At 37.4% G+C, this 144,179-nt stretch overlaps 4 protein-coding genes across 4 annotated transcripts; all 4 read right to left on the bottom strand.

The window, feature by feature from the left end:
* Positions 1–51,704: 51,704 nt before the first annotated feature.
* On the bottom strand, positions 51,705–53,565 carry LOC149243249 (CBL-interacting protein kinase 5-like). Its single transcript, XM_089367778.1, has one exon. The coding sequence runs from the start codon at positions 53,387–53,389 to the stop codon at positions 52,118–52,120; it is 1,272 nt and encodes a 423-aa protein (XP_089223904.1). The 5' UTR covers positions 53,390–53,565; the 3' UTR covers positions 51,705–52,117.
* Positions 53,566–70,392: 16,827 nt separating this feature from the next.
* LOC149243250 (CBL-interacting protein kinase 5-like) lies at positions 70,393–72,157 on the bottom strand. Its single transcript, XM_089367779.1, has one exon. The coding sequence runs from the start codon at positions 71,978–71,980 to the stop codon at positions 70,709–70,711; it is 1,272 nt and encodes a 423-aa protein (XP_089223905.1). The 5' UTR covers positions 71,981–72,157; the 3' UTR covers positions 70,393–70,708.
* A 16,530-nt stretch (positions 72,158–88,687) lies between these two features.
* LOC149243251 (uncharacterized) lies at positions 88,688–89,155 on the bottom strand. Its single transcript, XM_089371159.1, has one exon. It carries the CDS (start codon positions 89,153–89,155, stop codon positions 88,688–88,690), a length of 468 nt encoding a protein of 155 aa, XP_089227285.1.
* A 15,918-nt stretch (positions 89,156–105,073) lies between these two features.
* On the bottom strand, positions 105,074–106,416 carry LOC149243252 (CBL-interacting protein kinase 5-like). The gene has a single exon (XM_089367780.1). The coding sequence runs from the start codon at positions 106,366–106,368 to the stop codon at positions 105,097–105,099; it is 1,272 nt and encodes a 423-aa protein (XP_089223906.1). The 5' UTR covers positions 106,369–106,416; the 3' UTR covers positions 105,074–105,096.
* Between the last annotated feature and the right edge of the window lie 37,763 nt (positions 106,417–144,179).

Raw genomic sequence — 144,179 nt, forward strand, 5'->3', positions numbered from 1 at the left:
TGATTTCTCCCCCTGAATAATCTTGTCCATTCATTTCTTCTAGCAGATAGGAATTCTTGCCTCTCAAAGCTGAGATTCTGTATGGCCCTTTCCACATATTTTCAAACTTACCGTGCTTTCCCTTCTCTTCATTCTGTGCATCCCAACGAAGAACTATATCCCCCATGTTGAAATCATCTTCTTTAGTCTTGCGGTCATAAATCTTCTTTATTCTTTCCTGAAGTTTAGAAGTATTCTAAAATACTTCCTCCCTGGTTTGCTGCAAATGAATCATCTGATTTATTCTTCGTTGCACATCATTTGGTTCGTTGCCAACTTCCTACAAAATCTTCATGACCAAGATAGCAAGAGAAGTAGGAAAGACAGTATCAATCCCATACACCAACTGAAAAGGCGACATACCTATGGATTTCTTGTTACTTACTTTGTCCACCCATAAAGCATTGATAAGATTTTTATGCTAGTTCTTCTTGTTGACCTCCAACATCTTCTTGATTATATTGACCAATTATTTATTGGAATATTAAGCCATTCCATCACCTTGTGGGTAATAAGAAGTTGAATTCCCCAATGTGATATGATACTTTTCACAAAATTCCATCATATTTTTTGACTTGAAGGCAGTAGCATTATCGATGATTATCTTCTGTGGGCAACCAAATCTTGACAAGATATTAGATTCAATGAATTGAATGACTACCGAATTAGTATATTTCATGGTTGGGGTCGCCTCAATCCATTTGGTGAAGTAATATGTGGATATTAAGATCCATTTGTGCTAGGCTAAAGATGAAGGATGGATCTCCCCAACAAAATCAAGACCCCACTACTAAAATGGTGCCGAGACTGAAATGGGTTGTAATGGAAATGGTATAAATTTCCTTTTCCCATAAAAAAACTATCATTTATGATAGCTCATCAAAATTTTATATACATCAACAAAAAGAGTTGGCCAATAAAAACCAGCCCTCAAAATTTTGTTGGTTGTAGTTTTCCAAAAGAGGTGACCACCACAATCTCCCTTGTGAAAGTCACTCATCACTTCTTTTGACTCACTTTCGAAAAGACAATTCAACAGCACACCACCCATATCCTTCCAAAATAAGACACCATCAAGGATGTAGTATTTTGAAGATTTTAATTTCAATGATCTACTCTTACTTCTTGGCACTTTCGACAGAGGATTCAAATGCTGAAGTACATAGGCAATGTCAGAATACCAAGAAGACAAAGTAAAACTCTCTGATACCTGTACTGGAAAGTCTTCCACTTCTTCTTTAGAGAGGGCAACAATTAGATTGATATCCAATGCATGCAAGTTAGATTCGGCCATGAGCTTTGCCAAACCTTGTCCCTTGATCAACTTTGTCGGTTTTATCTCTAGATCATATTATAGCATCGCTGCGATCCATTTTCCCCGCCTACCTTTTGGATCTATCTGCATGAGAACATCCTTCACTATTATAGTTCAAACATAAGCCAGAATGTGCAAGTGTATAATGTATACCCAAAAGTCATTTAGAGCTTTCACCAAGGCTAAAGCTTGTTTGTCAATAATGTTATACTTTAGCACTACATCACTTATAGCTCAACTAAAAAAGGCTATGGGTTGTTCAGTTTTTTGGTCCTTTCTCAGCATTAGGACAACAACCAAAGTGTGCTCAAAATAAAATGAAAATATGATGAAATCTAAAGTATAATCAGGGCTGATCAAGGTGGGAGCACAAGATAATGAAAATTTAACTACATTGAATGGTTTCTTTGCATATTCTGACTATCTTACCTCATTGTCCTTTTTCATCATATTAGTCATCTCTCTCAAGTGTTCAACAAGGTTGGGGATGAATCTCCTCAAAGAGTTGATTTTGGCATTAAAAGATTGAATCTCTCTTTTGTTTCTTGGGGAATCTAATTATTGGATTGCTTCAACTCTTGCAGGGTACATGAGAATACCATCTTTTGAAATAATGTGCCCCAGAAGTTTTCCCTTCTCCATGGAAAATAAGCTCTTCTTTGGATTCAACGAAATGTCGTACTTCTTGCTGCATAAATACAACCATGAAGTTGGCTTTAGCCAAATCATCCTTCAAACCTCTAATCTCAGCCTCCTTCTCCATGACAAGTTGCTTCAATGATTTGCCCTGTTTTTCATGAATATGCTCATGGAATGATGTCTCATGGTGATGCGGAGATGCTTCCCTCTCAACTGAAGTAGGCTTGGCCCTTTCCTCTTCTCAAGGAGAAAACAAAAGCCTCTTCCCTCTAATGTAGGTCTTTGTGATTTCTTCCCTAGGTGTCCTCTTCACTGAAACTCTGGTAGATGAGCCAACCTCCCTTGGTTTGGATGATGATGGTGGTGTATTGTGGCTAGTAGGCTGACTAGTAGAAGGAAGAAATATTGTGGACTGCATGAAGGTTTCCCAAGAGATTTTCATATGTTCAAGATGGTATAGGACAATGATTTTAATTAAATCATGGTGGTAGAGACTAGCTTGGTGATCACCCTTTCTGTTTTGCACTTTCTTTTCCATCTTAAATAAATTTATGTAGAGGTAGTGAGGTAGGTTGAGAGATTTTACACTCATGAAGTGCATCAATAATCTGATATGATACTTATACACTGTTGAAAACCTTCCCTCACATGTAAAATATTTCATAATTAACTTCATTAATGGAGAAAACTTTTCAATCAACAGTTGAAAATGAAAAACACTCTTGGGAACCTCTTTATACTAAATTTTTGTGAAAGCTCTATAGTTTAGAATGTCCAAATTTGATTATTTGAACCATTTTCCTCCACTATTTGGTATCCATGTAGTTGTAGCTATGGCCTCAGTTGAAATGATGAAGTTGAGCCCTACAATGTGTACCTTATCACTCCTAAGGTTTGTGGCAAAAAGACTGGCCAACATAGCACGATATCCTACTTGTTGAATTTTCTCACAAAACCCTAAACAACCCACCTTTTGGAAACATTGTTTGGAAAATACTGAAGACCTCAATTATTTGGTGTCAAGTGGCTCAAACCTTGACACTTGACCTCCTTTGTTGTATGGCTTCTTTCCTCCCTCCATTGTTCACAATTGCAAAGAAAAAACCCCAACCACAGAGATGGGAAAATAGAATTTTTTTAGAGGGAGCAGGGGATTGGGATTAGTATATTTAGGTGAGGGAATGAAGGGGTTAGGGAAGAGATATGTGGGTAAGAAAAATTGGGGAGGTAGGGAGATGTGTTAGGAAGTTTAGGGAGGTGGAAAATTATGAAAATAGTGAAGGGATTACTGTAGGGAATTTAAACACAGTCCTAACCATGAACTACCAAAAATGCAGCGTGGAGACTAGGGTTAGGCCTAGGGGTTAGGGAAATGAGTGAGGAAGGGTAATGAAGGTTGTGGGGAGTGTATTTGGGTATGAGGAAGGGTAGGATAGGTAAGGAACTAAGTAATTGTTTGCAATTTCGAAATATGGAGCTTCACCCACCAAAATGCAGCGTGGAGACTGTGGGAGGTTTGGACCATTGAAATGATGAAAAAAACTAATGAAATAAGGTGGAAATAGCTTCAACTAACTTTTCAATTAGCTGATGAAACCTTCACTAGCCCTAGAAAACACCTGCAAATGAAATCCTTGCTTCTGGGAGTGAAAACATAGCAGATTGTAGAAAGCACCTTTTGAAGCTGCAATTCGGTGCTGAATGTGATTAGATGACCTTTGCTGATGTGTTAGTGCTCAATGCCAATGGAATGAGCAATAGAAATGCTTGTATGGTCTTTATAAGAGTAAATTTCACCTTTTTTATATGTCATGGCATGACATCATCCTCCATTTTGAAACCAAAGTGATGTGTTTTGTAGTAATAATTTTATAAGCTAAAGTAGTACCTTTACCTTTATTTCATATGCCTCCTAACATGCTAACTCCCTTATGTGTGGACTCAATATCATAAACATGGTCTTTTAAAGCTTAAAGCTGACATAATGATCACAATTACAAGTGACGACCTAAACTACGACCTATATGATTATTTGACTTATCCATGACCTGTAACACTTGAAAAATGACATGACCATGATGAATAATGATAACCATGAATGCTCAAGGGAGTAGCACTAACCTAGACACACCAACCAATGATCAATTTTTTTTATTTGAAGACCTACTAGAACCATAAAAAACTTGACCTAGGACCCTAACAAAAACATTGAAAGAGAACATTTGATCTCTGGTGACTAGCAAGACTGACAGAAACTAACATTGGCTCCAATGGGGATGACAGATCCTTGTGAGGTGCCAAGAACACCGTGGACCAAGTAGACTTATCCATTGTACATGGAGTCACTGTAGCTACAATCTTCAAACTAATTCATTCTGAAATCAAAGCAAAACTGAAACCCAAGTTAAAAACTAAATTTGTACATGCTAAAACTGAAACTGAAAATGTTGAATAAATGCTTCGAGTTATGAGCTTATTGGGATACACCTGCCTGCCCTATACTGCTAAGAAATTGGTGAATCAAATAATACAAAACTGCCAATGAAGTCAGTCAAGTAACTGCTGAAACAAGTGGATTGCTTCACTGCTTATTAGCAAAATCAAAAGGACATCTTGACTATGGGTCCACAAAGTAAAAGTTGTAATGTGAAATGGAAATTGCTAATGAATATGTTTTTCATAATGAAAAGATGGCCGAAAACTCAAGTTGAAAAGACCCTCCATGTAGTCTACTACGGGATCAATAAATACATGATCTATTGGTTGATCCTCCAAGTATTCAATTACCAGTTTAACATGACTGATTTTTCCAGTTGTATCTTCAATGTTAAATCATGATTTCAACTACACGGTGTCAGTCTTCTTCTCAAAAATAGAACATTGATCAATCTGAAAATCAAAGAGTAGTACAATCTCTTCTCATTTTGGCGAAGGAAATTTTCAAAGGACTATTTCAGACCTTGGAAACTGTAAGACTGAATTCGAACATTTAACACCTGAATGTATTTCTCAATTTTGTTGGCAAAATCCTCAGAAAAGTGAATTTTATCTTCAGATCTATATTGCATGACTTTAAATAAATAGACAAAAAAATTGAGAAAGCCCCATTAATTTCATCATCATCAAAATTATCCCAGTATTCTTTGAAACTTTCAATTGAAATAGGTTTTGCCACATACCTTCTCATCATGTTTAACAAGCAACCAACTCAGTGGTTTAGTGGAGTCACTATGAGTGTTCTGCAAACAAGATTCTTTGACCATGGAGTCACCATGAAAACTTTGAAGCTCTGGGTACTTGAAACATGGAGTCTCCACGTGAATGATTCAGCCTTCCTATGTGTCTCATCATTATCCACCATCAGAAAATAAAATCTAAACTTTGATGATCTTTCCTGAGGAATATGAAACTGTTCGTTCCTTGGAAATGACGCAAAAATGTTATCCTCCACAATATCCCAAGGCTGAGAAAGGAGATCGAAGGAAGTAACCTCAGACCACTTAGGGTTTAGTAGCTAGCACAGCTAAACTAGAGAGGGCTTCTCTATAAAGATTCATAGCCAAATATGACTGGAGTGGAAAACGATATTAGGCTATATCTGTTCGGCTCTAGGGTTTTGAAATTTAGGCTTTTGCTAGATCAGGAGTCAAAATCAAGGAACTAGGTCAAGTATCAAGGGTTCGGTTGCAAGTGATATAAAGAAGCAGGGTAGGTATTCCTTTGTGATACTTTGGGGCTTTGTCGATGTAGTGTAGGGTGGAAAAGAAAAGGTTCAAAATGAGCATGGCAAGCATGAATTCATTTAGCAGAAGATAAATAATATAAACATGAAATTCCTAACAAAATAGAGCTTAATCTTAAGAAGTATGTTTAAAACTCTTAGGAAAATCACTAAAAGGATAGATGTGGAAAGGAGATGAAGTTATCATTCATATAAGCTATTAATAAAAGAGAAACATGATAACAAACTCATACCACAAGAATTACTAGATAATAGTTGCAATGGCCTTTGATTTCTTGTAAAATATTATGAGTACAAGCTCGAAGCCTTTCACTCTCTAATGTCCAACCCCTAATAATTCGAAATCTGAAGTATTTATACAATGGTTTATAGAAAAATATCTTGAAACAAATTTCAAGATTTATTACAACAATTCATAAAAATAGTTCGATACTGCTAAAAATATCCTTGGGCTGAGTTGTGGTGATGTTATGGGCATTCTAGTGTAACTGAGGCCTTCAATAAACACTTTTGTTAGTCCTATTGGTTGATGAACTGCATTGTTGTTCCATTTTTTTTGCATTCGTTTCTTAAAACTATTGTAATGAATGCACAATGTTGACTCCCTTTTACTGTTGTTTTTCTATTAAAAGCGAGCCAAGAGGATCGATTCTTCCTCTGTCATTGATCCCTATCACAATCACATCTGAGACGGGCCTAAGTCGTATCACAATCACGATACAAAGGGACAAAATTCCTTATTACCTAGTGATTTTCCATTAAACAATCTAAATAAACCTTTAAATCCATTGTAATATATATCGCATCCAGTCGGGGTTTTTACCACAGACCGAACCCGAAAATTTTCAAAATCTAATTACATAACATAGCAGGTCCGGAAAGGGGGCTTTCACCATATCGCAATCATAACCGGGAGTAGGGTCGTGTGGGGGAGATACTTTGGATTGGTATGATCACCGGGGGTCAGGACTATCACAATCGGGGGAATGACCATGCGGGGGAAAAGACTTGAGATGGGTGCAATTGTCGGGGGCCAAGACCTATCGCAATCAGGATCCAGGACATGCCGCTGGGGTTTATCAGTGCAAGGTTTATCGGTGCAGGGTTTATTGCAGGATGGGAATGTTTGCGGGATGCAGGACATAATGCAGGACTTAATGCAGGTTGCAGGACATAATGCAAGACTTAATTCAGGATGCAAGACTTAATTCTGTGGGATAGGCCAATTGCGGCATCCCACAATCACAATCGGGGAGGGGTGTGGAGCATTGTTTTGCTTTTCATGTAACATACGTCAATTGTGTATTGTGAGCTTTAAAAGGGATGTCCATATATTTTAATGGGTGCGGCTAGAGTTAAAACAAATGGACTTTCATGTTGGGTTGTGTTATATTCTTTCCACGACTAACCTACGTAGTGAACCGGGGGGTTAGAGGGGGTGCGGAGCCCCCCCTTCATTGTGTCGATTGCACAACAGGGGGGTTACCGCCCCCCCCTATCCTGGGGGTTTGAGGGGGGCGGGTAGCCCCCCTCTATGGGGTCCGGGGTAGCGCCCTAGGAAAAAAAAAATTGGACCCTATATTAGGTTGGGCAAACCTACCTATGGTTTTCGGTCCATGGTTTTGGACACAATGTTTTTCGGTCCATGGTATTGGATGCTTCAACATGTATAAATATGTGTTGTAACATTGAAAGGAATATAATGAAAAATCAAGCTAGTAGTCCCAGTTTTGGGATCCAGGGGAAAATCTCTCTGTATATGTGTTTTATGTGTTATGCTCTTGCATTGTTTATTTTCTGTGTTTTAGAATTCGTATACAGGTAATTTCTGTACGAGGTTAAAACCTACATTTGGTATCAGAGTTGTTTTTTGCTTCAAGGGGATGCCTTTGTTGCATAGGGGTTTCACTCGAGCCTGTGGTAGACCCTATTCAGTTGGAGATCTACGAGATCAATTCTGGTGGTAAAAGAAGATGGCAAGTAGTGGAAAGATAGAGATCGAGAAATTTAATGGTCAGAGTTTTGAGTTGCGAAAACTCAAGATGGAGGATCTATTGGTGGATAAAGATCAGTGGATCACGGTAGATCCAGGTACTAAACCAACAGGAGTTTCCGATGAAGAATGGAAGAAGTTGGATCAGAAGGCAAAGAGCACAATACGATTGTGTGTCTCAAATTCAGTATTGCTAAATGTATCAGGGGAAGCTATGGTGAAGGCTTTGTGGGACAAGTTAGGGAATTTGTACCAATCAAAGTCTCTGGTAAATAAATTGTTCCTGCAGAAAAAGCTATATAACCTGAGGATGAAAGATGGAGACTCGGTGACAGAGCATCTGAACACATTTAATACTGTGGTAAGTCAGTTAGCATCTGTTGAGATTAAAATTTCAGATGAAGATAAGTGCATCAATTTGTTGTGTTCTCTACTAGATTTGTGGGATAGTCTGGTTATTGCAATAGGTAGCAATGTAGTGACCTTGCAGTTTGATGAAATAGTCTCATCCTTGCTGACAGAGGAGATGAAACGGAAACATATGGAGAGCCAGAATGGTGATGCCTTGTCTGTACGAGGACGGTCCCAGAACAGAAACAAAAGTAAGTCATCGAGTGGGAGATCTAAATCTAGAGGGAGATCTAATTCTAGAGGGAGATCTAAATCTCCAGGAAAACCTGTAAAGGTGGTGTTCTGGAAATGCGAAAAGGAAGGGCACTACAAAAGGGACTATAAATCAAAAGCTCTTGATAAAGGAAAGGGATCTGATGATGCCCCTTCTGTAGAGGAAAAACCCACCTCAGATGAAGGTGGGGATGTGTACTTGGCTTCTTCAAGTACACATGTAGATCATGAGGCATGGTTGATTGACTCAGGTGCATCCTTTCACTTCACTCCCCATAGAGAGTGGTTCTGCGAGTATGATAAATACGATGGTGGTGATGTCTTCTTAGGGGACGATAGGAAGGCTAGAATCGTTGGTCGCAGAAAAGTAAAGTTGAAGTTGCAAGGTGGAAGGGTTAGAACACTTTCAGGTGTTCTGCATATTCCTGCATTAGCCAGAAATCTAATTTCTATAAGCAAGTTGGATGATGCAGGTGTAAAAACAGTGTTCGAGAAGGATACCTGCAAGATGGTTCGGGGAGCACTGGTATTGATGTAGGGATTTCGAACTGGAACTCTATACAAGCTACAAGGTAGCACTATTGTTGATGGGTGCAATAGTTCTGTGGTTCCTGAAAGTGGAGCAAAAAATCTAGTGGTCTCTACAGAGAAGACCATGCTGTGGCATCAAAGGCTTGGAAATATTGGAGAGAAGGGCATTCGAATACTTCATGGGAAAGGTATGGTAGAAGGTATGAGTAATGGCTCTCTGGATTTTGATTTCTGTGAAAATTGTATATATGGGAAGCAGAATCGGGTGAGTTTCCCCTCTGGTGGTAAGAGGGAAAAACATATATTAGAGCTTGTTCATAGTGATGTGTTTGGACCTATGAAGGTTCCATCACTGGGTAAGTCTGTGTACTATGTATCATTTATAGATGACTTCTCAAGGAATACATGGATATATTTCCTTAAGAAGAAATCTGAAGTCTGTGACAAGTTTAAATAATTTAAGGCTCTGGTGGAAAACTAGACAAAGATGAAGATAAAGGTGCTGAGAACAGATAACAGTGGAGAGTTTTGCAGTAAGGAATTTGAAGAATTCTGTAAGAAGTGTGGTATAGCACAACAGAATACTACTCCATATACACCTCAGCAAAACGAAGTTGTAGAAAGAATGAACAAGACGTTGATGGAAATGGAAAGAAGCATGCTCAGTGGTGTCGGGTTAGGATAGGAATTTTGGGCAGAGGCGGTGGAGATAGCATGTTACCTGGTCAACAGGTCACCTTCATCAGCATTGAAGGATAAGACTCCACAAGAGGTATGGACTGGTAAGAAACCATGTCTTTCACGTCTGAGGGTATTTTGATGTGATGCATATGTACATGTTCCAAAGGAGAAACGAACCAAGTTGGATAGTAAATCTAAAAAGTGCATCTTTATTGGGTATAAGGATGGTTTAAAGGGTTATAAGCTTTGGAACCCAGTCACATGAAAGTTTGTGTACAGCCGAGATGTGGTGTTCAGAGAGGTAAACATGAATTCCATCCAAAGGAACCTGAGAAGATAGAGTTTGAGCTTAAGGAGGAAGAATCAAAATCTATAGCAAAGGAGGAATCAGAAGATGAAGAGCCACAAACACTGGGTGTGAGAAGATCAATTCGAGAAAGAAGGTAGCCAAAAAGGTATAGTCCATCTGCTTTCTGCTTAAATTTTGCTTTATCTATTACTGATGATGATCCCGAAACTATGAAGGAAGCAGTAGATTCAGAGGATGGAAAACTCTGGAAAGAGGCCATGGTTGATGAAATGGCATCTTTGCACAAAAATGAGGCTTGGAATCTGGTGGAGTTGTCGACTGGAAGGAAACCCATTGGCAGCAAATGGGTGTTCAAGAAGAAGACAAATGCAGAAAGAAAGGTGGAGAAATATAAAGCTCAGTTGATAGCAAAAGGTTATTCCCAAGTGCCGGGAATTGATTTTAGTGATAATTTTTTCTCCTGTTACCAAGGTAACTTCTATTAGGCTACTTTTATCTGTTGCTGCTTCTTTTGATTTTGAGGTAGAACATATGGATGTGAAGACAACATTTCTTCACGAGGATCTGGAAGAGGAGATATAAATGAAGCAACCTAAAGGCTTTGCGGTGAAGGGTAAGAAAGAACTAGTATGCAAGTTAAAGAAGTCTTTGTATGGGTTAAAACAATCACCAAGGATGTGATATCAGAAATTTGATACATTTATATGAGGACTTGGCTTCACCAGAAGTAAAGAAAATCATTGTGTGTATTTTAAATTAATTGGTGACCGTGTTATTTATCTGGTCTTGTATGTGGATGATATGTTTCTGGTTGGAAATGGCAAAGAAATTATCCAGGATTTGAAGACCCAATTGTCCTCCAAATTCGACATGAAAGATCTTGGTGCTGCAAACTATATTTTGGGCATGGAAATTAAAAGAGATCGGGCAAAGAGGAAGCCCTGGTTAAACTAGAGGAAGTATGTCGAGACAATACTATAGAGGTTTAATATGCAAGATAGTAAACCAGTGAAGGTTCCTATTCATGTAGGTGTAAAGTTATCTATTGAACAATGTCCCAAGACACAAGAAGAGGAAGAGTATATGTCTCATCTTCCATATGAAAGTGCACTCGGTAGCCTGGTGTACACAATGGTCTGTACTAGACCAGAAATTGCACATGCAGTGGGAGTATTGAGCAGGTTTATGTCAAATCCAGGGAAGGAGCACTGGACAGCAGTGAAGCGGGTTTTCAGGTGTTTGCGTGGCACTAGTGATTATGGTTTGTGCTACCAAGGAAGACCAGGATTAGACGGAGTGTTGGATATTCGTGGCTTTGTTGATGTAGACTGGGTTGGAGATATGGATCAAAGAATATCTACAAGTGGGTGTGTGTTTAACCTATTTGGAGGTGCAGTCAGTTGGATGAGTAAGAAACAATCTGTAGTGGCACTATCAACTATAGAGGCAGAATACATGGCAGCCACTCATGCAAGCAAGGAAGCAGTTTGGTTGTAGAGATTGTGTTCAAGTATGGGGTTAGTATAGGGAGCTATAAGGATAGACTGTGACAGCCAAAGTGTAATTTTCTTGGCAAAGAACCCTGCTTAACATTCAAAGTCAAAGCACATTGATGTTTAGTATCACTTTGTGAGGGATATGATAGAAGACAAAAAGGTGTTGTTGGTAAAGGTGGACACTTTGAAGAATACTGCAGATCCATTGACAAAATCTATGAGCTCTGAGAAGTTCTCCTGATGTAGAGAAACAATGGGTGTTTTAGGGCTGGAAAAATAATTAAGCTCTCCTGTGGCCCCCTGTGGAAAGAAAACAAGTGGGAGAATGTTGGGTTGTGTTATATTCTTTCCACGACTAACCTACGTAGTGAACTAGGGGATTGGGGGGGATGGAGCCCCCCCTTCGTTGTGCCAATTGCGTAGCGGGGTGTCACAGGGGGGGAAAACCTACCTATGGTTTTCAATCAATGGTTTTGTACGCGATGTTTTTCGGTCCATGGTATTGGATGCTTCAGCATGTATAAATATGTATTGTGACATTGAAAGGAATATAATGAAAAATCAAGCTGGTAGTCCCGGTTTTGGGATCCAGGGGAAAATCTCTGTGTATATGTGTTTTATGTATTATCCTCTCGCATTGTTTATTTTCTGTGTTTTAGAATTCATATGCAAGTAATTTCTTTACGGGGTTAAAACCTACATTTTGGCTAGAGTTTAAGGAATTTAAAAGGGATTTCAACTAAGTTTCAATGTATAATAATGGAAATGCGGCTAAAGGAATATACAAAGGTTTTTTAGAGAAGGCTAGAGTTTGGGAATTAATATATGGAATATGAGTGTTTCCAATGGAAAAAAAAAAATTAATTAAATAAATAAATTAAATTAAATAAAAAATTGGCTAGGATTTAAGGATTTTCCTAAGGAAAAAAAGGATTTTAAGGGCAATGAAGGTATTTATGAGGGAAGTTGAGGGATATAAATGAAATATGAATGGGGATACTGAAACAAGCTGAGATCTCCTTGAACATCAGTTTTCCCTATTACCACTCCCATAATGATTAACCATAAGTGATGTTATGACTCTTTTTACCATTTTGATGACTTGACATATTGATGACATCTAATGGAGTCTGAAACCAACCATGAGATGAGACTAAGATGGTGATCAATACATTAACTTACGACTCATCATAATGAGTGATGACACGACCAAAATGGCATTGGACCATGAAATGGAGGGAGTAGTAATGCCCTAGCTAACCTAACCAGTGACCAAATTCTTTATTTGGAGGCCTACTAAAACATAAAAAATTGACAAAAGACCCTAACAAAAACTTTGAAAGAGCACATTTGATCACTGGTGACTGGCAGGACTGACAGAAACTAACAAAATCCCTTTGAACCAAGTTTGATGTCAAAGTGTACCTTGGGTTTCCAGCACTATGCTATCTAGTGCAAGATATATTTTTCAGTGGACTAGATCCCAACGAATTTATAGATTAGGCCCTGATGGATGAATTATATATTGTAATTTAATATTTCCGTAGGAACATGGATTCATATAATCAGTGACGATTTTGCAATGCAATTGTTGGTGTTTCTTTGTGCAGGGGTCACAAGATTTTCTCGATCCGTGCATTATGTTGCATCATTAGTTGTTTTGGCATTACATGTATCAGTCGTGGTAGAGAGTAGCAGGTTCGAGGATTGTCTAAAGTCTGAAACATCAGACGAGTCAGAGTTGCAGGGGAAGATGGAGGGGCTAGGGGTCCCTCCTCCTAGGGGTGACATTTCGTTAAGGTTTTCTGTCAAGAGATGGATTCAAGGTAGCACTAAGAGGGAGAACATGGATCAAGGTTCAAAGGTAGAAGGCCTCGGCTTAGTCGTAGAGCTCATTCAAAGAGCTGAGACCAGATATGTCTACATTAATTTTCACAACCATAATACAATTAAATTATAATGTTATTTTAACTTCTTCTTAGTATTAATTATAAAAAATATATATATAAATTATAAATAATTAGTATAAAATAAAATAAACACTTATTTATACACTTTACATTGTTAATTTTAAAAAAAATTATAAAAAATAATTAAATTATAATCTTATTTTAACTTGTTGAATTGAGGCTTTTGTGATCCATATCAAGTTTATGAGAAATTTTTCAGCGTAAATCACAAGATATATCATTTGTCGACGCGTTTCAAACCAACCAGTGTGGTTCATCGTCAGGTTCAACTTGTCCTGATGAACCACACTGGTTGGTTCGAAACACGTCGACAAATGATATATCTTGTGATTTACGCTGAAAAATTTATCCTAAACTTATTTTAACTTCTTATTACTATTAATTATAAATAAATAAAATATATCAATTAAACACACACACAGGCACACACATATATATTTAAATAATAAGTAACAATATTTTTAATCATGGAGACTTAGTCTCACTTTACCATGAAGATTCTTAACATGTAAATAGAATTTGCTACAATAAGATGGGCCAATACCATGGATTACTAATACCATATGCCCAAAAAACAATAACTATTAGGGTCAATAAAGTGAGAGAAGCTGTTGTGACTATCGTAGTGGCCCAAACAAACAAATTTACCTAGAGTCTTTTTGTATTTTTTCCTTTAAAAAGGCTATATTCCAAATGAAAACCATGGGTTTCCATAAGCCTAGAGCTCAAAAATTGTCAGTAAGTCAAGTTTACATGTACTACCCGAACAATCCCCCCTTAAACTTGACTCTGGGATATTATCTTGGTCTCAATCACTCTGTGAAAGTCCATATAAAAATGTTACCGTCTATCGAGTACTTTGGTAACTAGTTGTTGCATCCACTAGCTATATAAGACACATCAACCATCTCACATTCTTACATTTCCCTCTCAAGATGGGATACCAATACACTAGCCACCCTGGTAATTATCCAAGTGGACTATTTCATAAATCGATAACTCAATGTGCCACTACACCACATGTATTCCACTTACCATCTTTGATGGACTTTTCTTTGACTTTGCTTTGTCAAGATTAGGTGAACTGCTTGTTTAACTTGTTGTTTTTCTTATTTCAAACCCCCTTATCACAAACTTGATTGTGTTGCTACACAATGCTACCTATTACCTACTACCTCTTGGATTTGTTTCATTGTTGGGTTCTCATTTTCTTGTTTGTAAACACAACCATGCCTCCTAATAACAATCCTCTAAGGGATTTATTGTGACCACATCCATGACCTCCAAGCCATCGTTGGAATTCCCAGTATATGCTCCTTCATGTGGCCACAATGATGCGTGACTTGCATCTATCATAATGTTCTCCTTTAGATCATGAACCTTGTCTCCTCCTCTAGTCAAGCTTTCGCGTTGTGTTTCTAGGTTGTCCCTACGTATCTTGGTTTCCCTAGTGACATGGGAAATTTTATTCTTCATTTCTATTCCATATTTCTTGAATAAATGTGGCCATTCATAACCATGCTTTGATCAACACACAACTTTGATTGCTAGTTGTTAGGATCAAGAAATGAAGAGAAGTGGTGGTGTCTAAAGCCACCTTTGCTTGGGATCCCAATTGCCCAGAATAAGAACTTTACTTGGAGTCTTCCACCTTTAAATAGGTTATATTTCACATGATAATATGGGTCAATACCATTGGATATCATAACCCTAGAGCTACAAAACCACTAGTGGAGTCAAGTTTAATTGAACTACCCTAACAATGTTCCTATGACATATGTTTATAAGACCTTTTGTTTTAAATTAATTAGTTTAATTAAAAAAAGATTAAAGTGCATAACTACTTTTAAGATAAACTTTAACTTTTAATTCGTCACTATTATTAAAAATATTCTAAAATATCCTATGAAAAATAAATTCTTAATAATTAAATTAAGACACCAAAAACATTGCTCAAAATAAATACATCTCTCAATATAAAAATAAATATAAAATATTTTTAAATATAAAATGAAATTTCAATATCAAAATTGAATAATACACTTAAATGATCAAATTTTTTGAGGTTTAGGTTTACAATTTTTTTAGACTTTGATAAAATTAAATTTAAAATGAATTTAGATTAATTTAAAATATATTATTTATTTATTTATTTTTAATTTTATTTTCATTTTTAAAATCAAAATATTTAACCTAATATAATCTTACATACTAGAATAAAAAAGCCCTTCTTCTCCACACAATAATCTTTTCTAACTATGTTAATAATTATGTCTTAATAACACTATATTTATTAGAATTAACATTCTAATTATAAGCCTTAATAACACTATATTTATTAGATTTAGCACTCTATATTTATTAGAATGCTATATATATCCTATTTATTTTTGAAAAAAATCACACTTATAAGCACATTTCCATTTCCAAATGATGTATCATTGTACATCTTTATATTAGAATGTCATATTAGTACATATGTCTCTAGTTAAAAAAATTAGTAATTATATTGTGTTTTTTTTTCCAAATTAAGTTTGTTCAAACATTCTGAGTGGTTCATATTGTAATCTTTTTAAAGATGACTTTAGATTCTATTATGATTTTGCACAATAATAAATCACATTCATATTATCTAAAACTATGTTCACTCAAATTCCGAGTAGTGATTATTGTGATTATTTTGTCGAATAGGGAATTAGACACACATCATAGCTCAAGGTATATTTAATTAATTTCTGAAGCACAAAAAACGATGGGGCAAAAATATTCACACCTATAGGTGTTGGATAAACCATTATTCCAACACTTAACTCATTAAATGCTCAGTTGTCTCGGAGCTTTTAGAGGCTTCAATAAGCTTCTTGAAGAAGCCATCACCACCAACCGTCTAGGTGATGAGAAGATTCTTCACGGTGTATAAAAATCCCTTTTTAGTAATCAAATGGTCAAGTTGTGTTCAGTATGTGCGTTCTTTGATTTGGTATCAGAGCAAGGTGAAAGTGTGTCTTTGTTGTCTGTGAGCGATCAGTTTGAGAGATCGTTGTGTGAGCTCTTGAGACACTTATGTGTTGAGAGCTTTTTGTTGCAAGTGGTGCCGCTGTGAGAATTTTGTTGCGGCTGGAGCTGTTGAGAACGTGCAAGTGTGTGTTGGTAAAGCGTTGTTCTGTAGAGACTACACAGAGATTGGGAGAGACGGTTGTGTGTGAGTTTGAGAAATCACATTATTGCAGAAAGAGTGCGTTGGTGCGGAGGACAATCAGGGATTGATGAGGCTTGTTGGACGGAGCCATTTGTTGTCAAGAAAAAGAGCTAAGGATTTCCGAGAAGGAGTTGTGAGGTGTTAGTAAGAGGGGGTGTATTGTCCAGAGAGTGAATTTCGTGTTCGACTAAGAAAAGGAGGCATGTGTTTCTGCTAGTATAAGAATTTTGTGGCATATATTTCCTTTGAAAATCATTTTATATGGTTGTGAAGATTGCAAAAGATTGCAGTATATTTTTTTTGTTAAAAGAGAAGATGATAGCCTACGGCATATTTCTGGTTATTGATAGAAAATGAAAACATTTTCTGAGAACCATCGTTCTGGTTATAAACATGTTCTTTTTGGACTAATTCTCTAAGGAAGTTTTGGAAGGAACGATTCATTGTTTTTAGAGTAATTTTTTTCAAATATTGAAGTAATGTATGGTTATATCATGCTTTGTGCTTTGTGATTATGGAATAAAATAATATATATATAAATAAAATAAAAAAGGGTGTTTTTAAGGAGTAAGTAAAATTAGTTTAAAAAAGGGTGTTATTATTTGTGATTAAGGAGTAAGGAAATTAATTATTGAAGATGTGAAAAATTTGTATGGTTGGTACTTGAAGATTCATAAGCTTATTGACAATGGCTAATGTATTGGCAGAATCTTATTTATCTAACTCTAAAAAGTTAGATGGTGAAAACTATGCAAATTGGAAGTTTAAGCTGTAGACTTTGATGGAAGGCTACAATATATGGACGATTGTGTCTGGAGCTGAAGTCAAGCCAGTGCGCCTTCAAGCCACAGATGTTGCAATTCAAGATTGGAAGCGACGAGAAAACAAAGCGAAGGTTCTTTTGCAGGTGTCGATTAAGGACAATATTATTCAACACATTAGACAAGGCAATACATCCAAGGAGACATGGGACACTCTCAAAAATTTGTATGAGATGAAGACTACAAATTGAATATTATATTTAAAGAGTAATCTTCTTTTAATTAAGATGGAAGAAAATGAAAGTGTCACTAATTTTATTTCTATAATTAAGGATCTAAAGGATAAATTAGGTGACATTGGTGAAACAATATCTAGTATAGACTTGGTTACTGTGACATTAAGTGGAATGCTTGATGAATAACAAATATTTATGATTGGTCTTTCAGCTAGAGAGAAGGCTCCTACTTTTGATGAGTTTGCAGGTATACTTATGTTGGAAGAAGAGTGGAGAAGAAATCTTAAACAAAAATATCCCAATTTAGATTTAGCATTGATGGCTAAAGGGAAGAAGTCCTTCAAACCCAAACAGTGGGAGAAAAATAAATGAAAAAGGCCACAAGTAAAATCCTTTCAAGGTGCATCTTTACCAAGGACAAATGTCAAATAAAGTAGAGATGATGGGTGTTATTACTATGGAAAACCTGGTCATTTTGCTAAGAATTACATAAAACAAAGGTCTGATCAGTTTAAACAAAGAAGACATTTAGGAAACTATGTTGATAGAGATGAAGCAATTAGTCATGACTTTAGCAATCTTAAATTGTTTGTGTCCAATGCTTCTTTATCAGCAAAAACTCATGATGATAATGCTTGGTTTATAGATTCTGGTGCATCAATCCACATGCCATGCAAAAGAGATTGGTTTGATACTTATCATGAAGTTGATAATGGTGAACACATATATTTAGGAGATAATAGATCACATGAAAATAAAGGATATGGTGATATAAGTGTTATGATGCCTAATGGAAAAGAAAAGAAAAAAACAAAATGTGGTGTATGTTCCAGGATTAAAGAAGAACTTAATTTTAGTCTATATTATAGATAAACATTTAAAGTTGAATTTGTGAAATCACATTGTTTGGTAAAGGATGTGCAGGTCAACTACAAGTTTGTTGTGAAGGAACGAGAGTTGGAGGATTATACTTGAAGTTGGATGTAATGAAGAAACAAAATCAAGCTTTGGCATCAACAGTCATGTCAAATATAGAGTTTTGGCATCAAAGATATGGACACTTAAATCATAATGACTTAATTTTACTACAAAAGAAATTGATGGTAGAAGGCCTTCCAAATATTAAGGGTGAACACTTTGAATGTGAAGGTTGGGCACTAGAAAAACAACATAGGGAAGAATTTATTGTGCATGAAAATAGAAGAAAACGTGAAATACTTGAACTAGTGCATATTGATGTATGTGATCCAATGCAAACTAAGTCACTTTGTGGAGCATATAACTTTCTTATATTTATTGATGATAACACTAGATACACCTGGGTATACTTTCTAAGGAACAAAAGTGATGTGTTTGAATACTTTAAAGAATTCAAGAGTGTGGTTGAAAAACAAACAGGAAAGAACATTAAAATTCTTTGATGAGATAAAGGTGGTGAGAACACTTCCAGAGCTTTTGTCAAATACTGCAAGCAAAATGGAATTATGCAACAATTTACAGTACCACATACACCTCAGCAAAACGGAGTAGCCGAGAGAAATAATAAAACATTATTTGAGTGTGCTTGTAGTATGTTAAAAAGTAAAGGACTTTCTAATATTTTTTGGGTTGAAGCCATTAATATAGTTGTATACCTAAAATAGAGAAGACCTACAAAGTATCTAGAGAAAAAAAAAACCATTTGAATCATTTTATGGTTTTAAACCTCAAGTTATTCATTGAAGGATAACTGGATGCAAGGCCTTTTCTCATATTTCTAAACAAGATATGAGAAAATTAGATGCTAAAGCTATCAAATGCATTTTTATTGGATAATGTACTCATCAAAACGCATATAAAATGTATGATCCAAGAACTCAAAAGGTATTTGCAAGTAGAGATGTTATATTTCATGAGCATGCAAATAAACAAATAAAAGAAGATGAACATAATGTATGGCATCCTCATTATCACAACTTTAAAGAAGAAGAAGTTGAGTCATATCAAGCTCAAGAAAGCATGGAAATTGCATAAGACATTTCAAGAAGTCAAAGTCCACAAAGAAGTGATGAAGGCACTCCACAGAGAAGAAGAAGAGGAGAAGGTACTCCACAGTGTAATGAACCTCTAAGAAGTTCTACACCTCAAACTCAAACCCCTATCAGGTATAAAATTATGCTTTAATGTCTCAATTAATGAATGTTTTTTAGCCTTTAAATTATGAACGAGCTAAAAATCATAAAGAATGGATGAAAACTATGAAAGAAGAATATGACTCTATAATGAAAAATGAAACTTGGGATTAACAAAATTACCTGAAAATAAAGTTCCTATAGGATCAAAATCGTTGTACAAGACAAAATTTAATGCAGATGGTAGCATAAACAAGTATAAGGCAAGATTGGTTGCAAAAGGTTATTCACAAAATGAAGGTATTGATTATGAAGATACCTTTGCTCCGATTACAAAAATGAATACAATCAGAATAATGATAACATTGGCCACTAAATATGATTGGAAGCTACATCAATTAGATGTGAAGTCAACTTTTCTAAATGGTGACTTAAAAGAGGAGATGTATCTTGTTTAACTAGAAGTATTTGTAAAAAATGGACAAGAACATATTGTATGCAAGTTAAAAAAGACCTTATATGGACTAAAACAGGGACATAGATCTTGGTATGATAAAATAGATAAATTCTTATTTTAGTAAGGATTTAACAAAAGAAAAAAAGATCCTAATTTTTATGTCAAGACAGATAGAAATGGAGATACAATATTAATATCTATATATGTTGACAATCTAATAATAGCATGGAGTGTTTATAAATTGATTAAGAATATAAAAAGAAGTTATCACAGGAATTTGAGATGAAGGATCTTTGACATATGCACCATTATCTAGGTCTTGAAATATGGAGAGATGATGGAAGGACTTTAATCACACAAAGGAAATATACAAATGAGGTACTAAAGAGATTTCATATGAAAGGATGTAAAGCAGTAAGTACTCCATAGGAACAAAATATCAAATTCAGAAGTGATGATGGAACAAAAGAGGTGAATGGAACATTGTATCGACAATTAGTGGGAACTCTGAATTATCTCACTAACGATAGACCAGACATTGCTTATGCAGTAAGCATACTTAGTCAATTCATGGCTAAGCCTCATGAAAGCCATTGGATAACTGCAAAAAGGGTCCTTCGATATTTAAAGGGAACTATCAATTTTGGTATTGAATATACTAATGATTGTAATGTTCAATTAACATGTCATTCTGATTCTGACGGGACCCAAAATCCAGATGACGGGAAATCCACCACTGAATATGTGTTCAGTATAGGATCAGGAGCTATACCATGGAGCGGTAAGAAACAACCAAAAGTTTCCTTGTCATCAACTGAAACAGAGTATAAAGCATTATGTAGTGCCACCTGTGAACCTATATGGCTTAGAAGGATACTTGAAGATGTTGGTGAAAGTCAACAAGAACCTACAATGATCAGATGTGATAATCAAAGCACCATCGAATTGGCGAACAATCATGTATGTCATGCAAGGTCAAAGCATATAGACACACAATATCATTTTGTAAGAGAAAAGGTTCAATCAAAGGAAATTGACTTAATATATTCTAATACAAATGAGAATGTAGCTGACATATTCACTAAGCCTCTTGGGAAGGCCAAATTTGAGTTTTGTAGGAGTAAATTATGTGTTGTAGAAAATTCAGAGTATGTTGTAAGTCTAACTGAGACTTAGACTAGTAGGCATGTGAATTAGGAGTATGTTCGTGTCTATGTATTGTGCTATAGTGTATTTTGTGTGTTTGTCATATGGGAGAGTGTTGGATAAACATTGATTCCAACACCTAACTCATTAAATGCTCAGCTATCTCGGAGTTTCTTGAGACTTCAATTAGCTTCTTGAAAAATCCACCACCACCACCACCACCACCACCACCGACAATCTAGACAATGGAAAAGCTTCTTCACTGTGTATAAAAATCCCTCTCTGATAATCAAATGGTCGAGTTCTGTTCAATATGTGCGTTCTGCTCGAGTTGTGTTCAATATGTGCGTTCTGCTCTGCGCTAACCCTACCACACCAATCGAATCGAATTTAACCGAAAATTCAGCCGAGTGGAACGAATTTGTTAAGCAATACGGACGAATTTGGTCACTATGTTTTTCAAATGTCCTACTCACATAAAAAACAATCAAATATGTCTATACACGAGACCTTGCAAAAAAAAAATTAGGATTTCTAGTTTTTCTCCAACAAACTTGGTCAAAACAAACGAGCGGTGAATTCTCTTCCATCCTGCCCTTCATCTGTCAATACATACATGGCAAAAAAATTAAAAACTATTACGTTTTTTCTCCTTCAGCTTTGTCAAAACAAATGATCAAACAAATTCTAATTCCCTCTTGTCGTCCATGTGGCTGAGGGCATAGACATTCAGACAGACACAATAATTAATATGAAAAATAAAGCTGTGTGTACGATGTTACAATATGAGATATTTTTAATATTTTTAAACCTACTTGTCAATCTTTGTTTATACAGATCAGATAGATATGGCTGCCGTGGTTCATGTCATCACATTCGCATGCGTAGTCGTTTAAAAAAATTTAAACAACTTATAATAATAACCACAGGATTCCTATTATCCATCCAATAAAAACAATTGTTTACATGAGAAGAAGAAAAATTCATCTGTACGATGGCAAGTTCGGCCAAAATTTGGGTGTATAACCTTTCTGATGTTTAGAGAATTCACCTGAAGCATAGGCACATAGAACTTCTTCAACATTTTCTCCTTCTTGCCTTCTCTCAAAAAGAGTAGCCGCCCAAAAATTGTCGGAAGCATCAGTCTGTAAGATGAGAAAACCAGTACCAGGCGGTTTTAAAGTAGGTAATGTTTGGCATTCTTGTTTCAATAATTGAACCGCTTGAGTAGCTTCATCAGACCAACCACCATTAATAAATTCTCGAATAGGAGAAGTCTTTTCAGAAAGATTGGGAATATATTTATGAACATAATTGAGAATTCCCAAAAATCGCTGAATCATTGGCTTATCTTGTAATTGATCAGGAAATTCAGATAATTTCTGTAAAACATGAGGCTGCATCTGAATTTTACCTTGGCGAACGGTGATGCCGAGAAAATCAATACTGTCTTGAAATAAAACCATTTTCTTCTCAGATAAGACTAAACCATGATTACGGGCTTCGTCAAGAAATATTTGGAGATGCTTCAAATGAGAGGCGAGATCTGGACTAAATACAAGGATATCATCAATATATACAACAATAAAATCGTATGAACCAAAAATATGATCCATTCGACGCTGAAAGAATGCAGGAGCATTTTTGAGACCAAATGGCACAACTCGCCATTGAAAGAACCCGGCAGGACATGTAAATGCAGTTTTTGGACGATCTTCTTCTGCAATTTGAATCTGATAATATCCTGATTTCATATCAAATTTGCTGAATATCTTACTGCCATGAATTTTCTGCATGATTGTTTCTTGTCGAGGCATGGGATAATTAAAGCTCTTAGTTATAGCATTTAAAGGCTTATAATTAATCACCATCCTATCTTTACCACGAACAATCTCAGAATGATTGCGAACTAGAAATGCAGAACAGGAATAATGAGATTCACTTACTTCAATCAAATTAAGATCTAGCAATTCTTGAATCTGTTTGCGCATTTCTTTTTCTTCATCAGGAGTACAGGGTATCAATTTGCCAGTCACTCCATTGTCATGCAGAGTGATAATTTCTTGTTTCGGGCTCTGAGTTGTCCAAAAAGCTTGAGGATTAGTAGAACAACATTTTAGCAATTCCTCAAATATCTGACTTTGTTCAGGAGACCAATTAGGATCCCTATTGGCCTTTTGGGTAGGTTGAGCTTTGGCTTCATAAATCTTTAACACTTCTTCCCAATCATGAGATTCTTTTCTCTGTTTGGGTTGCCTTTTTAAACCTACCTTTTTCTGACTCTGATCTTTTCGGGCTTCAGAATTAGCCATAGTTAACCTGGGGACTGAGACTGCTTTCTTCTTGATGTTACAAATGATTTTATCATTACTGATCGTAACAGGTAACACTGAATTAATGAACGGCATTCCCAGAAATAAACTTGCTGAGTTATCATAATGCTGAATAGCTGAAATCTTAATTATATTCCCCCCAAGTTTCATTGAAATGTTATCAACATAATGAGTCAGATTAACAGAACCACCAATGGTTTCAGATCTAAGGATATTCTGTAAGGGCTTCCACAATCCTTTAAACAGTGACGGTCTAGCAAGATTATTGGAGCCACCGGTATCAATAAAAGCATCAACAGAAATCCATTCACCACGTACTTGAACTTCAACAGGAATATACAACAGATCACTAGTTCTGACAATCTTTTTCATAAAGGCTTGTTCATCAACAGAACTAGGTTTAGGGAGGAGAGAGGAAGATGATGCAACTGTCTTCGGATAAGGACATAAAGAATTCTGAACGGACTGAGGTTTAACGGATAAGAAGTTTGGCAAAGAATTCTTGGTGTCAACAGTTGTAGTAGTTGTGACAGAGGTATCAGAATACTCTTCTGTATCATCTTCTTCAAAAACAACAGAATCACTATCATCACTTAAGTGATCCTCATAAACATCGGAATCAAAATCAGAATCTTGATAAGCAAGATTCATTTTATTACTAATATCAGGCAGAGACTCAGTATCAGAAAGAGAAGCATCAGTCAAAATATATACATCTGAAACTTCATCATCAGAATCAACAACTGACCAGTCATCTGCAAATTCTTCAATATCAAAACAGGCTTTTAGTTTGTTAGAGGAACTCTTGGGACATTTGCGTGCAAAGTGTCCTTCTTGCTTACAGATAAAGCAAGCATTATCCTTCTTTTGTTGTTTCCTCTTTTTCACATACCTAAATTTACGGAATGGTCGTTTAGGATTGATAACTCTCTTAGGTCTGTATTTACCATATCTTTTTGATTTCCTTTTCCGGAAAGGAGTCCAGGGTAAAACAGAACGACACACATTCAAATTAGGAGAAATATCATGAACCTGTTTCTGCCAGCACAAATATTTTACTTTCTCTTGGCTTCTGAATAGGAGATCGATCCAATAGATTTGTTCTATCTTTTTGCCTTGGACTTCAATATCTTTCATTATCATATCCCCTATATTTCCCGGTAATTTAGAAAGAAAAGCAATCTTCTGAGTATGATCATTAACAAGATTTGCTTTATAGATTTTACCCATAAATTCAGATCCAAACTGATCTAAATCTTTTAAATCTGTTAATTGCATGCGGGTTAAATCTGTAATGATTGTTTTCTTTTCATCTTGAGGCTCGGGAACAAATTGAGTTAACAAGAGAACTTCTAAAGTGGCTAAGCCTAAAGCTGCCACATTGTTTCTTTCTTCTTGAGAAGCGCCCATCCACCAATCCCAAACAATTCCGGCCATTCGTTTCTCCGCCAGCAAGAAAATGGAAAAATTATCCAATTTTGACACAACTTGCATTTGATATAGTGCACCTATCCAAATCCGGATAGATTCTGCTGGATTAGATGACTTATCTAAATCTAAAACATATCCAGAGGAATTAGTATGAAAGAGATCTTCTTCAACTCTAGGATATTTAGGGTCTTTATGCAGATTTGCTTTCTGCAGGGATGGCATAATAAACGATGGAAATAGAGTTGCAGCATTTTCTATTGTAGCCAATTCACCTTTGTTTTTATACAAACTGGAAAATTTTGGAATTGCAGTTTTAGTACTTAATTGGCTATTACTAGATTCAGCAAAATCTGCTGCTTCTTCATGGGAATCACTGGTTTCCCATTTAGGTGGAATTTCCATTGTTTTTACAAACTTTGGAGGCTGTTCTTCTCTTTTCTTCTTCTGTCTTCTTCTTTTCTCTTTCTCTTCTCTACGCTGCTGTTCAGCGGACTGTTCATCATGAAGAAGTTTAAGATTGGCTAAAATCAAATCACTTTGAGAACCCAAATCATCTAAGACTTCTTCAGCATGTGCGCACCAAGTAGTTAGATAATTCCCAATCTGATAAGTTTGATCTAGATCATTTGTATTCTGAGAATTGTGTTCTATCAAAGGAGCACAATCTGCTCGGGTTGGTGGCTGTCTAGAAGAGGAGGAAGTAGTACAGAACTTTGTTCGAGGAGGCCATTTGCCACCTTTAACAAATCTATGATTGGCATATTTCCATTCTTCAACAGGAGCAAAAGAAGTACGCATACGATGCATTTTATTTACAGTGGGTAGAAATGGTTTATACTCAGGTATATACAACTCATTAGGTGACAGAGAAGGTTCACCTAAACTTTCTTCTTCGGGAATAGTAGCAGGAACTTGACTACTTGAAGGAACTTCATTTGGAATCATAGGAAACACATATCTCTTTGGCTTAGAGACAGGTCGAGGAATTACTGGTCTTGGAGGAATCAACTTGACTTGTCCATTATCAATAGTTACTCTTTTCAATTTGGATTGAGGTTGTTTAGTATCAACTATTGACTTGTATTGGAAATACCAGTTTCCAGGTAACTCAGTAGGATCATATAGAACACCTTCAACTTGAGCATTAGACAAACCAACTGTAACACAATCCTTTAAGACAGGCTGTTTAAGTTTAGGATGTGCTGTATTAGTCAATTGAAAAGAAGCTTGTCCAATTATAGACAGGTATTTACTTTCTTCAGCCATGGTTAACCCTTGGACACCAGACAATAATTTCCAACAATCTTTCAGATGGACATCATTCAGACTAATAGCATAGTCAGGATAAATGGTTCCATATTGACAACCAGTAGCAAGGTTTCCTTGAATAGTACCAATCCTAGCATGTTCATAATTTTGATGACGGGTATCAAACAGTTCAGCAATACAGGGAGTATTAATTCCATGACGAAACAGTGGAGCTAATCCAATCCTTATCCCCCCAAAATGAAGATAGAAATACTTTCCATCTTTTACATACTGCCGAAATTTCTTAATTTCATCATCAGAGAATAAATTCAAAGCAAGGATTTGCACAGAAGGTCCAGATATCTTAATAGTGATTTCTACCTCTTTCAGAAAGTTTTTCTTCTTGAACAGGAAAGTCATAGGTAGCTTATAGATATCAGTAGAATTTAGAGCAGGAGGAGTCCAATGTTCAGGGTCTTCAACTAATTCATGATTTTCGTTTTCAACAGACTCGGACTCAGTCGACCGTGACGAGACTTCAGTAATGACTTTTCTGTCTATGGATGAGAATGATCGCAACAGATTGGCCATATTTAATCTATAACAGAAATAGACTAATGAAAGCTTTTATCTACTCGGTCCAATGATCAACAGAGTGACCTTTCAAAGGCTAGCTAGCTTTCAATAGAATTCTGTCTACAGATTAGTGAGTTAGGATCTACAACAGGGCTCTGATACCATAAAACGATGGATGGTCTAGGAACTTACTTGGAACAACTGAAGCGAACGCCTTCTGCAAATTGCAAATTTCTTCAACACATCAACCAGAGATTTGCACGGACTTTTGCGAACTCCTGTCGCTTCTCAAACGCGCCTTACTATCTCTCACACGATGCTCTTAAAAGAAACAGTCCTCAGACTGGCGGCCCAGCAGGCTTCAGTATTAATTCAAAGTAAAATTACACACCATAGAAACTCAAAGATATGAGCTCTGATTATACACACACACTCACAAACTCACTAAGCACTCACAACTCACGATGCCTAAACTATGAGAGAGTTCTCTCTTAAATAACCTAACAAACGAATCTAGCTGACCTAATGCATGACATAAAAGTAGAAATAATTGAGGGTCCTGTCAGTATCTTATTCCACTGATGGTGTCTACTCAACTTTTTCTTTTGTACAAAGATTCGTCACAACATGTGACCAACAGTGTCACATTGCTGACAAAGAGATTCGTTACCAAGAACCTTTCGGGCTTCTATCGCTATCATATCCCATCTCGGAATCTGACGGAGTCTTGACTCTATCCCAATGGTACGATAAATGAGATAAAGTATCTTGAGGATCTTTCCAGGAAGATGTAAGCCATGATAGATATTCTTTTTCCCAGGTAGGGTCATTTTGTTCTTGAGCATCTTGATAAATATCCACATATACGGTTTCTTTTTCGCTATTCACTTTAGCTTTTCCTTTTGGATCGTGGATTGTAATGGAGGAATCTTCTTTTTGTGGAGCATGTGAACTCTGACCTGTGTCATAAGTAAATCTGATCGAATCTGCAGACTTCTTTAAACTTTTAGATGGAAAGAGATAATCATCTTTATTCCATCGGTTCACATATGCAAAGGGATCGATTTCAATTCCAAGGAAATTATCTTTCTTGCTATTTCTGAAATCTGGCAAAGACTGTACAGCCAGTTCAACCCCATCTAATAACTCCCATTTAAAAATCTGAAACATACTTACAGATTGTTCAATACTCGATTGAACCCACAATTTACATTGATGACTAAGATTTCCTTGTTCTTGCCATCCTATTTCAAACACCATTGAAGAACAGACACGATTAGAGAGAAGTAGATTGATCAAGCAAACCGCATCTTCGGACCATGAACAAGAATATACATTAATAGTAATAACAGCCTTCTGATTAACTATTAATCGAAATACTCGTTGTTTTCCTTGCAGAAGTTCGAGGGTTTTTATCAGTGATAGTTTCTCCGGTAGTTTTAACGAATGAAAATCTTGAAGCCATAATGAAATCTTTTTAATCTGATCTGGATCTTCAGCTAATGTAGATTTCATAATACTATCTTTTCCGTAAAGCTGTGAAAAAGGATTTGGTTCAATAGCATTACGGAATTCCATATTCTGATAATCCCAAGGTTCTGTAAATGTTCTTAAATACTGCAAGGTCCTTAATACACATTGAGAAGCTCTGACTTGGAGTTTCTTCTGACACTTACCATCTCTTATCTCCCAATCAGCAAAAGACTGAAACATCTCAAATTGAGGGAAAGAATCAGTATTAACAAAAGCTTCAGTATTTTGTTGGAGATATGCTGCTTCAATCTCTTCAAATAAATCTGGAATTTTGAGAGATTTCAAAAAGCGTTCAACAAGACCATTCATATTTACCTCCTCCAGTTCTAACATTTTAGAAGAAATATACATAGAAATAGAAAACTCAATTGCACCAATAATCTGATAATAATTCAGAGTTTTCAGAGTTTGAATCATATCTGGAGTATAATGACTGAGCCAAGTGTCATCGAGCTGTTGAAAATAGAGCTTAACCTGTAAATTTGGTAGAGGATAAACCTTTACCAATTCTTCATTGAGATTTAGAAAAACGCCAACATTTTTATGTTGCCAAGCTTGACATCTTTGTATCCACTGATTTCTTCTTAGTCGGAGACCAACTATCTTCTTGATTTGATCAGTGACATCGGATAACAAATATTCTAAAATCTTAAAACGCTGTACAAAAGTTTCAAAAGAATCATCAGCAGGACTGGTTCCTGCAATGGTGAAAAGACTTTCACTATGTACATGTACCTTGTTCATTTCTCTGGTTAAGGCATCAGGTAAATAATTAGAATTTCCAGGAATCCATTCAACATCAAATTCATACATCTGAAACCACATTTGCCATGCTAATAATCGCCCACGAGCTAATTGTTGAGATATCTTGGCATTCAAGAAATACTTGAAATTCATTGAGTCAGTTCGAATCAAGAATTTTGAAGGTGCCAAATAAATTTCGAACTTTTGAATTCCATTGAATATTGCAAGGGTTTCTTTTTCAGCAGGAAAATAACCTTTCTGATGTTTAGAGAATTCACCTGAAGCATAGGCACATAGAACTTCTTCAACATTTTCTCCTTCTTGCCTTCTCTCAAAAAGAGTAGCCGCCCAAAAATTGTCGGAAGCATCAGTCTGTAAGATGAGAAAACCAGTACCAGGCGGTTTTAAAGTAGGTAATGTTTGGCATTCTTGTTTCAATAATTGAACCGCTTGATTAGCTTCATCAGACCAACCACCATTAATAAATTCTCGAATAGGAGAAGTCTTTTCAGAAAGATTGGGAATATATTTATGAACATAATTGAGAATTCCCAAAAATCGCTGAATCATTGGCTTATCTTGTAATTGATCAGGAAATTCAGATAATTTCTGTAAAACATGAGGCTGCATCTGAATTTTACCTTGGCGAACGGTGATGCCGAGAAAATCAATACTGTCTTGAAATAAAACCATTTTCTTCTCAGATAAGACTAAACCATGATTACGGGCTTCGTCAAGAAATATTTGGAGATGCTTCAAATGAGAGGCGAGATCTGGACTAAATACAAGGATATCATCAATATATACAACAATAAAATCGTATGAACCAAAAATATGATCCATTCGACGCTGAAAGAATGCAGGAGCATTTTTGAGACCAAATGGCACAACTCGCCATTGAAAGAACCCGGCAGGACATGTAAATGCAGTTTTTGGACGATCTTCTTCTGCAATTTGAATCTGATAATATCCTGATTTCATATCAAATTTGCTGAATATCTTACTGCCATGAATTTTCTGCATGATTGTTTCTTGTCGAGGCATGGGATAATTAAAGCTCTTAGTTATAGCATTTAAAGGCTTATAATTAATCACCATCCTATCTTTACCACGAACAATCTCAGAATGATTGCGAACTAGAAATGCAGAACAGGAATAATGAGATTCACTTACTTCAATCAAATTAAGATCTAGCAATTCTTGAATCTGTTTGCGCATTTCTTTTTCTTCATCAGGAGTACAGGGTATCAATTTGCCAGTCACTCCATTGTCATGCAGAGTGATAATTTCTTGTTTCGGGCTCTGAGTTGTCCAAAAAGCTTGAGGATTAGTAGAACAACATTTTAGCAATTCCTCAAATATCTGACTTTGTTCAGGAGACCAATTAGGATCCCTATTGGCCTTTTGGGTAGGTTGAGCTTTGGCTTCATAAATCTTTAACACTTCTTCCCAATCATGAGATTCTTTTCTCTGTTTGGGTTGCCTTTTTAAACCTACCTTTTTCTGACTCTGATCTTTTCGGGCTTCAGAATTAGCCATAGTTAACCTGGGGACTGAGACTGCTTTCTTCTTGATGTTACAAATGATTTTATCATTACTGATCGTAACAGGTAACACTGAATTAATGAACGGCATTCCCAGAAATAAACTTGCTGAGTTATCATAATGCTGAATAGCTGAAATCTTAATTATATTCCCCCCAAGTTTCATTGAAATGTTATCAACATAATGAGTCAGATTAACAGAACCACCAATGGTTTCAGATCTAAGGATATTCTGTAAGGGCTTCCACAATCCTTTAAACAGTGACGGTCTAGCAAGATTATTGGAGCCACCGGTATCAATAAAAGCATCAACAGAAATCCATTCACCACGTACTTGAACTTCAACAGGAATATACAACAGATCACTAGTTCTGACAATCTTTTTCATAAAGGCTTGTTCATCAACAGAACTAGGTTTAGGGAGGAGAGAGGAAGATGATGCAACTGTCTTCGGATAAGGACATAAAGAATTCTGAACGGACTGAGGTTTAACGGATAAGAAGTTTGGCAAAGAATTCTTGGTGTCAACAGTTGTAGTAGTTGTGACAGAGGTATCAGAATACTCTTCTGTATCATCTTCTTCAAAAACAACAGAATCACTATCATCACTTAAGTGATCCTCATAAACATCGGAATCAAAATCAGAATCTTGATAAGCAAGATTCATTTTATTACTAATATCAGGCAGAGACTCAGTATCAGAAAGAGAAGCATCAGTCAAAATATATACATCTGAAACTTCATCATCAGAATCAACAACTGACCAGTCATCTGCAAATTCTTCAATATCAAAACAGGCTTTTAGTTTGTTAGAGGAACTCTTGGGACATTTTCGTGCAAAGTGTCCTTCTTGCTTACAGATAAAGCAAGCATTATCCTTCTTTTGTTGTTTCCTTTTTTTCACATACCTAAATTTACGGAATGGTCGTTTAGGATTGATAACTCTCTTAGGTCTGTATTTACCATATCTTTTTGATTTCCTTTTCCGGAAAGGAGTCCAGGGTAAAACAGAACGACACACATTCAAATTAGGAGAAATATCATGAACCTGTTTCTGCCAGCACAAATATTTTACTTTCTCTTGGCTTCTGAATAGGAGATCGATCCAATAGATTTGTTCTATCTTTTTGCCTTGGACTTCAATATCTTTCATTATCATATCCCCTATATTTCCCGGTAATTTAGAAAGAAAAGCAATCTTCTGAGTATGATCATTAACAAGATTTGCTTTATAGATTTTACCCATAAATTCAGATCCAAACTGATCTAAATCTTTTAAATCTGTTAATTGCATGCGGGTTAAATCTGTAATGATTGTTTTCTTTTCATCTTGAGGCTCGGGAACAAATTGAGTTAACAAGAGAACTTCTAAAGTGGCTAAGCCTAAAGCTGCCACATTGTTTCTTTCTTCTTGAGAAGCGCCCATCCACCAATCCCAAACAATTCCGGCCATTCGTTTCTCCGCCAGCAAGAAAATGGAAAAATTATCCAATTTTGACACAACTTGCATTTGATATAGTGCACCTATCCAAATCCGGATAGATTCTGCTGGATTAGATGACTTATCTAAATCTAAAACATATCCAGAGGAATTAGTATGAAAGAGATCTTCTTCAACTCTAGGATATTTAGGGTCTTTATGCAGATTTGCTTTCTGCAGGGATGGCATAATAAACGATGGAAATAGAGTTGCAGCATTTTCTATTGTAGCCAATTCACCTTTGTTTTTATACAAACTGGAAAATTTTGGAATTGCAGTTTTAGTACTTAATTGGCTATTACTAGATTCAGCAAAATCTGTTGCTTCTTCATGGGAATCACTGGTTTCCCATTTAGGTGGAATTTCCATTGTTTTTACAAACTTTGGAGGCTGTTCTTCTCTTTTCTTCTTCTGTCTTCTTCTTTTCTCTTTCTCTTCTCTACGCTGCTGTTCAGCGGACTGTTCATCATGAAGAAGTTTAAGATTGGCTAAAATCAAATCACTTTGAGAACCCAAATCATCTAAGACTTCTTCAGCATGTGCGCACCAAGTAGTTAGATAATTCCCAATCTGATAAGTTTGATCTAGATCATTTGTATTCTGAGAATTGTGTTCTATCAAAGGAGCACAATCTGCTCGGGTTGGTGGCTGTCTAGAAGAGGAGGAAGTAGTACAGAACTTTGTTCGAGGAGGCCATTTGCCACCTTTAACAAATCTATGATTGGCATATTGCCATTCTTCAACAGGAGCAAAAGAAGTACGCATACGATGCATTTTATTTACAGTGGGTAGAAATGGTTTATACTCAGGTATATACAACTCATTAGGTGACAGAGAAGGTTCACCTAAACTTTCTTCTTCGGGAATAGTAGCAGGAACTTGACTACTTGAAGGAACTTCATTTGGAATCATAGGAAACACATATCTCTTTGGCTTAGAGACAGGTCGAGGAATTACTGGTCTTGGAGGAATCAACTTGACTTGTCCATTATCAATAGTTACTCTTTTCAATTTGGATTGAGGTTGTTTAGTATCAACTATTGACTTGTATTGGAAATACCAGTTTCCAGGTAACTCAGTAGGATCATATAGAACACCTTCAACTTGAGCATTAGACAAACCAACTGTAACACAATCCTTTAAGACAGGCTGTTTAAGTTTAGGATGTGCTGTATTAGTCAATTGAAAAGAAGCTTGTCCAATTATAGACAGGTATTCACTTTCTTCAGCCATGGTTAACCCTTGGACACCAGACAATAATTTCCAACAATCTTTCAGATGGACATTATTCAGACTAATAGCATAGTCAGGATAAATGGTTCCATATTGACAACCAGTAGCAAGGTTTCCTTGAATAGTACCAATCCTAGCATGTTCATAATTTTGATGACGGGTATCAAACAGTTCAGCAATACAGGGAGTATTAATTCCATGACGAAAGAGTGGAGCTAATCCAATCCTTATCCCCCCTGGTGTGGCTGCTGGGATCCTAACTCACTAATCTGTAGACAGAATTCTATTGAAAGCCAGCTAGCCTTTGAAAGGTCACTCTGTTGATCATTGGACCGAGTAGATAAAAGCTTTCATTAGTCTATTTCTGTTATAGATTAAATATGGCCACTCTGTTGCGATCATTCTCATCCATAGACAGAAAAGTCATTACTGAAGTCTCGTCACGGTCGACTGAGTCCGAGTCTGTTGAAAACGAAAATCATGAATTAGTTGAAGACCCTGAACATTGGACTCCTCCTGCTCTAAATTCTACTGATATCTATAAGCTACCTATGACTTTCCTGTTCAAGAAGAAAAACTTTCTGAAAGAGGTAGAAATCACTATTAAGATATCTGGACCTTCTGTGCAAATCCTTGCTTTGAATTTATTCTCTGATGATGAAATTAAGAAATTTCGGCAGTATGTAAAAGATGGAAAGTATTTCTATCTTCATTTTGGGGGGATAAGGATTGGATTAGCTCCACTGTTTCGTCATGGAATTAATACTCCCTGTATTGCTGAACTGTTTGATACCCGTCATCAAAATTATGAACATGCTAGGATTGGTACTATTCAAGGAAACCTTGCTACTGGTTGTCAATATGGAACCATTTATCCTGACTATGCTATTAGTCTGAATGATGTCCATCTGAAAGATTGTTGGAAATTATTGTCTGGTGTCCAAGGGTTAACCATGGCTGAAGAAAGTGAATACCTGTCTATAATTGGACAAGCTTCTTTTCAATTGACTAATACAGCACATCCTAAACTTAAACAGCCTGTCTTAAAGGATTGTGTTACAGTTGGTTTGTCTAATGCTCAAGTTGAAGGTGTTCTATATGATCCTACTGAGTTACCTGGAAACTGGTATTTCCAATACAAGTCAATAGTTGATACTAAACAACCTCAATCCAAATTGAAAAGAGTAACTATTGATAATGGACAAGTCAAGTTGATTCCTCCAAGACCAGTAATTCCTCGACCTGTCTCTAAGCCAAAGAGATATGTGTTTCCTATGATTCCAAATGAAGTTCCTTCAAGTAGTCAAGTTCCTGCTACTATTCCCGAAGAAGAAAGTTTAGGTGAACCTTCTCTGTCACCTAATGAGTTGTATATACCTGAGTATAAACCATTTCTACCCACTGTAAATAAAATGCATCGTATGCGTACTTCTTTTGCTCCTGTTGAAGAATGGCAATATGCCAATCATAGATTTGTTAAAGGTGGCAAATGGCCTCCTCGAACAAAGTTCTGTACTACTTCCTCCTCTTCTAGACAGCCACCAACCCGAGCAGATTGTGCTCCTTTGATAGAACACAATTCTCAGAATACAAATGATCTAGATCAAACTTATCAGATTGGGAATTATCTAACTACTTGGTGCGCACATGCTGAAGAAGTCTTAGATGATTTGGGTTCTCAAAGTGATTTGATTTTAGCCAATCTTAAACTTCTTCATGATGAACAGTCCGCTGAACAGCAGCGTAGAGAAGAGAAAGAGAAAAGAAGAAGACAGAAGAAGAAAAGAGAAGAACAGCCTCCAAAGTTTGTAAAAACAATGGAAATTCCACCTAAATGGGAAACCAGTGATTCCCATGAAGAAGCAGCAGATTTTGCTGAATCTAGTAATAGCCAATTAAGTACTAAAACTGCAATTCCAAAATTTTCCAGTTTGTATAAAAACAAAGGTGAATTGGCTACAATAGAAAATGCTGCAACTCTATTTCCATCGTTTATTATGCCATCCCTGCAGAAAGCAAATCTGCATAAAGACCCTAAATATCCTAGAGTTGAAGAAGATCTCTTTCATACTAATTCCTCTGGATATGTTTTAGATTTAGATAAGTCATCTAATCCAGCAGAATCTATCGGATTTGGATAGGTGCACTATATCAAATGCAAGTTGTGTCAAAATTGGATAATTTTTCCATTTTCTTGTTGGCGGAGAAAAGAATGGCCGGAATTGTTTGGGATTGGTGGATGGGCGCTTCTCAAGAAGAAAGAAACAATGTGGCAGCTTTAGGCTTAGCCACTTTAGAAGTTCTCTTGTTAACTCAATTTGTTCCCGAGCCTCAAGATGAAAAGAAAACAATCATTACAGATTTAACCCGCATGCAATTAACAGATTTAAAAGATTTAGATCAGTTTGGATCTGAATTTATGGGTAAAATCTATAAAGCAAATCTTGTTAATGATCATACTCAGAAGATTGCTTTTCTTTCTAAATTACCGGGAAATATAGGGGATATGATAATGAAAGATATTGAAGTCCAAGGCAAAAAGATAGAACAAATCTATTGGATCGATCTCCTATTCAGAAGCCAAGAGAAAGTAAAATATTTGTGCTGGCAGAAACAGGTTCATGATATTTCTCCTAATTTGAATGTGTGTCGTTCTGTTTTTACCCTGGACTCCTTTCCGGAAAAGGAAATCAAAAAGATATGGTAAATACAGACCTAAGAGAGTTATCAATCCTAAACGACCATTCCGTAAATTTAGGTATGTGAAAAAGAGGAAACAACAAAAGAAGGATAATGCTTGCTTTATCTGTAAGCAAGAAGGACACTTTGCACGCAAATGTCCCAAGAGTTCCTCTAACAAACTAAAAGCCTGTTTTGATATTGAAGAATTTGCAGATGACTGGTCAGTTGTTGATTCTGATGATGAAGTTTCAGATGTATATATTTTGACTGATGCTTCTCTTTCTGATACTGAGTCTCTGCCTGATATTAGTAATAAAATGAATCTTGCTTATCAAGATTCTGATTTTGATTCCGATGTTTATGAGGATCACTTAAGTGATGATAGTGATTCTGTTGTTTTTGAAGAAGATGATACAGAAGAGTATTCTGATACCTCTGTCACAACTACTACAACTGTTGACACCAAGAATTCTTTGCCAAACTTCTTATCCGTTAAACCTCAGTCCGTTCAGAATTCTTTATGTCCTTATCCGAAGACAGTTGCATCATCTTCCTCTCTCCTCCCTAAACCTAGTTCTGTTGATGAACAAGCCTTTATGAAAAAGATTGTCAGAACTAGTGATCTGTTGTATATTCCTGTTGAAGTTCAAGTACGTGGTGAATGGATTTCTGTTGATGCTTTTATTGATACCGGTGGCTCCAATAATCTTGCTAGACCGTCACTGTTTAAAGGATTGTGGAAGCCCTTACAGAATATCCTTAGATCTGAAACCATTGGTGGTTCTGTTAATCTGACTCATTATGTTGATAACATTTCAATGAAACTTGGGGGGAATATAATTAAGATTTCAGCTATTCAGCATTATGATAACTCAGCAAGTTTATTTCTGGGAATGCCGTTCATTAATTCAGTGTTACCTGTTACGATCAGTAATGATAAAATCATTTGTAACATCAAGAAGAAAGCAGTCTCAGTCCCCAGGTTAACTATGGCTAATTCTGAAGCCCGAAAAGATCAGAGTCAGAAAAAGGTAGGTTTAAAAAGGCAACCCAAACAGAGAAAAGAATCTCATGATTGGGAAGAAGTGTTAAAGATTTATGAAGCCAAAGCTCAACCTACCCAAAAGGCCAATAGGGATCCTAATTGATCTCCTGAACAAAGTCAGATATTTGAGGAATTGCTAAAATGTTGTTCTACTAATCCTCAAGCTTTTTGGACAACTCAGAGCCCGAAACAAGAAATTATCACTCTGCATGACAATGGAGTGACTGGCAAATTGATACCCTGTACTCCTGATGAAGAAAAAGAAATGCGCAAACAGATTCAAGAATTGCTAGATCTTAATTTGATTGAAGTAAGTGAATCTCATTATTCCTGTTCTGCATTTCTAGTTCGCAATCATTCTGATATTGTTCGTGGTAAAGATAGGATGGTGATTAATTATAAGCCTTTAAATGCTATAACTAAGAGCTTTAATTATCCCATGCCTCGACAAGAAACAATCATGCAGAAAATTCATGGCAGTAAGATATTCAGCAAATTTGATATGAAATCAGGATATTATCAGATTCAAATTGCAGAAGAAGATCGTCCAAAAACTGCATTTACATGTCCTGCCGGGTTCTTTCAATGGCGAGTTGTGCCATTTGGTCTCAAAAATGCTCCTGCATTCTTTCAGCGTCGAATGGATCATATTTTTGGTTCATACGATTTTATTGTTGTATATATTGATGATATCCTTGTATTTAGTCCAGATCTCGCCTCTCATTTGAAGCATCTCCAAATATTTCTTGACGAAGCCCGTAATCATGGTTTAGTCTTATCTGAGAAGAAAATGGTTTTATTTCAAGACAGTATTGATTTTCTCGGCATCACCGTTCGCCAAGGTAAAATTCAGATGCAGCCTCATGTTTTACAGAAATTATCTGAATTTCCTGATCAATTACAAGATAAGCCAATGATTCAGCGATTTTTGGGAATTCTCAATTATGTTCATAAATATATTCCCAATCTTTCTGAAAAGACTTCTCCTATTCGAGAATTTATTAATGGTGGTTGGTCTGATGAAGCTACTCAAGCGGTTCAATTATTGAAACAAGAATGCCAAACATTACCTACTTTAAAACCGCCTGGTACTGGTTTTCTCATCTTACAGACTGATGCTTCCGACAATTTTTGGGCGGCTACTCTTTTTGAGAGAAGGCAAGAAGGAGAAAATGTTGAAGAAGTTCTATGTGCCTATGCTTCAGGTGAATTCTCTAAACATCAGAAAGGTTATTTTCCTGCTGAAAAAGAAACCCTTGCAATATTCAATGGAATTCAAAAGTTCGAAATTTATTTGGCACCTTCAAAATTCTTGATTCGAACTGACTCAATGAATTTCAAGTATTTCTTGAATGCCAAGATATCTCAACAATTAGCTCGTGGGCGATTATTAGCATGGCAAATGTGGTTTCAGATGTATGAATTTGATGTTGAATGGATTCCTGGAAATTCTAATTATTTACCTGATGCCTTAACCAGAGAAATGAACAAGGTACATGTACATAGTGAAAGTCTTTTCACCATTGCAGGAACCAGTCCTGCTGATGATTCTTTTGAAACTTTTGTACAGCGTTTTAAGATTTTAGAATATTTGTTATCCGATGTCACTGATCAAATCAAGAAGATAGTTGGTCTCCGACTAAGAAGAAATCAGTGGATACAAAGATGTCAAGCTTGGCAACATAAAAATGTTGGCGTTTTTCTAAATCTCAATGAAGAATTGGTAAAGGTTTATCCTCTACCAAATTTACAGGTTAAGCTCTATTTTCAACAGCTCGATGACACTTGGCTCAGTCATTATACTCCAGATATGATTCAAACTCTGAAAACTCTGAATTATTATCAGATTATTGGTGCAATTGAGTTTTCTATTTCTATGTATATTTCTTCTAAAATGTTAGAACTGGAGGAGGTAAATATGAATGGTCTTGTTGAACGCTTTTTGAAATCTCTCAAAATTCCAGATTTATTTGAAGAGATTGAAGCAGCATATCTCCAACAAAATACTGAAGCTTTTGTTAATACTGATTCTTTCCCTCAATTTGAGATGTTTCAGTCTTTTGCTGATTGGGAGATAAGAGATGGTAAGTGTCAGAAGAAACTCCAAGTCAGAGCTTCTCAATGTGTATTAAGGACCTTGCAGTATTTAAGAACATTTACAGAACCTTGGGATTATCAGAATATGGAATTCCGTAATGCTATTGAACCAAATCCTTTTTCACAGCTTTACGGAAAAGATAGTATTATGAAATCTACATTAGCTGAAGATCCAGATCAGATTAAAAAGATTTCATTATGGCTTCAAGATTTTCATTCGTTAAAACTACCGGAGAAACTATCACTAATAAAAACCCTCGAAATTCTGCAAGGAAAACAACGAGTATTTCGATTAATAGTTAATCAGAAGGCTGTTATTACTATTAATGTATATTCTTGTTCATGGTCCGAAGATGCGGTTTGCTTGATCAATCTACTTCTCTCTAATCGTGTCTGTTCTTCAATGGTGTTTGAAATAGGATGGCAAGAACAAGGAAATCTTAGTCATCAATGTAAATTGTGGGTTCAATCGAGTATTGAACAATCTGTAAGTATGTTTCAGATTTTTAAATGGAGTTATTAGATGGGGTTGAACTGGCTGTACAGTCTTTGCCAGATTTCAGAAATAGCAAGAAAGATAATTTCCTTGGAATTGAAATCGATCCCTTTGCATATGTGAACCGATGGAATAAAGATGATTATCTCTTTCCATCTAAAAGTTTAAAGAAGTCTGCAGATTCGATCAGATTTACTTATGACACAGGTCAGAGTTCACATGCTCCACAAAAAGAAGATTCCTCCATTACAATCCACGATCCAAAAGGAAAAGCTAAAGTGAATAGCGAAAAAGAAACCGTATATGTGGATATTTATCAAGATGCTCAAGAACAAAATGACCCTACCTGGGAAAAAGAATATCTATCATGGCTTACATCTTCCTGGAAAGATCCTCAAGATACTTTATCTCATTTATCGTACCATTGGGATAGAGTCAAGACTCCGTCAGATTCCGAGATGGGATATGATAGCGATAGAAGCCCGAAAGGTTCTTGGTAACGAATCTCTTTGTCAGCAATGTGACACTGTTGGTCACATGTTGTGACGAATCTTTGTACAAAAGAAAAAGTTGAGTAGACACCGTCAGTGGAATAAGATACTGACAGGACCCTCAATTATTTCTACTTTTATGTCATGCATTAGGTCAGCTAGATTCGTTTGTTAGGTTATTTAAGAGAGAACTCTCTCATAGTTTAGGCATCGTGAGTTGTGAGTGCTTAGTGAGTTTGTGAGTGTGTGTGTATAATCAGAGCTCATATCTTTGAGTTTCTATGGTGTGTAATTTTACTTTGAATTAATACTGAAGCCTGCTGGGCCGCCAGTCTGAGGACTGTTTCTTTTAAGAGCATCGTGTGAGAGATAGTAAGGCGCGTTTGAGAAGCGACAGGAGTTCGCAAAAGTCCGTGCAAATCTCTGGTTGATGTGTTGAAGAAATTTGCAATTTGCAGAAGGCGTTCGCTTCAGTTGTTCCAAGTAAGTTCCTAGACCATCCATCGTTTTATGGTTGAACTGGCTGTACAGTCTTTGCCAGATTTCAGAAATAGCAAGAAAGATAATTTCCTTGGAATTGAAATCGATCCCTTTGCATATGTGAACCGATGGAATAAAGATGATTTTCGAATTATTTTAATAGCGTCAACTGGAAGCATATCAATCAGGTGGAGTTGATGGGCACCACATCATTCCGAATTTCCGATGATAAGTTCGTTTGTGGAGAAGAGTTGACCTCGTCGTTTCCTTTACACAAATAATTCGATTTTTCTGACAAGTGACAACTCATCTCCGAGGAGTTCCCAGGTTTATCAATTAAATTGTATTTTTAAATATAATAATATTAATCAGTAAGGAATGAATAAGTTAATAAAATTAAATAATTGATTAAACAAATTAAATTATTATTTATTAATTATTTAAACAAGTTAAACTAATTTCTTCCTTGTCCTAGATAGTCGTTAGTTTATTATTTATTTAAAGTATTATACTATATAAATTTCTTTCTAGTTAAATTTAGTCGTTTCTAGTTATGTTGATTTTTAGCTTTATTTAACTGTCTTCTCAGATTTGTTTTTTCATTTTGTCCTGAAGATGAACTACTCTCATTTGGAATGCGTGGCCTAAATATTCTCAATGTGATTTTTTCCAAAAAAAATTATTAACAAATTATAGATCCTAAAAGGTTAAATTCGAATAAAAATATTATATTAAATATAAAAAATTAATCCAAAGTATAGGTATTTTTTTACCCCGTATATACCTTTTGATCGTCAAAAATTTTATTAAAAACCTGTATATATGTAAGTGAATTGTAATTTTGAAGTATTTGTTAATTTCAACTTTAATTCGTTTGACTTACGCACAAAATATACCCCCACCTTAATTTGTTTCTTTTACATAAAAATCTCAAAGCGCAAGCGGGCCTAAAGCACCGGACCTACCTATTAGGAGTTATAATACTCGAATTAGCCATGTGGGACGATTTAGTGTTTACTTGACCAAGGTGGTTGTTTCTCGGTTGTTTGCTGGTTAGTTATAAATATATTATATGTTTAAGGAGTGTAGACAAGTCCTGGAAAGTAAGTTAATTTTATAACACATAAATCTTATTTTAGATTTAATCGTAAGCAAATTTTGTAACACATAAATCTTCAATATTATTTTTAGATTTAATCTTAACCTTAATTGGTTTATTTTACCTATAAATTATATTCTCACTATAATTTTGGTCTTTATGAAAAATAAATCATAAATAAATAAAGCGAAATTTTGTAATAAGTTAAGTTTTACATAATTCAAGTTCTATGTATCTCCAATCACCTAAATATTTCTGATCAAAAATTTAATTTCAATTTCAATTTATTTGATTATTAATTTTAATTTGTTGAATGATTAATTGTAGCGTAGTTATATAAAATAAATAAAATGGTTGATAAATTATGATAGAGATCAATCCATTATAAGAATCAAAGCACTTATTCTTTATACATCTCATGTTGCTAACTTAAAAAAAAAAAAAATCTTAAAAGCTAGCTAAACTATAATTTTTATTTTAAATTGTTATTATTAATAATTATAAAATGAGTTACCTGATGGGGGTGAGTACTAGTAGAAACATAGGGAGGCATGGGCCCCACCACCCTCAGCCACTTGTTAAAGGAGTTAAGGATGCGTATCAAGCAGGCTTCATGCTACAAGTCCAAGACAATCCTTCTAGAGAAGGACAAAGATATAAGTGGTAGAACCAACTCTACAGAACGATGATGGATGACTGAGGGTATAGGAGTTAAGCTTGTGAGAGAATTTAATTTTCTGGATGTGCATATTGCCATTTTGCTTGTGCCTATCCCTGCCCCTCAAGTGGCGAAAAAGAGGGGAAGAGCTCAAGCCAGCATTGGTGGCAATGCCAATTTCTCTGTTGTAGTTCAAAGTGCACGGATTTGCGAACTGGGCTCAAAGTGCTCTCCTTAGTATACATTCTACATCTTCTTGGTTCTGTCAAGATGGTCGAGGCGGGGCTCGACCGAAGGGGCACAAGTACTAGTGAACTTACATGCTTTCAATTCTATGGTAAAGTTTTTGAGCCCTGTATTCAGACTGGTTTACCTTATTCTCCATGTGTAATGTTCCTATACAGGAATTTAAGTGATAAACCAATTAAACAAACAGTGCAACAGTGGAAAATTAAAAACATTTAGCAAACACCCATGAAACATTGTAATACTAAACCTGCTAAGCCATATATTATGAAATATGAGAGCATGAGTACAATATATAAATGGAGTAGTGCACCTGGGCTTGTCTTAAGGACAAGCTAGACCAAACCCAGGTGGTAGAATAACTGGAAAGATGGATGTTTAGCTATTGCTCTATTATGCTTTGTGTTGTCCTAAATTACTGATCTGTTGACTTCGTCCTGCTAGAAAGTACCCCAAAAATACCTAGAAAATTCTATGATTTTAGCCTTAGACTCCTTGGACAAAACCCAGAAAAACCCAGAAGGAAAGTTCTCTGATTTTGATTTTGGATTTTCAACCTCTTGGGAGCTACTCTCCCACTACATGTGTTGACTTTTGGCCTGTTGGAAAGTGCCCAAAAACTACACAGAAAATTCCACTTTTTTAGCCTTAGAATCCTTGGACAAAATCCAAAAAAACCCAGAAGGGAATTTCTCTAATTTTGACTTTGGATTTTCGGCCTCTTGAGAGTTGTTCTTCAACTACATCTCCAAACTTTTGGCCTACTTGAAAGTGCCCAAAAACTACCCATAAAACTATGCCCTTTTCCCTTAGACTCCTTGGACAAAACCCAGAAAAATCCAGAAGCGAATTTCTCTGATTTTGACTTTAGTTTTTCAGCCTCTTGGGAGATGCTCTTCAACTACATCTAATGACTTTTGGCCTACTGGAAAGTGCACAAGATTTGCCCAGAAAATTCCACCCCTTTAGCCTTAGACTCCTTGGAAAAAACCCAGAAAAACCCAAAAGGTAATTTCTCTGATTTTGACTTTGGATTTTCGGCCTCTTAGGTGGCTAAATCAATCTCTGCGTATTTCTCGCTGCCCATAAAACACGCAGTCCCTTCCTCCACATGGCAGGCTGAACTGTGAATCATTGTTGGAAACTCCTGCAATTATTGTGGAACATCCTCCCTAGGGTGGGCATGGATGGTTCCCCGAAGTAGAGGTTGAATCTTCTCTGTGGAATACTCGTGGCTAAACAACCGGTAGACTCGCTAAGCAGCAGAGTGTACAAGAGTGAGTTTGTTTTTCAAATATTCAGAATGAAAACAAAATGAGAGCTAATCTCTCTTTATAACTCCTTGGGCCCCCTTAGCCTCATTTGGGCCCCTCCATCCACCCATTCGATTTACCCTCCAATCATATCGAATGGCTAATTCGAACTCCTATGTGGGTGGCCCCCACATTCCACTAGTAGCTAAATAAAGTTGATTTGGCCCCTAAGTCCCTAAGTCGAAAGTGTGGGGCCCTCTTCCTTAGTAAAAAAATGTGCAAAATTGTGTAGTAGCACCCTGTTACTAATGTGTTTGAGAAGGGACATGACAGTCCTCCCCTCCCAAATGTTGCTTTCCCTCAAGCAACCTCAAAGTTGGGTGCTCCTAAATATGCTCTCGCTCCTAGGTGGCATCCTCAACTGACAAGTTCTTCCAATGTACCAAACATCGCTTGTCCTCAAGCAATGCCTGAACAAACACCCTCTCTAACTGTGGACCCCCACTATCACTGCAAACTTTACTAGGGTCCCAAATGTTCCATTGGATCGTCCCTAATCGTTGTACTATCCTATAGTGAAGGAGTCCCTCGATACTAGGATCCTAAGCCAACCTGATCAACGTGAAGCCCCCCTCACTACACTCACTATCCTGCCAGATATGGGTATTAGAACCCCTGTGTCTATCACCAATAAGTAGAGCATCCTCACGATGTAAAACTCTACCCAAATCATCATGAAGCTGCTCTACCAAATAGTCCATCTCATGCACTACAAGAGTAAACTCCTGAACATGCAATCCAATCCTGGTGAAATTTAACCCCTGTTTACCCGGGCCTCCCCTGATCTCCTCCTGTCAATCACCGTGCCACACCATTGAAGTTCCCCACACCATCAATGAATCACTAAAACCAAATGGAAGATCTCCATGACCCTCCCCTATAGAAACCAGCTCACCTTTACGGGTAGTGGAACTGCTCAACCCTGTTATGCGAGAATCCCCTACTCATCATAGAAGGAAGTTATCCCACTAATATTGTGACACTTTGGTCATGAATGACTGCTTAGCATGCTCATACCAAAACCTCCTCTCCCATAACGCTCGACGATAATCTATGCGATGATTGAGGCCAAGCCAATCTTGCCAAAGTGATCAAACAATGCTAGCTCCTATCACTCAATGGCTAGCTCAAATCCTAAGCAACAATCTGCCTTTTCCTATAGTGAGGACTTCAGTGATCACCCATGTGTCCGCTTATGAACGAATCAGTCTGCTTGTTATCCCGACCATGCTCACTGAGGAGTGGAGTATCCCACCAATCCATTGGATCCCTAGATCCCATAACCATAATGGAGGTCCACAAACCCCAATCCTCTCTATCTGTCGCTATGATATGTTGCTAGTTGTTGGGACCCCTTTGTGCCACATCTCTGCCTCCAGTAGGTATCCAATAGGTAGGCACTGAGCATCAAAAACCCATGCCGCAAATATCTAGCTATTTTGTGCCTGCCAAATCACACAACAAGATCTGTTATCCCAGCTCCTGATGATGTGCTTGGGTACTTCCAAAAGCCTAGGCATCATCCTACCAACAAGGACTACTTTCCTCCGCACCTCATGCTCCCCTAACGCCTCAAGCTATCTAACTGAAAAAGCACCATGTAACTCCCTCTCGGTCACCACCCCAAGTGTGAACCTAGGGGTGCAACATATGTTACCTCGACAATCAACCATGCCATCCCTAAGTCTGTAACCGTCAACTCATGCACTTGCCAAGTGTCTCAACTGGAGAGTCTCCTCTTGGCCCATGACACGTGGTGTCTCATCCAAGTGCCTAGGGTGAGTCCCCCATGCCCTGCTACCTGAATGGAGAGTGTCAAAGTGAAACAACCAAACTCTCTGCGATTGTAAGAAACACTGGAGGATCATGGGTGGGTATGTCCCAAAGAGAATGATCAAAAGTCTGTTGAAATGCTCAAGATTAATGCTACGGGCGACCCTCTCTCTGCCTCGGATTTGCTGATAACTCCCTCGAGGTCCTGCCTCCACTAAACATGGTGTCCCAAAATGCTCGACAATGTTCTCATCGATCCTAGGTGAGTTGCGTCTAATGGTACACCTACTATCCTTGTCCATAAGTCTCCCTGGAGGCAAAGCTCCAAGAGCCCGTTACACTGCATCATGTGTCACTGCATACCACCAAGTACCACAACACTCCATGAAATTCCATTGAATGTCGTAACCTATCCATGTACACCACTGGATACCCCCGACTACGGTTATAACATCATGTACCCTCTTGTGTCTTGCCTGTGTCACTTCACCTATCACTCCCTGCACATCCTCAATGCGATGCGAGTCACTCCTCCTACCCCACAGTGTAAACCAACATGCTATGGTATACCACCATGTATCTCCATGCTCCTCTGCAAACCACTATGCCTCGCTGCATAGCCCTGCACACCATTGGGTGATATGGCCTAGAATTGGGTCTGTATGCATCATACCACATACTTCTATATAACACTGAATGCTACGACCTGAATCTGTGTAGTCTTGTGTACCACTGCCTATTATAATACGACCCTATAACATATGGTATCCTACATGTGCCAAAGTGTCTGCCACTCTGATAGTGACCCGCCCATGACACGCATCATGTCTCCTCGTCCATCCCAGTAGACCTGAGCACCCTAACTCCACTCTTGCTAGGGGGAATATCTATGATCGTTTGTGAACCCTGAGTCCTAAACCTCAATGGGATAACATCGTCTCCATAAAACATCCGGTCTAGTGGCCTAACCATGCCACCACCTCTAACCATCTCCTGCCAGAGAATGTTGATCATCCTATGCCCCCATGTGCAACCAACATGCCAAAACAACCAATGGATTCTGCTCACAAACCACCTGGCCAATAGCGTCAACTAGAGCTCCCCTAAGGAATTCATGCACTCAGGCATGAGGTTGACTACCTCATCAATGCCATAGCCATCCCGCATGTCTGATATTAGATAGGAAGCCCTGCTTGGATAACAATGCCAACTTAGGCCTCCAACACCCTCAATGTCTGCGAGCTCCTGCTGAGCTTTACTCCAAACTACGACCATCTCCATGAGTCTAGCCCACTCCACTAGGTACCAACTGAAAAGCTCTCGCCATCCAAACCCAAGAGAGGGATCGAATACACAAACTCTAGCACATAGAACAATCCCGACATACGGATGTTGTATCTGGTGCAACTCTGACCATCTCATCCCACTACCCAGGTCAACACATGAGATCTTACTAGGTAGCTTTGTCTCTCTCTCCAATGGGAAAATGTGACCCAACGATGTTTCTAACCTAGTCAACCCCTTTGGTATGTCTAGACAACTCCACCTCTCTCAATCCAAGGTGTAAGGATGGGCTGATAGTGCTGTAGATCCTGTCAGTGTGCCTCTGAAGTGAACTATGTTGAAATACCAATGTGTGGTCTCTATGCTGCCCCTCATCAATGGCTAGCCCTAGGGATGGCTGCACATCCTCCTCCATCATGGGCTCAACATGAGCCTTCAACTGCTTCTCCATAGACAACCCAATATGCATGATATGCTCACTAGTCAGCTGTAGGCGACTGTCATCACGCAACTTCGTCATAGATTTGGAGGTCTCTGTACCTATCGACTCCTCAGCAACAATGGAGCTGTCGTCTGACACCTCACCGACCTGTGGTGCATTGTTATCACCCGAGAACTTGGTCACAACCCCGAATACCTCATCAATGGATGGCGCCTGATCAATGGGTGTATCCTCAACTATCTCTTTGCTAACCATGGCCCCTTCAACTACTCTTTCATCTTTTTTCTTAATACTTCTCATCATCCCTGCAAAATCCCACTGAATCTCCATTGGTTTGTGCATATCCCTTAGTTCACAAAATTCCTAGAAAGAGAGGAATGTATGAATGCCATGACCCAATGATTAGTATGTCCTTCAATTTTCCCCCATTAACTCCACATCCATTGCAATCATGTCCAGATTCCCAACTGAGGAATGAATCAATTTCTTCCCCACATCAATCATCATTTGTTGTATCGTCACCACCTCATTCCAGGTGACCGCCATGTTGTTTGATTCTAATCTTTCGAAGAGGACGAGCCAATATTATGGCTTTGATACCACGGTAATGTTCCTATACAGGAATTTAAGTGATAAACAAATTAAACAAACAGTGCACCAATGGAAAATTAAAAACATTTAGCAAACACCCATGAAACACTGTATACTGGAACTACTGAGCCATATATTATGAAATATGAGAGCATGAGTACAATATATAAATGGAGTAGTGCACCTGGGGTTGTCTTAAGGATAAGTTGGAGCAAACCTAGATGGTAGAATCGCTGGAAAGATGGATGTTCAGCTACTACTATACTATGCTCTCTGCTATCCCAAACCACTGATTTGTTGACTTTGGTCTGCTGGAAGGTGCCCAAAAGTTGCCCAAAAAATTCTGCCACTCTAGGCTTAGACTCCTTGGACAAAACCCAGAAAAACCCAGAAGGGAATTTCTCTGATTTTGCTTTTTATTTTTTGCCTCTTGGGTGCTACTCTCCCACTACATTTGCTGACTTTCGGCCTACTGGAAAGTACCCAAAAACTGCCCAGAAAATTCCACCATTTTAGCCTTAGAATCCTTGGACAAAACCCAGAAAAACCCAAAGGGAATTTCTTTGATTTTGACTTTGGATTTTCTACCTCTTGGGAGTTGCTCTCTAGCTACATCTCCTAACTTTCAGCCTACTCGAAAGTGCCCAAAAAGTGCCCAAAAAATTATGCCTTTTTAGCCTTAGAATCCTTGGACAAGACCCATAAAAAGCTACAAGGGAATTTCTCTAATTTTGACTTTGGTTTTCAGCCTCTTGGGAGCTACTCTTGCGCTACATTTGAGGACTTTTTGCCTGTTGGAAAGTGCACAAAAACTGCCCAGAAAATTCCACCCTTTTAGCCTTAGACTCCTTGGACAAAACCCAAAAAAATCCAGAAGGGAATTTCTCTGATATTGACATAAAATTTTCGGCCTCTTGGGTGGCTAAATCAACCTCTGCGTATTTTTGGCCACCCAGAAAACACGTAGTCCCTTCCTTTGCGTGGCTGGGTGAGCTGTGAATCACTGCTGGAAACTCCTGCAATCTCTGTGGAACAACCTCCCTAGGGCGGGCACGAATGGTCCCCTGAAGTAGAGGTTGAATCTTCCCTGCGGAAGACTTGTGGCTAAATAGCCAGTAGACTCACTAAGCAACAAAGTGTACAAGAGTGAGTTTGTTTGTCAAATATTTAGAATGAAAACAAAATGAGAGTTGATCTCTCTTTATAGCTCCTTGGGCCCCTCCATCCACCCACTCGATTTTCTCTCCAATCATATCGAATGGTTAATTCGAACTCCTATGTGGGTGGCCCCCACATTCCACTATGAGCTAAATAAGGTCGATTTGGCCCCTAAGTCCCTAAGTTGAAAGTGTGGGGCCCTCTTCCTTAGTAAAAAATGTGCAAAATTGTGTAGCAGCACCCTGCTACTAATGTGTTTGAGAAGGGAGATGACACCATAGTTGGTCTCCTTGCATGTTTGTTGGTTTCGTGGGTTTGTACTTGGATTTTATAGCCAGGCCTCGCATTAGATTTTGGGAGGTATCAGTGGCCTGCGAAAGGTATCATCTTTGTGCTTTGATGTTATGGGTTCTGGAAGCTACACCAGAGATGGTTGGTGGGCCTCTTGGATTTACCTCTCAAACCACATCTTGCTTCTTGGTGCTAAGGCTTATTCTAGAAAGTTATAGGCTTTAACTAAACTATGGTCTGCCCTTCATATTGCTTGGAGACGTGCCAATTCTGCGTGTCATTGTAGGTTCCATTGCGGTTGTTTGGGTGACTTCTCTAGTGGTCTTTGGGGCTTCACTATCACATATCTTTTGCATTGGGGCTCATGGCTGATCGAGGCCTCTCATGGGTTAAAGGGGTTGTCTAGTTGTTGCAATAAAGGCATGTTCTCTGAGGGTTGAGACTCTCAAGGGTGGGTGGTGAAGATGCCTCCCCAACGTGATAGGGCTTTTCAAGGATTGGGCGAAAGGAGAATTCAGGGTCAACAACAACACCATGAAGATAGGCATGGAGAAACAATAGGCCCTCCCATAATGAAAGACTGTGGTAGTGCAATTCGGCAGCTAGGTGATGCACTGGACTAACTCAACCAACATTAGCAAGATGATCACAGTAACACGATGGATTTTAAAAATCATATCCAACACAACTTGTGGGAGATGCATGATAGACTTGTCAACCTATGGAGAGGGCAACGATGAATCTAGGAACAACTTGACCAGTTGGAAACTTGGTTTGCTCACATGGAGGGGCACGCGCATTGTGGATTTAAACCTCTGTCACCCCTTGATCGGGTTCAGATCATCAGGCTTCAGTAAACTCTGATGATGTCTAATATATGTTTGTTGTCTTTTTTTTTTTTTTGGGGGGGGGGGGGGGGTTTGACATTTTTTCATGTAAACTTAAGTAAAACATTGCCATTTTGACAATTCTCTATGTATATAGGCATGCTACTATTGCCCAATAAATTTAATAAAAATAAAGCCAACATAATTTTGAGAAGAATCACAATATGACATAATATTTTGAATTAATAAAAAAAACTTGATTTACCAAAATAAATTAATATATAAATTAAAAACACACATATATGATATTCCATAAAAGTAAATCTATAATATCTATTATTAATTAAATTAAATTTTTGTAACTTTTATTTCAAAATAATTACAATTATCAACCTAATAAAGAAAAATGAGTATATTTTCAAACCATATATTTATAAAGAGATTGACATAAAAATACACAGAGAATTCACATAAAATATTATTAGATGCATAGTTTGTACAATTTTATTTTTTAAATTAGCATGTTTTGCCTGTGTTAATTGGGTCATTAATGGCAAGCTAAATGAGTGTATACCAAACTAAAAAAAGCAAGTTGATCTTGTTGCAAACAGATTCTACCTCTGGAGGAAAAGTTGAATTGAAATCTTGCTAAAATTTGAGGGGTGAACAAAATTTTACATGATCACGTTTTATTTATCTAGAAAAAATTAGTCACAAGTTTTTTTCTCATTTTAAACGAGATTGCTTGAACATCTGGATTAATATTAAGAAATTTTTAAATAAAAAAAATAAATTAACATATTATAAGTACGGGATAAGCAGAGTATGGAAATTTATTAATATTGGAGATTATAAAAAATTTTAAAATAACAAAAAAAATTAATATATTATAAGTATGTGATAAGTAGGGTAGGCAGAATTATTAATATGGGAGATTATAAAAAAAAAAATAGAAATTAAAAATATTTAACTAAAAATAAAAAAATGGTTTTGCTGAAAATATGTAAGAGTGAAATTCAAAACTAGGATTTGGAAAGCTATATATAAAAATGTAATGAATTTAGATATATTGTTTATTATCTTATAAAGCACATATTATGTTAAAGTTTTGTAAACCAAATCAAATAAAATAATTTAACTTTATAATAAATGAACTTCATTCTGAAGAAAATAAAATAAATTACCAAATTGTCACTTAAACAAAACATTCATATCCACAACTTTAACAAAAAAAGTGGTTGAACAAAAAAATGTGGAAGTTTTCAGGAGAAAGAAAGAAGAAAATATAAACATATAAACAAAAATTCATAAATTTTCTCTGCGATGCCAACTAAACGACACCCGGAAGAAAATTTATTTTATTATTAATTTATATAAAATGTAAACTTCATATTTATTTTAAATTAAAAGTCAATGAATTATCAATGGAGGAGTCGCTTTTCAAGAGAGTCTGTTTTTCAAAAGATGCCCTGGTTCCAAAATTCAAACCATTTAAGGTTCAACGTTCTGTCCCCAAGGACCTACCCCATCCAGGAATCTCTAGGGAAACATTCGAAAGTTCAAACAATTTAAGGTTCAACTTTGTCTGTGCGAAGGACCTGCACCATTCGGGGATCCCTCCGAATTAAGGTTAATGAACAATGAGTTTTGAACCATGTCATTCGGAGAATTCCCAGTTCGATGTCAGGCAATGTCCAAGACACCATCCCTGTGTAATAAGAACTGCACCAGGTGAACTGCTAGACCATAGCTCAGACGATATAGGTTATGATCTATTCACTATTGCCATCCCATATCCAGACAATGTCTTTGAGACCCCGTCTCAGCTCTTGGCTGCACAGCTCACTGTACTCGAGCGTATCTCCCCCGCCCTTGTGAAGCTGAACGATGAAAAGCGAGGGCGTCATTTCAAAAATCTCGGCATCGATACACAAACCACCCCTCAACCCCAGCTCCGGACCCTGGAGCTTTATCTTGCAATCCTCGGTCTTCTTGACGCTGAATCTCAACCCTTTGGCGATTTCCTCCAGTTTTGATATTATGGTCGACGCCGGTTGAATTGATGTGAACCACAACTCCTGCTTCACGATCTTCTCCTCGAACATCCCCGACAGATTGAACGCCGACGACAGCGAGATTATGTCGAAGGCGTTGAAGCGGGGCGGCTTCGGAACAAAGAACGCCGACTCGACATCGTCAAGGAGGCCAACATCGACATTTTCGGCTTGTGGGGGTTTGAAGCCCTGCCGGAACCAGGGGACCTCCATGAGCTGCGGAACAGTGACCCTCGTCTGGGGATTGTGGTCCAGGAGTCGGAAGACGAGCCGCCGGAGGTCGGAGGAGAACCAGGGCGGGTACTTGAAGTCGCCCTTGAAGATTTTCTTATACAGTGCCATCAGATTCGCGTCCTGGAATGGCAAGTAACCTGCTCTGAGCACGAACAGTATGATCCCACAAGACCAGATGTCGGCCTTTGCACCGTCGTAGCCCTTCATCGTTATGATCTCCGGGGCCACGTACGCCGGCGTGCCGCACGCTGTGTGGAGAAGGCCGTCTTGTCTAAATTGCTCCGGCAGTGCGCTGAGCCCAAAGTCGCAGACCTTCATGTCCCCGTTCTCGTCTAACAACAAGTTCTCCGGCTTCAGATCCCGGTGGTACACGCCCTGGCTGTGGCAGAAATTCACCGCGCTGATCAATTGTTGAAAATACTTCCTCGCCTCCTCTTCTTTCAATTTCCCCTTGTTGGCAACCCTCTTGAAGAGCTCGCCGCCCTTAACGTACTCCATGACGATGTAAATCTTGGACTTGCTCGCCATGACTTCGTAAAGCCGAACGATGTTAGGGTGTCGGACCAATCTCATGACGGAGATTTCTCGTTTAATCTGATTGATCATCCCGCCCTTGAGGATTTTTTCTTTATCCATTACCTTAATGGCGACCTTCTCGCTGGTTTTGAGATTTCTACCAAGGTAGACCTTGGCAAACGTCCCTTCCCCCAACAGGCGCCCTAATTCATATTTCTCCATCAGAATATGAGGCTTCATCTCAATCTCGAGACTAAAATAAAAAAATCCGTGCGGATAAAAGCTGCTGCTCAGGCGTCTTCGCTATGTAAGGCATGTGAAGTTGCTCTCCGCATCTGTTCCATCGCGCGTGGCGTAGCCCGGATGTGTTCCGGTCGAGCCCGGCATAGCCTGCGTGCAGGAGCTCTGATAGCCTGTATTTTATAATGGAAGACAAGTCGCTAGTATAAACCTTTTAGATCCACTTAATATTCGGGGAAAAGCGTAAGTGTGGACGAATCCAAAAGTCATGGTCAGTGGAATTAGGTGAGGGAGGGAGAGACAACCTATCATCTTGCGCTCTTTCAATAACTTTACCGCGATGTCTACCGAGGCCATAATTTCGCCTTATGGTGTAATTTTTTGTTAGGATTCGCTTTGATGGTGAAATTTTTGTTCGGATTTGGTGAAAAATATTTGAAGAAATTTAATGTGGGCTTGTTTGACTTACTTTTTAGAGTGTTGTCACAATCAAAAACCTTTGTGTATCCAAAATCTTTTCTGAAGTTTGACAATTACCACAAGATTTCCAAAAATTATATATATTTTTTAAATATAGTTAAAGTTTCCATTACTGTCCGAGCTAAATTGTGACCTCATTGATATAACGGTTGAATTTACGGCAGAGATGCTTCATGTCTTTGTGTGCCGTGATTCATGCCACCTCGATTTCCTTGCTGTATTCGTCCATCCGGTATACATAAAATCTCTCCAAGTAACTTGTTTGCCCGGCTTTCCTTTATGAGAATTACCCACGTTGGTGCGGATGTGGTGGCTTGTGAAGAGTTGGCATCGTGCTTAAACATTTTACCTTATCGGGTAATATATTGTTGTAACCTTGGGCAATACTTAATGTTGTTTCATTTTATGTTGTCTTTCTTTTTGAAGATTAGTTTTTTTTAATATAATAATGAAATATTTTATTTATTAAAAACTTGAATTATGCTTTAGTTTTATCTGAAAAATTATTCATTTTATTATTTTTATATATTAATTAATTAGAATATTATTAATATTAAATTATGTGGTGTATCTCATTTTAATTTACGCTTTATTTTATTTTATTTTAAATATAAATATAAATATAGATTAAACATTAATTAGTTTTATTATATTTTTGTTCACATGACATGTAAAAATGTAACTTGTTTCTGTTTTTACTTAATCGCATGCATCATGACATTAGAATTGGGTAACCTGTTTTTGTTTTTACTTAGTCGCATGCATCACGACATTGGGATTCGAAACTTTTTGTGTTGACTTCTAGAAGCTTGAACACGTGGTGAAATGTTTTGCCTATTCAATTTCTATTTTTTAAGGCTTGAAGAGGTTAGAAGTTCATGACTTTAGAATTTGAAAGCTTTTAGTGTTGACTTCTAACGGCTTAAACACGTGGCGAATGGGTTGCCCATTTCATTTTGAAAACATGTAGTGAATGGTTTGCCCATTTAAGTTTTAAGGTTTTCAAGAGGTTAGAAGTTTAAGACAACTTCAAGAACTTAGAAGTTTCGAGACCAATTAATCTAGAAAAGGATGAAATGTAAGATGAGAAGTGTGCGGTTGTTTATAATTATGAGAGACAAAGTGAATAAATTTATTTGGGAGTTCGTGAAAGTTTTAATAATTAATTAAGGTAAAATTTTTCTATAATAATTTGCAGTTATAATAATTTTATTATTATTAAATATAAAGGTTTATTTTATAGTTTAATATGAGAACGATGTGAAATTTTGTTTGTATTCAAGATGTAGTGTTTTATATATATCTATATATATATATATAATTAAGAAATAATGTCAACTATAATGAAAATAAAAAACAAATATAACTTAATCTTATTTTAATTGTGCTATGTTGGTTTTTGTTATAAACAAAATATTTTTATATCCATATGAAATATGATAATAATAATTGAAAACAAGAAAAACAAATAAAGTTCATATTGTTTATATTTGAACAAGATATGTAAATAAACTATTTTACTATCCACACTAACTAATTTATTTTAAAATCAACTTTAGAATTATATATATATATATAAAATATTTCAATGTGAAAAGAGAAGAAGTAATTGAAAGTAAAAAGATTCAATTTCCTTATAATAGTAATAAGGAGGAGACATGCAATTAATTCAATTCTTAATATAAAATTAATATGTGACATTTAAAAAATATTAATAGTAATTGAAAAATCATCATAAATAAAATATTTCAATATATAAAATTAAGTAATTTGAAATATGTTTAAAAATATATTAATAGAAAAAATAAAACCTTTAATATGGACAATATAATCCATAAATAAAATATCTCAATGTTCATGTTAACTAAATTATTTCAATGTCAACAATTTACATATTATATATTATTTAAAATAATAATAATAATGTCTATATATTATATAAAGTAATTGAAAAATTAAACTCTTATTGTTATAGCATTTCAACTACCATTATTTTACATTTTGACTTTAAATCCCAATTCCACTCCAATCTTCAATCTCAACGTTGGTGTTTAGGCCATCGAAAACTTTATGTGAATTCGAGGATAGAACACCGACGAGTCACTATACTCTTGTTGCATCAAACAAATATCCACATTCTAGGCCTAACCTCACAAGTCCACTTGATGTCATCAGTCGGTGTTAATTCACTAGTCGGAGGTCAAAACTTACAATAATCCCTGTCGAAATACACCAAGGCTTGACTTTGTTGACTGAGTTTGACTCGATTTCCATGTCCCATTTGTGTTAAAGGCCCACAGGCCCAACTAGATTGCCCCCCCCCCGACGTTGGGGTCAAATTCTTCTCACTCACCTTAAAATCAATGACGCCCAACTACTTAAAGGCCTTACTAGGTCCCTACCAAGTCGGGCTCGGGGTTTGCTCCTAGTCCCGACTACATTGAATGAGGGCTCAAATGCTTCAACGCCTTTCTCAGTCTATACACACTTTCCTTTTGGCCAATAGTCCACATTTCTTTGTGTGAACTTCCCTAATCCAAACTCTAGATGCGACTCAACCCTCTTTTCTATTCTTCATACTGACATTCTCAACCTCTCTGATTAAGGTTCTTCTATTGGTAGCTAAAATTTGGACAAACATGATAATAACAAATACAGATAGGGTTTGAGGCACACAAAAAAACAAGAATACACCGATTCTGACACATAAGAATACTTTTATTAAAACAAAAATGATTACATACGACCTCTTAGGCCTGACCCAAAGTTGCCTTAGCCGCTTCCCTAGTGCTGATATTTTCAAGGATTGGGAACCCCCTGATATCTTGCAGGCTACCTATTCAAAACAAAAACCCTACCAAAATGAGGAATCTTGTGCTCTGCCATAACAGGCTTACAAATATTTCGTTAAAATATACAAAAAGATGAGAAAATCATGTCCTTTGTTGCAAAGTACTACGAGCTGTTGGCTTAGGCTGGGTTGATCCAAGTTCAAAGTGTTGTAACATAATTTGGTTTTGATAAGTTAGTATATTAGTAAAAAATAATTTTAAAATGTCAAGTTAGGATATGGATGCAAAAGAAAGAAAAGTTAAAATGTTAAGCCAATTTAATGTTTTATAGGCATCCATATCAATAAAATGATAGGGGTTAGCTACCCTAAACAAAGAAGGCAAGAGAAAGATAAAATGTTAGGAAAGAAAAAAGAAAAGAAAGGCTTCATTTCATATTTTTATAAATGTAAAGGCTACTAATCAAAATGCGCCACATTAGAAAATGTCAAATTATGTTAATATATAATTAGTTTCTTAATCAGGATTAATTCTTTGATTATAAACTTTGGCATTTCAATTATATTATAACGCACAAATTTGATTTGACCCCAACAATAAATGACAAAAAGTCTTGTTGCATTTGAATAACGAAGGTGCATGATCCAACGATTGATCTACTCCCCACCCAGATCAACGACGGGGAGAGATTTTGCACCCCCCACCACTATTTCACGTTAATGCGGGGGGGGAGTTTGTTTCCGCAAAGTGGTTTCATGTCGGACTCCCCGACCTTACGTGTCGCCCTCACATCTCTCTGCACCCCCCCCCACACAAAACCACAAACAACTCCCTACCCCCCGCAAACCACTCGTGGTTTTCTCTGCCAACGAATCTTTCACCCCGCTAAAAGGTCGTTATCCCTCCACTAATCCTGACCTTACATCTCACCTATCCATTGCTTATTTCTCCCGTCTGTTACCTCTTTACACGCTTGTCCCCCTCGTTCAGCATACCATTGTATCCATCTGTTGCAGTCCCTCTCCCTTGCATTTAAAGCTGCTACGGTTACCAGCAAAACCGTTACTCCCTCACGTACCTTATAAATAAAATGAAACCGCCCCCTTTGTCATTTTCTTCTGATTATTCTCAAATTGTTTTTAGGTTTACAGTGTTGTAGAACTTCTTTCCTTTTGCTCAGTCTGTCATTTATAATCATTTTGCTTCCTGTCTGCCACCATGGCCCCAAAAGCAAAATCTAAGAAGCAGACCACAGAGGAGAGTGTCGTTGCCTCGACCCATCCTGACCTTGACCATATCCCGATTGTTGATTCACTGTTGAAAGTTGTAGAAGCCAAGTGTGAGTTTGATTTTTATGAACTAAACTTGTGGCTTAAACAGAATTGTCTTGACCAACAAGATCCAATTAGGTTTTGGGAGTCCCTGTTGCCTTTTTACAGTTTCCCAAAGACACATGAATTTCCTGATCTTATACCTGGTGTCAAGCCAAGTATGACCCTGTGAAAAGGGCACTCATGGCTCAGAATGGAGACATTCTAATAACCATTTATCCTCAAACTATAAATGAAATGCTCTTGGTTCCTCAAATTGACTCCTTGACTCAATTCTCACCAGCAACACTTATGGATCTGTACCATAAGTTAACTTTCCCACAGAGAGCCCAAATATTTGAAATATTTTTGCTTGAGGATGTAGAATTGCCAAAAAGAAATCCACCTTATTCATCTGCCATGTTTCCTAAAGCCTCTAGACATTGCATTTCCCTTCTTTCCTATCTATTAGGATACCCTGATGACCAATCTGTTGATGAAGTAATCCTTGGTTTCCTATCCATTTTCAATAAAGACCAACAACCAGCTTTCATGTATAATTACAGCCAATTCTTGGCTGATAATATACATGAGCAATTCATGAACTTCACTGTGCAGGGAGTGTTCAATTACAACTCTGTAATTGTTCACATGCTTCTTTTTCAACAAGGCTATCAGTTACCAATTAAAATCAGTAAGCCGGATGAACAAGGAGTGAATCAATCAATGATTCACTGGATATAAATGGTCAGCGCAACTTCTAGCAGCTCATCATTCGCAGAATTTGTGGAGGCATTTATACATCCAGTGGTACAACTCCTTAACAGTCAGATAGAGCCAAACATTGGGAATGAGATTAAAAGGATCGTACACTTAAGTGAATAAACCAAAACTGGTGGCTGGTATTTATACTAGAACTACATTGAAATAAGAATATATGGTTGTAAAATTGCACCATACAAGCTGCCTAAATATGTTCCTATGATAATATTTTCTCTAGAATATATCAGGCAGATGATTCACATGGATGAGCTACATTTTGTACCAGGTAAAAGAAAGTCTCAGTTCAAGCTCAAAGCACAGATTGGGTCATTTATTTGCAACACCAGATCAGTTGGTGTTGAGGCAGATGTATTATTGAAGAATATAAATTTCCAGCCTAGTTTCACTTGGTCCAATGATCCTTTTGGCATCATTTCTACCTTAAGGGTTAGTTTCAAGATGACTCCGTACAAGCATACTCCAAGGACATAAATTGAGAAATTTATGAATCAAGAAACATGGATTGATGGGACCCTTCAAGAAGCAGATGAGCAGGTTGTGTCTACTCCCATTTATCAGACTCCAGTTGCTTAGAGTAAGCAACAGGAAAGGCTCAGAGAAAAAACTTCATCCACTGAAGATGTTTAGAAGGATTCATTTTTCAGCAGAAGAAACCTAAAGTTAGCATGATCACATCAACAAAAGAGACTCCACCAGTCATTATTGATCTTGGAGATCCAGAAGTGTTTACATCAGCAGGAGATAGTACTTCAACCACTCCTCACATAGTTAGTGCTTCAACTACTCCTCCTACAACTTCACTTACCAGAGAACCTCTAGAAATTATTCAGTCAATAGGAACCAACACTTCGGATGATTCAAACTTATTTTCAAGGTTCCTAGAAATAAAGCACAAAAATGAGACTTTAAAGTCCAATGTGTACAGTCAGTTTTGGAAGCAAACTTCCACCTCCCAACATAGGCTCCTTCCTTCTTTTGATAGCGAAAAGGGCAGAATGCAAATTTCTTTCTTACAAGCCCAGATTCCATTCCCTAAATCACCATTTGATTACAAGAAGACTCTGTTTTCATTTGACACTAGTCAAATCCATCCAATTGACTAGATGGACATGCATATGCAAATTAGTGAGATGTTGTTTTCTACTATGACAACCATAACCATGTCTCTTTCTAAACTCAGGACTGCTCTATCAAATGTTAAGTCCCAGCTTAAGTTAGAAAAGATCTCCTCTCTAGCTAAAGACAATAAGATAAGATCACTAGAGGATTTTGTGATTAAAGTGGGATATGATCCCAAGGATGTAAAAGATGAATAACTACTTCTTAAGAAGAAAGATGCAGACATTGATGCATTGAATAAATAGTTGAAGTTGCCTTCAACAAAGGATCCCCTAACCAAGGATATGGCAACAACTAAACAACAAAAGGAGGATATGCTCAAGCTTATTATTGAGTAGAATATATAGTTAAACAATACGGAAGAACATATTGAAGAGCTATTGAAGGAGAAGGAAACAACATAATTTGCCATAGTTCCCATTAAAACAGTCCCAATAGCAGTTGCAGGTACAAAGCCTAGTTCCTCATCTACAGCCATTGACTCTACTTCAACAACAGCTGACCCAACGAGATTAGCATAGGAACTATCAATCCAGAAGCAAGAAAACCAGAAGCTACTTCAGAAATTTCAAAATTTGGAATTGTAGAATGTACAAAACGATACTAAGTATCTAAAAGAATGCAGTAGACTCACAAATTAGAGCTTAAAATCCAGAAGTTAGAGAGTGAGTCACTAATGGCAGATACTTTGGTTCATGACAAGGAGAGTATTTAGACAAAAATTAGACAATATATGACAGATGTATGGCCATCCATACAAATTATTTTTGAGCAGCAGGAACTCATCACTAGGTGGAGAGCAGTGATTGAAGAAAAAAGAATAGCCTTGAATACCAAGCCAACAGAAGCCACATATATGATCAAGGTTTTGAATTCAAAGATCAAAGAGGAATTAGAAGAAATAAACATCTCTAACATAACAACCACCATTTTAGAGATAAAAAAGGCATTACAGAAAAGGAATTTTATCAATCAATTGGAAACTAAGTGTTGAACCCTGGAGATTTTTGTCAAGAGATTTCATTCCAAATTTAATGTTTTAAATCAGAAAGGATTTCCAAGATTAGTAGGTTTAAATAATTAGTTGATTAGATTAGATGATTATTGCAAGGATTTATATGCTATTGCTATAGACAGAGCCAAATTTGCAGGAGTGAAAGGATAGATAACAGGGAGGGCTTTCCTAGAAGCCTTGGAATATGATTTAACCATCTTACATGAAATCAAGCACTTGTTTCTCACCAAGCCTAATTTCAAAAGATATACAGAGGTGGATGAAAAATTTAGTAAGATGGTAAATGTAGAAATCCCAAGTGAACAAAAATGGGATCATTTATGTGAAACAATTGAGTAATTCCTCATTATGATAGAAGGACAAATTATAAGTGTTTTCAGGCCTAATCTTCAACAAATTCCAAAAGAATAGAGCCACCTCTTCAACAGTTTTTTGGTTCCTATTATATTGTTCTATTTTTGTAATTTTGTACTATTTTGGTATTCTATTCCAAATAGATTGTAGATCTTTTGCAAAATTTTGTATAAATAACTCCTCCTTTGAGTTATTAAGGGTTGAACCCTTGAACAAGTTATCAAGCAGATTTGTACTAAGCTGGAGCATTTTTGAAATGATAAAATATTTTGTATTTGCCTCATATGGTTTGTCTTTAAGTGAGTTGTATTTCATCTTGTTTATTCGTTATGTCTTCTTCATATAAATTAAGTATTTTTTAGTTATCTAATTTAAAATTTAATTGAATTTCAGTCTCATTTTGGATCCTCTCTAAATTTGTAATTTAAAAAAAGAGATAAATTTATAGAACTATTTGTTATTGTAAATTCCTCTTTGAGTATAAATTGCACTAGATCTCTATGATAGTTTGGTCATATTTTGTTGTTTAAGAAAACATTGTTTTCTTAATTTCTGCTTATAAATAATTAAATATTTAGTTTGAATATCAAATCAATTATACCTCTCCATACTCTACTTCTCCATCACAATAAAATCAAACTAACCATGTGCAGTTAAAGAACAACCTTTCATTTTATCAAAAAGTTGTCTAAGTTTAAAGCCCCTATTTATAAATAGTTCACTAGTCATCCAATCACTCAAAACAAAAAACCATTATAGATGCTTTGGCATAACTAATTGACCTTAGGTTATCTCAAATGACAACATCAGATTGGCATCGTTGCTGGCGAGCGAAGGATTGAAATCTAAATGTTCCCTAGGGAAACGATTTTTCCTTTTCTTTAAGGTGAATAAAGGATAAGGATATAGGTCAAAATCTTTCACTTGGTGATTCCACTGGTCCAAGCTGGCTCCTTTTAAGCATACTAGATCACGTTCTAATTCTGAGATTGTTAACCCTCTATGAAATCCAGAAAGACTTATTAGGGGAGCCTCTTTAAGGAGAAGACATAGAACCCATTCTTCTTCTTCGGCTTTACACCCTGAAGACATCTCATCTGTAGATCCTTTTTCATTTGTGCCATCTCATCCTCATTGGACTGAACTACCTCCTAGGGTTTTTGAACTACATTCCTGAGGAGTAGATATTCCATCAGCCTTTTTAATACAATCACTTGAGTCATATCAAGTCCCATCCATTCCTATCAAATCACCTTCATCTGAGGAATAATTGGGTTTACATTGACTTGAATTCAAGCCTACAAACATCATTTTTCCAACTCCTTATTCTATTCCATCAACCTCTACTAATTTTTAAGAGACAATTTTTGGATCCTTGAATCCATAACCATACTAGAGGTCCACAAACCCCAATCCTCTTTGTCTGTCACTGTGATATGTTGCTAGTTGTTGGGACCCCTTTGTGCCACGTCTTTGCCTCCTATAGGTATCCAATAGGTAGGCACTGAGCATCAAGAACCCATGCCGCAAATATCTATTTGTTTTATGCCTGCCAAATCACACAACGAGATATGCTATCCCAACTCCTGATGATGTGCTTGGGTACTGCCAGAAGCCTAGGCATCATCCTACCAACAAGAACTATTTTCCTTCGCACCTCAGGCTCCCCTAACGCCTCAAGCTGTCCAACTGAAAAAGCACCACGTAACTCCCTCTCGGTCACCTCCCCAAGTGTGAACCTAGGGGTGGAACATATGCTACCTCGACAATCAAAAATGCGATCCCTAAGTCTGTAACCGTCAACTCGTGCACCTACCAAGTGTCTCAACTGGAGAGTCTCCTCTTGGCCCATGACACGTGGTGTCTCATCCAAGTGCTTAGGGTGAGTCCCCCATGCCCTGCTACCTGAATGGAGAGAGTCAAAGTGAAACAACCAAACTCTCTTCGATTGTAAGCAACACTGGAGGATCATGGGTGGGTATGTCCCAAAGAGTATGATCAAGAGTCTACTGAAATGCTCAAGAGTAATCCTATAGGCAACCTTCTCTCCGCCTTGGATTTGCTGATAACTCCCTCGAGGCCCTGCCTCCACTAAACATGGTGTCCCCAAATACTCGACAATGTCTTCATCGATCCTAGGTGAGTTGCGTCTAATGGTACACCTGCTATCCCCGTCCATAAGTCTCCCTTGAGGTAAAGCTCCAAGAGCCCATTACACTGCATCATGTGTCACTGCACACCACCAAGTACCGCCGCACTCCATGAAATGCCACTGTATGCCACAACCTACCCCTGTACACCACTGGATACCCCCGACTATGGTTATACCATCATGTACCCTCCTGTGTCTTGCCTGTGTCACTGCACCTATCACTCCCCGCACGTCCTCAATGCGATGCGAGTCACTCCTCCTACCCCACAGTGTAAACCGACATGCTATGGTATACCACCATGTATCTCCATGCTCCTCGCTGCATAGTTTTGCACACCATTGGGTGATATGGCCTAGAATTGGCTCTGTATGCATCATACCACATCCTTCTATATAATGTTGAATGCTATGACCTAACTCTGTGTATTCTTGTGTACCACTGCCTACTATCATACCACCCTATAACATATGGTATCCAGCATGTGCCAAAGTGTCCGCCACTCTGATGGTGACCCCACCATGACAAGCATCATGTCTCCTAGTCCATCCTGGTGGACCTGAGCACCCTAACTCCACTCCTGCTAGGGGAATATCTCTAATCGTCTGTGACCCTTGAGTCCTAAACCTCAATGGGAGAACATCGTCTCCATACAATATCCGTTTTGGTGGCCTAACCATGCCACCTCCTTGAACCGACTCCTGCCAGAGAATGTTAATCATCCTGCGCCCCCATGCGCAACCAACATGCCAAAACAACCAATGGATTATGCTCACAAACAACCTTGCCACTAGCATCAACTGGAGCTTCCCTAAGGAATGTATGCACTCAGGCATTTGGTTGACTACCTCCTCAATGCCATAGCCATCCCGCATGTCTGATATTAGATAGGAAGCCTCGCTTGGATCCCATTGATCTTTAATCCGAACTACGAAAATCACCATGAGTCTAGCCCATTGCACCTGGTATCAACTCAGAATCTCACGCCATCCAACCCCAAGAGAGGGATTGAATACATAAACTCTAGCACATAGAACAAACCCGACAGGAGGATGTTGCACCTTATGCAACTCTCACCATCTCATCCCACTACCCAGGTCAACACATGAGATCTGACTAGGTAGCTCTGTCTCTCTCTCTCCAATGGGTAAAGGTGACCCAACAGTGCTGCTAACCTCGTCATCCCCTTTGGTATGTCTAGACAACTCCACCTCTCTCAATCCAAGGTGTAAATATGGGTTGATAGCGTTGGAGATCCTGTCAGTGTGCCTCTGAAGTGAACTATGCTGAAATCCCAACGTGTGGTCTCTATGTTGCCCCTCATCAATGGCTAGCCCAAGGGATGGCTGCACATCCTCCTCCATCACGGGCTCGACATGAGCCTTCGACTGCTCCTCCATAGACAACCCAATATGCATGATATGCTCACTATTCAGCTATAAGTGACTGTCGTCTGGAAACTCTGTCATAGATCTGGAGGCCTCTGTACCTATCGGCTCCTCAACAACAGTGGAGCTATTGTCTGACACCTCACCGACCTGTGGTGGATTGTTATCACCTGAGAACTCAGTCACAACCCTGAATACCTAATTAATGGATGACGCCTCATCAATGGGTGTATGCTCAGCTATCTCTTTGCCAACCATGGCCCCTTCAACTACTCTTTCATCTTTTTTCTTAATACTTCTTATCATCCTTGCAAAATCCCACTGAATCTCTATTGGTTTGTGCATGCCCCTTAGTTCACAGAATTCCCAGAAAGAGAGGGATGTCTGAATGCCATGACCCAATGATTGGTATGCCATCTAGTTTTCCCCCAATAACTCCACGTCCATTGCAATCATGTCAAGATTCCCAACTGAGGAATGAATGAATTTCTTCCCCACATCAATCATCATTTGTTGTATCCTCACCACCTCATTCTAGGTGACCGCCATGTTGTTTGATTCTAAACTTTCCTAAAGATTGGGCCAAGATTATGGTTCTGATACCACGTTAACGTTCCTATACAGGAATTTAGGTGATAAACCAATTAAACAAACAGTGCAACAGTGGAAAATTAAAAACATTTAGCAAACACCCATGAAACACTGTAATATTAGAACTACTGAGCCATATATTATGAAATATGAGAGCATGAGTACAATATATAAATGGAGTAGTGCACCTGGGCTTGTCTTAAGGACAAGCTAGACCAAACCCAAGCTAGACCAAGCTGGGCATTGGACCATGAAATGGAGGGAGTAGTAATGCCTTAGCTAACCTAACTAGTGACCAAATTTTTTATTTGAAGGCCTACTAAAACATAAAAAATTGACAAAAGACCCTAACAAAAACTTTGAAAGAGCACATTTGATCACTAGTGACTGACAGGACTGACAGAAACTAACAAAATCCCTTTGAACCAAGTTTGATGTCAAAGTGTACCTTGGGTTTCCAGCACTATGCTATCTAGTGCAAGATATATTTTTCAGTGGGCTAGATCCCAATGAATTTATAGATTAGGCCCTGATGGATGAATTATATATTGTAATTTAATATTTCCGTAGGAAAATGGATTCATATAATCAGTGACGATTTTTCAATGTATTTGTTGGTGTTTCTTTGTGCAGGGGTCGCAAGATTTTCTCGATCCATGCATTATGTTGCATGACTAGTTGTTTTGGCATTACATGTATCAGTCTTGGTAGAGAGTAACAGGTTCGAGGATTGTCTAGAGTCTGAAACATCAGACGAGTCAGAGTTGTAGGGGAGGATGGAGGGGCTAGGGGTCCCTCCTCCTAGGGCCGACATTTCGTTAAGGTTTTCTATCAAGAGATGGATTTAGGGTAGCGCTAAGAGGGAGAACATGGATCAAGGTTCAAAGGTAGAAGGCCTTGACTTAGTCGTAGAGCTCATTCAAAGAGCTGAGACCAGATATGTCTACATGAATTTTCACAACCATAATACAATTAAAGTATAATCCTATTTTAACTTCTTCTTAGTATTAATTATAAAAAATATATATATATAAACTATAAATAATTAGTATAAAATAAAATAAACACTTATTTATACACTTTACGTTGTTAATTTTAAAAAATAAAAATAAAAAATAATTAAATTATAATCTTATTTTAACTTGTTGAATTGAGGCTTTTGTGATCCATATCAAGTTTGAGAGAAATTTTTCGGTGTAAATCACAAGATATATCATTTGTCGACATGTTTCGAACCAACCAGTGTGGTTCATCGTCAGGTTCAACTTGTCCTGACGATGAACCACACTGGTTGGTTCGAAACACGTCGACAAATGATATATCTTGTGATTTACGCCGAAAAATTTCTCGCAAACTTATTTTAACTTCTTATTACTATTAATTATAAAACAATAATATATCAATTAAACACACACACAAGCACACACATATATATTTAAAATAATAAGTAACAATATTTTTAATCATGGAGACTTAGTCTCACTTTACCATGAAGATTCTTAACATGTAAACAGAATTTGCTACAATAAGATGGGCCAATACCATGGATTACTAATACCATATGTCCAAAAAACAAAAACTATTAGGATCAATAAAGTGAGAGAATTTGTTGTGACTATTGCAGTGGCCCAAACAAACAAATTTACCTAGAGTCTTTTTGTATTTTTTCCTTTAAATAGGCTATATTCCAAATGAAAACCATGGGAAAATACCATGGGTTTCCATAAACCTAAAGCTCAAAAATTGTTAGTAAGTCAAGTTTACATGTACTACCTAAACAATCCCCCCTTAAACTTGACTCTGGGATATTATCTTGGTCTCAATCACTCTGTGGAAGTCCATATAAAAATGTTATCGTCTATCGAGTACTTTGGTAACTAGTTGTTGCATCCACTAGTTATATAGGACACATCAACCATCTCACATTCTTACATTTCCCCCTCAAGATGGGATATCAATACACTAGCCACCCTGGTAATTATCCAAGTGGACTATTTCATAAATCGATAACTCAATGTGCCACTACACCACATGTATTCCACTTACCGTCTTTGATGGACTTTTCTTTGACTTTGCTTTGTCAAGATTAGGAAAACTGCTTGTTTAACTTGTTTTTTTTCTTATTTCAAACCCCCTTATCAAAAACTTGATTGTGTTGCTACACAATGCTACCTATTACCTACTACCTCTTGGATTTGCTTCATTCTTGGGTTCTCATTTTCTTGTTTGTAAACACAACCATGCCTCCTAATAACAATCTTCTAAGGGTTTTATTGTGACCACATCCATGACCTCCAAGCCATCGTTGGAAGTCCCAGTATATGCTCCTTCATGTGGCCACAATGATGCGTGACTTGCATCTATCATAATGTTAGATCCTTTAGATCATGAACCTTGTCTCCTCCTCTAGTCAAGCTTTCGCATTGTGTTTCTAGGTTGTCTCTGCGTATCTTGGTTTCCCTAGTGACATGGGAAATTTTATTCTTCATTTCTTTTCCATATTTCTTGAATAAATCTGGCCATTCATAACCATGCTTTGATCAACACACAACTTTGATTACTAGTTGTTAGGATCAAGAAATGAAGAGAAGTGGTGGTGTCTAAAGCCACCTTTGCTTGGGATCCCAATTGCCGAGAAGAAGAAATTTACTTGGAGTCTTCCACCTTTAAATAGGTTATATTCCACATGATAATATGGGTCAATACCATTGGATATCATAACCCTAGAGCTACAAAACCACCAGTGGAGTCAAGTTTAATTGAACTACCCTAACAATGTTCCTATGACATATGTTTATAAGACCTTTTGTTTTAAATTAATTAGTTTAATTAAAAAAAAAAGATTAAAATGCATAACTACTTTTAAGATAAACTTTAACTTTTATTTCGTCACTATTATTAAAAATATTCTAAAATATTCTATGAAAAATAAATTCTTAATAATTAAATTAACACACCAAAAACATTGCTCAAAATAAATACATCTCTCAATATAAAAATAAATATAAAATATTTTTAAATATAAAATAAAATTTCAATATCAAAATTAAATAATACACTTAAATGATCAAATTTTTTGAGGTTTAGATTTGCAATTTTTTTAGACTGTGATAAATTTAATTTAAATTTAATTGAATTTAGATTAACTTAAAATATATTATTTATTTATTTATTTTTAATTTTATTTTCATTTTTAAAATGAAAATATTTAACCTAATATAATCTTACATACTATAATCTTACACACTAGAATAAAAAGGCCCTTCTTCTCCACACAATAATCTTTTCTAACTATGTTAATAATTATAAGTCTTAATAACACTATATTTATTAGAATTAACATTCTAATTATAAGCCTTAATAACACTATATTTATTAGAATTAACACTCTATATTTATTAGAATGTTATATATATCCTATTTATTTTTGAAAAAAATCGCACTTATAAGCACATTTCCAAATGATGTATCATTGGACATCTTTATATTAGAATGTCATATTCGTACATATGTCTCTAATTTAAAAAATTAGTAATTATATTGTGTTTTTTTTTTCAAATTAAGTTTGTTCAATCATTCTGAGTGGTTCATATTGTAATCTTTTTAATGATGAATTTAGATTATATTATGATTTTGCAAAATAATAATTCACATTGATATTATCTAAAACTATGTTCAGTCAAATTCCGAGTGGTGATTATTGTGATTATTTTGTCGAATAGGGAATTAGACACACATCATAGCTCAAGGTATATTTAATTAATTTCTGAAGCACAGAAACAACGACAAATATGCGGCAAAAATATTCACACCTATAGGTGTTGGATAAACAATTATTCCAACACTTAACTCATTAAATGCTCAGTTGTCTCGGAGCTCTTAGAGGCTTAGCTCTTAGAGGCTTTAATTCGCTTCTTGAAGAAACCATCACCACCAACACCAACAGTTTAGGCGACTGAGAAGATTCGTCACTGTGTATAAAAACCCCTTTTTGGTAATTAAATGGTCAAGTTGTGTTTAGTATGTGTGTTCTTTGATTTGGTATCAGAGCAAGGTGAGAGTGTGTCTTTGTTGTCTGTGAAGGATCAGTTTGAGAAATCGTTGTGTGAGCTCTTGAGACACTTACGTGTTGAGAGTTTTTTGTTGCAAGTGGTGCCGCTGTGAGAATTTTGTTGCGGCTAGAACTGTTGAGAACGTGAAAGTGTGTGTTGGTAAAGTGTTGTTCCGTAGAGACTGCACACAGAGATTGGGAGAGTCGGTTGTGTGTGAGTTTGAGAAATCACATTATTGCAGAAAGAGTGTGTTGGTGCGGAGGACAATCAGGGATTCATGAGGCTTGTTGGACGGAGCCATTTGTTGTCAAGAAAAAGAGCTAAGGATTTCCAAGGAGGAGTTGTGAGGTGTTAGTAAGAGGGGGTGTATTGTCCAGAGAGTGAAGTTTGTGTTCGACTAAGAAAAGGAGGCATGCGTTTCTGCTAGTATAAGAATTTTGTGGCATATATTTCCTTTGAAAATCATTTTATATGGTTGTGAAGATTGCAAAAGATTGCAGTATATTTTTTTTGTTAAAAGAGAAGATGATAGCCTATGGCATATTTCTGGTTATTGATAGAAAATGAAAACATGTTCTGAGAACCATCGTTCTAGTTATAAACATGTTCTTTTTGGACTAATTCTCTAAGGCAGTTAAGGAAGGAACGATTCATTGTTTTTACAATAATTTTTTTCAAATATTGAAGTAATGTATGGTTATATCATGCTTTGTGCTTTGTGATTATGGAGTAAAATAATATATATAAATAAAAATAAATAAAAAAGGGTGTTGTTAAGGAGTAAGTAAAATTAGTTTAAAAAAGCATGTTATTATTTGTGATTAAGGAGTAAGGAAATTAATTTTTCTCTGCGATGCCAACTAAACGACAACCGGAAGAAATTTATTTTAATATTAATTTATATAAAATGTAAACTTCATATTTATTTTAAATTAAAAGTCAATGATTTACCAATAAAGGAGTCGCTTTTTAAGAGAGTCTGTTTTTCAAAAGATGCCCAGGTTCGAAAATTCAAACCATTTAAGGTTCAACGTTCTGTCCCCAAGGACCTACCCCATCCATCCAGGAAAGTTCAAACAATTTAAGGTTCAACTTTGTCTGTGCGAAGGACCTGCACCATTCGGGGATCCCTCCGAATTAAGGTTAATGAACAATGAGTATTGAACCATGTCATTCGGAAAATTCCCAGTTCGATGTCAGGCAATGTCCAAGACACCATCCCTGTGTAATAAGAACTGCAACAGGTGAACTGCTAGACCATAGCTCAGACGATATAGGTTATGATCTATTCACTATTGCCATCCCATATCGAGACAATGTCTTTGAGACCCCTTCTCAGCTCTTGGCTGCACAGCTTACTGTACTCCAGCGTATCTCCCCCGCCCTTGTGAAGCTGAACGATGAAAAGCGAGGGCGTCATTTCAAAAATCTCGGCATCGATACACAAACGACCCCTCAACCCCAGCTCCGGACCCTGGAGCTTTATCTTGCAATCCTCGGTCTTCTTGACGCTGAATCTCAACCCTTTGGCGATTTCCTCCAGTTTTGATATTATGGTCGACGCCGGTTGAATTGATGTGAACCACAACTCCTGCTTCACGATCTTCTCCTCGAACATCCCCGACAGATTGAACGCCGACGACAGCGAGATTATGTCGAAGGCGTTGAAGCGGGGCGGCTTCGGAACAAAGAACGCCGACTCGACATCGTCAAGGAGGCCAACATCGACATTTTCGGCTTGTGGGGGTTTGAAGCCCTGCCGGAACCAGGGGACCTCCATGAGCTGCGGAACGGTGATCCTCGTCTGGGGATTGTGGTCCAGCAGTCGGAAGACGAGCCGCCTGAGGTCGGAGGAGAACCAGGGCGGGTACTTGAAGTCGCCCTTGTAGATTTTCTTATACAGTGCCATCAGATTCGCGTCCTGGAATGGCAAGTAACCTGCTCTGAGCACGAACAGTATGATCCCACAAGACCAGATGTCGGCCTTTGCACCGTCGTAGCCCTTCATCGTTATGATCTCCGGGGCCACGTACGCCGGCGTGCCGCACGCTGTGTGGAGAAGGCCGTCTTGTCTAAATTGCTCCGGCAGTGCGCTGAGCCCAAAGTCGCAGACCTTCATGTCCCCGTTCTCGTCTAACAACAAGTTCTCGGGCTTCAGATCCCGGTGGTACACGCCCTGGCTGTGGCAGAAATTCACCGCGCTGATCAATTGTTGAAAATACTTCCTCGCCTCCTCTTCTTTCAATTTCCCCTTGTTGGCAACCCTCTTGAAGAGCTCGCCGCCCTTAACGTAATCCATGACGATGTAAATCTTGGACTTGCTCGCCATGACTTCGTAAAGCCGCACGATGTTGGGGTGTCGGACCAATCTCATGACGGAGATTTCTCGTTTAATCTGATTGATCATCCCGCCCTTGAGGATTTTTTCTTTATCCATTACCTTAATGACGACCTTCTCGCTGGTTTTGAGATTTCTACCTTGGTAGACCTTGGCAAACGTCCCTTCCCCCAACAGGCGCCCTAATTCATATTTCTCCATCAGAATATTAGGCTTCATCTCAATCTCGAGACTAAAATAAAAAAATCCGTGCGGATTAAAGCTGCTGCTCAGGCGTCTTCGCTATATAAGGCATATGAAGTTGCTCTCCGCATCTGTTCCATTGCGTGTGGCGTAGCCCGGATGTGTTCCGGTCGAGCCCGGCATAGCCTGCGTGCAGGAGCTCTGATAGCCTGTATTTTATAATGGAAGAGAAGTCGCTAGTATAAACCTTTTAGATCCTCTTAATATTCGGGGAAAAGCGTAAGTGTGGACGGATTCAAAAGTCATGGTCAATGGAATTAGGTGAGGGAGGGAGAGACAACCTATCATCTTGCGCTCTTTCAATAAACTTACCGCAATGTCTACCGAGGCCATAATTTCGCCTTATGGTGTAATTTTTTTGTTAGGATTCGCTTTGATGGTGAAATTTTTGTTCGGATTTGGTGAAAAATATTTGAAGAAATTTAATGTGGGCTTGTTTGAATTACTTTTTAGAGTGTTTTCACAATCAAAAACCTTTGTGTATCCAAAATCTTTTCTGAAGTTTGACCATTACAACAAGATTTCCAAAAATTATATATATTTTTAAATATTGTTAAAATTTCCATTACTTTCCGAGCTAAATTGTGACCTCATTGATATAGCGGTTGAATTTACGGCAGAGATACTTCATGTCTTTGTGTTGTGATGCCACCTGTCTTTCTATCGATTTCCTTGCTGTATTCGTCCATCCCGTATACATAAAATCTCTCCAAGTAACTTGTTTGCCCGGCTTTCCTTCATCAGAATTACCAACGTTGGTGCGGATGTGGTGTCTTGGGAAGAGTTGGCATCGTGGTTAAACACTTTACCTTGTCGGGCAATATATTGTTGTAACCTTGGGCAATACTTAATGTTGTTTCATTTTATGTTGTCTTTCTTTTTGGAAATTAGTTTTTTTTTAATATATTAATGAAATATTTTATTTATTAAAAAATTAAATTATACTTTAGTTTTATTTGGAAAATTATTCATTTTATTATTTTTATATGTTAATTAATTAAAATATTAATAATATTAAATTATGTCGTGTATCTCATTTTAATTTACGCAATATTTTATTTTAAATTTTAAATTTAAATATAGATTAAACATTAATTAGTTTTATTATATTTTTGTTCACATTACATGTAAAAATGTAACTTGTTTCTGTTTTTACTTAATCGCATGCATCATGGCATTAGAATTCGGTAACCTGTTTTTGTTTTTACTTAGTCGCATGAATCACGACATTGGGATTCGAAACTTTTTGTGTTGACTTCTAGAAGCTTGAACACGTGGTGAAATGTTTTGCCTATTCAATTTCTATTTTTTAACGCTGGAAGAGGTTAGAAGTTCATGACTTTAGAATTTAAAAGCTTTTAGTGTTGACTTCTAACGGCTTAAACACGTGGCGAATGGGTTGGCCATTTAATTTTGAAAACATGTAGTGAATGGTTTGCCCATTTAAGTTTTAAGGTTTTCGAGAGGTTAGAAGTTTAAGACAACTTCAAGAACTTAGAAGTTTCGAGACCAATTAATCTAGAAAAGGATGAAATGTAAGATGAGAAGTGTGGGGTTGTTTATAATTATGAGAGATAGATTGAATAAATTTATTTGGGAGTTCGTGAAAGTTTTAATAATTAATTAAGGTAAAAATTTTCTATAATAATTTGCAGTTATAATAATTTTATTATTATTAAATATAAAGGTTTATTCTATAGTTTAATATGAGAACGATGTGTAATTTCGTTTGTATTAAGATGTAGTGTTATATATATATATATATATATATATATATATATATATATATATATATATATTAAATTAAATTAAGAAATAATGTCAACTATAATGAAAATAAAAAACAAATATAACTTAATCTTATTCTAATTGTGCTGTGTTGGTTTTTGTTATAAACAAAATATTTCTATATCCATATGAAATATGATAATTTTATATCAACTTTTAATTATTCAATTAAAATAATTGAAAACAAGAAAAACAAATAAAGTTCATATTGTTTATATTTGAACAAGATATATAAATAAACTATTTTACTATCCACACTAACTAATTTATTTTAAAATCAATTTTAGAATTATATATATATATATATATATATATATATATATATATATATATATAAACCATAATAAAATATTTCAATGTGCAAAGAGAAAAAGTAATTGAAAGTAAAAAGATTCAATTTCCTTATAACAGTAATAAGAGGGAGACATGTAATTAATTCAATTCTTAATATAAAATTAATATGTGACATTTAAAAAATATTAATAGTAATTGAAAAATCATCATAAATAAAATATTTCAATATATAAAATTAAGTAATTTGAAATATGTTTAAAAATATATTAATAGAAAAAATAAAACCTTTAATATGGACAATATAATCCATAAATAAAATATCTCAATGTTCATGTTAACTAAATTATTTCAATGTCAACAATTTACATATTATATATTATTTAAAACAATAATAATAATGTCTATACATTATATAAAGTAATTGAAAAATTAAACTCTTATTGTTATAGCATTTCAACTACCATTATTTTCCATTTTGACTTTAAATCTCAATTCCACTCCAATCTTCAATCTCAACGTTGGTGTTTAGGCCACCGACAACTTTACGTGAATTCGAGGATAGAACACCGACGACTCACCATACTCTTGTTGCATCAAACAAACATCCACGTTCTAGGCCTAACCTCACAAGTTTGCCTGATGTCATCAGACGATGTTAATTCACTAGTCGGAGGTTAAAACTTACAATAATCCCTATCGAAATACACCAAGTCATCGACTAAGGTTGACTCGATTTCCATATCTCATTTGTGTTAAAGGCCCACAAGCCCGACTAGATTGCCCACCCCCCCGACGTTGGGGTCAAATTCTTCTCACTCGCCTTAAAATCAACGACACCTAACTAGTTAGAGGCCTTACTAGGTCCCTACCAAGTCGGGCTCGGGGTTTGCTCTTGCTCCCAACTACACTGAATGAGGGCTCAAATGCTTCAATGCCTTTCTCAGTCTATACACACTTTCCTTTTGGCCAATAGTCCACATTTCTCTGCGTGAACTTCCCTAATCCAAACTCTAGATGTGACTCAACCCTCTTTTCTATTCTTCATACCGACATTCTCACCCTCTCTGATTAAGGTTCTTCTATTGGTAGCTAAAATTTGGACAAACATGATAATAAAAAATACAGATAGGGTTTGAGGCACACAAAAAAACAAGAATACATTGATTCCAACACATAAGAATACTTTTATTAAAACAAAAATGATTACATACGACCTCTTAGGCCTTACCCAAAATTGCCTTAGCCGCTTCCCTAGTGCTGATATTTTCAAGGATTGGGAACCCCCTGATATCTTGCAAGCTACCTATTTAAAACAAAAACCCTACCAAAATGAGGAATCTTGTGCTCTGCCATAACAAGCTTACAAATATTTTGTTAAAATATACAAAAAGATGAGAAAATCGTGTCCTTTGTTGCAAAGTACTACGAGCTGTTGCCTTAGGTTGGGTTGATCTAGGTTCAAAGTGTTGTAACATAATTTGGTTTTGATAAGTTAATGTATTAGTAAAAAATAATTTTAAAATGTGAAGTTAGGATATGGATGCAAAAGAAAGAAAAGTTAGAATGTTAGGCCAATTTAATGTTTCATAGGCATCCATATCAATAAAATGATAGGTGTTAGCTACCCTAAACAAAGAAGGCAAAAGAAAGATAAAATGTTAGGGAAGAAAAAAGAAAAGAAAGGCTTCATTTCATATTTTTATAAATGCAAAGGTTGCTAGTCAAAATGCGCCACATTAGAAAATGTCAAATTATGTTAATATATAATTAGTTCCTTAATCAGGATTAATTCTTTGATTATAAACTTTGGCATTTCAATTATATTATAACACGCAAGTTTGATTTGACCCCAACAATAAATGACAAAAAGTCTTGTCGCATTTGAATAACGAAGGTGCATGATCCAACGGTTGATCTACTCCCCACCCAGATCAACGACGGGGAGAGATTTCGCACCCCCCACCATTGTTTCACGTTAACGCGGGTGGGTGGGGGGGGGGGGGGTTTGTGTCCGCAAAGTGGTTTCATGGCGGACTCCCTGACCTTACGTGTCACCCTCACATCTCTCTGCACCCCCCCCCCCCCCACACAAAACCACAAACAACTCCCTACCCCCCGCAAACCACTCGTGGTTTTCTTCGCCAACGGCTCTTTCACCCCGCTAAAAGGTCGTTATCCCTCCACTAATCCTGACCTGACATCTCACCTATCCATTGCTTATTTCTCCCATCTGTTACTTCTTTACACATTTGTCCCCCTCGTTGAGCATACCATTATATCCATCCATTGCAGTCCCTCTACCTTGCATTTAAAGCTGCTACGGTTATCAACAAAACCGTTACTCCTTCCTGCACCTTATAAATAAAATGAAACTGCCCCTTTTGTCATTTTCTTCTGATTATTCTCAAATTGTTTGTAGGTTTACAGTGTTGCAGAACTTCTTTCCTTTTGCTCAGTCTGTCATTTATAATCATTTTGCTTCTTGTCTGCCACCATGGCCCCAAAAGCAAAATCCAAGAAGCAGACCACAGAGGAGAGTATTGTTACCTCGACCCAGCCTGACCTTGACCATATCCCAATTGTCAATTCACTGTTCAAAGTTGCAGAAGCCAAGTGTGAGTTTGATTTTTATGAACTACACTTGTGGCTTAAACAAAATTATCTTGACCAACAAGATCCAATTAGGTTTTGGGAGTCCCTGTTGCCTTTTTACAGTTTCCCAAAGACACGTGAATTTCCTGATCTTATTACCTGGTGTCAAGCCAAGTATGACCTTGTGAAAAGGGCAGTCATGGCTCAGAATGGAGACATTCTAATAACCATTTATGCTCAAACTATAAATGAAATGCTCTTAGTTCCTCAAATTGACTCCTTGACTCAATTCTCACCAGCAACACTTATGGATTTGTACCATAAGTTAACTTTCCCACAAAGAACCCAAATATTTGAAATATTCTTGCCTGAGGATGTAGAATTGCCAAAAAGAAATCGACCTTATTCATCTACCATGTTTCCTAAAACCTCTAGACATTGCATTTCCCTTCTTTCATATCTATTAGGATACCCTGATGACCAATCTATTGATGAAGTAATCCTTGGTTTCCTATCCATTTTCAATAAAGACCAACAACCAGCTTTCATGTATAATTACAGCCAATTCTTGGCTGATAATATACATGAGCAATTCATGAACTTCACTATGCAAGGAGTGTTCAATTACAACTCTGTAATTGTTCACATGCTTCTTTTTCAGCAAGGTGATCAGTTACCAATTAAACTTAGTAAGCCGGATGAACAAGGAGTGAATTAGTCAATGATTCACTGGATAGAAATGGTCAGAGAAACTTCTACCAGCTCATCATTTGCATAATTTGTGGAGGCATTTATACATCCAGTGGTACAACTCCTTAACAGTCAGATAGAGCCAAAAATTGGGAATGAGATTAAAAGGATCGTACACTTAAGTGAATAAACCAAAACTGGTGACTGGTATTTATACTAGAACTACATTGAAATAAGAATATATGGTTGTAAACTTGCACCATACAAGTTGCCTAAATATGTTCCTTTGATAATATTTTCTCTAGAATATATCAGGCAGATGATTCACATGGATGAGCTACATTTTGTATCAGGTAAAAGAAAATCTCAGTTCAAGCTCAAAGCACAGATTGGGTCATTTATTTGCAACACCAGATCAGTTGGTGTTGAGGCAGATGCATTATTGAAGAAGATGAATTTCTAGCCGAGTTTCACTTGGTCCTATGATCCTTTTGGCATCATTTCTACCTTAAGGGTTAGTTTCAAGATGACTCTGTACAACCGTACTCTAAGGACATAAATTGAGAAATTTATGAATCAAGAAACATGGGTTGATGGGACCCTTCAAGAAGCAGATGAGCAGGTTGTGTCTACTCCCATTTATCAGACTCCAGTTGCTTAGAGTAAGCAACAAAAAAGGCTCAGAGAAAAAAATTCATCCACTGAAGATGTTCAGAAAGGATTCATTTTTCAGTAGAAGAAACCTAAAGTTAGCATGATCACATCAGCAGAAGAGACTCCACGAGTCATTATTGATCTTGGAGAACCAAAAGTGTTTACATCAATAGGAGTTAGTACTTCAACCACTCCTCCCACAGTTAGTGCTTCAACTACTCCTCCTGCAACTTCACCTACCAGAGAACCTCTAGAAATTATTCAGTCAACAGGAACCAACACTTCGGATGATTCAAACTTATTTTCAAGGTTCCTAGAAATAAAGCAGAAAAATAAGAATTTAAAGTCCAATGTGTACAGTCAGTTCTGGAAGCAAACTTCCACCTCCCAACATAGGCTCCTCCCTTCTTTTGACAGTGAAAAGGGCAGAATGCAAATTTCTTTCTTACAAGCCTAGATTCCATTCCCTAAATCACCATTTGATTACAAGAAGACTGTGTTTTCATTTGACACTAGTCAAATCCATCCAATTGACCAATTGGACATGCATATGCAAATTAGTGAGATGTTGTTTTCTACTATGACAACCACAACCATGTCTCTTTCTAAACTCAGGACTGCCCTATCAAATGTTTAGTCCCAGCTTAAGTTAGGAAAGATCTCCTGTCTAGCTAAAGACAATAAGATAAAATCACTAGATGATTTTGTGATTAAAGTGGGATATGATCCCAAGGATGTAAAATATGAAGAACTACTTCTTAAGAAGAAAGATGAAAACATTGATGCATTGAATAAATAGTTGAAGTTGCCTTCAACAGAGGATTCCCTAACCAAGGATATGGCAGAAACTGAACAACAAAAGGAGGATATGCTCAAGCTTATTATTGAGCAGAATATACAGTTAAAGAATACGGAAGAACAGATTGAAGAGCTATTGAAGGAGAAGGAAACAACACAATTTTCCATAGTTCCCATTAAAACAGTCCCAATAGCAGTTGCAGGTACAAAGCTTAGTTCCTCATCTACAGCCATTGATTCTACTTCCACAACAGCTGACCCAGCGAGATTAGCACAGGAAATGTCAATCCAGAAGCAGGAAAACCAGAAGCTACTTCATAAATTTCAAAATTTGGAATTTTAGAAAGTACAAAATGATACTAATTATATAAAAGAAATGCAGTAGACTCACAAATTAGAGCTTAAAATCCAGAAGTTAGAGAGTGAGTCACTAATGGTAGATACTTTGGTTCATGACAAGGAGAGTATTTGGACAAAAATTAGACAATATATGAAAGATGTATGGCCATCCATACAAATTATTTTTGAGCAGCAGGAACTCATCACTAGGTGGAGAGTAGTGATTGAAGAAAAAAGAATAGCCTTGAATACCAAGCCAGCAGAAGCCACAGATATGATCAAGGTTTTGAATTCAAAGAGCAAAGAGGAATTAGAAGAAATAAACATCTCTGACATAACAACCACCATTTTAGAGATAAAAAAGGCATTACAGAAAAGTAATTTTATCAATCAATTGGAAACTAAGTGTTGAACCCTGGAGATTTTTTTCAAGAGATTTCATTCCAAATTTAATGTTTTAAATCAAAAAGGATTTCCAAGATTAGTAGGTTTAAAACATTAGTTGATTATATTAGATGATTATTGCGAGGATTTATATGATATTGCTATAGACAAAGCCAAATTTGCAGGAGTGAAAGGATAGATAACGGGGAGGGCTTTCCTAGAAGCCTTGGAATATGATTTAACCATCTTACGTGAAATCAAGCATTTGTTTCTCACCAAGCCTAATTTCAAAAGATATACAGAGGTGGATGAAACATTTAGTAAGATGGTAAATGTAGAAATCCCAAGTGAACAAAAATGGGATCATTTGTGTGAAACAATTGAGTAATTCCTCATTATGATAGAAGGACAACTCATAAGTGTTTTCAGGCCAGATCTTCAATAAATTCCAAAAGAATAGAGCCACCTCTTCAACAGTTTTTTGGTTCCTATTATATTGTTCTATTTTTGTAATTTTTTACTATTTTGGTATTCTATTCCAAATAGATTGTAGATCTTTTGAAAAATTTTGTATAAACAACTCGTCCTTTGAGTTATTAAGGGTTGAACCCTTGAACAAGTTATCAAGCAGATTTGTCCTAAGCTGGACCATTTTTGAAATAATAAAAGATTTTGTATTTGCCTCATATGGTCTGTCTTTAAGTGAGTTGTATTTCATCTTGTTTATTCATTATATCTTCTTCATATAAATTAAGTCTTTTTTAGTTATCCAATTTAAAATTTAATTGAATTTCAGTTTCATTTTGGATCCTCTATAAAGTTGTAATTTAAAAAAAGAGATAAATTTATAGAACTATTTGTTATTGTAAATTCCTCTTTGAGTATAAATTGCACTAGATCATCTCTATGATAGTTTGGTCATATTTTGTTGTTTAAGAAAATATTGTTTTCTTAATTTCTGCTTATAAATGATTAAATATTCAGTTTGAATATCAAATCAATTATACCTCTCCATACTGTACATCTCCATCACATTAAAATCAAATTAACCATGTGCAGTTAAAGAACAACCTTTCATTTTATCAAAAATCTGTCTAAGTTTAAAGCTCCTCTTTATAAATAGTTCACTGGTCATCCAATCACTCAAAACAAAAAAACATTATAGATGCTTTGGCATAACTAATTGAACTTAGGTTATCTCAAATGATAACATCAGATTGGCATCGTTGCTGGTGAGCGAAGGATTGAAATCTAAATGTTCCCTGGGGAAACGATTTTCCCTTTCCTTTAAGGTGAATAAAGGATAAGGATATAGGTCAAAATATTTCACCTCGTGATTCCACTGGTCCAAGCTGGCTCCTTTTAAGCATACTAGATCACATTCTAATTCTGAGATTGTTAACCCTCTATGAAATCCAGAAAGACTTATTAGGCGAGCCTCTTTAAGGAGAAGACATAGAACCCATTCTTATTCTTCAGCTTTACACCCTGAAGACATCTCATCTGTAGATCCTTTTTCATTTGTGCCATCTCATCCTGATTGGACTGAACTACCTCCTAGGGTTTTTGAACTACATTCCTGAGGAGTAGATATTCCATCAGCCTTTTTAATACAATCACTTGAGTCATATCAAGTCCCATCCATTCCTATCAAATCACCTTCATCTGAGGAATAATTGGGTTTACATTTACCTGAATTCAATCCTACAAACAACATTTCTCCAACTCCTTATTCTATTCCATCAACCTCTACTAATTTTTAAGAGGCAATTTTTGGATCCCTGAATCCATAACCATACTAGAGGTCCACAAACCCCATTCCTCTTTATCTGTCACTGTGATATGTTGCTAGTTGTTGGGACCCCTTTGTGCCATGTCTCTGCCTCCTATATGTATCCAATAGGTAGGCACTAAGCATCAAGAACCCATGTCGCAAATATCTAGTTGTTTCGTGCCTGCCAAATCACACAACGAGATATGCTATCCTAGCTCCTGATGATGTGATTAGGTGCTGCTAGAAGCCTAGGCATCATCCTGCCAACAAGGACTATTTTCCTTCGCACCTCATGCTCCCCTAATGCCTCAAGTTGTCCAACTGAAAAAACACCATGTAACTCCTTCTCGGTCACCTCCCCAAGTGTGAACCTAGGGGTGGAACATATGCTACCTCGAAAATCAACAATGTGATCCCTAAGTCTGTAACCGTCAACTCGTGCACCTACCAAATGTCTCAACTGGAGAGTCTCCTCTTGGCCCATGACACATGGTGTCTCATCCAATTGCTTAGGGTGAGTCCCCCATGCCCTATTGCCTGAATGGAGAGAGTCAAAGTGAAACAACCAAACTCTCTTTGATTGTAAGCAACACTGGAGGATCATGGGTGGGTATGTCCCAAATAGTATGATCAAGAGTCTATTGAAATGCTCAAGAGTAATCCTACAGGCAACCTTCTCTTCGCCTTGGATTCACTGATAACTCCCTCAAGGTCTTGCCTCCACTAAACATGGTGTCCCCAAATACTCGACAATGTCCTCATCGATTCTAGGTGAGTTGCGTCTAATGGTACACCTACTATCCTCGTCCATAAGTCTCCCTGGAGGCAAAGCTCCAAGAGCCCATTACACTGCATCATGTGTCACTGCACACCACGAAGTACCACCGCACTCCATGAAATTCCACTGTATGCCACAACCTACCCCTGTACACCACTGGATACCCCCGACTATGGTTATACCATCATGTACCCTCCTGTGTCTTGCTTGTGTCACTGCACCTATCACTCCCCGCACATCCTCAATGTGATGCGAGTCACTCCTCCTACCCCATAGTGTAAACCGACATGCTATGGTATACCACCATGTATCTCCATGATCCTCTGCAGACCACTGCTCCTCGCTGCATAGCTCTGCACAACATTGGGTGATATGGCCTAGAATTGGCTGTATATGCATCATACCACATCCTTCTATATAATGTTGAATGCTACGACCTAACTCTGTGTATTTTGGTGTACCACTGCCTACTATCATACCACCCTATAACATATGGTATCCAGCATGTGCCAAAGTGTCCGCCACTCTGATGGTGACCCCACCATGACAAGCATCATGTCTCCTAGTCCATCCTGGTAGACCTGAGCACCCTAACTCCACTCCTACTAGGGGGAATATCTCTAATCGTCTGTGATCCTTGAGTCTTAAACCTCAATGGGAGAACATCGTCTCCATACAATATCCGGTCTGGTGGCCTAACCATGCCACCTCCTTGAACCGGCTCCTGCCAGAAAATGTTAACCATCCTATGCCCCCATGCGCAACCAACATGCTAAAAAAACCAATGGATTATGCTCACAAACAACCTCACCACTAGCGTCAACTAGCGCTTCCCTAAGGAATGCATGCACTCAGGCATTTGGTTGACTACCTCCTCAATGACATAGCCATCCCACATGTCTGATATTAAATAGGAAGCCTCGCTTGGATCCCACTGATCTTTAATCTGAACGACAACAATCACCATGAGTCTAGCCCATTGCACCTGGTATCAACTCAGAATCTCACGCCATCCAACCCCAAGAGAGGGATTGAATACATAAACTCTAGCACATAGAACAAACCCGACAGGAGGATGTTGCAACTTGTGCAAATCTCAGCGTCTCATCCCACTACCCATGTCAACACATGAGATCTGACTAGGTAGCTTTGTCTCTCTCTCTCCAATGGGTAAAGGTGACCCAACAATGCTTCTAACCTCGCCATCCCATTTGGTATGTCTAGACAACTCCACCTCTCTCAATCCAAGGCGTAAAGATGGGTTGATAGTGTTGGAGATCTTGTTAGTGTGCCTCTGAAGTGAACTATACTGAAATCCCAACATGTGGTGGGCTCGACATGAGCCTTTGACTGCTCCTCCATAGACAACCCAATATGCAGGATATGCTCACTATTTATCTGTAGGCGACTGTCGTCTAGAAACTCCGTCATAGATCTAGAGGCCTCTGTACCTATCGGCTCCTCAACGACAGTGGAGCTATTGTCTGACACCTCACCGACTTGTGGTGGATTGTTATCACCTGAGAACTCAGTCACAACCCTGAATACCTCATTAATGGATGACGCCTCATCAATGGGTGTATGCTCAGCTATCTCTTTGCCAACCATGGTCCCTTCAACTACTCTTTCATATTTTTTCTTAATACTTCTTATCATCCCTGCAAAATCCCACTGAATCTCTATTGGTTTGTGCATGCCCCTTAGTTCACAGAATTCCCAGAAAGAGAGGGATGTCTGAATGCCATGACCTAATGATTGGTATGCCATCTAGTTTTCCCCCAATAACTCCACATCCATTGCAATCATGTCAAGATTCCCACCTGAGGAATGAATCAATTTATTCCCCACATCAATCATCATTTATTGTATCCTCACCACCTCATTCCAGGTGACCGCCATGTTGTTTGATTCTAAACATTCCTAGAGGCTGAGCCAAGATTATGGCTCTGATACCACGTTAACATTCCTATATAGGAATTTAGATGATAAACTAATTAAACAAGCAGTGAAACAGTGGAAAATTAAAAACATTTAGCAAACACCCATGAAACACTGTAATACTAGAACTACTGAGCCATATATTATGAAATATGAGAGCATGAGTACAATATATAAATGGAGTAGTGCATGTGGGCTTGTCTTAGGGACAAGCTGGACCAAATCCAGGTGGTAGAATAGTTGGAAAGATGGATGTTCAACTGCTGCTTTACTATGCTCTGCACTGTCCTAAACTGTTGATTTGCTCACTTCAGCCTATTGGAAAGTGCCCAAAACCTGCCCAGAAAATTCTTCCCTTTTAGCCATAGAGTCCTTAGACAAAACCTAGAAAAACCCAGAAGGGAATTTCTTTGATTTTGACTTTGGATTTTTGGCCTCTTGGGCGCTGCTCTCCAACTACATCTCTTGACTTTCGGCTTACTCGAAAGTGCCCAAAAACTGCCCAGAAAATTATGCCTTTTTGGACAAAACCCATAAAAACCCAGAAAAACCCAGAAGGGAATTTCTCTGATTTTGACTTTGGTTTTTGAGCCTCTTGGGAGCTACTCTCGCGCTACATTTGATGACATTTGGCCTGTTGGAAAGTGCACAAAAACTACCCAGAAAATTCCACCCTTTTAGCCTTAGACTCCATGGACAAAACCCTGAAAAACCCAGAAGGGAAGTTCTCTGATATTGACATTAGATATTTGGCATCTTGGGTGGCTAAATCAACCTCTACGTATTTCTACCTGCCTAGAAAACAGGTTGTCCCTTCCTTTGTGTGGATGGCTAAGCTGTGAATCACTGCTGGAAACTCATGCAATCTTTGTGGAACAACCTTTGTAGGGTGGGCACGAATGGTCCCCTGAAGTAGAGGTTGAATCAACTGGTAGACTCGCTAAGCAGCAAAGCGTACAAGAGTGAGTTTGTTTGTCAAATATTTAGAATGAAAAAAATGAGAGTTAATCCCTCTTTATAACTCCTTGGGCCCCCTTAGACTCATGTGGGCCCCTCCATCCACCCATTCGATTTTCTCTCCAAGTATATCGAATGGCTAATTCGAACTCTATGTGGGTGGCCCCCACATTCCACTAGCAGCTAAAGAAATTCGATTTGGCCCCTAAGTCCTTAAGTCGAAAGTGTGGGGTCCTCTTCCTTAGTAAAAGAATGTGCAAAATTGTGTAGCAGCACCATGTTACTAATGTGTTTGAGAAGAGACATGACACCATAGTTGGTCTCCTTGCATGTTTGTTGGTTTCATGGGTTTGTACTTGGATTTTATAGCCAGGCCTCGCATTAAATTTTGGGAGGTATCGGTGGCCTGCGAAAGCTGTCATCTTTGTGCTTTGATGTTATGGGTTTTGGAAACCAAACCAGAGATGGTTAGTGGGCCTCTTGGATTTACCTCTTAAACCACATCTTGCTTCTTGGTGCTAAGGCTTATTCTAGAAAGTTACATGCTTTAACTAAACTATGGTCTGCCCTTCATATTACTTGGAGACGTGCCAATTCGGTGTGTTATTGTAGGTTCCATTGTGGTTGTTTGGGTGACTTCTCTAGTGGTCTTTAGGGCTTCACTATCGTATATCTTTTGCATTGGGGCTCATGGTTGATCGATGCCTCTCATGGGTTAAAGGGGTTGTCTAGTTGTTGCAATAAAGGCATGTTCTCTGAGGGTTGAGACTCAAGGGTGGGTGGTGAAGATGCCTCCCCGCTTGTCAAGGATTGAGTGAAAGGAGAATTTAGGGTCAACAAAAACACCATGAAGATAGGCATGGAGAAACAATAGGCCCTCCCACAATGAAAGACTGTGGCAGTGCAATTCGACAGCTAGGTGATGCACTGGACTAACTCAACCAAGATCAACAAGATGATCACAGTAACACCATGGATTTTAAAAATCATATCCAACACAACTTGTGGGAGATGCATGATAGACTTGTCAGTCTATGGAGAGGGAAACACTGAATCTAGGAGCAACTTGACCAGTTGGAAACTCAGTTAGCTCACATGGAGGGGCATGTGCAATGTGGATTTAGACCTCTATCACCCTTGGATCGGGTTTAGATCATCAGGCTTCGGTAAACTCTAATGATGTCTAATATATGTTGGTTGTTTTTTTATTTTTTTTGGGGGTTTTGACATTTTTTTATGTAAACTTATGTAAAATATTGCTATTTTAATAATTCTCTATGTATATAGGCATGTTACTATTGCCCAATAAATTTAGTAAGAGTGAAACCAACATAATTTTGAGAAAAATTACAATATAACCTAATATTTTGAATTAACAAAAAAACTTGATTTACCAAAATAAATTAATATATAAATTAAACACATATATATAATATTCCATAAAAACCAATCTATAATATCTATTATTAATTAAATTAAAATTGTGTAACTTTTATTTCAAAATAATTACAATTATCAACCTAATAAAATAAAGAAAAATGAGTATATTTTCAAACCCCATATATATATATAAAAAGAGATTTCACATAAAAATACACAGAGAATTCACATAGAATATTATTAGATGCATAGTTTGTACAGTTTTATTTTTTACATTAACATATTTTGCCTTTGTTAACTCGGTCATTAATGGCAAGCTAAATGAGTGTATACCAAACTAAACAAAGCAAGTTAATTTTGTTGCAAACAGATTCTACCTATGGAGGAAAAGTTGAATAGAAATGTTGCTAAAATTTGAGGGGTGAACAAAGTTTTACATGATCACGTTTTATTTATCTAAAAAAAATTAGTCACAAAGGTTTTTTCTCATTTTAAACCAGATTGCTAGAACATCTGGATTAATAGTAACAAATTTTTAAATAGTAAAAAGTTAAATAACATATTATAAGTACGGGATAAGCAGAGGAGGGAGATTTATTAATATTGGAAATTATAAGAAATTTTAAAATAATAATAAAATAAATTAACATATCATAGTAGGGAGATTTATAAATATGGGAGATTATTAAAAAAGGGAGATTATAATTTTTTTTTAATAAAAATTAAAAATATTTGTTAAAAATATGTATTAAGGGTAAAATCCAAAATTAGGACTTTGAAAGGTATATATCAAAATGTAATGGATTCAGATATATTGTTTAGTATCTTATAAAGTACATAGTAAAATTTTGTAAACCAAATCAAATAAAATAATTTAACTTTATAATATATGAACTTCATTATTAAGAAAATAGAATAAATTACCACATTATCACTTAAAGAAAACATTCACATCCAGAACTTTAACTAAAGAATGGTTCAACAAAAAAATGGTGGAAGTTTAAGGAGAAAAAGAAGAAAAAATAAACATATAAACAAAAATTCATAAATGATTATTTTTTCTTTTTATAATTTTTTTTAATATTTATTATTGATTATTAAGATTTTTTTAATATTTATTATTGATTATTAAGATTTTTTTAATATTTATTATTGTTTATTTTTGTTGGACACCTAATCCTCTCTGGGTTCGTGTGGAAGCCGAATACACTATGGTATTTCAAGAGACCTTGGGATGTGGAACCCAACGGTCACACCATGTACTATAAATGTATATCATTTATTAATAATAAATGTACCCTCATTTTTTATCTTTCATACTCTTTCTGCCATGTGTGTGTGTTTAACATAGTATCAGAGTTGTCGTTAGGCCTGGGAATTTTCAGAGATGGTCAGTGCTGCATTCCTTCCAGAATTTGTCTGCCATTTCCCTATTATAGAAATATACCAATGTTGTTCTGTTGCACCTGGGCACTCTAGTAGACCATTTCATTTTGTGAATGTAATGCATTGAATCTGTCTATCGGTTGCTCCTGCCCTGTCAAAATTCTTCTATTCTAAACCCTGTCAAAATTCTACCATTGAGCATTGGTTAAATGTATCTTTGGCATGCATTTGAACGTCTACTCATTAATTTTCCGTAACTCTAGTCAGTTCTGGCAGTGTGGAATCTAAAGGTTTCCATAACTCCAGTCAGTTCTGGCAGTGTGAAATCTAAAGGTTCCTTTCCAATATCGCCATTGCATTTTCTTGTACTCCTTCCAAGAGTGATGATCAGAGGGTCGAATACTATGAGCAACGAATCGTTGAAGGTCAAATAACAGAACATTGCTTGAATCTTGAATTGCCAATTTGACTACTTCCAAGCTGCCTTTTCCCATTTCTACGATTCCTGTATTGTCTGAGTGGAATCCAGCGCTACCTCCTGAGGATTGTTGGTTGATCTTAGACGTGGTTAGTTCGAATGCTGCCTTGAACGCCTCTCCTCCCACGCTGCGCTACTCACCTCGGCCATACCCCATTTCACACCTTCCTCCACGGTGAACACTCCCATTACTACGGTTGCGTTCCTTGATGATTTGCGCTACTCACGTTGAGCACTGGTGGTTGTATCACCTGTTATTGGTGGTGTTTCCCGTTTTCATGCTTTTTCCAAAATGTGCTCGTGATTTTGCCAAAAGAAACTATCTGATGCTCCTCTGGCTATGGTATATAAAAGGCGTCAAGGCCACAATGTTTCTAAGGTTATTGGTGATGTGAAAGGGAAAGTTGTTGTCATGGTATTGTTGTTTTGAGTCCTCGTCATATGGGCTTGCAACTACATACGTCGAACCTCCCTGCACTGAGCAATAACTACATAAAGAGGTTTTCCATGCAACATATACCCCGATAAGTCTGCCAGAGCTTTGTTTGCTTCTTCTGGACTTGTAAAGCAAACAAATCCAAAGCCTCTACTAAGCCCCTTCTCATCCCGCATTATTTTTGCTGACGTGATTGTACCACAATGGCTAAATACACTTCGCAGTTCATCATCATCAATTGCATCATCAATGTTTTTAACATAAAGATTTGATCCCTGAGATTTTAATATCCTCTCTTGACGTCTTTCCTCATATTTCCGCTGCAACATTTGCTCACGCTCTACCTTCTTTTGAGCCCTTCCAACATATATTACCTTATTACCTATCTGCAAACCATTCATACTCTCGACTGCTTTTTTAGCATCATCTGGATCTTCAAAGTTGACAAATCCAAATCCTCTTGGCTTGCCACTTTCATCCTTCATTACAACACGAAGCCCTTATTTGGCATCTCCGGCGGTAGTGTGAATCTGGTAGTGGAGTTACCCAAGCCTAGTTCGTGAGTTAATTCTAAAGTGCAATTGTATATACTGGTATATAAGCTCTGCATTGATTAAAGTCATGGATTGAAGCAAACCATATGTGTTGACAACATTAAAGATTCAAACCCTCTGTTGATTCTGGTCGAAACTTGTAGTGTGTTGGTTCGTATATCTGATGCAAGTGGTGCTCTTCACTGTTCGTTGAACCCTTGCAAATTGAAGATTTTGATGGCTATAACTCCTGCAGTCGTGGTATGTTGGTTGTATGGTTCTGCGTTGACTTGTTATATGTACAGTGCTTGAATGTGTGATATACATTGGGTGTTATATATGCGATTAATCCTGGTATGTTCAATGTGCTTGAATGTGTAATATATGGGCACAGTGTTATGTGTGCTTGTGTTGAAAGAAAAAAGGAGATGACATATGGAGAGGAAAATTAATGATTTTGCTTTGTAAGGGTAGGTCTAGAAGTAAAGTTTTGTATTGTAGCTTCCTCTTGATACAGAATTGTTGGTTGTGCCTGTGAATTTGATATTGTGCAGGCTCGAAAGGGAATTAGATTGATAGTGATATACTACTGTGTTGTTGTTTTCTATCTACATTGGAACTAGCTTTACTATTTACATTCAATGGATTGTGAGCATTATTCAAAAGAAAGTACACTTACCACTGTGGAGGAAAAGGATTTTCAGGACCACGAAATATAATTCCATAGTTAATTGTATGATACTTAGAGGTAAAGAAGTCTATATAGTCCCTTATTACAGAAGGCATCATCAACTGAACCTGACTCTGTTGACCAGAAGGGCAAACATTTTATCACATGTATCAACATCTTAAAGAAAATTTCAAATCAACTTTGGAGAAAAAGGATGACTACATATTGTAAGCGGGTGTTGCTCCTTCCTCGTTGATCCATCACTGTAATCAGTTTTTAAACTGTAATTTTGACATTGGAGAAAATGACTCAAATTGGTGAAGTATTAGAGTTTTTGAAAAATCTTATACAATCTACTGTTGATGACACATTCCAAATTAGCAAAGGCTTTCTCTCATAAATTTAGACATGTCTACAATATGCACAAGAACAGATTGAATTTTTGCAGCTTGAATCTCAACTAAAGCAGGAAGAATTACAGAATATTGAAACAGACTCCCATAAACAACATGACAATAATGTTACAGTTCATTTAGATTTAGTACCCAATAAAGCAGCAAGGTTACATGTAGATGCAGAAGTTCAACTTGCACTTCCCAAGCCCATCATCAGAACCTGGGAAGAGCTTGTCCACAACAAGCACAGAATTATTCTTAGATATGACAAGGACATGTCCTTTCATATTCTAGACTACTCCAAACCAATCCAATTTCAAAGTGCTGGATTTCTTCAGGACGATTCATCTTCACCTGCTCCTCATGACAATTCACCTTCAGTTGTTCTAGATTCTGCTCCTCTTCCACAGCAACAACAACAAATTGTGAAATGCCAACATTGTGACCGAGTTTTGCATCTGAAAGATCACTGTTTTGATCTTCATCCATGTAAGCACTGTCATAAAACTAGTCATTCTTCAGACAGATGCTTCAAAAAAAACCTCCTGCAAGAACAAAGATTCATCTTGGACGGATCGTGTTTGGCAATGGGCATCAACAACCAAGAAGATATTTCAGTCACATGCCAGAACTTGTTTAAGAGTATTGAATAGTCTTGTAGTTGAGTTTTCTCCATCATCTCACCTTGTATCTGACAGGGGGGGAAATGATGGTCATCTACAAGCTTCGAAGTCACATCAAGTGAGTCTGATCCACAACCTGCCACACCAGTTTTAGAGTTGTAGCCAGAGACAAAGATGCCCCTGAGCATGCCTTTAGTTGGTAATGCCTCTTCAAAGAATTTGGGACACTTCCTCTAGCAGAAGACTTCAGCTTCTTGCCAGTTTCGAAAGAATTCTAGCAATAGAATTGGGGACACTTCCTCTAGCAAAAGACTTCAGCTTTTTGCCAGTTTTGGAAGAGTTCCAAGAATTGAATTAATCATTCCAGAGTTGGTGGTAATCCTTAAACCATCACAGGTTGAGACCTCCCTTTTCAGGTTGAGGTTTTGTTACCGGGAAATCTAGTGTCTATGCAGAGCTGCTAGTCCCACTAAGGCTGGTAACTACCTTAGAAACAAACAAACTAAAACCACTTTCGTTTTCCTTTATGAGAAGTAGATAAGAGGGGAATAAAGGAGACCAACCTCTGTCTTGCGCTTGGTTCCTTGCTTGATTCCTCTCCCTTTTGATACATATTTGCCACTCGCTTCCTCGTCTACCCAGCTTCAAAGAGCACCTATGGAATCAAAGCAGCATAATACTATCCAAGAACAGAGATCTACTATCATAAACAATATAGGACTAGATATATATTGACCACACAAATGCATATATCATCAATCATACAAAAATGTGGAGGAAAACTTGAATATCTTTATTAATAATCAAGAATAGCAAAGAGGATTACAACTAATTGTTCTGACCCAGCGTCATCCTCTCAGCAAGAAAGCCCTTCTTCACCTCATGAAAATCTTAGATCACCCAACACTATGATGTTACACCAAGAAACCAGCAGCACTTCCTTACAAGATACAAAATTCCAGCCTCTGGATCTCTGGGATGAGGGATCCATATATAGATGTTTGCAAGGGGGGTGATTCAGCTTTTGATATTTTATTAGTGTCCTCTCTCTGACAGTTCTTGATTCCACTTGGAGATTGATGATCTCTTACTCATCCCTGGGCGAATGCAGAGAGGCAAGTGTCACATGAGAAGTTTCTGGAAGATTCCATGATCTTCCACCTCGCAAATTGACCCTGCCATTTGTCCACTCTCACCCATCACACCCCATATAAGGGCTTTTTAGTTTGCATCACACCTCCCGTGTGCATTTAGGTGGGATGCAGCACACTTTGACCATGGAGCAGGTGAGATGGTCCAGTTTTGACCAGTTCTGAGTAGTTTTTCATGGAGAACTTCTGGGAGATGATGTAATCAGCTGACCTTGTTCTTTTAGGGGTTGGAACAACACTTTTTGGGACTTAGGAGCCCTTGGTTTATGGAAATTTATGATTGGAGTTGCAGTGCCCAAAAATGTCTATAATAGTTGCCCCCTAAAGCATGAGGTCGTTAATCTTTTGATGTCAGGTGAAATGCTTTATCATGAGGATCCGAAGTTTTTTCAAGCTGGAAGGTGACCTGTAATAAGATACAATACAATACATTATCTTCATAATATTTTCATGATCTAGGTGAGGTGGGCATTCCCATGCTCAACTTTATAAATCCATTCTCATGTACATAAGATAGAAAATCGTCTGCGTGCAGATTGAAGATTCTGGTAGAGCCATCATCCCTTGGGTTGGATGATTATCTGTGCAGAAATGATGTACATTTGATGTCTTTATTTTCTTGAATATATATCGCAGCCCGGATGGATGAAACTAGATCCGGGGTCTTCAATCTCATTCGATCTTCACTCAAAGTACAATTCGATCTATGTGAGAGATGTTCTGGAGTCGAACATGGAAAGACATGCCTGATTACCAACCAATGATGTAAGCTGTTAACAGGCGCGAGAGGAATCACCGATAATGATGATGACCCTCAAGGTACTACAGTACAATTCACATGGTGTGAATAAGGGACTTGGCGTCGAACATCATGCAAAATCTTTCAGTCGAAGGCCATTGATGTAAACCTGTCGTTGGAGGTGAGAAACTTGCCATTGAGGAATGCAAGCTTCAAAGTACTGAAAGGGTTGTTCCTAGATCGACTTCCTGGATAATGAGCTGATGTCGATTAGAAGCGATCCGTCATAGGAGGGCCTTAGTGAATCCCACATCAATGACACGGAACGAAGCAAATGATTTTAATTGAGGTGAAAATGATCTGATGACATAAGGTTCAGGGCGGCGGTCATGAAAGAATGGAGCGTAAATGTATTGCAGTGGATGAGACACAGGTGAATTCTCTGAGCGATTTCTCTTGAACATATTGGTGACACTGACATGATGGATTGGTAGCGTTAACCCCAAATATGGATGGTGTGATGTACCAATGGTGATATGACTGGTGAACGGAACAACCCAACCCGACTCGAATGCGGAGTGAAAGTGTCATGTTCAAGAGCGACTTGCTACCAACAAAGTTTCTTCAAGTTTTCTTCCCACTTTTTCCCCAGTCATTGCTGACCAGTACCTCTTTATTTTTGTCAAGCTTTAGGAGGATAACATATGCTTGTTTTATAATTTGCCCTTCGGGCCAACCCATCACTATGTTTTAATGAGCCCAGTGATAGTGAAACTCGTTCTTGTCTGTATGGACAAGTTTGTCACTACTCGGTTTTAACGAGTTTAATGACAAAGATAACTTGGTCCTTTTCATTTTAGAGAGTCTGAAAAGGGACGTAAAGAAAACTCCAATAATCCTTTTTCATCATATAATCCCTTGAGCCCGAAAAAGTATAAAATAATACAAAAGGGATGAATTTTCAGTAATTTTAACGAGCCGAACAAAACAAGCGCTCGATCTTTTTGTGTATAATCCCTCAAGTCCAAAAAGATTAAAATCTAAAGGAGGGAGAGCACTTCCGGTCACTTAAATGAGCTGGAGAGGCCAATTTCTTGGCAATCTTTTCATATTTTACGAGTCAGACGAAAAGAGATTAAAGGAGACTCGTTTTTCGAGGAACGAGTGATAAATTTGGGTAGCAACTAATTCCAGGTAAGGTTTGGAATTTTCCAATCACGGCAGTGTCACAAGGATGGCTAACAGGATCACTCTTCGTAGCTGTTCCTTGAAAAGGGTAAACAATCAAATGGAGGTGAATGATTGGCCAATAAAGAGTGGAGGTGATGATGAGAACACGACCAAGGCTTCAAAGGCTGATGATAATGCATTCACGATGGTTATTTACCGGAAATTGGTTCATTTTTTAATGAGCTTAAACTCTGGGGGAACATTTGCTCATTGCTTATGTTTATTTTTTAACGAGCTTGAATTCCGCATTAAAACTGCTCGATCCAGTCGTATAATAAGGATGTCTCATTTAAAATGGCATTTTTTCAAAGCTTTGCCCCACATCCTTTCTTTATGCAAGTTAGGAAACGACCAATCCTACGAGTTTAAAGGGTTAGAGGACCTACAAATTTAAAAATTAAATGGTCGCTCTTTGCTTGCACGCCAAAAGGTTTGCATGCCCCCGGGTATAGCGAAAAATTTCCAAGTTACCAAAGATTGTTCTATCCGTACTGTGGACAAAACACTTCCTCGGCGATGTCTACCGAAATAAACAAAGGTGAGTGGCGCAACTAGCTCCACTCACATAACTTTGATGAAGGAATCTTATTCTAGTCTAATCTGATAAACTAGTCATATATCCTTCATGGAAACCTACCCTATACCCAAGGTTTTCCTGTCGAAACAGACTAGGGTGCATGCCCCCTGGGTTTCAGTCATGTCCTCCGAATCACTCGCGCTCATCAGGTGGACAGACTGGGGATTGATGAGACATTCCTTGCATGAAAAGACCATTCAGGGATGGTATTTGACTATTTGCTATGTGTGAACCGGGGAATGAAAGCTGGTCTACGAGCTTGACCACTCTTCCTTCATGCAGAAAACATATTACTCTAAAGAGTGAGGAGACAATGGCTCCCATGCAATAAATATAGTCGCATCCAAGGACTAGATTATAATCCAGGGGTCCTTGGACTACCATTACATTCATGTGAACGATTTTCCTTCTCAATGTTATCGGCACATTGGGAAGGATCCCTAACGGTCGACTGGTTCTTTTGTCAAAGCCTGTTAGATTTCTCATTTCAGGGAAAAGCGATGGCGAACCAAGCGCTTTCCAAGCAGTTGAGGAAAGGATACTCACAGAATCCCCTTCATCTATGATGGTACCGGCCATGACCATTCTATATATTTGAGCAATGATTCGAAATGGTACACTAGCTAGTAAACGAGGTCTGCCTAGTAGATTCCAATCGAAGGAAACAACTAGGTTGCTTGGAGTTGGGACCGAAAAGACGGTCGGATATGACTCTGATGAACTTCCTTCCTGTGGTAAAGGAATGGGTAGACTACCCCCATGTTCATCGAAGTCTGTGCTTATGAAGAGAATTTGAACAGTGTTGTTCTTGTTCTCTCCAGTGACTGTATCATCTGAAGATGGACCTTCTGAAGGCAAGACTGGGTCAACTGCCGCCTTGACCTTTTGACTTTCGTCTGGTGTGGATTCAGAGGGATCATCTTCAATGATAGACGGTTTAGCCGACCACAATGGCGTGTCAGATGGATTTTCAACTAGTGACGAACTCGGCAAGAGTTTCTTATATCCAGGAGGAAGCCGTAACGGTGAAACCAGACGGTCGTCCAAAACTCTTTTAGCCTCGTCTATGAAGGGACAACGGTGGACGGCGTGATCACCTTCACACAGTTTACAAGGAAATTTACATTTTCCTTTTTGTCCAATGGCTTCACTTTCACTAGTTGACGGTGTATTTTCAACATGATCGTCAGAGGTTGATGACATCGGATTGTGCAAACGAGGAGACCAGTCCCTTAAGATCTGAGGGATGCAAGGACAATCTCGATGATATTGGTCCCCTTTGCAAATGACACATGGCAATTTATGCCTGGACGGTGCAGTGTGTGGATTTTTGCTAGATGATGCCTGGTCGCCCCTTTTCGCCTTTGGCTCCTTCTTCTTATTCTTTTTCTTCTTCTTCTCCTTCTTCTTCTCAGTTACTTGATTTTTGGCTTTACCAGCTTCATCAAGCAAAGAGGAAGGAGGAGAGGGAGAATTGGATGAAGTAGAAGGTTTGGGGGTAACTCTGGTATCATTTAGTTGCTAACTTGATTGTTCAGGAATCACGGTGTTCTGAACGACAGAGGTTGAGAAGAGCCATACGGGCAAGCCGATTGTCAATCCTGGAAGAGACAATGTGGCCATATGGGGTGCACCAACATCTCCCCAAGAGGAGAAAGGACTAGGATTTCCTCCAAGGGGAAATCCTTGGCTGGCAGACTCCATTTTTCTCAACCTAAGACCAACGTAGTAAAGGTGATGTTTATTCCGATTAAAATAAATTTTAGACTCTTTCACACAACTTGTTTTTTCAATTTTTAAGAGTCGAGAAAAAACAAAAGATGACTCTAGTCACCTTCGATTTTTAATGAGCTTGAAGTGATAAGTGCTCAGATGGACCATTTCCTTTAAGGAGTCTGAAAAGGAACGAAAGTGACTACTCTGGAAATCTAGACAGAGGGGTTACCAAACCAATCACAAAACTGCAGAATACTTTTTATGGTACGGCAGTCAATCTTCCCAAACGCTGTGTACAGTGCATTGTGATCGATAGGGCGGCAGACACAACTTCCTATGGATAAAGGATAAAGCCTATTGTGGTCTCCCAATATATACTCGACGGTACGTGGGAGCACAAGTCTGTACTGGCACTTATCGTCTCAAAGTGGAGGAGTCACCCAACTAGCAATGAAAACAATAGTTACCAGGCTTTACGACGCCGGAATACGTCTCTAGCCTAGACTTCTAAATGTTGTGCGTTAGGTTCCAAAGAGTTTTTAGATTCATTAAATTTATTTTACAGTTGATCTTGCTTAAGAAATTTGCCTTTCAGGTTCACCGCATGATGTAGATATACAATTCCTAAAATGCAATCTAAGATGATAAAAAATCGTTTAATCTTCTTTTTGCAATGAAAATCCTAGCTACTAAGGAAAGAGAGACGATATTCTTTCAACATAGAGCAGAGAGCACACACTATATGCACTGTCCTAAATCAAACCAACAAATAGTCTAAATGCAAATGCACATGCATGTATTTGTTTTCAGCCTTCTTAATGTGTGAATGATAAAAAGGAAGCTAAGCGCAAATCTGAATTATTTTTCAAAGCGACATTACTAACAAGTTTCTTTTCAAGACAAAATGAAGACAATGACGACACTTTGTTATTTGGAGTTGAAAACTTGCTTTCAACACTTGAAAAACTATTAATTCAAATCACATACAAGAGTAACAGTGTAATCAACTATCAAGAACAATCAGATTCTTTTCTATTACTGAAAACGACACTTGTGACACTCCCAGATCAAGAAACGACAGTTCAATTACGCTACTTCTTTGTAAAGGAGAACTGAAAATGACTCACAATACATAAAAACATTTACAGTTATTTGCACAATGGAGGCGGAATAATGGAAAGGAAGGGGGTTCTGAACAGAGGTATACTGACTATAGACAACAAAAATCCTGAATAGAGCTGAAAAGAGTGAAAAAACCAAAGTCTGAAGGCAAAATTAGCCCTTTCTGATCAGCGCACCTGTTACACAGGGATTCCAGTATGCATCCCACCTACAGTACACGGGAAGTGTGATGCATTCTGATATCCTTGAAGAGAGGGTGCAATGGTACAGTGCGAGACTTTTGATCCAGTTCTTGATCACAGTTTGTAGCACAGTTCAGGGATTTAGGCCGAGAAAGTGATAATCAGTAATTAAATCACAGGGGTAGATCTAAAGAGGTTACTAGAGCCACCACAAGGGCAATTAGAGAGTTTGTAAATCGATTGTTCAGTTCATAAACAAAACTCGGAGATAGACTGAAGTAGCATTGATCTACTTTGCACTTGCATAGCAAATGCAGTTCGAAGGCTAGCTGGCTTGACTTCAGGCTCCATCTGTAAGTTTATAAGGAAAACAAATATAGACAAACAAACAATCTATTCGCTTCCTAGCGGAGTTGCCATTTTGTTATCAGGAAATTTAGTGTCTATGCAGAGCTGCTAGTACCACTAAGGCTAATAGCTACCTTAGAAACAAACAAACTAAAACCACTTTCGTTTTTCTTTATGAGAAGTAGATAAGAGGGGAATAAAGGAGACCGACCTCTGTCTTGTGCTTGGTTCCTTGCTTGATTCCTCTCCCTTCTGATAGATCTTTGCTACTCGCTTCCTCGTCTACCCAACTTCAAAGAGCACCTGTGGAATCAAAGCAGCATAATACTATCCAAGAATAGAGATCTACTATCATTAACAATATAGGACCAGATATATATTAACCACACAAATGCATATATCATCAATCATACAAGAATGTGGAGGAAAACTTGAATAGATTTATTAATAATCAAGAATAGCAGAGAGGATTACAACCAGTTGTTCTGACCCAGTGTCATCCTCTCAGCAAGAAAGCCCTTCTTCACCTCATGAAAAGCTTAGATCACCCAACACTATGATGTTACACCAAGAAACCAGCAGCACTTCCTTACAAGATACAAAATTCCAGCCTCTGGATCTCTGGGATGAGGGATCCATATATAGATGTTTGCAAGGGGGTGAGTCGGCTTTTGAGATTTGATTAGTGTCCTCTCTCTGATAGCTCTTGATTCTACTTGGAGATTGATGATCTCTTACTCATCCCTGGGCGAATGTAGAGAGGCAAGTGTCACAGGAGAAGTTTCTGGAAGATTCCATGATCTTCCACCTCGCAAATTGACCCTGCCATTTGTCCACTCTTGCCCATCGCACCCCATAGAAGGGCTTTTCGGTATGCATTGCACCTCCCGTGTGCATTTAGGTGGAATGCAGCGCACTTTGACCATGGAGCAGGTGAGATGGCCCAATTTTGACCAGTTCTGAGTAGCTTTTCATGGAGAACTTCTGGGAGATGATGTAATCAACTGACCTTGTTCTTTTAGGGGTTAGAACAACATTTTTAGGGACTTAGGAGCCCTTGGTTTATGAACATTTATGATTGGGGTTGCAGTGCCCAAAAATGTCTATAACAGGTTCTCCCTTTTATGTGGGGTGAGACCTCCCTTTATTGGTTGAAGGTTTCCCTCTTCAAAACATCAGGAGCACTTCCTCTAGCAGAAGACTTGAGCTTCATGCCAGACTTGGAAGAGTTCTGGGAACTTCACTAAGTGTTGGTGGTCACCCTTAAACCACCACCCTTTATACCAACATTTTAGAGAGCACATTCAACCTAGTGCTGCCATGCATTTTTGCACATTTTGTATTACAACTCTCTTCTTGGACTCATACATAACCCTTCGAATTAGGGGGGGAATGTTGGACACCTAATCCTCTATGGGTTACTGTGGAAGCCGAATAGACTAAGGAAGTTCAAGAGACTTTGAGATGTGGAACCCAACGGTCATACCATGTACTATAAATGTATATCATTTGTTAATAATAAATGCATTTTCATGTTTTATCTTTCATACTCTTTTTGCCATGTGTATGTGTTTAACAATTCTTATTATTTTTGCAGTAGAGAATTTGGTAATTAAGTCAGTCTTATACTTGCTTGAACCTAAATAATTCTAGCTACTGTTGTATAATCTCTGGGGCCTTTAACCTATATTCCTCTCACAATTAAACCTTACCTTTGTCTTGACACTAAATTAATTCTAACCACCACTGTATAATCTTTGAGGCCTTTAACTCGTTTCCTCTCGCAATTAAACCTTACCTTTGACTTGACACTAAATTAATTCTAACCACTATATAATATCTGGGCCTTTGGCCTATCTTCCTCTCGTAATTAAACCTTCCCTTTGACCTGTCTTCCTCTTGCAATTAAACCTTACTTCTCTTTATCATAAAACTCAAAAACTTTATTTTTTGCGATGCCAACAAAACAACACCCGGAAAGACAATTTTTTTTATTATTAATTTATATAAAATGTAAACTCCACATTTATTTTAAATTAAAAGTCAATGAATTATCAATAAAGGAGTTTCTCTTTAAGAGAGTCTGTTTTTCAAAAGATGCCCAGGTTCGAAAATTCAAACAATTTAAGGTTCAACGTTGTCTGTCCCCAAGGACCTACCTTGTCACGCCCCTACACCTGCGGTAGTCTTCCAACTACTTATAGCGAGGTGCAGCACCATCGAACACTTTTTTTTCACCAATACTAATGTTCATGGACTACGCCTAATTCACTTTTCCTTACTTAGTTTGTGTTTCGCAACCAAGAAATATTATGTTTAGCCTTTATATTAATGAACACCCATACTTAATCATTATCCACAACAATTATAAAAGAGAACAACAATTGCACAGTATAAAGGGAGGGGCAACTCCCTGAACAATGAGTCTGCCCGATAATATATTAAGAATATCAGTTTACAATATACAAGTATGTCTTGGTAAGACCAAGTCTCATACTTAGCTAATTTTACATCAATACAATCTCCGTGCACACCTTGCACGATGGGTGGGTGCTCACTCGAGTCACCAAGACACCCTCGCCAAGTCCTGGCACAATATCACAACCGCACATCCAACCCGGGCACACCTTTCCCAACACCTTCACCTCTCACCGTGAGCAATCTCCACAAGTGCATATCTCCAAGGAGTGCGCATGAGCTATGCGCTCAAGCTCCTTCCAAAACTGCGCACTTCTCCAAGAGTGTAGAAGATGTGAATGTTTGTCGAATTGTGTGATGAGTGATGAACTCCTTGCATCCAATATATATTCTTCCTTCATGCGTGGGTGGGCTGCCTAGCCGACTGCCCACACACCTCGCGCACACACCCGTTCGGCGTTCTTTAAGTCGGCCTTGCCTGCCTGTCGTAGGTCAGCCACCCCTCATTCCAAACTCCCTTCGCGTGGGTATAAGTCATCGCACTTCATTTCATTATCGTCGCATATGTGAGTCGCCCCCGTGTGCGTTCACCCGCATGTCGCATCGTGCGCCCGCGCCCATTCACCGTGCCCGCGCTCATGTGCGCTCGCCTGCTCGTCGCACCATGCCCGCGTCCGTTTATCGAGCCCGCGCCCGTGCCCGTGCTCTCGCCCGTCATGTGGCCCGGCTCGCCTGTGCCCATCCGCGCCCGCTCGCCCAACCGCGCCCGGCTAAACTCGAGGACCTTACATCCTCCTCCACCTGAAATCATTGTCGTCCTCGACAACATACCATCTCGGTAGCCATCCACCAAGATCATCACTATCCATGATGTCAACTCCTCCACATAAGGCAAACATCCCTGCAACATATGTAGAACTCCATCTCCATCATGTCTCCAGCTTAGTGTCCAACTGCCACCAAGCTCCCCATACCGGGGTATGCACCTCATCGGTATGTCCTCCGTCATCAGATATCATCTCGATTCCATGATCATCGACCATCCTGTCACAATCTCCACTGCAACATCCTGTGTCGACCTCATCATGTGTCATCCCTCCATGTAGTATCCTATCAGATGCCAACACATTTGTATCATGTGTTACCATGTCTCGACTAATGCCAACATACCTCTGCACATTGGTACCCCTCATGACTCGAACTAGTCGGGTGATCAGTCCAACCATACGCCCAAATCATAAGAATGCACATCCTTATGCCACCACAAGTCTTTCCTTGACTTTTGCTACATCTCGGACTTCATCAAGAATCTACCCCATGCTTAGGCCCATGGAAACTCCATCCCATCTGCAACATGTCTAAGCCATGGTCTTGTTGCACAAGAGTGTACAACCTCCCCTAGCTCCTATATCTCCATAACAGCATCTGCACAACATCCTTTGCTTCGGCATTCCTCATAGAATGTCCATAAATGACACTTCCACACATGTACCTGCTTCATGTCCCTGCATCAAACTGTCATGCTCCATATCTCCAACCTGATGTCCATGACTCTAGTTGTCCATGATGTCCAACCCATGTAGACTCCATCCCAACATCTGGTCATCTGCATCCAAGTCTGCATCTGTCATAAAGAAGCCTTCCCCCAAGGCCCCTTGCAAAGTTGGTGTGGTTCCTCCCTATCAAGGCCTCCACACCAACCCATCTCCAAGGTTGTCTATAGAGAAAGGAGGGCCAGGAAGTTTCCTCCCTGACTCTCATCCACCCATGTGTCAGATTGATGTTGTGTCCTCAAGTATCTATGCACAGCCTCAATCTCCTCACATGTACATCCAAGCTCACCTAGCTTGTCCTTTGTCAACTGAAAGTCATATATGCCCATAGCATACCTACAAAAGTCCACTCTCCTAGTAGGATCTCTACCTCCATAATCCTCATCAACCACTGCCTCTGAAGTAGTACTCAGACTCCCTTCATTTGCAACTCCATTGTGAATATCATGAGTAGAAGATACTCCTATCAAGTGTCTCCATGTTCGTGAGGTTGTCTTCTCACTTCATTCTTCTTCCCAGCTCTTGCAACGAAGTCAACCAACTTCTTTTCCTTCGTTGTTTGAGTCACACTCCCAAGTCCTCTTTGCTCCACATCCTCATGCTTCACATTCGGATCTTTGGGATACAAAACCATAGAAGTCATCCTTGGTCTATACCCCAAGCAACTCCTCCTATTCATCGGTACCATCATGGTTCTTCCTTCAGCTGTGATCAAGAGAATGTCTCGGTCCACCATTGGTATGGCTTGTGCAAGCTCCATAAAGTCCAACCCCAACACCATAGAATGATTGTCCATGTCTACAACCCTCAAGTCCAACCTTCCAAACCACGATCCTACTTTCACCTGAGTGTTTTTCAACACACCATCAACAACTCTTATGGTAGAGTTGACTGCCTTGAAAGCACTCCATTCCCTCTCTATCTTTGCTTTCTTCCCAAAAGACTTTGCTGCCTTCCTGCTTAAGAAGCTATGAGTAACCCCTGTATCCACCAAAGCTGCAAAACTCTTGCCCTTCGCGGTTACCTGCACAAAACTTAGCTTCAAGGAATCACCTCCTTCTGTTGGCTTTGTATTGCGCCTTACATCAACAACCTTTTTCAAGAATTCGGCCTCAGAAGTGTCAATTGGCTCATGCTCCACCTTGACATTCCTCCTAAGGTACTTCACCTGCCTGCTTGGCTCTTCTAGGCAACCCGATCCTGGTCTAGCTTGACTGCCTTCAAGCTTATCCTCCATCGCATCCTGCTCAAGTGCACCAACCAAGTGTCCATTGACCAAGTTCATAGAACTAAACTTCAGAATGTCCTCTGGATTGTCTTGGTAGTGAGTTCCCAACCTGTCAATGTAGTCGAGCTCTTCCTGCTCAATCACAAAAACCTTCTTAGCAAGAAGCTTATTCTTTATCTCTTCCTCAACTTGCTTGATTTCGACTTCCACCGTGGCACTTTCCTTCCTCAATCGGGCTCTTTCATCAAAGAGCCCTTGAAGACTAAGACCACTCTGTTGGATCTCCTCATCAAGTTTGTTGAGTTCAATATCTGTCGTACTTTCGCATTGGCTCTTGAGTTCTTCAAGTTCCCTTCTTAGCTCTGAACAGCTTTCCCGAATCTTCATGTTCTCAGCCTTCATTGAAACCCAGTCAGAACTCCATCGACTCATCTGTTCCAACACTTTGTACGGGAAAGCTTCAACTGCATTATGGCTAGACTCACCTATTGTAGGTTCATCTACCATCTCTGCTTTTTCAGCCTTCTCCATGTTCACCAAGTCCCTGCAATCACGAACCAGCTCTTGTTCCACTTGTATGTGAAACAACTTCCTTCACCTGCAAGTACCTGTCATCAACTTCCAAGTTTCCAAGTGTGCCCACACCTGCACTTTGAGCAACCCTGCTATGATACCAACTGTCATGCCCCTACACCTGCGGTAGTCTTCCAACCACTTATAGCGAGGTGCGGCACCACCGAACGCTTTCTTTTCACCAATACTAATGTTCATGGACTACGCCTAATTCACTTTTCCTTACTTAGTTTGTGTTTCGCAACCAAGCAATATTATGTTTAGCCTTTATACTAATGAACACCCATACTCATTCATTATCTACGACAATTATAAAAGAGAACAACAATTGCACAGTATAAAGGGAGTGGCAACTCCCTCAACAATGACTCTACCCGATAATATATTAAGAATATCAGTTTATAATATACAAGTATGTCTTGGCAAGACCAAGTCTCATACTTAGCCAATTTTACATCAATACAATCTCCGTGCACACTTTGCATGATGGGCGAGTGCTCCCCTGAGTCACCAAGACACCCTCGCCAAGTCCCGGCACAATATCACAACCGCACATCCAACCCGGGCACACCTTGCCCAACACCTTCACCTCTCACCGTGAGCAATCTCCACAAGTGCGTATCTCCAAGGAGTGCGCATGAGCTATGCGCTCAAGACTCCTTCTAAAACTGCGCACTTCTCCAAGAGCGTAGAAGATGTGAATGCTTGTCGAATTGTGTGATGAGTTATGAGCTCCATCGCATCCAATATATATGCTTCCTTCGTGCGTGGGTGGGCTGCCCAGCCGACTGCCCACACACCCCGCACACACACCCTTTGACGTTCTTTAAGTCGGCCTTGCCCGCCTATCGCAGGTCGGCCACCCCTCATTGCAAACGCCCTTCGCATGAGTATAAGTCATCGCACTTCGTCGCATATGTGTCGCGCCTGTGTGCGCTCACCCGCATGTCGCACTATGCGCCCGCGCCCGTGTGCGGTCGCTCGCTCATCCCACGGTGCCCGCGTCCGTGTACCGCGCCCGCGCCCGTGCCCGCGCTCTCGCCCGTCGTGCGGCACGGCTCGCCCGCGCCCATCCACGTCCGCTCGCCCAACCGCGCCCGGCTAAACTCGAGGACCTTACATACCCCATCCATGAATCTCTCTGAGGGAAACATTCAAAAGTTCAAACAATTTAAAGTTCAACTTTGCCTGTGCGAAGGACCTGCACCATTCGGGGACCTCTCCGAATTAAGGTTAATGAACAATGAGTTTTGAACCATGTGATTCGGAAAATTCCCAGTTCAATGTCAGGCAATGTCCAAGACACCATCCCTGTGTAATAAGAACGGTGAACTGCTAGACCATAGCTCAGACGATATACGTTATGATCTATTCACTATTGCCATCCCATATCCAGACAATGTCTTTGAGACCCCGTCTCAGCTCTTGGCTGCACAGCTTACTGTACTCGAGCGTATCTCCCCCGCCCTTGTGAAGCTGAACAATGAAAAGCGAGGGCGTGATTTCAAAAATCTCGGCATCGATACACAAACGCCCCTTCAACCCCAGCTCCGGACCCTGGAGCTTTATCTTGCAATCCTCGGTCTTCTTGACGCTGAATCTCAACACTTTGGCGATTTCCTCCAGTTTTGATATTATGGTCGACGCCGGTTGAATTGATGTGAACCACAACTCCTGCTTCACGATCTTCTCCTCGAACATCCCCGACAGATTGAACGCCGACGACAGCGAGATTATGTCGAAGGCGTTGAAGCGGGGCGGCTTCGGAACAAAGAACGCCGACTCGACATCGTCAAGGAGGCCAACATCGACATTTTCGGCTTGTGGGGGTTTGAAGCCCTGCCGGAACCAGGGGACCTCCATGAGCTGCGGAACGGTGATCCTCGTCTGGGGATTGTGGTCCAGCAGTCGGAAGACGAGCCGCCGGAGGTCGGAGGAGAACCAGGGCGGGTACTTGAAGTCGCCCTTGTAGATTTTCTTATACAGTGCCGTCAGATTCACGTCCTGGAATGGCAAGTAACCTGCCCGGAGCACGAACAGTATGATCCCACAAGACCAGATGTCGGCCTTTGCACCGTCGTAGCCCTTCATCGTTATGACCTCCGGCGCCACGTACGCCGGGGTGCCGCACGCTGTGTGGAGAAGGCCGTCTTGTCTAAATTGCTCCGGCAGTGCGCTGAGCCCAAAGTCGCAGACCTTCAAGTCCCCGTTCTCGTCTAATAACAAGTTCTCCGGCTTCAGATCCCGGTGGTACACGCCCTGGCTGTGGCAAAAATCCACTGCACTTATCAGCTGGTGAAAATACTTCCTCGCCTCCTCTTCTTTCAATTTCCCCTTGTTGGCAACCCTCTTGAAGAGCTCGCCGCCCTTAACGTACTCCATGACGATGTAAATCTTGGACTTGCTCGCCATGACTTCGTAAAGCCGCACGATGTTGGGGTGTCGGACCAATCTCATGACGGAGATTTCTCGTTTAATCTGATTGATCATCCCGCCCTTGAGGATTTTTTCTTTATCCATTACCTTAATGGCGACCGTCTCGCTGGTTTTGAGATTTCTACCTTGGTAGACCTTGGCAAACGTCCCTTCCCCCAACAGGCGCCCTAATTCATATTTCTCCATCAGAATATTAGACTTCATCTCAATCTCGAAACTAAAATAAAAAATCCGTGCGGATTAAAGCTGCTGCTCAAGCGTCTTCGCTATATAAGGCCTGTGAATTTGCTCTCCGACATCTGTTCGATTGCGCGTGGCGTAGCCCGGATGTGTTCCGGTCGAGCCCGGCATAGCCTGCGTACAGGAGTTCTGATAGCCTCTATTTTATCATGGAGGACAAGTCGCCAGTATAAACCTTTTCGATCCACTTAATATTCGGGGAAAAGCGTAAGTGTGGCTGATCCAAAAGTCATGGTCAGTGGAATTAGGTGAGGGAGGGAGCGACAACCTATCATCTTGCGCTCTTTCAATAAACTTACCACGATGTCTACCGAGGCCATAATTTCGCCTTATGGTGAAATTTTTGTTAGGATTCCGTTGTGATGAAAATTGTTTTAAAAAATTTAATGTGAGCGTGTTTGAATAATTTTTTCAAGAGTGTCTTCACGATAAAATCTTTTATGTGCCCAAAATCTTTTGTGTATCCAAAATCCAATTTTTTTTTTTTTCTTAAATATTATCAAATTTTCCATTACTTTAACCGTTAAATTTACGACAGAGATACTTCGTGTCTTTGTGTTGTGACGCCACCTATCTTTCTATCGATTTCCTTGCTGTATTCGTCCATCCCGTATGCATAAAATCTCTCCAAGTAACTTGTTTGGCCGGCTTTCCTTTATCAGAATTACCCAAGTTGGTGCGGATGTGGTGGCTTGGGAAGAGTTGGCATCGTGCTTAAACACTTTACCTTATCGGGCACAATATTGTTGTAGCCTTGGGCAATACTTAATGCTGTTATTGTTGTAGCCTTGGGCAATACTTAATGCTGTTTCATTTTATTTTGTCTTTCATTTTGAAAATTACTCCTTTTTTAATATTTTATTTATTGAAAACTTAAATATACTTTAGTTTTATTTGGAAAATTATTCATTTTATTATTTTTATATATTAATTAATTAAAATATTAATAGTATTAGATTATGTTGTGTATCTCATTTTAATTTACGCCATATTTTATTTTAAATTTTAAATTTAAACAAAGATTAAACATTCATTACTTTTATTATATTTTTGTTCACATTACATGTAAAAATGTAACTTGTTTTCGTTTTTACTTAATCGCATGCATCATGACATTAGAATTCGGTAACCTGTTTTTGTTTTTACTTAGGCGCATGCATGATGACATTAGAATTCGAAACTTTTAGTGTTGACTTATACGAGCTTAAACACGTGGTGAAATGTTTTGCCTATTCAATTTCTAATTTTTAGGGCTTGAAGAGGTTAGAAGTTCATGACTTTAGAGTTAGAAGTTCATGACTTTAGAATTTGAAACCTTTTAGTGTTTGCCTTCTAAGGGCTTAAACACGTGCCGAATGCTTTGCTCATTTAATTTTTAAAACATGTAGTGATTGGTTTGCCCATTTAAGATTTAAGGTTTTCAAGAGGTTAGAAGTTTAAGACAACTTCAAGAACCTAGAAGTTTCGAGACCAATTAATATAGAAAACGATGAAATGTAAAATGAGAAGTGTGGGGTTGTTTATAATTAGATAAAGTGAAATAATTTATTTGGGAGTTGGTGAAAGTTTTAATAATTAATTAAGGTTAAATTTTTTTATAATAATTTGCAGTTATAATAATTTTATTATTATTAAATATCAAGGTTTATTTTATAGTTTAAAATGAAAACGATGTGTAACTTTGTTTATATTCCAGATGTAGATGTAGTGTGTAGGTATATATACATTTTAAATTAAAAAATAATGTCAACTATAATTAAAATAAAAAACAATATAATTTAATCCTATTTTAAGTGTGTTGTATTGGTTGTTGTTATAAACAAAATATTTCCATATCCATATGAAATATGATAATTTTATATCAACTTTTAAATATTCAATTAAAATAATTGAAAACAAGAAAAACAAATAAAGTTTATATTATTTATGTTTGAACAAGATATGTAAATAAACTATTTTACTATCCATGCTCACTAATTTATTTTAATATCAACTTTAGAATTATATATATATATATATATATATATATATATATACACTATGATTAAATATTTCAATGTGAAAAGTGAAGAAGTAATTGAAAGTAAAAAGATTCAATTTCCTTATAACAGTGATAAGAAGGAGACATGTAATTAAATCAATTCTTAATATAAAATTAATATGTGACATTTAAAAAATATTAATAGCAATTGAAAAATCATCATAAATAAAATATTTCAATATATAAAATTAAGTAATTTGAAATATATTTAAAAATATATTAATAGAAAAATAAAACCTTTGATATGGACAATATAATCCATAAATAAAATATCTCAATGTTCATGTTAACTAAATGATTTCAATGCCAACAATTTACATATTATATATGATTTAAAATAATAATAATAATAATAATAATAATGTCTATATATTATATAAAGTAATTGAAAAATTAAACTCTTATTGTTATAGCATTTTAACTACCATTATTTTACATTTTGACTTTAAATCCCAATTCCACTCCAATCTTCAATCTCAACGTTGGTGTTTAAGCCACCGACAACTTCACGTGAATTCGAGGATAGAACACCAACAACTCACTATACTCTTGTTGCATCAAACAAATATCCACATTCTAGGCCTAACCTCACAAGTCCACCTGATGTCATCAGTCGATGTTAATTCACTAGTCAGAGGTCAAAACTTACAATAATCCCTGTCGAAATACACCAAGGCTCAACTTCGTCAACTGAGGTTGACTCGATTTCCATGTGCCATTTGTGTTAAATGCCCACAGGCCCAACTATATTGCGCCCCCCCCCTCCCCGATGTTGGGGTCAAATTCTTCTCACTCACCTTAAAATCAACGACGCCCAACTAGTTAGAGGCCTTACTAGGTCCCCACCAAGTCGGGCTTGGGGTTTGCTCCCGGTCCCGACTACACTGAATGAGGGCTCAAATGCTTTAATGCATTTCTCAGTCTATACACACTTTCCTTTTGGCCAATAGTCCACATTTCTCTGCGTGAACTTCCCTAATCCAAACTCTAGATGCGACTCAACCCTCTTTTCTATTCTTCATACCGACATTATCACCCTCTCTATTTAAGGTTCTTCTATTGGTAGCTAAAATTTGGACAAACATGATAATAACAAATATAGATAGGGTTTGAGGCACACAAAAAAACAAGAATACATTGATTCCAACACATAAGAATACTTTTATTAAAACAAAAATGATTACATACAACCTCTTAGGCCTAACCCAAAATTGCCTTAGCCACTTCCCTAGTGCTGATATTTTCAAGGATTGAGAACCCCCTAATATCTTGCAGGCTACCTATTTAAAACAAAAACCCTACCAAAATGAGGAATCTTGTGCTCTGCCATAACAGGCTTACAAATATTTCGTTAAAATATACAAAAAGATGAGAAAATCGTGTCCTTTGTTGCAAAGTACTACGAGCTGTTGGCTTAGGTTGGGTTGATCCAAGTTCAAAGTGTTGTAACATGATTTGGTTTTGATAAGTTAGTATATTAGTCAAAAATTATTTTAAAATGTCAAGTTAGGATATGGATGCAAAAGAAAGAAAAGTTAAAATGTTAGGCCAATTTAATGTTTTATAGGCATCCATATCAATAAAATGATAGGGGTTAGCTACCCTAAACAAAGAAGGCAAGAGAAAGATAAAATGTTAGGGAAGAAAAAAGAAAAGAAAGGCTTCATTTCATATTTTTATAAATGTAAAGGCTGCTAGTCAAAATGCGCCACATTAGAAAATGTTAAATTATGCGAATATATAATTAGTTTCTTAATTAGGATTAATTCTTTGATTATAAACTTTGGCATTTCAATTATATTATAACGCGCAAGTTCGATTTGACCCCAATAATAAACGACAAAAAGTCTTCTCGCATTTGAATAACGAAGGTGCATGATCCAACAGTTGATCTACTCCCCACCCAGATCAACGACGGGGAGAGATTTCGCACCCCCCACCACTATTTCCTGTTAACGCAGGGGGGGGGGGGGCGGGGGTTGTGTCCGCAAAGCAGTTTCATGTCGGACTCCCCGACCTTATGTGTCGCCCTCACATCTCTTTGCACCTCCCCCCACACAAAACCACAAACAACTCCCTACACCCCCCCCGGAAACCACTTGTGGTTTCTCTGCCAACGACTCTTTCACCCTGCTAAAAGGTCGTTATCCCTCCACTAATCCCGACCTTACATCTCACCTATCCATTGATTATTTCTCCCGTCTGTTACCTCTTTACATGCTTGTCCCCCTCATTCAGCGTACCGTTGTATCCATCTGTTGCAGTCCCACTCCCTTGCATTTAAAGCTGCTACGGTTATCAACAAAACCATTACTCCTTCCCGCACCTTATAAATAAAATGAAACTGCCCCTTTTGTCATTTTCTTCTAATTATTCTCAAATTGTTTGTAGGTTTACAGTGTTGCAGAACTTCTTTCCTTTTGCTCAGTCTATCATTTATAATCATTTTTCTTCCTATCTGCCACCATGGCCCCAAAAGAAAAATCCAAGAAGCAGACCACAGAGGAGAGTATTGTTACCTCGACCCAGCCTGACCTTGACCATATCCCAATTATCGATTCACTATTGAAAGTTGCAGAAGCCATGTGTGAGTTCTATTTTTATGAACTAAACTTGTGGCTTAAATAGAATTATCTTGACCAACAAGATCCAATTAGGTTTTGGGAGTCCCTGTTATCCTTTTACAGTTTCCCAAAGACACATGAATTTCCTGATCTTATTACCTGGTGTCAAGCCAAGTATGACCCTGTGAAAAGGGAAATCATGGCTCAGAACGGAGACATTCTGATAACTATTTATCCTCAAACTATAAATGAAATGCTCTTGGTTCCTCAAATTGACTCCTTGACTCAATTATCAGCAACACTGATGGATCTGTACCATAAGTTAACTTTCCCACAGAGAGCCCAAATATTTGAAATATTTTTGCTTGAGGATGTAGAATTTCCAAAAAGAAATCCACCTTATTCATCTGTCATGTTTCCTAAAGCCTCTAGACATTGCATTTCCCTTCTTTCCTATCTATTAGGATACCGTGATGACCAATCTGTTGATGAAGTAATCCTTGGTCTCCTATCCATTTTCAATAAAGACCAACAACGAGCTTTCATGTATATTTATAGCCAATTCTTGGTTGATAATATACATGAGCAATTCATGAACTTCACTGTGTAGGGAGTGTTCAATTACAACTCTGTAATTGTTCACATGCTTCTTTTTCAACAAGGTGATCAGTTACCAATTAAACTCAGCAAGCAGGATGAACAAGGAGTGAATCAATCAATGATTCACTGGATAGAAATGGCCAGAGCAAATTCTACCACCTCATCATTTGCAGAATTTGTGGAGGCATTTATACATCCAGTGGTACAACTCCTTAACAGTTAGATAGAGCCAAAAATTGGGAATGAGATTAAAAGGATCGTACAATTAAGTGAAGAAACCAAAACTGGTGACTGGTATTTATACCAGAACTACATTGAAATAAGAATATATGGTTGTGAGCTTGCACCATACAAGCTGCCTAAATATGTTCCTTTGATAATATTTTCTCTAGAATATATCAGGCAGATGATTCACATGGATGAGCTACATTTTGTATCAGGTAAAAGAAAGTCTTATTTCAAGCTCAAAGCATAGATTGGGTCATTTATTTGCAACACCAGATCAGTTGGTGTTGAGGCAGATGCATTATTGAAGAAGATGAATTTCCAGCCTAGTTTCACTTGGTCCTATGATCCTTTTGGCATCATTTCGCCTTAAGGGTTAGTTTCAATATGACTCCATACAAGCATACTCCAAGGACATAAATTGAGAAATTTATGAATCAAGAAACATGGGTTGATGAGACCCTTCAAGAAGCAGATGAGCAGGTTGTGTCTACTCCCATTTATCAGACTCCAGTTGCTTAGAGTAAGTAACAAAAAAGGCTCAGAGAAGAAACTTCATCCACTGAAGATGTTTAGAAAGGATTCATTTTTCAGAAGAAGAAACCTAAAGTTAGCATGATCACATCAACAATAGAGACTCCACCACTCATTATTGATCTTGGAGATCTAGAAGTGTTTACATCAGTAGGAGTTAGTACTTCACCCACTCCTCCCACAGTTAGTGCTTCAACTACTCCTACTGCAACTTCACCTACCAGAGAACCTCTAGAAATTATTCAGTCAGCCGGAACCAACACTTAGGATGATTCAAACTTATTTTCAAGGTTCCTAGAAATAAAGAAGAAAAATGAGACTTTAAAGTCCAATGTGTACAGTCAGTTCTGGAAGCAAACTTCCACCTCCCAACATAGGCTCCTTCCTTATTTTGATAGTGAAAAGGGCAGAATGCAAATTTCTTTCTTACAAGCCCAGATTCCATTCCCTAAATCACCATCTGATTACAAGAAGACTGTGTTTTCATTTGACACTAGTCAAATCCATCCAATTGACCAGATGGACATGCATATGCAAATTAGTGAGATGTTGTTTTCTACTATGACAACCACAACCATGTCTCTTTCTAAACTCAGGACTGCTCTATCAAATGTTCAGTCCCAACTTAAGTTAGAAAAGATCTCCTGTCTAGCTAAAGACAATATGATAAAATCACTAGAGGATTTTGTGATTAAAGTGGGATATGATCCCAAGAATGTAAAAGCTGAAGAACCACTTCTTAAGAAGAAAGATGTAGACATTGATGCATTGAATAAATAGTTGAAGTTGCCTTCAACAAAAGATCCCCTGACCAAGGATATGGCAAAAATTGAACAACAAAAGGAGGATATGCTCAAGCTTATTATTGAGCAGAATATACAGTTAAAAAATATGGAAGAACAGATTGAAGAGCTATTGAAGGAGAAGGAAACAACACAATTTGCCATAGTTCCCATTAAAACAGTCCCAATAACAGTTGCAGGTACAAAGCCTAGTTCCTCATCTATAGCCATTGAGTCTACATCAACAATAGCTGACCCAGCCAGATTAGCACAGGAACTGTCAATCCAGAAGCAGGAAAACCAGAAGCTACTTCAGAAATTTCAAAATCTGGAATTGCAGAAAGTACAAAATGATACTAAGTATCTAAAAGAAATGCAGTAGACTCACAAATTAGAGCTTAAAATCCAGAAGTTGGAGAATGAGTCACTAATGGCAGACACTTTGGTTCATGCCAAGGAGAGTATTTGGACAAAAATTAGTCAATCTATGATAGATGTATGGCCATCCATACAGATTATTTTTGAGCAGCAGGAACTCATCACTAGGTGCAGAGCAGTGATTGAAGAAAAAAGAATAGCCTTGAATACCAAGCCAGCAGAAGCCACAGATATGATCAAGGTTTTGAATTCAATGAGAAAAGAGGAATTAGAAGAAATAAATATCTCTGACATAACAACCACCATTTTAGAGATCAAGAAGGCATTACAGAAAAGGAATTTGATCAATCAATTGGAAACTAAGTGTTGAACCTTGGAGATTTTTGTCAAGAGATTTCATTCCACATTTTATGTTTTAAATCAGAAAGGATTGCCAGGATTAGTAGGTTTAAATCATTAGTTGATTATATTAGATGATTATTGCAAGGATTTATATGCTATTGCTATAGATACAGCCAAATTTGTAGGAGTGAAAGGATAGATAACGGGGAGGGGAAGCCTTGGAATATGATTTAACCATCTTACATGAAATCAAGCACTTGTTTCTCACCAAGCCTAATTTCAAAATATATACAAAGGTGGATGAAACATTTAGTAAGATGGTAAATGTAGAAATCCCAAGTGAACAAAAATGGGATCATTTGTGTGAAACAACTGAGTAATTCCTCATTATGATAGAAGGACAACTTATAAGTGTTCTCAGGCTTGATATTCAACAAATTCCAAAAGAATAGAGCCACCTCTTCAGCAGTTTTTCGGTTCCTATTATATTGTTCTATTTTCGTATTTTTGTACTATTTTGGTATTCTATTCCAAATAGATTGTAGATCTTTTGCAAAATTTTGTATAAATAACTCCTCCTTTGAGTTATTAAGGGTTGAACCCTTGAACAAGTTATCAAGCAAGTTTGTACTAAGCTGGAGCATTTTTAAAATAATAAAAGATTCGATATTTGCCTCATATGGTCTGTCTTTAAGTGAGTTGTATTTCATCTTGTTTATTCATTATGTCTTCTTCATATAAATTAAGTCTTTTGTAGTTATCCAATTTAAAATTTAATTGAATTTTAGTTTCATTTTGGATCCTCTCTAAAGTTGTAATTTAAAAAAGAGATAAATTTATAGAACTATTTGTTATTGTAAATTCCTCTTTGAGTATAAATTTCACTAGATCTCTGTGATAGTATGGTCATATTTTGTTGATTAAGAAAACCTTTTTTTCTTAATTTTTGTTTATAAATGATTAAATATTCGTTTGAATATCAAATCAATTATACCTCTCCATACTCTATTTCTCCATCATATTAAAATCAAACTAACCATGTGCAGTTAAAGAACAACCTTTCATTTTATCAAAAATCTGTCTAAGTTTAAAGCACCTATTTAATATGATTGATATGATATGATTGATAAAATTGTTCAACCATTTTATGTAACTTTAAAGGTTCATGAATTTCTTTTGTATAACTATATGCTAGACTTTGGAGCATCTCATAACCTTATGCCAAAGGTAATTATGGACCAGCTTAAGTTACAAGTTATTCGTTCTTTTAATTATATTTACACCTTTGATTCAAAGAAAGTACCATGCCTAGGATTCATCAAAGACCTAGTTGTGACCTTAGCTGAAATACATGTTAAGAGTATAGTTTTAGACATAGTTGTCACTAATATTCCTTCCAAGTTTGGCATGCTCCTTTCTAGGTCATGTTGTGCTAAACTTGGAGGATCACTTCAGATGGACATGTCTTTTGCTACTATTCCAGTCTATGGAGGTGAACACTTAAGGTTATATAGGGAAGTTAGATTCCTTCATATTGTTTGTAGGTAAGATCAACCAAAAAACCACCCTATATATGTAGTAGATTAGGATTTTGGTTGCTTTTAGTTATCTTCACAAAATTCATCAAACACTCAACTTGCAATTGAAAATATAGTTTCCAAACTAAACTTGTAGAATGAGATATCTCAAACTTTATTTTGATGGCTCTTGCTCAAAGGAAGGAGGAGGAGTAGGAATTGTTTTAATTTCACCAAATAAAGAAAACATAACTCAGTCATGTAAACTTGAATTTGAGGTCACCAATAATGTGGCTGAGTATGAGGCTTTTCTTCTTGGTCTTGAGCTAGCTAAGACTCTAAAGGTTCAAAACTTGAGTGTCTTTTCCAATTTTGAGCTAATAGTAAAGCAGGTTAGAAATCTTTGTCAAACAAAACACCCAAGCCTATAGAAATGAAGCTCGGGACACAATTGATTTTTTTTTCCAAGGATTTAACATAAATGCTATTCCCAGAGATGAAAATATGCATGCTGACTCACTAGCTGTCTCAACAATCTCTTTCAAAATCCCTGAGCCAGTATTGTTAGAATACCAAATTCGAGTCAAGTATAGACCATCAATTCCTGGCAACCTTAAACACTCGCAGATTTTTGAAGACAATGAACAATTAAAATCTTTCTTTCAAGTCATTGATGAATTTTCAAATATGCAAATTGAAGAAGATCAAAAAGATGTTTAGGAATCAAATCACCAAAATCCAGAAGCTCCATTCAGTCCTAAAATTCTTGATCATGATATCATACAATTATCTAATAATTTTATTCCTAAAGGATTAGTTCCATTGGAAAAACTATTTGATAATAATGATGTCTCTAAAAAACCCTTATTTAATTCACCCGAAGAAGAAATCGAAGAATGCAATATTGGGACTTTGAATGATGTAAGAAATGTTAAATTGTCATCAACCTTGCCTTTGGATGTAAAAATAAAATACTTGAATCTTCTTAAAAACTACAAAGATGTTTTTTCTTGGTCTTATAATGAGTTAAAAACTTATGATACATATTTCATTGAGCATAAGATTCCTTTGAAACCAGAAGCAAAACCCTTCCAACAAAAACTAAGAAGAATCAATCCCATACTATTCCCAACCATTGAGAAAGAGCTTAAAAAGCTGCTTGATGCTAATATCATAGTACCTTTAAGGTATTATGACTCGATATCTGACCTAGTTCCCGTCAAAAAGAAAAATGGTGAGATTAGGCTATGTGTATACTTCCAAAATATGAACAAATCATCTTTAAAGGATAACTATCCATTGCCCAAAATGGATCATTTACTCCAGAAACTTTCAGGTGTAAATAAGATTTCTATGCTAGATGGATTTTCTGGTTACAACCAGATCATGGTAAGTCAAGCTGACCAAGACAAAACTACTTTCACCACTCCTTGGGGTACATTTATGTATGCTAGAATGCCATTTGGGTTGACCAATGTTGGAGCCACTTTCCAGAGAGCCATGGACCTAGCATTTGTAGGTAAAACATCTGAATTTATTGTCATTTATTTAGATGATTTAATTGTTTTCTCTTATTCTGATGAAAATCATTTAAAACACTTGAGCAAGGTTTTTGACAGGTGCGGGAAATTTGGCATATCCATCAATCCAAATAAATCTTTATTTGCTATAAAGGAAGGGAAATTACTAGGGCATATAATCTCCAAGGAGGGAGTTATAATTGACCCAAAGAGAGTTTCAACTATTCAGACCCTATCTCTACCAAGGAATAAGAAAGAGATACAAACCTTCCTTGGAAAGATTAATTTTCTCAAAAGGTTCATCCCTAATTGTGTAGAGATAGTTAAGGATATAACAGATATGCTAAAGAAAAACAATGAAGTGAAATGGACAGTTTCTGCTAGATATGCTTTTGATCAGATCAGAAAGGCTATATCTGAAGCTCCTACATTAGCCAATCTTGATTATTCTTCACCTTTTAGCATATTTTCTTTTGCATATGATACAACCTTAGCTACAGTACTTTTATAGAAAAACACAAATGGAGATGACCAGCCTATAACCTTCTTTTCCAAAGTCATGAGGGATGCTAAAATTAGGTATGATATTATTGAAAAAAATCTTATTCCTTATTTCAAGCCCTCAAAGCCTTTAGAACCTATGTCCTGCATTCACACATTACAACTTATGTCCCTAATCATGCTGTTAAAACTGTTTTAACCTAGCCTGATACTGATGGAAGAAGAGGAAGATGGATTTCTAAAATCATTGAATTTGAACTTGAAATTAAGACCACAAAGCTAGTAAAAGGACATGGCCTGGCCAAATTGTTAGCTGAATCCAATTGTAAAGTATCGGGGATAAATCTTGTTTCTGCAATTTCATCTCGGGAGAATCCACATGAACCTTCCTCAATTTCATCTGGGGAGAATCCAAAAGAACCTTCCTCAATTTCATCTAGGGAGGATCCATAAGAACCTTCCTCAATTTCATCTAGGGAGGATCCATAAGAACCTTCCTCAATTTCATCTGGGGAGAATCCAAAACAACCTTCCTCAATTTCATCTGGGGAGAATCCACAAGAACCTCCTCCTCTTATAGAAGGGGAGAACCCATAAGAACCTCTTTCTTTAGATCAAGCCATTCTTGTTCACATAGATCCGAAATATCTACTCTCTGATTGGTACTTTGATATTGTGCAGTTTCTTAGGGATTTTCAATGTCCAGCGGATCTTGACTGGAAGCAGTGCAAAGCCCTGAAGCTTAAAGCAGTAAAATACTGCATTATTAATGCTAATCTATATTGGAAAGACCCTCTTAATATCCTTCTTCTTTGTTTAATTGAAAATGAAACAGAGGGAATTATAGATCAGTTCCATGCAGGGTTTTGTGGTGGACACTATGTCTGGAGAGAAAAAACCTACAAAATTTTAAAAGTAGGTTTCTATAGCCCACAGTTTTTAAAGAAGTTGGAGCAAGAGTAAGAAGTTGCATACCATGCCAATTATTTTCAAGGAAACAAAAACTATCAGCACTTCCTTTAGTTCCAGTATTGGTTCATGCTCCTTTTCTACAATGGGGGTTGGACTTTATAGGGGAAATTCATCCACAATCAAGTAATCAACACAGATGGATTTTAACTGCTACAGACTATTTTACCAAGTGGGTAGAAGCCATACCTGTTAAAAATGCAACTGATACTGTTGTGATTAAATTCCTTGAAGAAAATATCCTATCAAGATTTGGATGTCCTCAAAAGATTGTTACAGATAATGTAGTAGCTTTTAGCAGTGTTAAAATGATTGAGTTATGTCAAAAGTATTCATTCCTATTACACCATTCTACACCATAATATCCACAAGGTAATGGGCTAGCAGAGTCCTCCAACAAGAGATTAGTTAAGGTCATTAAGAAGACTCTTGAAGACCATAGAAAGAGTTGGGACATCCACCTAATCCATGCAATTTGGACAAACACAATTTCTCCTAAGAGATCAATAGGCAAGTCTCCTTTCCAATTAGCTTATGGAAAGGAAGCAGTTTTTCCTACTCATTTAGCTTTACATATTATGAGCTTCCTTCAGGAATCCTATGAAGAAAAAGATGATTTCTCAAGAAGGATTAATAAAATTATTGAGTTGAATGAAAACAAGGATGAAATTTAGCACAAGCTTAGCAAATACCAAAATAAGATGAAAGAAACTGTTTGAAAGAATGGCTAGAGAAAGAAATTTCAAGAAAGGTGACCTAGTGCTGAGATGGGATACAAGGAGAGAAGATAAAGGCAAGCATGCAAAATTTGACAACCTCTAGTTTGGTCCATTTAACATTACAAAAGTCAAAGGGAAAAATACAGTCATCCTAGAGAATTTGGAAGGAGAGTATTCCTCATTTCTAGTCAATGGGAGATACTTGAAACATTGCATTCAGTATTAATTTTTCATCCATTCATTTATCATCTGTAAATATCTGGAGAGTTCATTTCATTTTTGAAAAATTTGCAAGTGAGTATCTATTTCAACAAATACTCCATAGCCCGAGGAGAAGGCACTTGGACATGCTTTTTCTCTGCATCCCACAGGGGGAAGTAGTCCCCAGCTAGAGCCAATGTTGTAACATAATTTAGTTTTGATAAGTTAGTATATTAGTCAAAAATAATTTTAAATGTTAAGTTAGGATATGGATGCAAAAGAAAGAAAAGTTAAAATGTTAGGCCAGTTTAATGTTTCATGGGCATGCATATCAATAAAATGATAGGTGTTAGCTACCCTAAACAAAGAAGGAAAAAGAAAGATAAAATGTTAGGGAAGCAAAAAGGAAAGAAAGGCTTCATTTCATATTTTTATAAATGCAAAGGCTGCTAGTCAAAATGCGTCACATTAGAAAATGTCAAATTATGTTAATATATAATTAGTTCCTTAATCAGGTTTAATTCTTTGATTATAAACTTTGGTATTTCAATTATATTATAACGCGCAAATTTGATCTGACCCCAACAATAAAGGACAAAATGTCTTGTCGCATTTGAATAACAAAGACACATGATCTGACGGTTGATCTACTCCCTGCCCAAATCAATGTCGGGGAGAGATTTCACACCCCCCACCACTGTTTCACGTTAACCCGACGAGGGGTGGGGTCTGCAAAGCAGTTTCATGGCAGACTCCCCAACCTCACATGTCTACACATCTCTCCAAACCCCCCCCCCCCCACACAAAACCATAAACAACTCCCTACACCCCCCCACCTCCCGCAAACCACTCGTGGTTTTCTCCGCCAACGACTCTTTCACCCCGCTAAAAAGTCATTATCCCTCCACTAATCTTGACCTGCCACCTCACCTATCCGTTGCTTATTCCTCCCATATGTTACCTCTTTACATGCTTGTCCCCCCCGTTCAGCATACCGTTGTATCCATCTGTTGTAGTCTCGCTCCCTGGTATTTAAAGATGCTAAAGTTACCAACAAAACAGTTACCCCCTCCTGCACCTTATAAATAAAAAGAAACGACCCCTATTGTCATTTTCTTCTGATTATTCTCAATTTTTTTGCAGGTTGAAAATGTTGCAGAACTTCTTTCCTTTTGCTCAGTCTCTAATTTGTAATCATTTTTCTTCCTGTCTGCCACCATGGCCCCAAAAGAAAAATCCAAGAAGCAGGCCACAATGAAGAGTACTGTTACCTCGACCCAGCTTGACCTTGACCATATCCCAATTGTTGATTCACTGTTCAAAGTTGCAGAAGCCAAGTGTGAGTTCGATTTTTATGAACTACACTTGTGGTTTAAACAGAATTATCTTGACTAGCAAGATCCAATTAGGTTTTGGGAGTCCTTGTTGCCTTTTTATAGTTTCCCAAAGACACATGAATTCCCTGATCTTATTACCTGGTGTCAAGCCAAGTATGACCCTGTGAAAAGGGCAGTCATGGCATACAATGAAGGCATTCTGATAACCATTTCTGCTCAAACTATAAATTAAATGCTCTTGGTTCCTAAAATTGACTCCTTGACTCAATTCTCACCAGTAGCACTTATGGATTTGTACCATAAGTTAACTTTCCCACAGAGAGCCCAAATATTCGAAATCGTTTTACCTGAGGATGTAGAAAGTCCAAAAAGAAATCCTCCTTATTCATCTACCGTTTTTCCTCAAGCCTTTAGACATTGCATTTCCCTTATTTCCTATCTATTAGGATACCCTAATGAGCAATCTGTTGATGAAGTAATCCTTGGTTTCCTATCCATTTTCAATAAAGATCAACAACCAGCTTTCATGTATAATTACAACCAATTCTTGGCTGATAATATACATGAGAAATTCATGAACTTCACTGTGCAAGGAGTGTTCAATTACAGTTCTGTAATTGTTCACATGCTTCTTTTTCAACAAGGTGATTAATTACCAATTAAACTCAGCAAGCAGGATGAACAAGGAGTGAATCAATCAATGATTCACTAGACAGAAATGGTCAGAGCAACTTCTACCACCTCATCATTTGCAAAATTTGTCAATGTATTTAGACATCCAGTGGTACAACTCCTTAATAGTCAGACAAAGCCCAGAATTTGGAATGATATTAAAAGGATCCTACACTTAAGTGAACAAACCAAAACTGGTGACTGGTATTTATACCAAAACTACACTGAATTAAGAATATATGGTTGTGAGCTTGCACTATACAAGCTGCATAAATATGTTCCTTTGAGAATATTTTCTCTAGAATATTTCAGGCAGATGATTCACATGGATGAGATATATTTTGTATCAGGTAAAAGAAAGTCTCAGTTCAAGCTCAAAGCACAAACTGGGTTATTTATTTGCAATACCAGATCAACTGGTGTTGTGGCAGATGCATTATTAAATAAGATGAATTTCCAGCCTAGTTTCACCTGGTCCTATGATCCTTTTGGCATCATTTCTGCCTTAAGGGTTAGTTTCAACATGAGTCCGTACAACCATACTCCAAGGACATAAATTGAGAAATTTATGAATCAAGAAACATGGGTTGATGGGACCCTTCAAGAAGAAGATGAGCAAGTTCCGTTTACTCCCACTTATCAGACTCCAATTGCTCGGAGTAAGAAACAGAAAAGGTTGAGAGAAGAAACTTCATCCACTGAAGACGTTCTGAAAGGATTCACTTTTTAGTGGAAGAAACCTAAAGTCAACATGATCACATCAGTAGAACAGACTCCACCAGTGATTTTGAAATAGGAGATCCAGAAGTGTCTACATCAGTAGGAGTTAGTACTTCAACCACTCCTCCCATAGTTAGTGCTTCAACTACTCCTCTTGCAACTTCACTTGCTAGAGAACCTCTAGAAATTATTCATTCAATAGGAACCAACACTTCGGATGATTCAAACATATTTACAAGGTTCCTAGAAATTAAGTAGAAAAATGAGACTTTAAAGTCCACTGTGTACAGTTGGTTCTGGAAGCAAACATCCACCTCCCAACATAGGCTCCTTTCTAATTTTGACAGTGAAAAGGGCAGAATGCAAATGGCTTTCTTACAAGCCCATATTCCATTCCCTAAATCACCACCTGATTACAAGAATACTATGTTTTCATTTGAAACTAGTCAAATCCATCCAATTGACTAGATGGACATGCATAAGCAAATTGGTGAGATGCTATTTTCTACTATGACAACCACAAACATGTCTCTTTCTAAACTGAGGACTGCTCTATCAAATGTTCAGTTCCAACTTAAGTTAGAAAAGATCTCCTGTCTAGCTAAAGACAATAAGATAAAAACACTAAAGGATTTTTTGATTAAAGTGGGATATGATCCCAAGGATGTAAAAGCTGTAGAATTACTTCTTAAGAAGAAAGATGCAGACATTGCTGCATTGAATAAACAATTGAAGCTACCTTAAACAGAGGATCCCCTGACCAAGGATATGGCAGAAACTGAACAATGAAAGGAGGATATGCTCAAGCTTATTATTGAGCAGAATATACAGTTAAAAAAGATGGAAGAACATATTGAAGAGCTATTGAAGGAGAAGGAAACAACACAATGTTCCATAGTGCCCATCACAACAGTCCTAATAGCAGTCGCAGGTACAGAGCTTAGTTCCTCATCTACAACCATTGAGTCCACATCAACAACAACTGACCCAACCATATTAGCAGAGGAACTGTCAATCTAGAAGCAGGAAAACCAAAAGCTACTTCCGAAATTTCAAAATATGGAATTGCAGAAAGTACAAAATGATACTAAGTATCTAGAAGAAATGTAGGAGACTCACAAATTAGAGCTTACAATCCAAAAGTTGGAAAGTGAGTCACTAATGGTGGACACTTTGGTTGATGCCAAGTGATTATTTGGACAAAAATCAGTCAATCTATGACAGATGTATGGCCATCCATACAGATTATTTTTGAGTAGTGGGAACTCATCACTAGGTGCAGAGCAATGATTGAAGAACAAAAAGCAGCCTTGAAGACCAAGCTAGTAGAAGCCATAGATATGATCAAGGTTTTGAATTCAAAGAGAAAAGAGGAATTAGAAGAAAAAAACATATCTGATAGAACAACCACCATTTTAGAGATCAAAAAGGCATTACAGAAAATGAATTTGATCAATCAATTGGAAACTAAGTGTCAAACCCTAGAGATTTCTGTCAAGAGATTTCATTCCAAATTTAATGTTTTAAATCAGAAAGGATTTCCAGGATTAATAGGTTTAAATGATAAGTTGATTAGATTAGATGATTATTGCAAGGAGTTATATGCTATTGCTATATACAGAGCCAAATTTGTAGGAGTGAAAGGACAAATAACAGGGAGGGCTTTCCTAGAAGCCTTGGAATATGATTTAACCATCTTAAATGAAATCAAGCACTTGTTTCTCACCAAGACTAATTTTGAATGATATACAGAGGTTGATGAAACATTTAGTAAGATGGTAAATGTAGAAATCCCAAGTGAGCAAAAATGGGATCATTTGTGTGAAACAATTGAGTAATTCCTCATTATGATAGTAGGACAACTCATAAGTGTTTTCAGGCCCGATCTTCAACAAATTCCAAAAGAATAGAGCCACCTCTTCAATAGTTTTTCAGTTCCTATTATATTGTTCTATGTTGTAATTTTGTACTATTTTGGTATTCTATTCCAAATAGATTGTAGATCTTTTGTAGAAGTTTGTGTAAATAACTCCTCCTTTGAGTTATTAAGGGTTGAACTCTTGAACAAGTTATCTAGAAGATTTGTACTAAGCTAGAGTATTTTTGAAATAATAAAAGATTCCAGATTTGCCTCATATGGTCTATCTCTCAGTGAGTTGTATTTAATCTTATCTATTCATTATGTCTTCTTCATATAAATTAAGTATTTTGTAGTTATCCGATTTAAAATCTAATTGAATTTCAGTTTCATTTTGGATCCTCTGTGAAGTTGTAATTTAAAAAAAGAAATAAATTTACAGAACTATTTGTTATTGTAAATTCCTCTTTGAGTTTAAATTGCACAACATCTCTGTGATAGCCTGATCATATTTTGTTGATTAAGAAAACATTGTTTTCTTAATTTCTGCTTATAAATGATTAAATATTCAGTTTTAATATCAAATCAATTATACCTCTCCATACTCTACTTCTCCATCACATTAAAATAAAACTAACCATGTGCAGTTAAAGAACAACCTTTCATTTTATCAAAAATCTGTCTAAGTTTAAAGCACCTATTTATAAATAGTTCACTGGTAATCCAATAACTCAAAATAGAAAAACATTATAGATGCTTTGGCATAACTAATTGACCTTAGGTTATCTCAAAGGACAACATCAGATTGGCCCCATTGCCGAGGAGCGAATGATTGAAAGCTAAATGTTCCCTGGGGCAATGATTTTCCCTTTCCTTTAAGGTGAATAAAGGATAAGGATATAGGTCAAAATCTTTCACTTGGAGATTCCACTGGTCCAAGCTGGCTCCTTTTAAGCATACTAGATCATGTTCTAATTCTGAGATTGTTAACCCTCTAGCAAATCCAGAAAGACTTATTATGGGAGCCTCTTTAAGGAGAATACATAAAATCCCTTCTTATTGTTCAGCTTTACACCCTGAAGACATCTCATCTGTAGATCCTTTTTCATTTGTGCCATCTCATCTTGATTGGACTGAACTACCTCCTAGGGTTTCTAAACTCCATTCCTGAGGAGTAGAACTTCCATCAGCCTTTTTAATGCAATCACTTGAGTCATAGCAAGTCCCATCCATTCCTATCAAATCACCTTCATCTGAGGAATAATTGGGTTTACATTTACCTCAATTCAAGCCTAAAGATTTCATTTCTCCAACTCCTTATTCTATTCCATCATCCTCTATTAATCTTGAAGAGACATTTTCTATCTATTCAAATCCTTTATTTAATAATAATGAAGACCTTCCACCAGGACTTCAGAAGTTGGTTATTAAAACCCCTTTGAAATCCTCAAGGAGGTCTCCTCCCTCTTTCTCTCCTCCACATACTAATACCCCTACTGATTCCTCTTCATCACCTTCATCTTCATCCTCTTCCTCTTCCTCATCATCATCCACTCAGTCACCTCAGACTCCTCCTACTATTATGGATTTCGACCCATTGTGCAAGCAAGGTATGCTCCTATAGTTCTCCCAGCAAACTTGGCAAATTTTCCTGATGGATATCTAAAACATCTTCCAAAATTTAATTCAGAAATAGGTGCCTTAGCAGAGGATCATGTATCATCTTTCCTAGATTTTGTTGACAATATGAATATAGAATAGGAAGATGTTTATATGAGATTATTTGTGCAATCTTTAGAAGGAAATGTTAGGATTTGGTTTAGACAACTTAGAGCTTACTCTATTAGAACATGGAATGAGCTCATAACTATCTTTAAAAAGAAATGGGGGGTAAATAAAGACCCTGTTTACTTTCTCACTAAATTTGAAGAATTGAAGAGACACCTTGGTGAACGAGTTGCTTAATTCATCAAAAGATTTAACAAACTCTATCATAAAATGCTCGCTGATTGAAAACCACAAGTAGCAGCTACAAAAGTTATATTTTACAAAGCATTTAAAGATGCCTTTGTAGTCATGCTAAGGGAAAGGGTTTCTAATACATTACAAGACATGCAAACAAATTCTATAGAGGTAGAAGCTAATAGGTCTGCTTCTAGAAAACTTAAAGCTAAAGCAGAGAAAGAAGAAAGAAAACTAAAAGCTAGCGTTGATGACTCATCTTCTTCCAAATCTAAACTTGAAGATCGAAAAATTGATGAAATTACATCGTTACTTAGAAACCTTTCTAATAGGATTTCAAAATTTGAAACACAACCTAGAACTGCTCAGTAAACTGCTGTCAGAACTCAAGCTCAAACTTAATTCCGAAGAACTCCTCAAATGCACATTCTTCAGAGATCAGGTTTTGATCAAAACGTTCAACCACCCTGATTGATGATCAAAGGCGACAAGATGGAGGCACTTTAATCACTGAAGATATCAATAATATTGATTTTGCAATAGTACAAATGGCAATAGTTCCTTCATCTTCACCTCAGTCTTTTGAACAAGAACAAGGAGATGCTCAACTTTTAGAATACCAAGCATTCTATGAATTTCGAATTGCAAAATTAAATACGAGGTATGATCTAAGACCTAGATCAGGTCCAGGTAGACCTTCAAAATTTACCAGTATAATTGAACCTATAATAAAATCCATTCAAACACAAACTCCAACACCTTAGACTACAGAGTCATCCACTAAAACCTTTTCATCTAACAAGACCATTTTGACAACTTTCAATATTGAAAAGGAATTGGAAAGGGTCAAGATCCCTATCCCTTTAGCTGAACTTTCCAAAAACCCTGGTTATAAAAATCAAGTATCTAAATGGATACAGTCCTCTAGTGTAGATGCCGAGGGAGATTTTATTAGTTTACAGGATGAAAAGCCCTCAGTAGTGTTTGGCCTTAATTCTGATATGATTGATGAAATTGTTCCACCATTTTATGTAACTTTAAAGGTTCATGACTTTCTTTTGTATAACTATATGTTGGACTCTGGAGCTTCTCATAACCTTATGCCAAAGGTAATTATGGACCAACTTTAGTTATAAGTTACTTGCTCTTATCATGCTTTTTACACCTTTGATTCAAAGAAAGTACCATGCCTAGGGTTGATCAAAGACCTAGTTGTGACCTTAGCTCAAATACCTATCAAGAATATAGTTTTAGACATAGTTGTCATTGATATTCCTGCCAAGTTTGGCATGCTCCTGTCTTGGTCATGTTATGCTAAACTTGGAGGATCACTTTAGATGGACATGTCTTTTGCTACTATTCCAGTCTATGGAGGTGAACACTTAAGGTTATATAGGGAAGTCAGATTCCTTCATACTATTTGTAGGTCTGATTAAGTAAAAAACCACCCTATCTACGCAGTAGATCAGGATTTTGGTTTCTTTCAGTTGTCTTCACAAAATTCATCAAACACTCAACTTCCCATTGAAAATATAGTTTCCAAACCTAAAATTGTAGAATGAGATATCTGAAAACTTTATTTTGATGGCTCTTCTTCAAAGGAAGGAGCAGGAGCAGGAATTGTTTTAATTTCACCAAATAAAGAAAACATAACTCAGTAATGTAAACTTGAATTTGAGGTCACCAATAATGTGGCTGAGTATGAGACTTTTCTTCTTGGTCTTGAGCTAACTAAGAGTCTAAAGGTTCAAAACTTAAGTGTCTTTTCTAATTCTGAGCTAATAGTAAATCAAGTTAGAAATATTTGTCAAACAAAACACCCAAGGCTTAGGTCCTATAGAAATGAAGCTTGGGACACAATTGAATTTTTTTTCCAAGGATTTAAGATAACTGCTATTCCCAAAGATGAAAATATGCACGCTGACTCACTAGCTGCCTCAGCAAGTTGTTTCAAAATCCCTGAGCCAGTATTGTTAGAACACCAGATTCAAGTCAAGTATAGATCATCAATTTATGATAACCTTAAACACTGGTAGATTTTTGAAGAAGATTAACAATTAAAATCTTTCCTTCAAGTCATTGATGAATTCTCAAATATTCAAATTGAAAAAGATCAAAAAGATGTTCAGGAATCAAATCACCAAAATACAGAAACTTCATTCAGTCCTAAAATTCTTGATCATGATATTGTTAAATTATCTAATAATTTATTCCTAAAGGATTAGTTCCATTGGAAAAACTATTTGATAATAATGATGTCTCTAAAAACACCTTGTTTAACTCACCTGAAGAAGAAATTGAAGAATGCAATATTGGGACTTTGAATGATGTAAGAAATGTTAAATTGTCATCAACCTTGCCTTTGGATGTAAAAATAAAATACTTGAATCTTCTTAAAAACTACAAAGATTTTTTTTCCTCGTCTTATAATGAGTTAAAAAATTGTGAAACATCTTTGATTAAGCATAAGATTCTTTTGAAACCATAAGCAAAACCATTTCAGCAAAAACTAAGAAGAATCAATCGCATACTACTCCAAACCATTGAGAAAGATCTTAAAAAGTTGTTTGATGTTGATATCATAGTCCCTTTAAGGTATTTTGATTGGGTAGCTGACCTAGTTCCTGTCAGAAAGAAAAATGGTGAGATTAGGCTATGTGTAGACTTTCAAAATTTGAACAAATCATCTTCAAAAGATAACTATCCATTGCCAAAAATGGATCATCTACTCCGAAAAGTTTTAGGTGCAAATAGGATTTCTATGCTAGATGGATTTTCTGCTTACAACGAGATCATGGTAAGTCAAGCTGACCAAGAAAAAATTGCTTTCACCACTACTCAGGGTACATTTATGTATGCTAGAATTCCATTTGGGTTGACCAATGTTGGAGCCACTTTCCAGAGAGCCATGGACCTAACATTTGTAGGTAAAACATCTGAATTTACTGTCACTTATTTTGATGATTTAACTGTTTTCTCTTATTCTGATGAAAATCATTTAAAACACTTTAGCAAGGTTTTTGATAGGTGCGGGAAATTGGCATATCCATCAATCCAAAGAAATTTTTGTTTGCTGTAAAGGAAGAGAACTTACTAGGCCATATAATCTCCAAGGAGGGAGTTATAATTGAACCAAAGAGAGTTTCAACTATTTAGATCCTGTCTCTAACAAGGAATAAGAAAGAGATACAAACCTTCCTTAGAAATATTAATTTTCTCAGAAGGTTCATCCCTAATTATGCAAAGATATTTAAGGATATAATGGATATGCTAAAGAAAAACAGTGAAGTGAAATGGACAATTTCTACTAGATATGCTTTTGATTAGATAAAAAAGGCTATATCTAAAGCTCCTACATTAGCGAGTCTTGATTATTCTTCACCTTTTAGCATATTTTCTTTTACATCTGAGACAACCTTAGCTGCTGTACTTTTACAGAAAAACACAAATGAAGATGACCAACCTATAGCCTTCTTTTCCAGAGTCATGAGGGATGATGAACTTAGGTACAATATTATTGAAAACCAAGCTTATTCCTTAATTCAAGCCCACAAAGCCTTTAGAACCTATGTCCGACATTCACACATTACAACTTATGTCCCTATTCATGTTGTTCAAACTACTTTGACGCAACCTGATACTGATGGAAGAAGAGGAAGATGGATTGCTAAAATCCTTGAATTTGGCCTTGAAATTAAGACCACAAAGCTAGTAAAAGGACAAGGCTTGGCCAAATTGTTAGCTGAATCCAATTGTAAAGTATTAGGGATAGATCTTGTTCTTACAATTTCATCTGGGGACAATCCACAAGAACCTTCCTCAATTTCATCTGGGGAGAATCTAAAAGAACCTTCCTCAATTTCATGTGAGGAGAATCCACAAGAACCTCCTCCTCTTGTAGAAGGGGAGAACCCACAAGAACCTCTTTCCACAGATTAAGCCATTCTTGTTCACATAGATCTGAAATATCTACTCTCTAATTGGTACTCTGATATTGTTCAGTTTCTTAGGGACTTTCAATGTCCAACTAATCTTGACTTGAAGCAGTGCAAAGCCCTCAATCTTAAAGCAGTAAAATATTGCATTATCAATGCTAATATATATTGGAAAGACCCTCTTAATATGCTTCTTCTTTGTTTAATGGAAAATGAAACAGAGGGAATTATAGATGAGTTCCATGCAGTGCTTTGTGTTGGACACTATGCCTAGAGAGCAATAGCCTACAAAATTTTAAAAGCATGTTTTTACTGGCCCACACTTTTTAAAGAACTTGGAGCAAGAGTAAGAAGTTGCATACCATGCCAATTGTTTGTAGGGAAACAAAAACTGTCAACATTGCCTTTAGTTCCAGTATTGGTTCATGCTCCTTTTCTACAATGGAGGTTGGAGTTTATAGGGAAATTCATCCACAATCAAGTAATCAACACATATGGATTTTAACTTCTACAGACTATTTACCAAGTGGGTAGAAGCCATACCTTTTAAAAATGCAACTGATATTGTTGTGATTAAATTCCTTGAAGAAAATATCCTATCAATATTTGGATGTCCTCAAAAAATTGTTACACATAATGCAGCAGCTTTCAACAGTCCTAAAATGATTGATTTTTGTCAAAAGTATTCTATCCTATTACACCATTCTACACCATAATATCCATAGGATAATGGGCTAGTGGAGTGCTCCAACAAGAGCTTAGTTAAGGTCATTAAGAAGACTCTTGAAGACCATAAAAAGAGTTGAGACAACCACCCAATCCATATGATTTGGGCAAACACAGTTTCTCCTAAGAGATCAATAGGCAGGTCCCCTTTCGAATTAGTTTATGGCAAGGAAGCAAATTTTCCTACTCATTTAGCTTTACCTGTTATGAGATTCCTTCAGGAATCCTATGAAGAAAAAGATGATTTCTCAAGAAGGATTAATCAAATTATTGATTTGAATGAAGACAGGGATGAAATTCAGTACAAGCTAAGGAAATACCAAAATAAGATGAAAGAACTGTTTGACAGAAAGGCTAGAGAAAGAAATTTCAAGAAAGGTGACCTAGTGCTTAGATGGGATACAAGGAGAGAAGATAAAGGCAAGCATGCAAAATTTGACAACCTCTGGTTTGGTCCATTTAACATTGCAAAAGTCAAAGGGAACAATACATTCATCCTACAAAATTTGGAAGGAGAGTATTCCTCATTGCTAGTCAATGGGAAATACTTGAAACATTGCATTCAGTATTAATTTTTCATCCATTCATTCATCATCTGTAAATATCCAGAGAGTTCATTTCATTTTTTAAATATTTGCAAGTGAGTATTTGTTTTAGTGAGGACTCCATAGCCCGAGGAGAAGGCACTTGGACATGCTTGTTCTCTGCATCCTATAGGGGGAAGCAGTCCCCAGGTGGAGCTGATGTTGTAACATAATTTGGTTTTGATAAGTTAGTATATTAGTCAAAAATAATTTTAAAATGTTAAGTTAGGATATGGATGCAAAATAAAGAAAAATTAAAATGCTAGGCCAATTTAATGTTTTATAGGCATGCATATCAATAAAATGATAGGTGTTAGCTGCTCCTAAACAAAGAAGGCATAATAAAGATAAAATGTCAGGGAAGCAAAAAGAAAATAAAGGTTTCATTTCATATTTTTATAAATGCAAAGGCTGCTAGTCAAAATGCGCCATATTAGAAAATTCCAAATTATGTTAATATATAATTAGTTCCTTAATCGAGATTAATTCTTTGATTATAAACTTTGGCATTTCAATTATATTATAACGCGCAAGTTTTATTTGACCCCAACAATAAACGATAAAATGTCTTGTCGCATTTGAATAACGAAGCGCATTATCTGACTGTTGATCTACTCCCCGCCTAGATGAACGTCGGGGAGAGATTTCACACCCGCCACCAGTGTTTCATGTTAGCGTGATGATGGGGGGGTTCGCAAAGAGGTTTCATGGCGGACTCCCCAACCTTACATGTCGCTCTCACATCTCTCCATAGCCCCCTTGCACAAAACCACAAACAACTCCCTACCCCCCCCCCAACAAACCACTCATAGTTTTCTCCACCAAGGACTCTTTCACCCCGTTAAAAAGACGTTATCCCTCCACTAATCTTGACCTACCACCTCACCTATCTGTTGCTTATTCTCCCATCCGTTACCTCTTTACATGCTTTTCCCCCCTCTTTCAGCATACCATTGTATCCATCTGTTGTAGTCCCGCTCCCTTGCATTTAAAGCTGCTACGGTTACCAACAAAACCGTTACCCCCTCCTGCACCTTATAAATAAAACGAAACCGCCCCTTTTGTCATTTTCTTCTAATTATTCTCAATTTTTTTGTAGTCTTATAGTGTTGCAGAACTTCTTTCCTTTTGCTCAGTCTGTCATTTATAATCATTTTGCTTCCTGTCTACAACCATGGCCTGAAAATAAAAATCCAAGAAGCAGACCACAGAGGAGAGTACTGTTACCTCGACCCAGCCTGACCTTGACCATATCTCAATTGTCGATTCACTATTCAAAGTTGCAGAAGCCAAGTGTGAGTTTGATTTTTATGAACTACAATTGTGGCTTATATAGAATTATCTTGACCATCAAGATCCAATTAGGTTTTGGGAGTCCATGTTGTCTTTTTATAGTTTCACAAAGACACATGAATTCCCTGATCTTATTACCTGGTGTCAAGCCAAGTATGATCCTGTGAAAAGGGTAGTGATGGCTCAAAATGGAGACATTCTCATAACCATTTTTGCTCAAATTATAAAGGAAATGCTCTCGGTTCCTCAAATTGACTCCTTCACTTAATTCTCACTAGCATCACTTATGGATCTGTACCATAAGTTAACTTTCCCATAGAGAGCCCAAACATTCGAAATATTTTTGCATGAGGATGCAAAATTGCCAAAAATAAATCCACCTTATTCATCTGCCATGTTTCTTGAAGCCTCTAGACATTGCATTTCCCTTCTTTCCTATCTATTAGGATACCCTGATGACCAATTTGTTGATGAAGTAATCCTTGGTTTCCTATCCATTTTCAATAAAGACCAACAACCAGCTTTCATGTATAATTACAACCAATTCTTGGCTGATAATATACATTAGTAATTCATGAACTTCACTGTGCAGGGAGTGTTCAATTACAACTTTGTAATTGTTCACATGCTTCTTTTTCAACAAGGTGATCAGTTACCAATTAAACTCAGCAAGCATGATGAACAAGGAGTGAATCAATCTGTGATTCACTGGACAGAAATGGTCAGAGCAACTTCTACCACCTCACCATTTTTAGAATTTGTGGATGCATTTATACATCTAGTGGTACAGATCCTTAACAGTCAGACAGAGCCCAGAATTGGGAATGAGATTAAAAGGATCCTACACTTAAGTTAACAAACCAAAACTAGTGACTGGTATTTATACTAGAACTACATTGAAATAAGAATATATGATTGTGAGCTTGCACCATACAAGCTATCTAAATATGTTCCTTTGAGAATATTTTCTCTAGAATATATCAGGCAAATGATTCACATGGATGGGCTACATTTTGTATCCGGTAAAAGAAAGTCCAAATTCAAGGTCAGAGCACAGATTGGGTTATTTATTTGCAAAACCAGATCAGCTGGTGTTGAGGCATATGCATTATCGAAGAAGATGAATTTCTAGCCTAGTTTCACCTGGTCATATGATCCTTTTGGCATCCTTTCTGCCTTAAGGGTTAGTTTCAAGATGACTCCGTACAACCATACTCCAAGGCCAAAAATTGAGAAATTTATGAATCAAGAAACATGGGTTGATGGGACCCTTCAAGAAAAAGAGGAGAAGGTTGTGTCTACTCCCACTTATCAGACTCTAGTTGCTCAGAGTAAGAAACAGAAAAGGTTGAGAGAAGAAAATTCATCCATTGAAGATGTTCTAAAAGGATTCATTTTCTAGTAGAAGAAACCTAAAGTCAGCTTGATCACATCAGCAGAAGAGACTCCCCCAATGATTATTGATCTTGGAATTCCAGAAGTGTCTACATCAGTAGGAGTTAGTGTTTCAACCACTCCTCCCACAATTAGTGCTTCAACTACTCCTCCTGCAACTTCACCTGCCAGAGAACCTCTAGAAATTATTCAGTCAATAGGAACCAACACTTCGGATGATTCAAACATATTTTAAAGGTTTCTAGAAATTAAGAAGAAAAATGAGACTTTAAAGTCTAATGTGTACAGTCAATTTTGGAAGCAAACTTCCACCTCCCAAAATAGGCTCCTTTCTGCTTTTGACAGTGAAAAGGGCAGAATGCAAATGGATTTCTTACAAGCCCAGATTACATTCCCTAAATCACCATCTGATTACAAGAAGACCGTGTTTTCATTTTACACTAGTCAAATCCATCCATTTGACTAGATGGATATGCATAGGAAAACTGGTGAGATGATGTCTTCTACTATGAAAACCACAACCAAGTCTCTTTCTAAACTCAGGACTGCTCTATCAAATTTTCAGTCCCAAATTAAGTTAGAAAAGATCTCCTATCTAGCTAAAGACAATAAGATAAAATCACTAGAGGATTTTGTGATTAAAGTGGGATATGATCCCAAGGATGTAAAAGCTGCAGAACTACTTCTTAAGAAGAAAGATGCAGACATTGTTGCATTGAAGAAACAGTTGAAGTTGCCTTCAACAAAGGATCCCTTGACCAAGGATATGGCATAAATTGAAAAACAAAAGGAGGATATGCTCAAGCTTATTATTGAGCAGAACATACAGTTAAGGAAGGTGGAAGAACATATTGAAGAGCTATTGAAGGAGAAGGAAACAACACAATTTTCCATAGTGCCCATTATAGCAGTCCCAATAGTAGTTGTAGGTACAGAGCGTAGTTCCTCATCAACAGCCATTGAGTCTACATCAATAAGTTACATCTAACCCAACCAGATTAGCATAGGAACTGTCAATCTAGAAGCAGGAAAACTAGAAGCTACTTAAGAAATTTCAAAATCTAGAATTGTAGAAAGTACAAAATGATACTAAGTATCTGGAAGAAATGCAGAAGACTCACAAATTAGATCTTAAAATACAGAAGTTGGAGAGTGAGTCACTAATGGTAGACACTTTGGCTCATGTGAACGAGAGTATTTGGACAAAAATTAGTCAATCTACGACAGATGTATGGCCATCCATACAGATTATTTTTGAGTAGTAGGAACTCATCACTAGGTGTAGAGCAATGACTGAATAAAAAAAAGCAACCTTGAAGACCAACCCAACAGAAGCCACAAATATGATCAAGGTTTTGAATTCAGAGAGAAAAGGGGAATTAGAATAAATAAACATCTATGACATAACAACCACCATTTTAGAGACCAAAAAGGTATTACAGAATAGGAAATTGATATTGGAAACTAAGTGTCAAACCCTGGAGATTCATGTCAAGAGATTTGATTCCAAATTTAATGTTTTAAATCAGAAAGGATTTCCAAGATTAGTAGGTGTAAATGATAAGATGATTAGATTAGATGATTATTGCAAGGAGTTATATGATATTGCTATAGACAGAGCCAAATTTGTAGGAGTGAAAGGAAAGATAATAGGGAGGGCTTTCCTAGAAGCCTTGGAATATGATTTGACCATCTTACATGAAATCAAGCACTTGTTTCTCACCAAGACTAATTTTGAAATATATATATACAGAGGTGGATGAAACATTTATTAAGATGGTAAATTTAGAAATCCCAAGTGAACAAAAATGGGATCATTTGTGTAAAACGATTGAGTATTTCCTCATTATGATAGCAGGATAGCTCATAAGTGTTTCCATGCCTGATCTTCAACAAATTCCAAAAGAATGGAGCCACCTCTTCAGCAGTTTTTTCGGTTCCTATTATATTGTTCTATTTTGTAATTATGTACTATTTTGGTATTCTATTCCAAATAGATTGTAGATATTTTGTAAAATTTTATATAAATAACTCCTCCTTTGAGTTATTAAGGGTTGAACCCTTGGACAAGTTATCAAGAATATTTGTACTAAGTTGGACCATTTTTGAAATAATAAAAGATTTTGGATTTTCCTCATATGGTCTATCTCTCGGTGATTTGTATTTCATCTTGTCTATTCATTATATCTTCTTCATATAATTAAGTCTTTTGCAGTTATCTGATTTAAAATTTAATTGAATTTCAGTTTCATTTTGGATCTTATGTGAAGTTGTAATTTAAAAAAGAGATAAATTTACAGAACTATTTGTTATTGTAAATTCCTCTTTGAGTATAAATTGCACCAGATCTCTGTTATAGTCTGATCATATTTTATTGATTAAGAAAACACTATTTTCTTAATTTCTACTTATAAATGATTAAATATTCATTTTGAATATCAAATCAATTATACCTCTTCATACTCTACTTCTCCATCACATTAAAATCAAACTAACTATGTGTAGTTAAAAAACAACCTTTCATTTGATAAAAAATCTGTCTAAGTTTAAAGCACCTGGTTATAAATAGTTCATTGGTCATCCAATCACTCAAAACAACAAAACATTATAGATGCTTTGAAATAATTAATTGAACTTAGGTTATCTCAAAGGACAACAAAAAGTTTACTTTGCACCCACAAAACCCTCAACCACTGGCCCTTTCAACAACGACCTACAAGTAGATCGCAGTCTCACTCGAAGTTATTATGGGAGGTTGTAGAACCATGTTTCTGCAGCCTGAGGGATGTTGCAATGTGGCACTTTTGTAGTCTCTTTATATTTTAACTCTTATAAATTTCTTTGCATACATCAATTACTTTGCACTTATATATTACATCACAAAATTACATTCATCACTTAAACATAACATAAACATCCATAAGCTTCACAGTACCGAAATAAAATGCAGATATTAAGCAAATAAACACACGTAGAAACAAATTTTACCGTGGTTCATCCTAATGTGGGAATACGTCCACAAGAATTGTTGCTTATAATATAGACTTCGTACAACAAACAGTTCTTCCCTACACACACAACTACAGGTTGTTTGTGCACTAAGCTGCAAATGGTCTACGCACTTAGCTGCAGACCTAGGCCTTCACACACATAGCTGCTGAGCCTTGTCCTTTCTTTGAAGTACATATCAATAGAATTAAACCATAAACATAGATTTCGTTCAATACTTGTCCTTCTTCTTTATTATTCATCCCTATATATACTATTACATGAGGGATTACATCGCTACATTACCATGGACCTGTTACCATGGTTTCCAAAATACAAGGGATTATGGTCCAAAACGATCAACTTATACAATATTATATGTTTTTACAAAAAGGAAGATTTTTTGCCACGAAGCCCCTATGCTGTGCAGTGACTTTGTTGCACGGTCTTCATTGTGCTCCGCTGCTCTGCTGCGTGGTCCACTTCGTACTCTGCGACATCTTTTCTATTGCACGCTCCACAATACTACTTGTTTCTTGCCCAAAATTTGGATAAGTTGGATCGCACCCAACATGCCCCCAATGCTCATCTATGACTCGTCCCAAGTCACTTAGCTATTGTGCCTCTGATATTTTCTGCAATGTTGTTGTAGGCCTGATTGAAATATTGGAGCACTTTTGTCATTTGTTTATCCTCACGGCGTGCTTCCTCGAACAATTCTTATGTTACATGCTCTGCAGCCTCCTGTAGCAATGCTTGCCTCATTCTGTCAAAGCTCTTGAAGCTTCTTATCTACTGTCTGTGAGAGACGAAGAGCCCATCCTACCAAGGCTGAGTTCTTTCTATCAACATTTTCTCTTCCCTCTTTAGCTCTTCGATCCACTTTTGCAGCACCTTCGCTTCTTGATCTTTGTGAGCTTCTGCGATAAGAAATTCTTTCACAACTGCTCGAATTTCCTCTAAATGTTGCTACTTTTGCTGCATCTCCTCCTGTAGTTTCTGAACATTTGGATCTTTCTGCAGTGAAATCAAAACTTGCATTCTTTCATCCAGTAGTTTGTTCTAGTTTGCCAATGCTTTGGAGATGCTAAAGATGACTAAATTCAAGTCAACCTCCCTCCAATCTCTTACATCCTATGGCGTACCTAGCTATAGCTTCAATTGCAGATCACTGATTTTGACTTCGTATTCAAACTGTACCGTAACAAATTTATCCTTATGTTCCTTGATTGCAAGGACCAGGTTCACGACCTTTTCTTCTGTTGATTCCTCTTTGCAGACCTCCATGTCCAGAATTCCTTTGCATGTTGTTTCTACTGTGTCCTTTAGCTACTGATATTCTTTTACTATCTGATCTCTCTCTTGTATTGTTTGGTCAAGCTTCTGTGACACCGCAGCCTGCTCCTTTTCCACCTGTATGTTGAGCTGCGATGTGTGCTCTTCCCTTAGCTTTAGTTCCTCTGTAATATTTTCATGCAGCTTATGCAACCTTGACAGAGACAATGTTGCAATGTTAATGTTTATGTGTGTCCACTCCTTGGCTTGATGCTGAATTTATGCTGACTCGAATTGTAGAGCCCCTGCAGATATCTGTGTCAACCTCGCTACAAGGGTAGGCATAATTGACTTTCCTTTTGTAATCATTTATTGTATTTGTGTAGGTTGTCTAATCGACATTGGAAAAAGCTTCAACTCGATAATCCTCTCTTGCACACCTTTGATAATCTCATCGTAGCGATCTTCCACTTGTTCGAAGATTTCGATGTGATATCTGAACCTTATCTCTAATTTGGTCCAAGTCACCCTTAGTAAGAAGCATTGGTGTGAAATCCTTTGACTTATCCACCTTATGTGGAAGCTTAACCTTCGATCTTCCTTTTCTCTGTGACATATTTCTCTGTTTCTACCTTCTCTGTATGCTTCATCGTATTCTGGCCTCCTTAAGGTTCCTCCTCATGTTCTTCTTCATGGTGTTCTTCTTCCTCTTCCTCTTCCTCTACTTCCTTCTCCTTATCTTTTCCACTGCCTTTTCCATGGTGCAAAGTGTCTAGTTCTTCTTCTTCTGCTACACTATCTCCTGCCTCCTCCAACGGAGTCATCCAATCTGCGACCCATGTTCTACTTCGAGTAGATCATAATCTTTGACTATATATGGAAATGCATTCCATTTCTTCTTCACGTTTCTACACGCCTGTATGTATAATCTATGAAAATATTCCTTGAACCTCGCCATGGGGTTGTACTATTTGTATAAACTTGGTGAGGCACAGTTACTGGTTTACGAGCATGTGCAGATCCATCTGATATAGTATAAAAAAATATCATGCTTTCCTGTGTGCGCGATCATTGAGTGGTATGCCACAACGAAGCATACATCACAACCTCACATACATCTTCTTCTCTTAGAGGAAATTGTGTATCCTTCGGTTCCTTCCATGTCAATGTAGAAATGATCAATAATAATTAGGCATAATGGAAAGATGTACCTTTCTCCTAGACCTCGCAACAGTTGTCCAAGAATTCCTTACATAAATACGTAGCCCAGTTATACTGGACTCCATTTGTGCACTGCGTAGCTTAAGACACCATCGACGCAGGTACTTCATTTGCATGAAACTTCCTCATAATCTTTCCAGCAAGAATATCTTCCATGAAGTGGACAGCTTGGTCATTGATGGAGTTTATGTCGTAGCTCCTATTTCCATTCACTAATCCACACTTCTACTTCATGCTTTCTGCCAAGGCACGGTCCTGGTCCTTCCTGAAGAACTCCTTCATGGGATTCCACCCTTGGTATGGTAATCTCATTATCCTACATATCAACATTTGATCTATGTGGATTTTATTTCCCATCCACAGGTGTCCATCATGTACTAACATCAAAAATTGTCAAACACAAACTGTGTTTGATGAACACCTGTCAGAGTGCGGCACATTTAACATGTTGAGCAGTCTTGACTCAGAAAGCCCATTCACCCATCACTGTGGTTCTAATCTTGTCACTCCACTTTTTGGGTGGTGAACCTACTGCAAGTACCAACTTGGTGCGAACTGTGGGTACTTCGTCTCGTCATTAAATTCATTATCTATGAATTTCAGCTGCAGGGTTTCTCCTAAAATATCTCATTCAAACGACACATCCTCTAGAAATAGAGGTGTGAACATCGCATACTTTGCATCTTTGGCATCCTTTACAGGCTTAGCGTTGGAATTCCTTGGTGGGATATATGCAGGCAGAGGTGAGATGAACGTTGCGCCACCTTCCTCTGCCTAGATTTCTTCCACGTATTCTTCCATGTCGACCTGTTGAGGTTTCTTCTAAGGCTTTACAGGTTTGGCAAGCTTCTTGTCATTCTTTTTCTTGGTTCTAACTTCCTTGGGTTGGTTCTACCTCGGCGATGTCCGCGGATTCTGTGGCGGAAGTGCTGCTACTGAGGGTGTTGCTGCTACGAGTGTTGCTACAGGTGATGTTGTGGGTGTATCAGCTGTTGCTATGGCGACTTCTTCCATAACTCCTTCTTTACCTTTCCCATTAAAAATTCGCACAAATTCTTTAGTCGATAGGATATTCATACAAGAAATCTTTGTAACTGCTTCACACTATTACTCTCTCAAGTGCTCGATTCGACAAAGTTCTTAATCTCAGTGATATTCGGTTATTTATAACAATTTCAACCTTTGAACCTCATCATTAGATTTTGTTTTGTCCTGATTTTGTTCAGATTGTGTCATTAAATGTGTATCTATCATTAAATTCTACCAACTATCGTCTTAAATGCAACTTGATGCCTATCTTTTCTTTTTAACGGTCATATTTCTATTTCTTCGGCAAACTTCGACACGTTGCCTATTGTAGTTCACCTTTGTATTACGTCGCGGCTTCCTACGAACTTCAACACGCCCCCTATTGTAGTGCATCTCTATCTTACGTCACAACTTCTTGCGAACTTTGACATGTTCCTGATTGTACCGAACTACTATCTTCATCGAAGCTCGCTCTATAGTGTAGTTTATAGTCCAGTGTCCACTTTCAACTGCATGTGACACTAAGACTTTCCTTCTTTCTTCTTTAGGGAAAATTTGTAGGGAAATCGTTGTCCTTGCACAACTTCAATCTACTTCCATTCACTTTTCCTTGAATTAATTCTCCATTTAACTTTGCTAACTGTACTATGCCTACATCAATAATATATTGAATAACATATGGGCCTAACCAATGTGTTTTGAACTTCCATGAAATTTCACAAACTTACTGTCATAGAGGATAACAAGGTCTCCTACATGAAACTTCTTTTCCTTAATGTGCATGTCATGCCAAGCCTTTTCTCTTTCCTTCTGCACTTGTTGATGAAATCCAGCTATAAACCTGTCTTCTTCTAGAGAAATTAACTTCAACATCCTTTATTCCATTATGTTGGGGTCTACCATATTTGTAAAAGCTACAATTCTTAAGCTAGGGATAATGTATTACATGGGCATCAATACTTCTTGCCCATAAGCCAACCTAAAGGGTGTCTAACCTGTCAACTTTTTTCATGTAGTCCTATAAGCCCATAATACTACTGGAATTCTAAGATCCCAATAATCCCTATTCACATTACATACCTTAGTCAGTGCATTCTCCAAACTTTTATTGAATGCCTCCACAGTTCCATTTGCATGAGGATGATAAGGAGTGCTCTTTTTGTGGTAAACTTGAAATTCCTCAGTTAATGCTTCGATGGTCTTATTCAAGAAATGTGACCCTTGGTCACTCATCAATATCTTTGGGCACCCAAATCTGGACAATATATATTCAAAGATGAACTTCATAGCATTTTTTACATTGCAATCCTTCACTAGTTTTGTTTCAGCCCACCTTTTCAAATAATTAGTTGCAGTGATTATATACCTCACACTAGTCCTTTTCTCTGGTGGATCGATAGGTTCAAAAAAATCAATAGCCCATTTTTCAAAAGCTTGCAAAGTTAGTTGTGGCACTAGTAGCATATTATTTCTCCTTGAAGTTTTTCCTATTCTTTGGAAGATATCACAAGCTCGACAATACTCATTTGCATCTTTGTGTAGTGTAGGCCACCATAGCCCTGATCTTAAAATTTTTTGCACAATAGCTTTCCCTTCATAATGTCCACCAATTTTGCCACTATGATATTATGTTAAATTATTTGTCTTTCGTGCTTAGGAACACATCTGTGCAATATTTCATCTGGTCCCATTTTATACAAATGTTCTGCTATCAATGAAAAATGTGTTCCCTTAACCACCAATTGCTTCTTCTATTGCGTAGTGTATTCTAAAGGAACCATCCCTGTGGTTAGGAACTGAATAATATCAACAAAGTGATCATCTGCTATCCTAATTGCAAACAGTTGTGCATCAAGAATATTATCCTCTATATTCATTGGCTCTTCTCCTATCTCTAACCTTGACAAATGATCAGGTCTAACATTTAGTCTTCCTGGCTTGACAACAACTTCAAAATCATACTCCTAAAATAATAATAGCCGTCTGCAATTTTTTCCTCCTAAAACAATCTTATTGACCAGGTAATTTAGTGGAGAGTGGTCTGTGAACATCTTAAAATGTGATCGCAAAAAAATAATGTCTGAATTTTTGTAAAGCATATACCATAACTAGTCCCTCTCTTTATGTAGTTCTATAGTTCTTTCCTGCTTTAGACAGTTTCCTACTTGCAAAATCTATAGGGTGATTGATTTCTCTTGCACCAAGCTATGCCAACACCACTCCTAAAGTTATGCATGAAGCATCCAATGAACATGAAATTAGTTATTCCAATATGGAAATACCAGTATAGGATAAGTTACCATATTTTATTTTAGTTTGTCGAGGCTCTTTTGACAGTCTTCGTTCCATAGGAAAGTAACATATTTCTTAAGAATTTTTTCCATAGGCGCAATAATCTGTGCATATCCTTTGATAATTTTTCTATAGTATCCTCTATGTCCCAAAGTGGTGCAAAACTATCTCACTTTTTTTGGTGGAGGTAAATACACAATAATAGCAATCTTTGAAGGATCCACCATCAATCATTTCTTGCAAACAATATGTCCTAGCAATATACCAAAAGGTACATAGAATGTGCACTTCTTAATGTTCAGAGAGATATGATACTGTCTGCATGTGTCAAGCATCAGTCTTAAGCTTGCAACATGTTTCTTCAATAACCCAAATATTTTCCAATCATCGAAGTATACTTCTAAGAACTTGTGAATATATTCTTTGAAAGTTACAACCACCACTTTTGAAAAGATGGTAGAGGCATTCTCCAGTCAAAAAGGCATCATTGTATATTGATATGATCCCCGTTATGTAGCAAAGGTAGTCTTATGTCGATATTTTGGTGCAATCTTGATATGATGGTATCCTAAAAATCCATCTGTGAATGAGTAGGCCTCCTATCCACCTACATTATCCAACACTTCATCTGTAAAGGGTGTAGGGAAGGGATCATGCACACATGCATTATTTAATTCCCTTAGATCCACACAAATATTGATTTCTCCTTTAGCCTTCTTTTCCTAGACTACCATGGGACTTACCCACTCTTATTCCTCCACAGGTTCAATGATCCCTGTTGCTGTCATTTTATCTAACTATTCTTTTACTTTCTCCTTATATTTTGGCTTCAATATGTAGGGTCTTTTCTTTACAGGCTTTGTATCAGGCTTTAAAGGAATCTTCATAACTCCCAAGTCTCCTACTATTCCCTTCATATATGATAACTTAGTGGGGAGTAACTCATGGTATTCATGCAAAAGATATGTCACTTTGTTGACAGTTTCTTCATCCCAATAATTTCTTATCGTTCTGAACTTTGGCTCATCTTCTGACCTTATATTCACCTTCCTTGTATTTAATCTCTTTGTTATATCGGGCGTTTGTAATTTAGGTCCATTTACTTCGTAATAGCCACTAGATTCTTCTATGTCAATATTGTGAGGGTCTTCATCTTCTTTTACAGTGATGTTGTAGCATTCCAGTACATTATGTAGCTGCGCAACCCAATAAGGCTGCTAAGTGAGTAGAATTTCATTCTCAAAAATCTTCTTTTTAACTATCTGAAGGGCTAAATCTATATATGGACAATCATCTTTGAAGCTAAATTTCAATATTAAACCATAAACCATCTTTGTCTAGCTCGCAGTACCATGTCAAAGTTTTGTTTCCAAGTACTAGTTTTGAGGAATTGTCTCCAATGTATGGATGAACCCATGCACCCATTTTTCTTGTGGAATCTCCTTCCATGTTGTCATACAAAGCTAGATGTGCTCTCTAGGGCGAATTTGACCATCATATTTATCTAGCAATTCTGTTTCTATTTGACCAAACCTTATCCATATCAACCTTTGACATTCCTGCCAAGTTCCCATTTCTTCTTATGTGTACCCCAC

The sequence above is a fragment of the Pinus tabuliformis genome, chromosome 8 (assembly GCF_031772625.1).
Source record: "Pinus tabuliformis cultivar Carrire ecotype Pingquan chromosome 8, CPIR1, whole genome shotgun sequence".
Taxonomy (NCBI): domain Eukaryota; kingdom Viridiplantae; phylum Streptophyta; class Pinopsida; order Pinales; family Pinaceae; genus Pinus; species Pinus tabuliformis.

Coding starts and splice junctions, on each gene's coding strand:
- LOC149243249 (XM_089367778.1), bottom strand. CDS start 53,389: ATGAAGCCTCATATTCTGATGGAGAAATATGAATTAGGGCGCCTGTTG.
- LOC149243250 (XM_089367779.1), bottom strand. CDS start 71,980: ATGAAGCCTAATATTCTGATGGAGAAATATGAATTAGGGCGCCTGTTG.
- LOC149243251 (XM_089371159.1), bottom strand. CDS start 89,155: ATGAAGGATGAAAGTGGCAAGCCAAGAGGATTTGGATTTGTCAACTTT.
- LOC149243252 (XM_089367780.1), bottom strand. CDS start 106,368: ATGAAGTCTAATATTCTGATGGAGAAATATGAATTAGGGCGCCTGTTG.